The 138,616-nt window shown below is 47.0% G+C and overlaps 9 protein-coding genes and 2 long non-coding RNA genes across 16 annotated transcripts in view; 9 read left to right on the plus strand and 2 right to left on the minus strand.

The window, feature by feature from the left end:
• The first annotated feature begins 7,690 nt into the window (after positions 1-7,690).
• On the plus strand, positions 7,691-15,952 carry LOC103050049 (uncharacterized). Of its 2 annotated transcripts, none has more exons than XM_088151235.1 (6): positions 7,691-8,205; positions 8,881-9,368; positions 9,645-9,774; positions 10,546-10,628; positions 12,527-12,671; positions 13,369-15,952. In XM_088151235.1, the coding sequence occupies exons 1-6, from the start codon at positions 7,890-7,892 to the stop codon at positions 15,792-15,794; spliced, it is 3,588 nt and encodes a 1,195-aa protein (XP_088007361.1). In that variant the 5' UTR covers positions 7,691-7,889; the 3' UTR covers positions 15,795-15,952. The 2 variants fall into 2 exon arrangements, with proteins under 2 accessions (XP_088007361.1, XP_088007362.1); XM_088151236.1 differs by having other exon boundaries at positions 12,545-12,671.
• Positions 15,953-18,758: 2,806 nt separating this feature from the next.
• LOC107326720 (zinc finger protein 263-like) lies at positions 18,759-22,074 on the plus strand. Of its 2 annotated transcripts, none has more exons than XM_088151448.1 (4): positions 18,759-19,791; positions 20,075-20,204; positions 20,857-21,056; positions 21,309-22,074. In XM_088151448.1, exons 1-4 carry the CDS (start codon positions 19,378-19,380, stop codon positions 21,507-21,509), a joined length of 945 nt encoding a protein of 314 aa, XP_088007574.1. In that variant the 5' UTR covers positions 18,759-19,377; the 3' UTR covers positions 21,510-22,074. The 2 variants fall into 2 exon arrangements, with proteins under 2 accessions (XP_088007574.1, XP_088007575.1); XM_088151449.1 differs by having other exon boundaries at positions 20,974-21,056.
• Positions 22,075-33,380: 11,306 nt separating this feature from the next.
• On the plus strand, positions 33,381-48,864 carry LOC103060187 (uncharacterized). The gene is made up of 6 exons (XM_088151268.1): positions 33,381-33,579; positions 34,565-35,130; positions 35,524-35,653; positions 36,620-36,702; positions 37,327-37,453; positions 40,567-48,864. Exons 1-6 carry the CDS (start codon positions 33,381-33,383, stop codon positions 42,258-42,260), a joined length of 2,799 nt encoding a protein of 932 aa, XP_088007394.1. The 3' UTR covers positions 42,261-48,864.
• LOC148214455 (uncharacterized) lies at positions 33,418-88,598 on the plus strand. Its single transcript, XM_088151213.1, has 15 exons — positions 33,418-33,550; positions 59,235-59,801; positions 60,111-60,213; positions 61,113-61,195; positions 61,992-62,118; positions 62,809-64,146; positions 68,602-69,167; positions 69,316-69,442; positions 70,323-70,405; positions 71,794-71,920; positions 82,343-82,908; positions 83,195-83,324; positions 84,121-84,203; positions 85,189-85,315; positions 85,940-88,598. Exons 2-15 carry the CDS (start codon positions 59,391-59,393, stop codon positions 88,366-88,368), a joined length of 6,300 nt encoding a protein of 2,099 aa, XP_088007339.1. The 5' UTR covers positions 33,418-33,550; positions 59,235-59,390; the 3' UTR covers positions 88,369-88,598.
• On the minus strand, positions 70,449-77,100 carry LOC148214456 (uncharacterized). Its single transcript, XR_015798055.1, has 3 exons — positions 77,055-77,100; positions 76,375-76,431; positions 70,449-70,734 (listed from the first exon to the last, which is right to left on the minus strand). It is a non-coding gene; the product is annotated as an uncharacterized LOC148214456 (long non-coding RNA).
• Positions 72,943-77,054, plus strand: LOC148214457 (uncharacterized). Its single transcript, XM_088151479.1, has one exon. It carries the CDS (start codon positions 73,466-73,468, stop codon positions 74,147-74,149), a length of 684 nt encoding a protein of 227 aa, XP_088007605.1. The 5' UTR covers positions 72,943-73,465; the 3' UTR covers positions 74,150-77,054.
• A 7,143-nt stretch (positions 88,599-95,741) lies between the features above and the next one.
• On the plus strand, positions 95,742-103,055 carry LOC103051953 (zinc finger protein 202-like). 2 transcript variants are annotated; one of them, XM_088151349.1, is made up of 6 exons: positions 95,742-95,888; positions 96,442-97,007; positions 97,294-97,423; positions 98,214-98,296; positions 99,839-99,983; positions 100,684-103,055. In XM_088151349.1, the coding sequence occupies exons 1-6, from the start codon at positions 95,750-95,752 to the stop codon at positions 101,868-101,870; spliced, it is 2,250 nt and encodes a 749-aa protein (XP_088007475.1). In that variant the 5' UTR covers positions 95,742-95,749; the 3' UTR covers positions 101,871-103,055. The 2 variants fall into 2 exon arrangements, with proteins under 2 accessions (XP_088007475.1, XP_088007476.1); XM_088151350.1 differs by lacking the exon at positions 99,839-99,983 and having other exon boundaries at positions 100,684-100,822.
• On the minus strand, positions 99,868-103,512 carry LOC148214458 (uncharacterized). The gene is made up of 3 exons (XR_015798061.1): positions 103,205-103,512; positions 100,106-100,259; positions 99,868-99,993 (listed from the first exon to the last, which is right to left on the minus strand). It is a non-coding gene; the product is annotated as an uncharacterized LOC148214458 (long non-coding RNA).
• Positions 103,513-103,711: 199 nt separating this feature from the next.
• LOC103058915 (zinc finger protein 500-like) lies at positions 103,712-114,178 on the plus strand. Its single transcript, XM_088151424.1, has 5 exons — positions 103,712-107,564; positions 107,735-107,849; positions 108,004-108,086; positions 108,642-108,768; positions 109,618-114,178. Exons 1-5 carry the CDS (start codon positions 107,097-107,099, stop codon positions 110,283-110,285), a joined length of 1,461 nt encoding a protein of 486 aa, XP_088007550.1. The 5' UTR covers positions 103,712-107,096; the 3' UTR covers positions 110,286-114,178.
• Positions 114,179-117,520: 3,342 nt separating this feature from the next.
• Positions 117,521-123,409, plus strand: LOC112542921 (zinc finger protein 202-like). The gene is made up of 6 exons (XM_025176919.2): positions 117,521-117,549; positions 118,546-119,102; positions 119,285-119,411; positions 119,621-119,728; positions 120,993-121,075; positions 121,846-123,409. Exons 2-6 carry the CDS (start codon positions 118,686-118,688, stop codon positions 122,023-122,025), a joined length of 915 nt encoding a protein of 304 aa, XP_025032687.2. The 5' UTR covers positions 117,521-117,549; positions 118,546-118,685; the 3' UTR covers positions 122,026-123,409.
• A 10,577-nt stretch (positions 123,410-133,986) lies between these two features.
• The window catches only part of LOC103059771 (uncharacterized), a 9,226-nt gene continuing 4,596 nt past the window's right edge, over positions 133,987-138,616 (plus strand). The window contains exons 1-6 of one of the 3 annotated variants that reach the window (XM_007439803.3): positions 133,987-134,101; positions 134,954-135,545; positions 135,821-135,938; positions 136,124-136,206; positions 137,476-137,602; positions 137,691-137,759. In XM_007439803.3, coding sequence (XP_007439865.1) covers positions 135,057-135,545; positions 135,821-135,938; positions 136,124-136,206; positions 137,476-137,602; positions 137,691-137,759 — 886 coding nt within the window. In that variant the 5' untranslated portion in view covers positions 133,987-134,101; positions 134,954-135,056. Of the gene's footprint in view, positions 134,102-134,437; positions 135,546-135,820; positions 135,939-136,123; positions 136,207-137,475; positions 137,603-137,690; positions 137,760-138,616 lie in introns of those variants that run through there. The other 2 variants (XM_015890169.3, XM_007439804.3) reach the window with 2 other exon arrangements.

Below are 138,616 nucleotides of genomic sequence, written 5' to 3' on the forward strand. Positions count from 1 at the left end.
TCCATACAGGAGAGAAAAATAGGCATGCATGATATCTGGACAATACTTCAGGTGGAGCAATCTACTTCCCATTAAAGGACCCTCATGGAGGAGATGCTTTTAGGGACTGAAGTGTCCTTAATTCCTCTAAAAGGATCCAGTATGTTATGAAACATATAAAGGCATGGAACCCAAAGAGTCAACCCGTTGAGCTGCCTTTCTGCCCATAAAAGGATCCACTCTAAGGATCCCGTAAGTACAAGGATCCTGTGGAAAGAAGTTGAGGTGACCAGTCTTCCTTCTTTTTGAGGATTGCCATAGGAGAAACAGAATAAATGTATGGATTATGGAAAGAGCTCCCCAGGATAGATTTCTTAATATCAGAGGTATTACCTAATCAGTTAGGTCCAGGTCATGAGAATCTCTTACTAAATTGTTGCACTCATTATGTCAAAAAGCTCTCAAAACCTCTTCCTGATCAAGCTCCTTTATCTAGGCAGAAGCAACATCTGAAGCAAGTCTGGGATCAGGCTTCAGGCTTTGGGGAGAAATGGCATATGCAAGCAAAGCGGGGGGGGGGGGGAATGAGAGTATTTTAGCTCTAATTGTATTGAAAATACCAGCCTTCGTTAAACACGTAGCAACATTGTTGGAATAAAATGCTTGCTTATCAGAAACTTGATTCAGGCTTCTGCAGTGTGGCCAGGCCAGTGGCCGACACACGAACCAGAAACCTAGGATGAGGGAAGGTACCAGATAATAAAAGCACCTAAAAGCACAATAAGGCGATCACTGCTTGAAAAATACCTGATGCTACGTAAGCAAGTAGGGAAACGTATAACCATGACAGGCTATACAGGAAACATAGAATAAACCAATAGTGTTGCTTAAAGCTGTTGCATGACTATAAAAGGCTATATGCCCCCACCACCTGCCCCCACCACCTGCTTCCTGACTTGTAATACCCAATAAAAGAGTAGTTCAGAACACGCTCTGGGCTCACTCACCTCGAGGAAAACCTGCGTGTTTGTCTTCACTCTCGCCTGTCGAGACCCCATGAGTGGCCCACCCTGATGCGGACAGCAAAACCGCATTGTGGTGACCCCGACGTGATCGCGTGACTTCACGAGGTGCGTCTCGGACCGTCCTTACTTATTCGCTCGAGGGGAGCTGTGCACTCGTCCCGTCTGAAACACGGCTGGATATTCGTAAGTATGGGCGGAAAATTCTCTCAACAACAGACAGCGCATCTGAAGGAATTGAGGGAATTAACTGAATCTTCCTCTAAAATTTCTTCAAACGGAGGCAAAACCCTCCCCCGTTTGAAAAACAAAGAATTAATTGGCCTTTTGTCTTACATTTGGCAACAATGTCCATCATACCCTGAAAAAGGGTCACTGAAAATATCCACATGGACAAAATTGGGGGAATACTTCCACGCGGCCCCTAGGGCCCCGGTCCAAATTCTGACCTCATGGCGTGTGGTCATGGAATGCTTAATGATTCACCATAAATTCGACAACCAAATGCCGGCAGAACCCATACCACCCCCGTATGATTCTGTTAAAAATTCTCCGGCCACTTTACTTCCCATGTCGGCAGGTTTTGGGTGCCTTGATCCAGCCAATGGTCCTACGGCTCCCATGGCTCCAAGTCCCCCCCTGACTATAAAACCTCAAAGGGGGGGTCACATAATCAGAGCTATGCAGACTGCTCAGCAGTCAGGTCAACTCTCTGCTGAGGATCTTGAAGCGTGTGCAATGTTTCCGGTGACCTGGGTGGTGCCCGCCGGAGCTGCTGCGGGCGCTCCCGGCCAGCCGGTGCATACGCACATAGATTACAAACAAATCAAAGAGATTAAAAGTGCTGTTAGAGATTATGGCCTGCAGTCGCGTTATGTTATGGGCTTGCTTACTTCGCTTTCTACTGCTGCTGTGGAAATGCTGCTTGCAGATTGGCAGTCGCTTTTTGGCATGATTTTAACCCCTGCTTAATATGTAATTTGGAATTCGGAGTACGGCAAACAGGCTGCCGTTGCCATAAATGCTGGACTCCCTCAAAATGTTACTGCTGACGATGTCCTGGGGACTGGCACCATCAGCACTATCGCACAACAGCAAAACTCCGATAGAGCTGCTTTTCCTATTATTAAAAATTGTGCCTTAGCAGCCTTACGAAAGGTTGCTGACAATCAGGGCAAACCTTTGCAAACCTTTTCTAAAATAATTCAATCGCCTACAGAAGACTATTCTTCCTTTATTAGTCGCCTTCAAGTTGCATTAGAACGCCAAATTGACAACGTAGATGCTAGAGGTGAACTGTGTATGAAATTGGCTTATGAAAACGCTAATTCGGACTGTCAAAAGGTGCTCCAGCCCATAGCTAACAAACCTGGCATCACCCTGGCTGATTTTCTCCAAGCATGTCGTATTGTCGGAACCACCAGCCACAAAATGGCTGCGCTGGCCTCCGCCATTACCACAACCTTGCTTCCGCCTTCTTCTTCCTCCCTCACGCCACAAGACGCACTTCCTGTGTCACGCCCTGCCGGACCCAAATTATTTCCTCCATTTATCAAGCCTACTTATCCCCCTCTATCGAACCAACTCTTCTATCTTTGTTTCTGTCCTTACAACACCTCATTTCTCAAAGGACTCATTCTTTCCCTGTTGCACACATTCGTAGCCACCAACCGTTCCCTGGTATCCTCCAGGAAGGGAATGGCGTGGCCGCGGCTGCGGCCGCAGCTGCATCCTCCTCCCCACTCATTTTTGCCTTTTCCTCTCCCACTCCATGGGAAAGTCATTCCTATTTCCACCAGAATAAAAAGGCGCTCATTAAGCAGTTCAAAATTTCTGCTACAGAGGCCACCGCAATTTTACAGCAATGCCCCACTTGTAGCAAACAAGCGCACTCTGTGCCCATGGGAGTTAACCCCAGGGAGACAGAGTGCAACCAAATTTGGCAAATGGATGTTACCCAATATGCTTCCTTTTCCCCATGGAAGTACTTACACGTTTCCATTGACACTTACTCGGGGTTCATCATGGCCACCCCTCAAAGGGGCGAAGCCTCTAAACACATTATTAATCATTGTTGCGAACCTTTGCAACGCTGGGACGCCCAAAAGAACTTAAAACAGACAATGGGCCTGGCTATACAGGCAGTGCTTTTGCCGCCTTTTGCCAGAAATGGGGAATCACACACAAATTCGGCATACCATACAACAGCAAAGGTCAAGCCATAATTGAAAGAGCAAATCAGACCTTAAAACATGCTCTTGACAGATATATAGAAACAAAGGGGAAAGGGCCCCCTAGCCTCCCAGCGGTGCAAGACATTCTCAACCTTTGCCTCTATACTCTTAACTTTCTCAACTTGACCGGACTACCTGCCACTTCTGCTGCTTGTTGTCACTTTGCCTCACAACCTGCCGCTGACCACCAACGACCACTTGTCTACTATCGTTGCCTGCCAGACCCCGCCTGGAGAGGGCCTGCACAACTCATCACCTGGGGTCGAGGTTACGCGGCCATTCAGCTTCCCGATAAGGTTCTGTGGGTCCCTGGTCGCTGCGTCCGTCCTTGTCATCTCCCGCTTTCGCTGGACGCCCAAGACGCCCCTCCTCCTCCCCACATAAGAGGCCTTACTGGTGTCACTCCGGAAGCTGACCCTCAACGTACGGCCGAGGAAGAGGACAGCAGGGACAACAGAAGGTAGACCAAGGGAAGGGCCTCAGTCAAAATGTCACATCTGCCTCAATTGGGAAGAATACTGTGGTTCCCGGTTGCCCTTCAGCTACTGAGCGTTGCCCTCTGCGCACCTAACTATGCGCAGCACAATCCCCATCAACCCCAGAACCTAACATGGGCGGTATTGGACGCACACGCAGACATCCTGAACTCCACTTCATCTATGGCGGTGCCGGGGTCCTGGTTTCCTGACCTGTACTTTGACTTTGGTGTGATGATGGACACCACCACTTCTCCCAACAGACCGGGTATGGTTAGCCACAGATGGATCAAGAGATGGCCCCTTTATGTCTGCCCCGGCCATGTCAGGGCAACAACATACCGGAAGAAGTGTGGTGGGGAAAACGATTACTTTTGTGCGGACTGGAGCTGCGTCTCCACGGGAGAAATAACATGGAACCCTCCTTTCAGAGGTGATTTTATTACGCTCAGACGGACTGGTGGGAACGTACGATGTGAGCAAAACCAATTTGGAACATATGTTAATTGTAATCCGGTTAAAATCTCTTTCACCGCTGAGGGAAAACGACACACGGGGTGGCAGTCAGGGGTCACTTGGGGAGGCCGGGTTCATGATAAAACCGGGGAGCCGGGGAATATTTTTACTATACGCCTAACACAAACCCCCATAGAACCCCCGGTACCGGTGGGCCCCAAGACAATACCAGCCAACCGCAGGGAGCCACCCCCACAACCCACAGATGGTTGACCACCCTGATAGGTACCATAGCAGGACCACTGATATTGCTACTCCTTGCATGTACATTTGGCCCCTGCATTCTATCTCGCCTAACAAAATTTGTGGAAACTAAAATAGGTGCCTTGGAAAATATGGTACTGGAACGCCACCATTACCAACCAATACGGTCTGGAGAAAATATGGAAAAAGCATCCCTCCGCATATTAGACTCTGACGAAGAGTTGGAATCCACCAGTTTTATACAATCACATAGGTCTATGCTCACCCTGGAAGGGAAGGAGTCGGTAGACCACAACCCACAGAACAGCACACCTACTTTTAAAACAAAACGGAGGAGATGTTGGAATAAAATGCTTGCTTATCAGAAACTTGATTCAGGCTTCTGCAGTATGGCCAGGCCAGTGGCCGACACACGAACCAGAAACCTAGGATGAGGGAAGGTACCAGATAATAAAAGCACCTAAAAGCACGATAAGGCGATCACTGCTTGAAAAATACCTGATGCTACGTAAGCAAGTAGGGAAACGTATAACCATGACAGGCTATACAGGAAACATAGAATAAACCAATAGTGTTGCTTAAAGCTGTTGCATGACTATAAAAGGCTATATGCCCCCACAACCTGCCCCCACCACCTGCTTCCTGATTTGTAATACCCAATAAAAGAGTAGTTCAGAACACGCTCTGGGCTCACTCACCTCGAGGAAAACCTGCGTGTTTGTCTTCACTCTCGCCTGTCGAGACCCCATGAGTGGCCCACCCTGATGCGGACAGCAAAACCGCATAACATACTTAAGCTATTGATTTTTTTTTCATATAACCCAATGTACATAGCTGTGGTTTATCAGTGAAAATTCTCCAAATGTTTATATGTACATGTCTATTTAGTATGTCTCCGGATGCAAAATTGCATTAATCCTGCTGAGGGAGGAAGGAGTTCAGTCAAGCTATTTCTCTTTATGTCTTCATTTCTCTGAGTTAAAGCAACCAAAATCTTTTATTATTACTACATTCCCAAATCACTGCATTTCTCAAGGTTTTCAATGTCACTTTAGTGCCACTGTATTATTTTGTGATATCAAGGTGATGAGAAAGGTCATTCGTATTTGAGATTTTAGGGGACTATGGCATTGTAAATTTGAGAAATTTCGTCTTACTGACATGATTGTGACTCTCGGTGCTTTTTATCTTAATACAGCTTTAAAAAATTTTTTGGGTATACCCTGATTATTAACTATATTTCTCATTTTGGAGATTTAATATAGTAAATTATTGGGAAATTATAAGTTACTGCATAGTGCAAATGATGCCCCTGCTTAATATACATGGAAGAAAAAATCTAAAGAAAGAAACCAGATGAATATGAGGGAGAACATTTAGTGGGGGGAGCGGAGTGGAATAGACTGTTAGAAAGTGGTAGAAAGAAGTGGAATGAGTTCAGATCTTATTCAGTAACAAAGAATTCACACTGTGCAGACGATGGTGCATAGAAATCCGTGCAACATGCGAAAAGCATTAGCAAAGCAGATCTACCTATAAATGAAGCAACAAAGGGAGAAATCAGAGTGTATAAAATGTGGGAAGATTCATTATGCTCCTCCTTATGAATGTGTGGGATTTGATCGAACTTTCATAATTATGTAATTTTACATATATGGAGAGAAACCATGCAGCATTGAAAGTGCTTTAGTCGAAGCAATCATCTTACTTTACATCAGAGGACTCAAACGGGAACCAGAAAACTGAACCGTTCTGCAACTTTCTACAAACTTAAGGTACATTTGGCCTTTGAGTGGTAGGAAGGATTTGCACTAAGGAGTGGGGGAGGTCCAGGACAGAGTCTACATTTAATTACATTTACCTTTCCATTGAATAGAATTGAATAATATATTAATTTTGTAAGTCAACTTAATTAAATGTATTTGTTACTCTCCAGACAGCTATTCAACTCTTTCCCTTCAGGTTAAAAATTAAAACTTAAGGATGGTATTATGAAGGGTCTTTGGGGGCCACACTCAAGCTTTGAAGAGACTGTGGTTGAGGACATCTTCTGCCAACACACTGATGTTTGAAATGGTTTAATGGGCATTCAGGAACCTACTGAAAAGAGCCCTTATTTAAACGCGGCTCGTGTGGGAAGTCAGTGCGGAGAGTCATCCTGTGGGGACCTTCAGAGGAGACGTATACGCAACATGTCCGTGTACTGAACCCGTCTTTCTCAGCACACTAAGCCACAGTGATCAGTCTTTGTCTCTCATTTACTTCTTTTTCTACATTTGCGGTTTCCTTGGGGAGCGCCAGGCGGGGACTCCCTCTTCCCTCCTCTTCTTCCCACAGTGACAGCCCCGTGAGGAGGCCTGGGCTGAGAGGGGAACCGGACCAAAGGCACCCAGGGAGCTCCTAAGGCTGAGGGGAGGCCTGAACCGAGTCTCCTAGTCTGGGCCAACCCTTTCACTGCTCCACCACGTGGAGGCTTCATCCGAGGGAGAGTCAAGGCCGAGGCCTTGAAGTGGCAGCCGAAGCAGGGATCGCTCCAGTCAGACCACCTCAGCCACGGAGCGACTCCGGGGGGGGTGTCCAGTGTGGTTTTCCCAGCAGAGAAGCCGCTGAAATGAGGGGTGGCTCCCCCAAGGGTGGCCGTGGGGTCACTCTTGTGTCGTCCTTTTGGGTTGCAGACTTTTATCCTTCCTGTCTGAACCAGGGACGTTTTTGACGTGATGGGAGTCCCCAGGAGTCTTGATGGGGGGCTGGAAAGTGACTTTTGAGGGGGAAGACACTGTGGGGGGAGGAGGGCCCCCAGAGGGAGAAGAGGGGACCCGACAAGGCCGTGCCCAGCGTGGGGTGTGACCTACAAGGAAGAGGCCCAAGTTGTGAGGAGCCAAGGAGGAGCTTCTCTGGGGGGCCCAATTCACATTAACGGGCAGAAGAGAGGGGGATTTGGGGGCCTGTCCTTGAGAAGCTCGAAAGAGCCCGGATTGAGGCGTTTCCTCTCGAGGAGGAGCGTCCGCCTCTCCCTGGCCGCAAAAGGAGGCTCCTCCTCACGTTCTGGGCTGAGCCGGGTTGGCGTCTCCCACCCCCCGTCCGGACTCCCCTTTCCCGCCTCCCTCCCGCTCCACCGCCTGAGGGAAAGTCTTCCAGAGGGGGAGGGGGAGGGGCCGGGTGCGCCACGCCCCTCCCTGGAACGCCTCTTGGTGGGCGGAGTGGTAAACGGTGGGGGAGGAGCTTCCTGCTGGCTCCGCCTCTCTTGCTTTGGCCGGTTTCCTCGAAGTCGATCCTGGGGTCTCCTGCTCCACCTGCCTTTGGGTCTCTGCGGGGGGGGGCTCCTGCCCCCTTCCGATTTCAGGGATCCGGACAGCGCCCCACCAGCAGCAGCAGCAGCAGCAGCAGCAGCAGGGGGACCCCGGCAGAGCCCATGGATCTCGCCCCACAAGCACCCGTCCAAGGGAAGGGAGACCCAGATGCTTCCAGCCCCAGAAGCGGAATCGGGAGGGGGGTCTGGAGGAGGGGGGACTTCAAGCGTTGGCTTGCCCGGAATACGCAGCGACGTCCCGCGCCTTCCCATTTGCGCCTGCCCGGTGCCGCCTGGCGGAGGTCGATCTCCCCCGCGCGTCCTGCCTGGAGCAGGGGTGGCCGGGGGGACTCTGAGGTCTCCTTCCAGGCCCCCCCTCCAGAGGACCGGGCGCTGCCGGCAGGTTCCGCTAGGCGGCGCTCTCCTCGCCGCCGAGCGCCACTGCGCATGCTCCGCCCCGACTGCCTGGCTCGGGGGGACCGGCTGTGAGTTGCGCCCGGGAATCTTTGGGGGTTGAGCAGGAGGGGGTCCCGCGACCCAGAGCCTCCCTGGGGGGGAACTGCCCCCTTCCACCCGTGAGCTGAGCCTCTCCCGCCGTTTCTTGCAGAGGGAGGGGGAGAGTGCGGCTCCCCTGCAAACAGCCCCGGAGCTGGTGCCGAGAGGGGGGGACCCAAGGTTCCCCGAAAGGGTTTGCTGGACTCCGAAACCCGAGGCTTGGGGGGAGGGGGAGACCCCCCCCATTCCTGCTCCTGGCCTGTGCATGCAAGAGATCCCACCCTGGAGGGAGGGAAGGAGGGGGGGAGGGAAAGAGCTGGGGGAGGGTAGGAAGCTTAAAGATACAGCGTGCTCACATTGTGCATAAACCAGGTTTGCTACCTAGCATTTCTAGCCAGAAATCATCTTTTTTCTGCCGGGTGCTCCTCCACCCTTTCCAAATGGTCCCTTTGCAACATTTTGGGTGAATGGGGTTGGAAAAGTCCAATTCTGTGCTTCAAATGTCTTTGCTGGCTATGCTGGGAATTCCCCCAAGAGTTTTTCCGCTGCTGGTGGAGCTGAGCTGCATCAGACTATTCCCAAAATGTGGGCTGGTCTCCAACTGGGCAGTGAAGTGGAGAAAGGGACAGACACTGCAGTGAGCCTGAAACTTCTCTTTATTCCAGCCCCCCTCCAAACCTTTGGAGGCCCAGGAGATCCACAGGCCCCTTCTGGACCTGTGTCAGAGAGCAGACCAAAAATGGACGCAAATCAGCCAGCGTGCAAGGGAGTGGGAAAGGGCCGTGCTGCTGCTCAGCCTGGGAGCTGTGGGGAGGTCTGGGCAGGAACCGGGCAGAGGGTCCTGGAGGAGGAAGCCCTCAGCTCTGAGATCCAGCACTGGCGCTTCAGGAACAGTCCCTTTCAGGAGGCCGAGGGGCCGCGAGAGCTTTGCAGCCGCCTTCACCGCCTTTGCTGGGGGTGGCTGCAGCCAGAGAAACACACCAAGGCCCAGATGTTAGACCAAGTGATCTTGGAGCAGTTTCTGGCTGTCCTGCCCACGGAGATGCAGCGCTGGGTGCGGGAGTGCCGAGCAGAGAGCAGTTCCCAGGCGGTGGCCTTGGCTGAAGGCTTCCTCCTGAGCTGGGCCAAAGAGAAGGAGCAGGAAGGGCACCAGGTGAGAGATGCTCATCTTGGGAAATATGAATGGATCTTAATGTGCTTGAATTCTTACATGTCTACCTAACAGAGTTTCTGGAATTAATAATACAACAAGATGTTTAGAGAAGATCATTAGAGAAATTGTTCCTGTGTTCTTCCAGAGGCAATATTTGGAGCAATTCTCCCATTGTCCTCTTCCATCCCCACTGATGGACAAAGAGGGCTTGCAAAAAATGAAAATCCAGTTCTTATGTTCTGTTCTCTTAACTCCTCTTCTTTGCCTGTATTTCAGGTTCTGTGGTCCTTCCTGGAAGTGAGCACTAATTGTCCTGAGGAAAGGGTGGATCCTGCAAATCCCACTCAGGAGTCGTGTCTCAGAGGCATCTCCAAGGAGGAAGGTCAACATCAGGACACCTCACTAAGTAAGGGAAGATTCTTCTTTGGGGTTGGAGGTTTTCTAGAGAGATTCTACTTATTCTTAATTCTCTGTATCTTCTCATGTCTAGTCGTTGGACTTACTAGAAGGTGACCCAACAAGAAAGACTTAACTCTCCAAGCTAGAAGGCTTAAGTCCCACAAAGGAAGTCCTTCCCTTCAGTCATGCACAACCTTCAGATGATTCCAGTCTGACCTCTTCTGGGGAATGCCGTGGGTTGCATTCTGACTGCTCCATCCTGAGATACTTCCCTTTGTTCTCAGAGATGGGGAGGGGAGCAATCTGTCTTTGGCCTTTCTTGATATTTTCTAGTAAATTATTACGCATATCCCTGCTGGATCATCTCCGACACCATTTGTCTTTGCAGGCATGTTCCTGGGGTGCCAGAATTTCATCAGTTGCCCATCGACGTGGAACTTAAGTGCTGTGGTTGAGCGAATGCTTTGGTTGGCAAGAGTATACTTCTTTGCTCATTCCTGCCCAAAAGGCTAGGAGAGAGGTCCAATTGGAATTTGTTTCCCAGTGTGTGGTGGGGCTGTGGTCTTCTCTTCTTTTATTCTTGGCTCTCTGCATGGAGCCTATAGAAAGCACTAAAGGCAGAGGGTAGGACTGACAGACGGAGGTTTCCTTTGTTGGACTGGAAGAAGTCTTAAGTCATGCCTTCAAGCTAGAAAAGACAGAGTTTATCCCTTTCTGGTCAGCTCCATTTCTGGTGACAACCACAAGGCTTCTTCCATCCCGTCTCTCTTCTTCCCAGGGAACAAAATGGAGTCACTGTTATTCACAAGATTGTGTCCTTGTACTGGTGGAACTGAAAGAGTGGCTGGACCTCCAGCTCAGGTAGGACGGAAAAGATCAGGGGCTAATATGGGGGAGCAGTTGGAGACCTCCGGTTACATTTGGGGCCTCAGTATATGATACTTCTGTTCCTGAGCGACACGGGACAGGGAATTTAGGATTCGGGTTAGTGATCAGTCACACTCAGCTTATCTCTCCTGTTTCTGTTCTGGAAGTGTATTCATTTCTTTTGTGGTTACATACTGTGTGCGTGTGCCTTCGGGTCAGTTTTTTGACTCCTGGGGACTGCCTGGACCAGTCCCTGCAGTTTTCTTGGCAAGGTTTTTCGCAAGTATTGCCCTTGCCTGCTTCCTAGAGCTGAGAGGGAGTAACTGACCCAAAGTCACCCAGTTGGCTTCATATCTAAGGTGGGACTAGAACTTGCAGTCTCCCTGTGTCTAGCCTGATGCCTGTAACCACTACACCAAACTGGCTCTTGGTTACATACTGCTGGACTCAAAAAATGACCCCCAGCAGTTAACACTATAAAACAAAAACCAATAAAACAAAACTAACAGGCAAAACAATGATCTCCTCTGGAACATTACCATATTTGATCATTTTTGGTAGGTCAGTAATGAGGCTATCAACCTAATTTGCAAAAATACAGTGGGATAAAAGATCTACACTGAGAGTTATTCCTTCTTTTCAAAAAGTTCAGAGCTATCTGGAGGATAAGGAGGTTTACAATAAAGGGTAAAGACCGAAGACACCCCTGACTCCAGCTTGGCTTTTAACAACTGCATCCATATTGGTTTTACAGAAGTGGTTTCGTATATACTCTTCCTAGCTTTTTCAACTGTTTTGTCTAGGAAAGAGATAAAGGGGTTAGTGGTCCCTCATCACCTGACTCAACCTCAACCTGCTACCTGGAAGATTACTTGAGGGCACCTGGAGGTGCCACCTTCTGAGGCCCAATTAACAGTAACTAATAATATGAAATCTTTCAGGAGACAGGAATACAATTAATACACAGCTTTGTTACCTCCGAGATCATCATCTTCAGGGAGAACCTGCCGTCTTACACAGCCTAGATGGAGAGGATGCTGTGTGAAACCACCCCTTGAGAGATCAGGGGATGGGACCCAGGGATAATATTCCCAGTGGCAGCCCCCTCACCGGGGAACAGTTTGCTTCTACCCTTTATCCTTGAGGAAATGGAATAAAACACAGGAGAAGCAGAAATTGGTTTGCGTATCACCTACATCTTGATGGCATCCCCACAGATTGCTGGATGAGACTTCCCAGCATCTTCGTGAACGTGCCAAGTATGAGCAAGATTGGTTTTCAGAGAACCCCAAAGGCCATTTGGCTACCATGTCAGATAGAAATCCCCACTACCTCCTGCAAATTATTTATTAATCACATTTATATGGTCACCCATCTCACAAGAAGCGACTCTGCGTGGTGTACGACAATCAATAAAACAACAAATATAAAAAATAATCATTATAAAAATATAGAAAGTCATATTAGAAATGAACACTATAAAAAATTTAAAATATACAAATCAAGTGGAGAGTAAAAAAAATCAACCACAATGGAGTCATCTAAGAATGTCTCAGGTTTCCTGGGACACTCAGGCCTGATGACATAACCAGGTCTTGAAGGACTTCCAAAATGATTACAGCGATGGCACTAACCTGATGGTGGTGTGCCTAAGGCCCCATCTGCCCCTTGATCAAGAGGCTTGCCTAAATACACTTCCTTGACACTGAAGGTCAACAGAATCCATCAAGGTGATAAAATCTGCCCTAATTGGCTGTCATCTATAGGCTCAGAACTCTGACCATTTTATCATGTAACATATTGAGTCCATGTCCAATCAAGCATTATAATTGTGCTTTTAGGATTTGCAGATTAAAGGAGGTCTTGCAAATTCTTCTCAAATCTGTTAACAGGGATCCTTCCTCATTCAGGGTCCTGTGTCCTTTGAGGAGGTTGCCGTTCATTTCACCAGTGAAGAGTGGTCGCTGCTGGATTCCAGCCAAAAAGCCCTGCATCGAGAAGTCATGTTGGAGACGTCTAGGAGTGTGGCCTCTTTAGGTGAAGGATCCTTTGGAGGAAAATTAAGTCAGAGTGGGAAGTGACTAGATGGTTTTCCGTTATTTACAGCTTAGGAGATCTGTGCAGGTCTTGCTAAAATGATTTTTCTCTTTCCCTCTTACCTTAATTCCAGTCCACAGCCAGTCTTCTGAGTACCACAGTTTCATTTAGAAGAAAGAGATCAGTCTGGTGACCAGTCAGTCTGGAAAGGGCCAGTCAGTCTGAAAAGGCAGTCTTGGGATCTTCTTTGGGGCCTGTGTCAATACTGCAGAGCTACTGGGAAGATAAATAGGGAGGGGATGTTCTTGCATATGTCACTTGTCCTAATCAACACTATATTTTCTCTTACAATGATATTGCAGTGACATGCGTGTTGTGGCACTGGATGCAACTTAGGTGCATCACACGTGACACAAGTGCGTATGCCACATCATGATGTCAAGACCTGGGCTGCAGGGCATTGCATTGGTTGTTATTTTGTCTTATGTTCTTGTTTTCAGTTGTTGTTAACCACCAAGAATCACATGAGATGAGCAGCCGTGCCAATCTTTTCAATTCATAAATAGCATTCATGGTGTCATTTCCCCTCTTGCTCCCCCTGCACATGCCCAGGAATAGATGCAGGCTAGGGAATGGCATGGGGTGGCAAACTATACATTGTAGAGTTTTCTGATTTCTTTTCCTTCTGTTTCAACAGTTGATGAGGAGGTGAATGAAAATTACCATGAACCAAGTGTAGTGCCATCGAATATAATCAAAACTGAAATACCAGAAGAGACTTCTGCAAATAATTGGGGAAGGAGGAGATATGAGAAAAGCCAATCTTACAACTGGAGACCAAAATCCGCTCTTGAATATGTGGAAATGGATCACTTCCTGACCCAATGTGATTCCAAAGAAAACAGTGTGGGAAAGTGTCGAAAAAGTGGGGAAATACTCCAAGCAAAATACAATTTCAGTAACCACTGCAAAATTGGAAAGAGCTTCAGCAATAATAACAACACTACTTCCCATAAGCCCTATAAATGTCTGGACTGCGGAAAGAGCTTTAGGTGGAGTGGTTATCTAACCGCCCATAAAAGGATCCATTCAGGGGAAAAACCCTATAAGTGCATGGACTGTGGAAAAAGCTTCAGTATGAACAGTTCCCTAATTTCTCATAAAAGGATCCATACGGGAGAGAAACCCTATAAATGCATGGAGTGTGGAAAGAGCTTCAGGAAAAACAGTGTCCTTACTTCCCATAAAAGGGTCCACACAGGAGAAAAACCATATAAATGCATGGAATGTGGAAAAAGCTTCAGTCATAGTGGTTCCCTTACTTCCCATAGCAGGATCCATTCAGGAGAAAAACCCTATAAATGCATGGACTGTGGAAAAAGCTTCAGAATGAATGGTTCCTTTACTTTTCATAAAAGGATCCATACAGGAGAGAAACCCTATAAATGCATAGAGTGTGGGAAGAGCTTCAGCACAAGCAGTGAGCTTACCTCCCATAAAAGGGTTCACACAGGAGAGAAACCCTATCAATGCCTGGAGTGTGGAAAGAGGTTCAGCAGTAGCAGTTACCTGTCCTCCCATAAAAGGATCCACACAGGGGAAAAACCCTATAAATGCATGGAGTGTGGAAAAAGCTTCAGTATGAACACTTCCCTTAGTTCCCATAAAAGGGTCCATACAGGAGAGAAACCCTATCAATGCATGGAGTGTGGAAAGAGCTTCAGCAACAGCAATCACCGGAACTCCCATAAAAGGATCCATTCAGGGGAAAAACCCTATAAATGCAGGGACTGTGGAAAAAGCTTCAATTTGAACAGTTCCTTTACTTTTCATAAAAGGATCCATATGAGAGAGAAACCCTATCAATGCTTGGAGTGTGGAAAGAGCTTCAGCAGCAGCAGTTACCTGACCTCCCATAAAAGGATCCACACAGGGGAAAAACCGTATAGATGCATGGACTGTGGAAAAAGTTTCAGTTTGAACAGTTCCTTTAGTTTTCATAAAAGGATCCATATGGGAGAGAAACCCTATAAATGCATGGAGTGTGGAAAGAGCTTCAGCAGTAGCAGTTATCTAACGTCCCATAAAAGGATCCACACAGGGGAAAAACCTTATAAATGCATGGACTGTGGAAAAAGCTTCAGTTTGAACAGTTCCTTTACTTTTCATAAAAGGATCCATATGGGAGAGAAACCGTATAAATGCCTGGAATGTGGAAAGAGCTTCAGCAGCAGCAGTTACCTGACCTCCCATAAAAGGATCCACACAGGGGAAAAACCGTATAAATGCATGGACTGTGGAAAAAGTTTCAGTTTGAACAGTTCCTTTAGTTTTCATAAAAGGATCCATATGGGAGAGAAACCCTATACATGCATTGAGTGTGGAAAGAGCTTCAGCAGTAGCAGTTATCTAACCTCCCATAAAAGGATCCACACAGGGGAAAAACCTTATAAATGCCTGGAGTGTGGAAAAAGCTTCAGTATGAACAGTTCCTTTACTTTTCATAAAAGGATCCACACAGGAGAGAAACCCTATAAATGCCTGGAGTGTGGAAAAAGCTTCAGCAGCAGCAGTTATCTAACTTCCCATAAAAGGATCCACACAGGAGAAAAACCCTATAAATGTATAGAATGTGGAAAAAGCTTCAGTTTGAACAGTTCCCTTACTTCTCATAAAAGGATCCATACAGGAGAGAAACCCTATAAATGCACGGAGTGTGTAAAGAGTTTCAGCAGCAGCAGTTCCCTTACTTGCCATAAAAGGATCCATTCAGGGCTAAAACCTTATATATGCAATGAATGTGGGAAGAGTTTTATTTCAAGCAGCTCCCTTACTAAACACATTAGTATCCACACAGGGGAGAAACTATATCAATGCACGGACTGTGGGAAGAGCTTCAGGTTGAAAGGTCACCTAACTTCCCATAAAAGGATTCATACAGGGGAGAAACCCTATAAATGCATGGACTGTGGAAAAAGCTTCAGTATGAACAGTTCCCTTACTTCTCATAAAAGGATCCATACAGGAGAGAAACCGTTTAAATGCATAGAGTGTGGAAAGAGCTTCAGCAAAAGCTGTTACCTTACTTCCCATAAAAAGAGCCATACAGGGGAGAAACCATAGAACTGCTCTGGTTGTGGAAACATTTTTTGTGAGAACAGGATCCTTCTTATAACAGGAACCACAAAGGGGAGAAAAAAAATATAAATGCATGGTGTGGAAAGAACTTCCTGTGGAGCAATCAACTTACTTCCCATAAAAGGACCCATAAAATGGGGAGATGCCTTTAGGGACTGAAGTGTCCTGAATTCCTATAAAAGGATCCACTGTGATATGAAACCGTATAAAGGTACAGAACCTAAAGAGAGTCAGTTTGTTGAGTTGCCTTATTTCCCATAAAAGGATCTGCTCTAAGGATTCAGTAAGTACAAGGATCCTGTGGAAAGAGGTTGAGATGACCAGTCCTTCTTTTGGAGGATCGCCATAGAAGAAACAGAATAAATGTATGGATTATGGAAAGAGCTCCCCAGGATAGATTTCTTAATACCAGAGGTATTGCCTAGTCAATTAGGTCTGGCTCACAAGAATCTCTTATTAAATTGTCCCACTCATTACGTCAAAGCCTCTCAAAACCTCTGCCTGGTCAAGCTGCCTTATCTAGGCAGAAGCAACATCTGAAGGAAGTCCGAGAGCTGCCATATGTAAGCAAAGCAAAGCAAAATGTTTTTGTGCATTTGAGTATTTTAGCTCTAACTGTATTGAAAATACCAGCCTTTCCTAAATGTGTATGTAAGTATCTAAGCTATTGATTCTTTTTTTCATGTAACCCGATGTGCATAGCTCTGGTTCATCAGTGAAAATTCTCCCAAATGTTTATATGTACATGCCCATTTTGTTTACCCAGCTGAAAGCAGAAGTGTAGCCAGTGAGTTTGATTGTAGCTGTTGCCTCTATGCTTTAAAAATGCTTTTATGAATCCAACCATATGAGCAATATTTTTTTTTAAAGGAGGGAGTTCAGTCAAGCTATTTCTCTCTCTGTCTTCATTTCTCTGAGTAAAGCCTCCAAAGCCTTTTATCATCAGTACCATTCAGCTCAAGGGAAACCTTCATGGGATTTTTTTTTCTGTGAGTTTTACATTCCCAAACCACTGCATTCCCACTTTCTCAAGATTTTCAATGTCACTTTAGTGCCACTGTATCATTTTATGATATCAAGGTGATCAGAAAGGTCAATCCTATTTGAAATTTTAGGGGACTACGGCATTGTAAATTTGAGAAATTTCGTCTTACATGATTGTGACTCTCGGTGCTTTTTATCTTAATACAGCTTTTAAAAAAACGTTTCAGTATATCCTGATTATTAATTATATTTCTCATTTTAAAGGGTTAATAACACGTTTGGCCTTTGAGCGGCCGCCAAGGATTTGCTTAGTCAGTCGTTTCCTTCTTACATCTGCGGTTTCCGCGGGGAGCGCCAGGCGGGGGCTCCCTCTGCCCTCCTCCTCTTCCCACGGCCGGAGCCCTGCGGAGAGGCCTGGGCCGAGCGGGGAAGCAGCCGAAGGCGCCCAGGCAGCTCCCGCGGCCAACGGGAGGCCGCAGCCGGGTCTCCCAGTCCAGGCCGACCCTCTCACTGCTCCGCCACATGGCGGCTTCGTCTGAGGGAGAGCCAAGGCTGAGGCGCCCGGCAGAGGAGCGGGCCGCCCGACGCGGCGGCTCCCTTCCCGCCCAAACCTGACAGGCGCTCCTCGCCCGCCATTGGCTCGCCAGGGTCACGGGGCCAGCGGGCTCGGCGCCCCGCCCCCAGCAGCCCATCCCGCGCCCCGCCATCCCCCCCCCCCACCACCCCAGGACGCCCGCCGCCCAGAGCCTGCGGGGCCACGGCGGAGGGGCACTGGGCATGCGCGCGCCCTCGGGGCCGCGGCCGGGAGGGAGGCGGGGCGGCGCCCGACGCCTGGCCGCTCTAGGACTCGGCGCTCGCTCGCTCGCTGTAACCCCTCGGTCTCCGGGGTCGAGGGGTGGGAGAAACGTCTCTGCCCGCCTTGACGTATCCTCACGTGCAGCCAGAAGCACATCTCGCGGATTGAACGTGGCCATTAGGACCGGTGGCAGCATCTGGGGGACCCTCGGGCAAAAGGCGCGCCCCGAAGGGGAAAGAGGCGGCGGTCCGGGCAGCGCCCGCCCGCTGCCGCCTGGCGGAGGCCGATCTGCCCCGCGCGTCCTGCCCGGAGCGGGGTGGGCCTGGGCGGGCTCCGAGGTCCCCTCCAGGCCCCCCCCGAGGCCCGGCGCTGCCCGCGGGTTTTGCAGGTTGCGCGTTTGCACAATGAGGCTCTGGAGGATCTCCGAGTGGCTTCCACTGATGCGCAAACGGCGGATCTCTCTGCACTCAGAGGGCGCCTGGCCCGTGAACGGGGCTGAGGAAATGGCCCAGGAAACCTCGAGGGGAAATATTTAATCTCCCTGCAGGAGTAGATTAAAAGTCCAAGAAGCAACTTCGGAGGAGGAATGTCCTGACCAGACGAGGGTTCAGCCGAGGGAAGGGGAGCTCCCTCGCAGGAGAGGCCTGCAGGCAGGCAGGCAGGCAGGCAGGCAGGCAGGAGGGCCGTCTGGCCGAGGCCCAGCAGTCCACGCCCTGAGCGGGGGTCGGGCTGGATGGCCTCTGAGGGGCCCACGCCGTCCCGTTTCAGAGGCCTTGGCGCGGCCCGCAGGCCCCGCCAGGGGGCGCTCTCCTCGCCACCGAGCGCCACTGCGCATGCTCCGCCCCGACTGCCTGGCTCGGGAGGACCGGCTGTGAGTTGCGCCCTGGCAATCTGGGGGGCGGGCGGGCAGGAGGGGGTCAGAGCCTTCCCTGGAGGGGGCCCTACCTCTCTCCCATCCATAGGTAGAGCCTCCCCGGGCGTTTCCTGCAGCGGGAGGGGGAGAGCGCGGCTCACCTCCAAGCAGCCCAGGAGCCGGTGGCGAGAGGGCGGGACCCAGGATTCCCCGAAACGGTTTGCTGGACTCCAAATCCCAAGGCTTGGAGGGAGGGGGAGACCCCCCCATTCTTGCTCCTGGCCTGTATATGCAAGAGGTCCCACCCTGGGGGGGGGAGGGAGGGTAGGAAGCCTAAAGATACAGCGTGCTCACATTGTGCATAAACCAGGTTTGCTTCCCACCATTTGTAGCAAAAGAAAATCTGGGAAAGGGGATTTCCTGCCTGGCACTCTTCCACCCTCTCCAAAAGTTCCCATTTCAACCTTTTGGGGGGGGCTTGGAAAGGTCCAATTCTGTGCCTCAAATGTATTTGATGGCAGTGCTGGAAGGACCCCCAAGAGTTTTTCTGCTGCCAGTGGAGCTGAGCTGCACCTCTGCAGAAGACCCTCCCCAAAATGAGGGCAGGGGGGCCAGAGATTATAGGAGGAAGGGAGGGACAGCCGTTGCACTGAGCCTGAAACATCTCTTGATTTGTCACCCCTCCAAACTGTTACTTTGCCTTGATTTTGATGAAGCAATCAGTTACTAAGTGAGAACAATCTGTGTAATTGCTGAAGTTTGCTTTCCTTTCCACCTCAGATGCCAAAGCTGGAGGCCACTTGAGAGCTGAATGGCTTCAAAACTTCTCCCGGGCTCTCTGTGCAGTTCATGCAGATCCTAGGACTGAAAAGACCTTTGGAGGCCCAGGTGATCCGCAGGCCCCTTCTGGATCTGTGTCAGGGAACGGACCGAACATGGACGCAAACCAGCCAGCGTGCGAGGGAGTGGGAAAAGGCCGTGCTGCTGCTCAGCCCGGGAGCTGTGGGGAGGTCTGGGCAGGAACCGGGCAGAGGGTCCTGGAGGAGGAAGCCCTCAGCTCTGAGATCCAGCACTGGCGCTTCAGGAACAGTCCCTTTCAGGAGGCCGAGGGGCCGCGAGAGCTTTGCAGCCGCCTTCACCGCCTTTGCTGGGGGTGGCTGCAGCCAGAGAAACACACCAAGGCCCAGATGTTAGACCGGGTGATCTTGGAGCAGTTTCTGGCTGTCCTGCCCACGGAGATGCAGCGTTGGGTGCAGGAGTGCCGAGTGGAGACCAGCTCCCAGGCGGTGGCCCTGGCCGAAGGCTTCCTCCTGAGCTGGGCAGAAGAGAAGGAGCAGGAAGAGCATCAGGTGAGAGACACTCATTTTGGGAAATATAAAGGGGTGTTAATGTGCTTATATTAAATTCTTATATCTTTTCCTAAGGGAGTTTTTGCAACTCATAATACAACATGATGTTTAGAGAAGTTCATTAGAGAAATTGTTCCTGTGTTTTTCCAGAGGATGTCTTGGGAGCAATTCTTTCATTCCCACTGATGGACAAAGAGGGCTTGCAATGTTGTGAGCAAAAATTGAAAATCCAGTTTCTCTTTTGTTCTGTTCTCTTAACTCCTCTTCTTCGCCTATATTTCAGGTTCTGAGGCCCTTCCTGGAGGTGGCCACTGTTTGTTCTAAGGAAAGGGTGGATCCCGCAAAGCCCTCTCAGGAGCTGTGTTTCAGAGGGATCTCCAAAGAGGAAGGTCAATGTCAGGATACCTCATTAGGTAAGAGAAGATCCTTCTGGATGGTTGGAGGTTTTCCAGAAAGATTCTAGTTATTCTTAATTCTCTGTATCTTCTCATCTTTAATCGTTACTAGAAGGTGGCCCAAGAAGAAAGACTTAACTATCCATCTTCAAGCTAGAAGGCTTAAGTCCCATGAAGGAAGTCCCTCCCTTCAAATTGCCAGTTTGCAGAAGACAGACTTCTTCTGGGGAATGCCCTGGGTTACATTCTGACTGCTCCATCCTGAAATACTTCTCTTTGTTCTCAGAGATGGGGAGGGGAGCAACCTGTCTTTGGCCTTTCTTGATAGATAATTTCTACTGAATTCTCACACATATCCCTGCTGGACCATCTCTGACACCATCTGTCCTTGTAGGCATGTTCCTGGGGTGACAGAATTTCATTGGTTGCCCATCCACATGGAACTTAAGTACTGTGGTTGAGCAAATGCTTTGGTTGCCAAGCGTATCCTTCTTGGCTCATTCCTGCCCAAAAGGCTAGGAGAGAGGTCCAATTGGGGTTTGTTTCCCAGTGCGTGGTGGGGCTGTGTTCCCCTCTTCTACTTTTGTTCTTGGCTCCCAAGATGGAGCGCATGGAAGGCTACTAAAGGCAGAGGGTAGGACTGACAGAGGGAATTTCCTTCGCTGGACAGGAAGAAGTCTTAAGTTGTACCTTCAAGATAGAAAAGATGGAGTTTTTCCCTTTCCTGTCAGCTCCATTTCCAGTGACAACCACAAGCCTTCCTCCATCACATCTCTCTCCTTCCCAGGGAACAAAATGGAGTCACTGTTATTCATAGGATCATCTCCTTGTACTGGTGGAGCTGAAACAGTGGCTGGACCTGCAGCTCAGGTAGGAAGGAAAAGATCAGGGGCTAATATGGGGCAGCAGTTGGAGACCTCCGGTTACATTTGGGGCCTCAGTGTATGATACTGCTGTTCCTGAGCGACACGGGACAGGGAAATTAGAATTCAAGTTAGTGATCAGTCATACTCAGCTTACTTATCAAGACTGTTTTGGAAATGTATTCATTTCTTTTGTGGTTACATACTGCTGGACTCAAAAGAATCTTAAGTCTGCTAATAGGGATTCTTCCTTGTTCAGGGTCCTGTGTTGTTTGAGGAGGTAGCCGTTCATTTCACCAGTGAAGAGTGGTCGCTGCTGGATTCCAGCCAAAAAGCCCTGCACCGAGAAGTCATGTTGGAGACGTCTAGGAGCGTGGCCTCCTTAGGTAAGGGTTCCTCTGGAGGAAAATTAAGTCAGAGTGAGGAGTCACTAGACTGTTTTCTGTTATTTACAGTTTAGGAGGTTTGTGCGGGTCTTTAAATGATTTCATCTCTTTTCTCTTTCCCTCTTACATTAATTCCAGTCCATGTCTGTAGTCTTCTAAGTACCACAGTTTCATTTAGAAGAAAGAGATCAGTCTGGAAAGGGTTGACAAGCAGTCTTGGGATCGTCTTTGGGGCCTGTGTCAATACTGCAGAGCTACTGGGAAGATATTTAGGGAAGGGATGCTCTTGCTTATTTCACTTGTCCTGATCAGCACCATATTTCCTCTTAGAATGATGTTGCAATTATGTATATGTTATGGAATGGATACAACTTATGTGCATTGTATCTGACAGAAGTGCGTATGATGTTAAAACATCGCATTGCTTGTTGTTATTTTGCATTATGTTCTTGTTTTCAATTGTTGTTAACCACTAAGAATCACATGAGATGAGCAGCCATGCCAATCTTTTCAATTAATAAATAGCATTCATGCTGTCATTTCCCCTCTTGCTCCCCCTGCAGATGCCCAGGAATAGATACAGGCTAGGGAATGGCATGGGGTGGCAAACTGTATGTTGTAGAGTTTTCTGATTTCTTTTTCCTCTCCCTCAAGCAGTTGATGAGCAGGTGAATGAAAATTGCCAAGAGCCAAGTGTAGTGCCATCAGAAATAATCAAAACTGAAATACCAGAAGAGACTTCTGCAAATAAGTGGGAAAGGAGACGATATGAGAAAAACCAATCTTACAACTGGAGAGAAAAATCCACTCTTGAATATGTGGAAATGGATCACTTCCTGACCCAACGTGATTGCAAAGAAAGAAGTATGGGAAAGTATCGAGGAAGTGGAAAAATACTCCCAGCAAAATCCAATTTCAGTAACCAGTGCAAAATTGGAAAGAACTTCAGCAATAACAGTAACATTATTCCCCATAAAATGATCCATGGAAGGGAGAAGCCCTATAAATGTGTGGACTGTGGAAAGAGCTTTAGGTGGAGAGGTAATCTAACCTCCCATAAAAGGATCCATTCAGGGGAAAAGCCCTATAAATGCATAGATTGTGGAAAAAGCTTCCGTATGAACAGTTCCCTTATTTTTCATAAAAGGATCCATACAGGAGAGAAACCCTATCACTGCACAGAGTGTGGGAAAAGCTTCACCACAAGCAGTGAGCTTACTTCCCATAAAAGGGTCCATACAGGAGAGAAACCCTATAAATGCACTGAGTGTGGAAAGAGCTTTAGTCACAGTGGTTCCCTTACTTCCCATAACAGGATCCATTCAGGGGAGAAACCCTTTAAATGTATGGACTGTGGGAAAAGCTTCAGTATGAACAGTTCCTTTACTTTTCATAAAAGAATCCATACAGGAGAGAAACCCTATAAATGCATAGAGTGTGGGAAGAACTTCAGCACAAGCAGTGAGCTTACTTCCCATAGAAGGGTCCACACAGGCGAGAAACCCTATAAATGCCTGGAGTGTGGAAAGAGTTTCAGTCATAGTGGTTCCCTTACTTCCCATAAAAGGATGCATTCAGGGGAAAAACCCTATAAATGCATGGACTGTGGAAAAAGCTTCAGTATGAACAGTTCCTTTACTCTGCATAAAAGGATCCATACCGGAGAGAAACCCTATCAGTGCGTAGAGTGTGGAAAGAGCTTCAGTCATAGTGGTTCTCTTACTTCGCATAAAAGGGTCCACACAGGAGAGAAACCCTATAAATGTACAGAATGTGGAAAGAGCTTCAGCAACAGCAATCACCTGACGTCCCATAAAAGGATACATTCAGGGGAAAAACCCTATAAATGCATGGACTGTGGAAAAAGCTTTAGTATGAATAGTTCCTTTACTTTTCATAAAAGGATCCACACTGGAGAGAAACCCTATCAGTGCGTAGAGTGTGGAAAGAGCTTCAGTCATAGTGGTTCTCTTACTTCCCATAAAAGGGTCCACACAGGAGAGAAACCTTATCAATGCATAGAGTGTGGAAAGAGCTTCAGCAACAGCAGTCACCTGACCTCCCATAAAAGGATCCACTCAGGATTGAAACCTTATATGTGCAATGAATGTGGGAAGAGTTTTATTTCAAGCAGCTCCCTTACTAATCACATTAGTATCCACACAGGGGAGAAACTATATCAGTGCACAGAGTGTGGGAAGAGCTTCAGATTGAAAACTCATCTAACTTCCCATAAAAGGGTCCACACAGTAGAGAAACCCTATCAATGCATTGAGTGTGGAAAGAGCTTCAGTCATAGTGGTTCCCTTACTTCCCATAACAGAATCCACACAGGGGAGAAAAAATATGCATGCATGATGTGTGGAAAGAATTTCAGGTGGAGGAATCAACTTACTTCCCATAAAAGGATGCATACAGGGGAAAAACCCTATAAGTGCATGGAGTGTGGAAAAAGCTTCTGTATGAACAGTTCCCTTATTTCTCATAAGAGGATCCATACGGGAGAGAAACCCTATCAGTGCATAGAGTGTGGGAAGAATTTTAGCACAAGCAGTGACCTTACTTCCCATAAAAGGGTCCACACAGGAGAGAAACCCTATCAATGTATAGAGTGTGGGAAGAGCTTCAGTATGAACAGTTCCCTTACTTGTCATAAAAGGATCCATACGGGAGAGAAAAAATATGCCTGCATGCTATGTGGAAAGAACTTCATGTGGAGGAATCAACTTACTTCCCATAAAACTATGCATACAGGGGAAAAACCCTATAAATGCATGGACTGTGGAAAAAGCTTCAGTATGAACAGTTCCCTTACTTCTCATAAAAGGGTCCACACAAGAGAGAAACCCTATCAATGCACAGAGTGTGGGAAGAACTTCAGCACAAGCAGTGACCTTTCTTCTCATAAAAGGGTCCACACGGGAGAGAAACCCTTTCAATGCATAGAATGTGGAAAGAGCTTCAGTGTGAACAGTTCCCTTACTTCTCATAAAAGGGTCCACACAGGAGAGAAACCTTTTCAATGCACAGAATGTGGAAAGAGCTTCAGTATGAACAGTTCCCTTACTTCTCATAAAAGGATCCATACAGGAGAGAAACCATATAAATGCATAGAGTGCGGGAAGAGCTTCAGCACAAGCTGTAATCTTACTTCCCATAAAAGGATCCATACAGGAGAGAAACCATATAAATGCATAGAGTGTGGGAAGTGCTTCAGCACAAGCAGTGACCTTACTTCCCATAAAAGGGTCCACACAGGGGAGCAACCATAGAAATGCTCTGAATGTGGAAATAGTTTTTGTGAAAATAGGAGCCTTAGTTCTAATAACAGGAACTACAGAGGGGAAAAAAATATAAATGCATAATATATGGAAAGAACTTCAGGTGGAACTGTCAACCATGCAGGTCCTTTCCATAGGAGAAAATTGTGTTTAGGGACTGAAGTGTCCTTAATTCCTGTAGAAGGATCCACTGTGATATAACACATAAAGGCACGGACTGCAAACAGAGCTTCACTCAAGAATGGTGAACTGATTTCTCTTAAAAGACTCCCTATGAGGGAAATAGCATGTATGCATGTAGTGTGTGAAGAGCTTCAATTGAATTTTTTTTTTTGTATGTGTGTGTGTGCCTTTGAGGTAGTTTTGAATCCTGATGACTGCCTGGACTAGTCCCTGCAATTTTCTTGGCAAGGTTTTTCAGAAGTGGTTTGCCATTGCCTCCTTCCTGTGGCTGAGAGAGAGTGGCTGCCCCAGGGTCACCCAGCTGGCTTCGTGCTAAGGCAGGACCAGAACTCATGGTCTCCTAGTTTCTAGCCTTAACCGCTACACCAAACTGTTTCTTTCAAGTGGAGTAGGAACCTTATTTTCTGTGAATAAGGTATTGGAGATGCGTGGGGGAGAAACCTAATAATTTATAGAACATGAGAATGGCTTGAGAAGGAAGTATCCACTTGGGAGAAGAATCCTATAAATGCAAGGAGGATAGGAAGAGTTTCAGCATGAGTAATTCTCTTACTTCCCATGAAAGGATCCACATGGGAGAAACCACATAAACCTGTGTCTGGGAGAGAACACAGCTGGAGTCTTACTTTCCATGAAAGGAGAAACTATATAAGTGGAAGAAGTGTAGTAAAAACTTCAGTACAAGGAACTTTCTTATTTCCCAGAAAGTTTCACATAGGAGGGACAGTATAAATCTGTGGATCACAAAGAGAGTCAGCCTGTTGAGCTACCTTACCTCCCATAAAAGGATCTATTCTAAGGATCCTGTGGAAAGAGGTTGAGGTGACCAGTCTTTCTTTTTTTGGAGGATGGCCATAGGAGAAACAGAATAAATGTATGGATTATGGAAAGAGCTCCCCAGGATAGATTTCTTAATCTGGAGGTGTTACCTAGTCAGTTAGATCCAGCTCATGAGAATTTATTGTTCCTCTCATTCAGCCAAAACTTCTCAGAACCTCTGCCTGGTGAAGCTGCTTTAGGCAGATGCAACATCTGAAATGAGTCTGGAATCAGGCTCCAGGCTTTGTGGACAGCTGACATAGGCAAGTAAAGCAGGGGAAAATATGAATATTTTAGCTCTTATTGTATTGAAAATATTGGGACTGAAATACTAGTGAAATATTTGAGCTATTGATGCTTTGTTGAGATAATCTGATGTGCATAGCTGTGGTTTATTAGTGAAAATTTCACCCAAATGTTTATATGCCTGTTTAGCTTAGTAGATGTCTGGATGCAAAATTTCATTAATCCTGCTGAAAGCAGAAGAGCAGTCAGTGAGTTTATGAATGCACCTGTTGCCTCTTTAGTTTAAAAATGATTTTATTGATCCAACAGCATACCACATGAACAGTATTTTTTTAAAAAGGGAGAGAGTTCAAACTATTTCTCTTTATGTCTTCAGTACTCTGAGTAAAGCAACTAGAACCATATTTCTAACCCTTTATCATCAAGAAGTACCATTCAGCTCAAGAGAATCCTTTATGGAATTTTTTTTTCTGTGTTCAATTCCCAAACCACTGCATTTCTCAAGGTTTTCAATGTCACTTTACTGGCACTGTATTATTTTGTGATATCAAGGTGATGAGAAAGGTCAATCCTATTTGAAATTTTAGGGGTCCATGGCATTGCAAATTTGAGAAACCTCATCTTGCTGACATGATTGTGATCCTCTGTGGTTTTTATCTTAATATAGCTTTTAAAAATGTTTTGGTATATTCTGATTATTAACTATATTTCTCATTTTAAAGGGTTAATATAGTAAATTATTGAGACCAGTTATTGCATAGTGCAAATGATGCCCCTACTTAATATACATGGAGGAAAAAAACTAAAGAAAGAAACCAGAAGAATATGAGGGAGAACCTTTAGTGAGGGGAGAGGAGTGGAATAGACTGTTAGAAAGTAGTGGAAAGAAGTGGAATGAGTTCAGATCTTATTCAGTATCAAAAAATTCACACTATGCAGACAATGATGCATAGAAATCTGTGGAATATGAGAAAAGCATTAGTAAAGCAGATCTACCTTTAAATGAAGCAACAAAGGACAGAAACCAGAATCTATAAAACATGGGAACATTCCTCAGAAATGCATGGAATTTGTTTGGAAGTTTCATAATTACGTAATTTTACATATACAGAGGGAAGCCATGCAGCAATCATTTTGTTTTACATCAGAGCACTGAAACAGGAACCAGAGGACTGAAATGTTTGCAACTTTCTACAACCTGAAGGTACATTTGGCCTTTAAGTGGTACCCAAGGATTTACTTAGTCTCTCATTTCTTTTTTCTACATTTACAGTTTCCTTCAGGAGCACCAGGTGGGGACACCCTCTTTCCTCCTCTTCTTCTAACAGTGACAGTCCCACAAGGAGGCCTGGGCTGAAAGAAGAACCAGTCCAAAGGCACCCAGGGAGTCCCACAGCTGAGGGGAGGCCGAAACCACTGTGTTTCATTAGCATGGACTTTCCCAAAGGGATAAATGGCCTTTGGTTATTCCAGTCCTAAATGCTTTATGTCCCTAAGAAGAGTAGAATTCAGAGGGGAAGTAGAGTACAAAGTTATTTGCACCATGAAAGAAGCCATTCATGGACAGGGAGGATGCATCCAGCCCATTTTGGAAGCTCAAAAAGGGTCTTAACCTTACATTTGCATTCTTAAATGTCTTTGTATGGTGAGGAAAATAAGTTTGAATGAGTTTTCAGATGAATGGGAGTGCTTAAATCAATTGAAACATAAGAAATTTACAACAGCCTTGGAGCTGGCTTATCACCTAGTTCACACCAGCTTGTTGTAAATCTTAGAACATTTCCATGGCAACCCATGAATCTATCATGGCATTTGCCCCCTCCTTTTGACCTGTTTCTTCTAAGACAATTGGTTTCTTCAAAGATAGCAGAAGGGCAGGAAGTAACCTGAGACCTATTACTTATGCATTCCTGCATCATCTTTCCTTTTTTCCTGAAATGTATAAATATCAGTGCATCTCTTTTGTTCGCAGGGGTATCACTCACTATCCTTTGGTGGGGTCCCCTCCAGTACGTACTGTCTAATAAACACTGCAGTCAGCCTTGATTATTTGCTTTGGGTCCTGCGTTTTGATTCCACAGTAGTTTTCTAATGTTACTAATGGAAGGTGTTTGCTTCTTAATGTAAATTCTTCTGCTGCCCATACCAGAGGATGTATTTGAGGCAGTTCTTCCATTATCCCTTTCTGTCCACACCACTGGATATTATGGTCCGCAAAGTTGAGGACACACAATAGACTCCTGTTCTCCTGTGCTATTCCCTTGTATCCCCTTCTTTGCTTCTCCTGATGCATCATATCCAGGGACCCTCCTTGGAGGCTGTCAGAAGCCACCTTGAGGAAAGGAAGAATCCTTCAAACTCCTCTCAAGAGCTACTTTTCAGAGGGATCTCCCAGGAAGATCAAAGTTGGGACAGTTCACCAGGTAACGGAAGTCACTCTAAGGGCTGTGAACTTCCCCAGAGATCTGAGCTCTTTCATTCTCTGGGTCTTCTGGTGGGTAATTTCTCCCCTTTTTATTAATTGCCTTTAGAAAACCTGCTTCTACCACTTTTGCCTCCCTTACAGGGAATGGAACAATACAATTGATTTCTACAGGATCATCTGCTTTTTCTAGTGGAGCTGAAAGAGTGGTTGAACCTCCAACTCAGGTAGGAGAAGAAACATCAGAAAAGATGCTGGGTGCCATTTCGATGAAGCCTGTTTTGCTCTGGTGTTCAGTGTAGAATATAATAGTGCTGTTTCTAAGTAACATGGAATGGGGAATCTAGGGTTCAAGTCACTGAGCAGTCACGCTTAGCTTCAGCCTACCTCTCAAGGCTCTTGTGGAGAAACACCTAGATGAAATATCTATGTTGAGACAAACTTATGAGAAGTAATTCACACTTCAGTATCTTCTCTTGTGAGATCGTTTATAACAAAATAGGATAGCATTGATAAAGGTTTCTTAGCAGCATTATGAAAGTGGCTTATCTTTGCTTATTTTGGTAAGGTTTTTGTATTTCCCACTAGCCAACATTCATGGGATTTCAAACACCATACATGTTTTTAACATTACTACTGGTTGTAGGTCTGAAGCCACTCAGTCATATGTTAACTAACAAACAAATGAAATGCCATACTAAGCCGGACTGACCCTAGTTAGCTTCTGAGTGTTAGGAACCAAGATTCAGAATCTGACTCTGAACCTGACTCTGATGATGTTGCTCCAGTTGAGCCTATGGATTGTCAGCTTCAGGCTGTCAGCCTCAGGAATCATTAAGCCAGGATTCATTTGAGGCTGATCAGCCACAGGCATCTCCTGTTAAGCTGGAGCAGTCAGATGATGAGGCACAACCCCCAAGCCCCAGGTCTAGATGCATGCTGCAGTGAACAGAGCAATGCTCTTCAGTGAGATTCCTTGCCAGGCAAAGGATGAGACATGAGTAATTGCAGCCAGCTGTGTAGCTGCTTTGCTTTCAGTCTTTGTTGGAAACAACTGTTCAGTATCCCAGTTTGTGACTCTTATTCCTGCTTCTTGTTTGTGAAATCTTCACTCTTGGACCAGATGAGAACCTGATTTGGCATTCTGTGACTCTTGGAATGTATTTGGACTACTCTCTTGCTTCTTGGAGTGTAATTGGCATTTTTCAGGCAAGCGCTCTCTGCTAGCTATTTGGATTACAACCCTATTATCTGCATAAACTGTAGTAAATATTTTCTCTCCTTAATAACTCTGTCTGCATGTGTGTACCTGCAACCTTGAAACAGAACACTGAGAGAGTTTCCACCTGCTGACACTTAAATTACATTAACAGTGATGCTAAGAAAAAGGTCAAGAAAAAGGGAAAAGTAACAGACACTTAATCAGAATTAAAAGAAGGAGTAGCCCTTTCTTTTACTTCAAACTTTTGGAGTTCATCTTTCCAAATACCTTTGTGTTATGCTGGACTGCTCAAAACTAGCTAAATAACCAAATTAATTACCATTTTAAAAAAACAACATTCAAAATCAGGTAATTGAAAGAAGAGCATTTCAGAGATAAAATAGTGTTTCCAGGTAAAAATCCTTAAAATTCCAAGCACAACAAACGGATTTTAACTAGGCTATAGAAAAGATTGTAATGAAATGACACTTAAAAAGGACTCTAAATACAAGTGCCCAAAGTGCTTGTAATCAAACCACTTCGGTGTTTTGTATTTTCTAACCACCTGTTTTGTATCTAGATTTGGATGCGAACAAATGCAGCGTTGGCTTAATAAGCATAATTTCCTTCTCAGCTTCCTTCCTTAGCTCCCATTGAGTCAGTGGCTCAGACCACAAAGAGCTGCTGTAGAAGCTGCACATGGATGGCACGACACAGATGCCTGCATGGGCTCTCCTGGCACTTCATGAAAGGTGTTGAATTGATCGACCCCTGTGGGGACACCACAGTTCATTGGCTAAAATGTCAGGCATCAGAAAGGGCCTGAGCAATTGATTGATGGTATGTCCTAAACCCATCTTCCCATTGATCCTGAAGGATGCTGGGCTAGTTTCACTGAATGGCTCTGAAAGTCCTAAAGAATCAGTCAAGTTGGTAAAATGTGCCAAATGTTTCATCTATCAAATGTTGTGAATTCTGTCCGTTTTCTTCCATAAATGTTATACTATTTAGAGGACATGCACGTAATCCATTGTAAATCTTTCCTTTGGGAATTGAGAACTTGCAAATCCTTCCTTAGCTTGTCTCTTAAAAGATAAATTATGTTTTCTTTTTTTTAGGGTCACACATCCTTTGAGGAAGTGGCTGTATATTTATTTCTCTGAGGAGTGGGCTCTGCTGGATCCCCAGCAAAAAGCCCCGCATAGAGAAGTGATGCTGAAAACCTGAGGAATGTGGCCTTGCTGGGTGAAGGTTCCTGCTCTCCACTCAGATGTTTAAAGGAAGCATTGATGGCCAGACATGACTGGCTACTTCTCATAAAGATCTCTTCCTCTTGCATGCCTGGGTAGCAGAAGATGGTCTGGTTTTCTCCTGCTCTGTGGAAGGCAAGAGGTCAAGAACCTTGATGTATCATCTGATGGTTTCTCATCTGATGGTTGAGATAGTTTTCCTTAGCAAGTGTTTCTTTAATCTCACTGATGATAGACTAAGGCCTCAGCTTTAGTTGGTGATGACACTGTTGTGGCCTCTGACTACATTGCTTACACTGGTATGTGATATCAAAGTTTTCTAATTGCTATACTATGTATAGTGCCTTATTTTATGTCCTTGGAGCATTCATAATCCTTGTTTTCTCTAAAGAAGTAAAAGTTCTTTCTGCTCTCAGATAAATTTGTCTGACTTTTCTTAATAGGAATATTAACTATTCCATACCCTAAAGCTAGTAGAGTCTTGCATACTAAAGATTCTAATATGACGTAAATTGTCCATTTTAAGACTGATCCACAGATTACTGCAGCTGAACTGTTGCTTTGTTTTCCTTCTAGCATAGAAGAGACAGAAGCTGCTTCTTTTATCATTAGTGTTAATAGAGATTAATGCTATTATATTTTTATGTTTAATTTTGAACTTTAAAAAATATTATTTAATTAAAATTTTCTATTCCACCGCAATCAGAAAGAATCTTGGTGGCTTACCTAGAATAGGATAATTTAAAAGATTCTAGCTAAGGTAGGATCTCTAAACTAGCAACTGTCTTCCAAGCTAAATAAAGTCTTAGCCCGGTACAATGTACTAACACATGTTCAATTATGGAGATACGGTATTTGCATTATAGGTAATGCCCATTTCTGCGATGCAGTAACAAAGATGTTGGGCAAGGAACAGGGAGACCCATATTATAGTCCACCCTCTGCCACAAAACTGTCTCCTTTCTGCACATCTCCAACACAGGGAAGAATGAGAATTTATCTTGTGGCAACTCTCTTTATTGAGGAAGCTAAAGAAACTCCTACAATCCAAGGAAAAACTGCACCTGGAGATCTTAAAAGTTTTGCCTTGAATAGCATTAAAAAAAACCCTCCTTTTTGTCCTCTAACTTGAATAGATCAGAAATTCATCTAGACTAAAAAGCAAAGATGTGCAAGAAAGCCTGAGGTGTTATCTCTTTATGTTTCTGGTTTACATTTATTGTGATCCTCTTGATGGCCTAAGGTGAGTTTAGCTGCAAAGCCTTCTTGATTGCAAAGCTGGAAGCATGGGGTAGGATGTTGAGGACATCCTTGCTTCAAGTAACGAAAAGCCAACTTTCGCCCACTTTAAGGGCTAAAACTGAGGCCGTTTTCCAAGGCTTTGTCACCACAGCGCTGGGATGCAGGACAGAGATCAACGGATGGTTTGACATCGGATTTTGATTTTGTGCCCTCAAGTCAGGGTCAGCTCTTAGCGGCCACATAGGGAGATTTTGTCCAAGGCGATCCGTCCCTCGCTGGGTCCTTCAGGTTTTCCAACGGCGCCCCACTGCCACCGCAGCCGCGTCCATCCGCCTGGCAGCTCGTCGTCCTCTTCTCCCTCGCAGTGCCCCATTCTGCTTTTCGGTGGGTTTCGGGGAATGGCTCTTTCTCCGACCCTCTGCCTGGAGGGAGCTGAGAAAGGGGAGCTTATTCCAAAAGCCCCAGCCTGGAACAAGAATTTAGCCTCTCTTCTCCGTTGGGGCCCAACTGGGAGACCACCAGGAGATCCCACAGCCGCACGGGGAAGTGCCAAACGCCTTCCAGGGGCCTGAGGGGACGCGCAAGGCCCACCGATCCCTGGCCAGGGCGCGCCTTCTCAGGGGCCCAGGAGGCCCCTCGGGGTCGCTCCTGCCCACGCTGCTCTCCCGCCCTGGGGCCTCAGACCGGGGGCCCAGGCGGGCGGTGCCGCCCTCCCCGGAGGAGAGTCTGTCTCTGCGGAACGAAGCGCTTCAGGACAGCCGCGTAAATGGACTTCGCAGGCTCTTGCGCGGGCCAAGGGTCCGGGGCCCCCCTCTGTCGGGATCGGAAGGGAGGCCACCGGGAGGCCCCCGAGGCCGGCCGCCCTGCAGGCCTCCCCTGGCCCCGGAAAGCCCGGCGCCCCCGAGGGAGACCCGCGCCCGGCAGAGGAGCGGGCCGCCCGACGCAGCGGCTCCCTTCCCGCCCAAACCTGACAGGCGCTCCTCGCCCGCCATTGGCTCGCCAGGGTCACGGGGCCAGCGGGCTCGGCGCCCCGCCCCCAGCAGCCCTTCCCGCGCCCCGCCTTCCCCCGCCCCCACCACCCCAGGACGCCCGCCGCCCAGAGCCTGCGGGGCCACGGCGGAGGGGCACTGGGCATGCGCGCGCCCTCGGGGCCGCGGCCGGGAGGGAGGCGGGGCGGCGCCCGACGCCTGGCCGCTCTAGGACTCCGCGCTCGCTCGCTCGCTGTAACCCCCCGGTCTCCGCGGGAAGGCGGCGGAGGGCCCGGCGGGGCCAGCCTTCCAGTCCGGGGGGGCGACCCATAAATGGACGTCGGGATGGGAAAGAGCTGCCGCGTAAGGGGCCCCTCAGGATGCTCGCAGGGCCCGCGCAGGGCAGAGCCTGGCCAGGGCGCAGCGCGTGAGGAGCTTCGCTCAGAGTCTTCGCCGGGGGGGCGCGCAGAGGAGGGCCCCGTTCGAGGGCTTCAGCTTCTGCGGTGCGTCGCCTGCCAGGAGCCCCCGAAAGGTCCGGGCACTCCTGCCTGATGCCGCCTGGCGGAGCTCGATCTCCCCCGCGCGTCCTGCCCGGAGCGGGGCCGGCCTGAGGGGCTCTGAGGTCCCCTTCCGGGCCCCCCCTCCAGAGGCCCGGGCACTGCCCGCAGGCCCCGCCAGGGGGCGCGCTCCTCGCCGCCGAGCGCCACTGCGCATGCTCCGCCCCGGCTGCCTGGCTCGGGAGGACCGGCTGTGAGTTGCGCCCGGGAATCTTTGGGGGTCGGGCAGGACGGGTCCCGCGACCCAGAGCCTCCCTGGGGGGGAACTGCCCCCTTCCACCCGTGGGCTGAGCCTCCCCGGCCGTTTCTTGCAGAGGGAGGGGGAGAGTGCGGCTCCCCTGCAAACAGCCCCGGAGCCGGTGGCGAGAGGGGGGGGACCCAGGACTCCCCGAAAGGGTTTGCTGGACTCCGAATCCCGAGACTTGGGGGGAGGGGGAGACCCCCCCATTCCTGCTCCTGGCCTGTGCATGCAAGAGGTCCAGCACTGGGGGGAGGGAAGGAGGGAGGGTAGGAAGCCGAAAGATACAGCGTGCTCACATTGTGCATAAACCAGGTTTGCTTCCCACCGTTTGTAGCAAATGAGAATCTGGGAAAGGGGATTTCTCCCCCCCCCCCCGGTGCTGTTCCACCCTCTCCAAAAGTTCCCATTTCAACCTTTTGGGGGGGGGCTTGGAAAGGTCCAATTCTGTGCCTCAAATGTATTTGATGGCAGTGCTGGAAGGACCCCCAAGAGCTTTTCTGCTGCCAGTGGAGCTGAGCTGCATCTCTGCAGAAGACCCTCCCCAAAATGGGCAAGAGATTATAGGAGGAAGGGAGGGACAGACGTTGCACTGACCTTAAACATTGCTTGATTTGTCCCCCCTCCAAACGATTACTTTGCCTTGATTTTGATTAAGCAATCAGTTACTAAGTGAGAACAGTCTGTGTAATTGCTGAAGTTTGCTTTCCTTTCCACCTCAGATGCCAAAGCTGGAGGCCACTTGAGAGGTGATTGGCTTAAAAACTTCTCCCGGCCTCTCTGTGCAGTTCATGCAGATCCTAGGACTGAAAAGACCTTTGGAGGCCCAGGAGATCCGCAGGCCCCTTCTGGATCTGTGTCAGGGAACGGACCGAACATGGACGCAAACCAGCCAGCGTGCGAGGGAGTGGGAAAAGGCCGTGCTGCTGCTCAGCCCGGGAGCTGTGGGGAGGTCTGGGCAGGAACCGGGCAGAGGGTCCTGGAGGAGGAAGCCCTCAGCTCTGAGATCCAGCACTGGCGCTTCAGGAACAGTCCCTTTCAGGAGGCCGAGGGGCCGCGAGAGCTTTGCAGCCGCCTTCACCGCCTTTGCTGGGGGTGGCTGCAGCCAGAGAAACACACCAAGGCCCAGATGTTAGACCGGGTGATCTTGGAGCAGTTTCTGGCTGTCCTGCCCACGGAGATGCAGTGCTGGGTGCGGGAGTGCCGGGCGGAGACCAGCTCCCAGGCGGTGGCCCTGGCCGAAGGCTTCCTCCTGAACTGGGCAGAGAAGGAGCACGAAGGGTGCCAGGTGAGAGATGCTCATCTTGGGAAATATGAAGGGGTACTAATGTGTTTGAATTCTTAATTCTGTCCCTAATAGAATTTTTGCGATTCATAATACAACAAGATGTTTACAGAACATCATTAGAGAAATTGTTCCTGTGTTCTTCCAGAGGATGTACTTGGAGCAATTCTTCCATCACTGATGGACAAAGGGTGCAAAAAATAAAAATCCAGTTCTTCTTATGTTCTGTTCTCTGAACTCCTCTTTGCTTGTATTTCAGGTTCTGTGGTCCTTCCATTGTCCTCTTCCATCCCCACTGATGGACAAAGAGGGCTTGCAATATTGTGGGCAAAAAATGAAAATCCAGTTCTTCTTATGTTCTGTTCTCTTAACTCCTCTTCTTCGCCTGTATTTCAGGTTCTGTGGTCTTTCGTGGAAATGAGCACTAATTGTCCTGAGGAAAGGGTGGATCCTGCAAATCCCACTCAGGAGTCGTGTCTCAGAGGGATCTCCAAGGAGGAAGGTCAACATCAGGATGCCTCGCTAGGTAAGGGAAGATCCTTCTATGGGGTTGGAGGTTTTCCAGAGAGATTCTACTTATTCTTAATTCTCTGTATCTTCTCATGTCTAATTGTTGGACTTACTAAGGTGACCCAAGAGGAAAGACTTAACTCTCCCTCTTCAAGCTGGAAGGCTTAAGTACCAATAGAAGCGAGTATGTGTAGCTCAGGGTTGAACTGTGGAGTCCTTGGGGTTCTCTGAGTTTGGTTGTTTTCTTGCAAACGTTTCATTGCCCGGCTATGTAAGATCTGCAGTGCACATTTTCAAGAAAACACCCAAGCTCAAAGAACCCCAAGGACTCCCTAGAAGGCTTAAGTCCCACAAAGGAAGTCCCTCCCTTCAGTCTCCACACTACCTTCAGATGATTCCCCATTTGCAGAAGACTGACTTCTTCTGGGGAACACTCTGGATTGTATTTTGACTCTTCCATTGTCTGTACTTCTCTTTGTTCTCAGAGATGGGGAGGGGAGCAACCTGTCTTTGGCCTTTCTTGATAGACAACTTCTGGTAAATCCTCACAGATATCCCTGCTGGACCATTTCCAACACCATCTGCTCTTGCAGGCATGTTCCTGAGGTGCCAGAATTTCATCAGTTGCCCATCCACATGGAACGTAATGCTTTCAAGCTGCAGGGGGGTGGGCGAGAATCTACTGTGGTTGAGTGAATGCTTTACTTGCCTAGCGTATACTTCCTTGTCTCATTCTTGCTGAAAAGGCAAGCAGAGAAGTCAAATTGGGTTCTTTTCCCCAGTGTATGGTGGGGCTGTAGTCTTCTCTGTTTATTCTTGGCTCCCAAGATGGAGCCTATGGAAGGCCACCAAAGGCAGATGGTAGGACCGATGGATAGAGGTTTTCCCCACAGGACAGGAAGAAGTTTTAAGTTGTGCCTTGAAGCTATAGAACATGATGTTAATCTCGTTCCTGCTTTCATCCTGTCTCTCTACTTCCCAGGGAACAAAATGAAATCACCATTATTCCTCGGATCATCTCCTTGTACTGGTGGTGCTGAAAGAGCGGCTGGATCTCCAGCTGAGGTAGGAAGGAAAAGATCAGGGGCTATATGGAGAGTTATTCCTTCTTTTCCAAAAGGACAGAACATTCTCATCTGGACTGTAAGGAGGTTTACAGTAAAGGGTAAAGACCGAAGACACCCCTGACTCCAGCCTGGCTTTTGACAACTGCATCCATGCCTGTTTTGGGCTGCGTTACAGAAGTGGTTTTGTATATACTCTTCCCAGCTTTTTCAATTGTTTTGTCTAGGAAAGAGATGTAGTGGTCCCTCATCCCCTGACTAACCAGGCCTGAATCTGCTTACTTGAGAAGATCACCTGAGGGCATCTGGAGTTGCCACCTGCTGAAGCTCCTTTTCCATAGCTAAACCTTTCAGGAGACAGGAGTACAATTAATGCACAAGTTTGTTACCTCAGGGATCATCTTCTTCAGGGAGAACCTGCCATGCTACATGGGCTACATGGAGAGGATGCTGTGTGCAACCACCTCTTGAGAGATCAGGGGATGGTTTGATCACCCAACGTGTTGAATCCAGCTTGGGAAATGTCCAATTAAGCATTATAACTCTGTACTTTTAGGATTTGCAGATTAAAGGAGATCTTGCAAATTCTTCTCAAGTCTGCTAACAGGGATTCTTCCTCATTTAGGGTCTTGTGTCCTTTGAGGAGGTAGCTGTTCATTTCACCAGTGAAGAGTGGTCACTGCTGGATTCCAGCCAAAAGGCCCTGCACCGAGAAGTCATGTTGGAGACATCTAGGAGCGTGGCCTCCTTAGGTAAGGGTTCCTCTGGAGGAAAATTAAGTCAGAGTGAGGAGTCACTGGACTGTTTTCTGTTACAGTGGTACCTCGGGTTACGAACGCCTCTGTTAACGAACTTTTCGGGTTACGGCCAGCTCCGGCTGCAAAAATTTACCTCAGCTTGCGAACTCCGCCTCGGGGTACGAACAGGATACGCGGCCATTTTCCCTCCCATGACACAGTCCGCGGCCATTTTCCGCTCCTGACACGTGGTCTGCGGCCATTTTTCCGCCCCTGACATGTGGTCTGCGGCCATTTTTCTGCCCTTGACACGTGGTCCGCGGCCTTTTTCCGCCCCTGACACGTGGTCCGCGGCCATTTTTCCGCCCCTGACACGTCCGCGGCCTTTTTCCGCCCCTGACACGTGGTCTGTGGCCATTTTTCTGCCCCTGACACGTGGTCTGCGGCCATTTTTCCACCCCTGACACGTGGTCTGCGGCCATTTTCCGCCCCTGACACGTGGTCGTAGGGAGGGGGACTCTCCCTCCAAGCAATAGCCGCCTCCCTGTCCTCCACGCCAGAACGGATTAACGGTAATTACATTGAACCTTATGGGGAAATTTCCTTCCGGTTGTGACCAATTCAAGGTGCGACCAGAGTCACGGAACAAATTAAGTTCGTAACCCGAGGTTCCACTGTACTTACAGCTTAGGAGAGCTGTGCAGGTCTTGTTAAAAATTTCATCCTTTTCCCTCTTATATTAATTCTAGTCCACATTCATGTTCTTCTAAGTATCACCGTTTCATTTAGAAGAAAGAGATCACTCTAACACTAGAGGGAGAGTTTAAAATACAATTGTACTTAACAACTGCTGCTGAATATCAGAAGCCACTGCTTTGTATCCTTTTTCTTTCCTTTCTATTTTTCTTCAACTTTTTTCTTTTCTTGCATTTTTGCTTTCTCTCCTTTTCTCCTTTACATTAGTTTGTATTAGTTTTTATCTTCTGTTTTAAAAGTTTTAATAAAATCATATATACACACACACACATACCGTACTGTGCAAAAGTTTTAGGCAGGTGTGAAAAAACGCTGTAAAGTAAGAATGCTTTCAAAAATATATATTGTAATTGTTTATGTTTATCAATTTACAAAATGCAAAGTGAGCAAACAGAAGAGAAATCCAAATCAAATCAATATTTGGTGTGACCTTTTGCCTTCAAAACAGCATCAATTCTTCTAGGTACACTTGCACACAGTTTTTGAAGGAACTCGGCAGGTAGGTTGTTCCAAACATCTTGGAGAACTAACCACAGATCTCCTGTGGATGTAGGCTGCCTCAAATCAGGGCTCTGTGGGGGCCAAACCATCACTTCCAGAACCCGTTGCTCTTCTTTATGCTGAAAACAGTTCTTCATGACATTGGCCGTATGTTTGGGGTTGTTGTCCAGCTGCAGAATAAACTTGGGGCCAATCACACGCCTCCCTGATGGTATGGCATGATGGATAAGTATCTGCCTGTACTTCTCAGCATTGAGGACACCATTGATCCTGACCAAATCTCCAACTCCATTTGCAGAAATGCAGCCCCAAACTTGCAGGGAACCCCCACCATGCATCACTGTTGCCTGCAGACACTCATTACTGTACCACTCTCCAGCCCTTTGGCGAACAAACTGCTTCCTGCTACTGCCAGATATTTCACATTTTGACTCATCAGTCCAGAGCACCTGCTGCCATTTTTCTGCACCCCAGTTCCTATGTTCTCGTGCATAGTTGAGTCGCTTAGCCTTGTTTCCACATCAGAGGTATGGCTTTTTGGCCGCAATTCTTCCACGAAGACTGCTTCTGGCCAGACTTCTCCAGACAGTAGATGGGTGTACCTGGGTCCCACTGGTTTCTGCCAGTTCTGTGCTGATGGCACTGCTGGACATCTTCCAGTGTCAAAGGGAAGTAAGCATGATGTGTCTTTCATCTGCTGCATTACGTTTCCTTGGCCAACCACTGTGTCTACAGTCCTCAACGTTGCCCATTTCTTTGTGCTGCTTCAAAAGAGCTTGAACAGCACATCTTGAAACCCCAGACTGCTTTGAAATTTTTGCCTGGGAGAGACCTTGCTGATGCAGTATAACTACCTTGTGTCTTGCTGCTCTGCTCAATCTTGCCATGGTGTATGACCTGTGGCATGACACTGTCTTCCACAACCTTACCTTAGTAGTAGAATTTGGCTGTTCCCCACCCAGTTTTAAGCCTCCTACACAGCTGTTTCTATTTCAGTTAATGACTGTGTTTCAACCTACATATGAAAATTGATGATCATTAGCACCTGCTTGGTATAATTGGTTAATCATACACCTGACTCTAATCCTACAAGATCCCTGACTTTCTGCAAGTGTACAAAGTGTGCAAGTGTAAGAACTGATGCTGGGTTGAAGCCGAAGGGTAGTCACACCAAATATTCATTGGATTTAGATTTTTCTTCTATTCCTCACTTTGCATTTTGTAAATTGATAAACATAAACAATTACAATATATATTTTTGAAAGCATTCTTACTTTACAGCATTTTTTCACATCTGCCTAAAACTTTTGCACAGTACTGTACATATACATATGTACATATGTACTGTATATAAAGAAGAAGAAAGAAATCAGTCTGGTGACCAGTCAGTCTGGAAAGGATTGACGAGCAGTCTTGGGATCGTCTTTGGGGCCTGTGTCAATACTGCAGAGCTACTGGGAAGATATTTAGGGAATGGATGCTTTTGCTTATTTCACTTGTCCTAATCGGCACCATATTTTTTCCTACAATGATATTGTAATTACATATATGTTGGGCCATCAGATGCAACTTAGGGGCATGATATGTGACACAAGTGTGTATGCCACATCATGGTGTTAAATCTGGGCTGCATTGCATTGGTGGTTGTTATTTTGCTTTATGTTCTTGTTTTAAATTGTTGTTGATCACCCAGAATATCATGAGATGAGCAGCCATGCCAATTGTTTAAACTAATAAATAACATTCATTCTGTCATTTCCCCCGTTGCTCCCCCTGCAGAAGCCCAGGAATTGATGCAGGCTAGGGACTGGCACGGGGATAGCAAACTATGTTGTAGAGTTTTCTGATTTCTTTTTTTTTTTCCCCTCAAGCAGCTGATGAGCAGGTGAATGAAAATTACCAAAGGCCAAGTTTAGTGCCATCAGAAATAATCAAAACTGAAATACCACAAGAGACTTTTGCAGATAAGTGGGGAAGGAGGAGATATGAGAAAAGCCAATATTACAATTGGAGAGAAAAATCCACTGTTGAGTGTGCAGAAATGGATCACTTCCAGACCCAACATTATTGCAAAGAAGGCAATACAGAAAAGGGTCAAGGAAGTGGGGAAATATTCCAAGCAAAATCCAATTTTAGTAACCACTGCAAAATTGGAAAGAGCTTCAGCAATAAAAGTAACATTATTCCCCATAAAATGATCCATGCGAGGGAGAAGCCCTATAAATGTGTGGACTGTGGAAAGAGCTTTAGGTGGAGTAGTAATCTTAACTATCATAAAAGGATGCATTCAGGGGAAAAACCCTATAAATGCATAGATTGTGGGAAAAGCTTCAGTATGAACAGTTCCCTTACTTCTCATAAAAGGATCCATACGGGAGAGAAACCCTATCAGTGCGTAGAGTGTGGAAAGAGCTTCAGCAAAAGAAGTGTCCTTAATTCCCATAAAAGGATCCATACAGGAGAGAAACCCTATAAATGCCTGGAGTGTGGAAAGAGCTTCAGTATGAACAGTTCCTTTACTTATCATAAAAGGATCCATACAGGAGAGAAACCCTATAAATGCATAGAGTGTGGAAAGAGCTTCATCCAAAGCAGTGACCTGGTTTCCCATAAAAGGATGCATACAGGGGAAAAACCCTATAAGTGCACAGACTGTGGAAAAAGCTTCAGTAAGAACAGTTCCCTTACTTCTCATAAAAGGATCCATACAGGAGAGAAACCATACAAATGCACAGAGTGTGGAAAGAGCTTCACCAAGAGCAGTGACCTTACTTCGCATAAAAGGGTCCACACAGGAGAGAAACCTTATAAATGCCTGGAGTGTGGAAAGAACTTCAGCAGCAGGGGTCACCTAACCTCCCATAAGTGGATCCATACAGGGGAAAAACCTTATAAATGCACAGACTGTGGAAAATCCTTCAATTGGCATGGCCACCTGACTTCTCATAAAAGGATTCACACTGGAGAGAAACCCTACAAATGCTTGGATTGTGGAAAGAGCTTCACCAACAGGGGTCACCTGACGTCTCACAAAAGGATCCATACAGGGGAAAAACCTTATAAATGCCCAGAGTGCGGAAAGTCTTTTAATGGGCATGGTCACCTGACTTATCATAAAAGGATCCACACAGGAGAGAAACCCTACAAATGCCTGGAGTGTGGAAAGAGCTTCAGTGATAGCCGTTCCCTTACTTCCCATAATAGGATCCACACAGGGGAGAAACCATATAATTGTATGGACTGTGGAAAGAGCTTTAATAATAGCAGTTCCCTTATTTGCCATAAAAGGATCCACTCAGGGTTGAAACCGTATATATGCAATGAATGTGGGAAGAGTTTTATTACAAGCAGCTCCCTTACTAATCACATTAGTATCCATACGGGGGAGAAATTATATCCATGCACAGAGTGTGGGAAGAGCTTCAGGTTGAAAAGTCACCTAGCTTCCCATAAAAGAATCCACACAGGGGAGAAACTATATCAGTGCATGGAGTGTGGGAATAGTTTCAGGTTGAAAAGTCACCTAACTTCCCATAAAAGAATCCACACAGTGGAGAAACCATAGAATTGCTCTGAATGTGAAAAGAGTTTTTGTGAAAACAGGACCCTTACTTCTTATAACAGGAACCACAGAGGGGAGAAAAAATATACATATATGATGTGTAGAAAGAACATCTAGTGGATCAATCATAAAAAGACCCACATGTGGGAGATGCCTTTAGGGACTGAAGTGTCCTTAATTCCTCTAAAAGGATCCAGTATGTTATGAAAGATATAAAGGCATGGAACACAAAGAGTTAGCCTGTTGAGTTGCCTTCCCATAAAAGGATCCACTCTAAGGATCCTGTAAGTACAAGGATCCTGTGGAAAGGGGTTGAGGTGACCAGTCTTCCTTCTTTTGGAGGATCACCATAGGAGAAACAGAATAAATGTATGGATTATGGAAAGAGCTCCCCAGGATAGATTCTTAATACCAGAGGTATTACCTAGTCAATTAGGTCTGGCTCACGAGACTCTCTTATTAAATTGTCCCACTCATTACATCAAAACCTCTGCCTGGTCAAGCTGCTTTATCTAGGCAGAAGCAACATCTGAAGCAAGTCTGGGATCAGGCTTCAGGCTTTGGGGAGAAATGGCATAGGCAAGCAAAGCGGGGGGAAATGAGAGTATTTTAGCTCTAATTGTATTGAAAATACCAACCTTCGTTAAACACGTAGCAAAATACTTAAGCTATTGATTCTTTTTTCATATAACCCAATGTGCATACCTGTGGTTTATCAGTGAAAATCTCCCAAATGTTTATATGTACGTGCCCGTTTAGTATGTCTCTGGGTGCAAAATTACAGTAATCCAGCTTGAATCCAAGCCGAAGTGTAGCCAGTGTGTTTGATTGCAGCTGTTGCCTCTTTACTTTAAAAATTGTTTTTTTTTTTAATACATAAAAGTGCTGTAACAAAAAGAAAAAAAATGTAACAAAAAGAAAAAAAATATAACAGTGAATGGTTGTAATTCTCTACATGCTTATCTAATGCAAATATTCAGGTACATATATATTTCTAACAGAGTTATATGACTATAATTTTTTTCTTTTAACTCAATGTATTTTGTTTAGTGAGTCCCATATTTCATTATACTTGTCCATACAAAATCTATATCTACAGGCAATCCGCTCATAAGTAGCAAGTGTTATCAGGTCTTCAATCCATTGAATAAATGGGACCATACATTTACAGTGGGGCAAAAAAGTATTTAGTCAGCCACCAATTGTGCAAGTTCTCCCACTTAAAAAGATGAGAGAGGCCTGTAATTTTCATCATAGGTATACCTCAACTATGAGAGACAAAATGGGGGGAAAAGTCCAGAAAATCACATTGTCTGATTTTTAAAGAATTTATTTGCAAATCATGGTGGAAAATAAGTATTTGGTCAATATCAAAAGTTCATCTCAATATTTTGTTATATATCCTTTGTTAGCAATGACAGGTCAAACATTTTCTGTAAGTCTTCACAAGGTTTTCACACACTGTTGCTGGTATTTTGGCCCATTCCTCCATGCAGATCTCCTCTAGAGCAGTGATGTTTTGGGGCTGTCGCTGGACAACACGGACTTTCAACTCCCTCCAAAGGTTTTCCATGGGGTTGAGATCTGGAGACTGGCTAGGCCACTCCAGGACCTTGAAATGCTTCTTACGAAGCCACTCCTTCGTTGCCCGGGCAGTGTGTTTGGGATCATTGTCATACTGAAAGACCCAGCCACGTTTCATCTTCAATGCCCTTGCTGATGGAAGGAGGTGTTCACTCAAAATCTCACGATACATGGCCCCATTCATTCTTTCCTTTACACGGATCAGTCGTCCTGGTCCCTTTGCAGAAAAACAGCCCCAAAGCATGATGTTTCCACCCCCATGCTTCACAGTAGGTATGGTGTTCTTTGGATGCAACTCAGCATTCTCTCTCCTCCAAACACGACGAGTTGAGTTTAGACCAAAACATTCTACTTTGGTTTCATCTGACCATATGACATTCTCCCAATCCTCTTCTGGATCATCCAAATGCTCTCTAGCAAACTTCAGACGGGCCCAGACATGTACTGGCTTAAGCAGGGGGACACATCTGGCACTGCAGGATTTGAGTCTCTGGCAGCGTAGTGTGTTACTGATGGTAGCCTTTGTTACTTTGGTCCCAGCTCTCTGCAGGTCATTCACTAGGTCCCTCCATGTAGTTCTGGGATTTTTGCTCACCGTTCTTGTGATCATTTTGACCCCACAGGGTGAGATCTTGTGTGGAGCCCCAGATCGAGGGAGATTATCAGTGGTCTTGTATGTCTTCCATTTTCTAATTATTGCTCCCACAGTTGATTTCTTCACACTAAGCTGCTTGCCTATTGCAGATTCAGTCTTCCCAGCCTGGTGCAGGTCTACAATTTTGTTTCTGGTGTCCTTCAACAGCTCTTTGCTCTTGGCCATAGGGGAGCTTAGAGTGTGACTGTTTGAGGTTGTGGACAGGTGTCTTTTATACTGATAACAAGGTCAAACAGATGCCATTACTACAGGTAACGAGTGGAGGACAGAGGAGCATCTTAAAGAAGTAGTTACAGGTCTGTGAGAGCCAGACATCTTGCTTGTTTGTAGGTGACCAAATACTTATTTTCCACCATGATTTGCAAATAAATTCTTTAAAAACCAGATAATGTGATTTTCTGGATTTTTTTTTCTCATTTTGTCTCTCATAGTTGAGGTATACCTATGATGGAAATTACAGGCCTCTCTCATCTTTTTAAGTGGGAGAACTTGCACAATTGGTGGATGACTAAATACTTTTTTGCCCCACTGTATCTTTCCAATGCTGCGATATCCGTTTTTTGGCCATAGTAAGAGCAGAGAATCCATTTACGTTGCCTGGTTGTGAAGTACCGTGTACCATCATATTTATATAGTCTGCTACTTTCTCCCAAAACGTACAATGTCCTATAACATTGTAAATACCATGCTTTAAAGAGGCATTGTCCTTATTACATCTCCAACAAAATGCTGTTATTGACAATCCTTTTCTATACAGATGTAGTGGAGTCCAATAAATTCTAAATATTATTTTTTGTTCTGTAAGTTGTAATTTGAAGTCCATTGACACTTGCTATAGAAGTTAAGACACTCTCCCGTTGTCTAGGCAATATAGAAACCTCTAATTTTTTATTTCATTAATCCCTTAGCATCTGCATATCAAATTGATTTATTGATAATAAATATCTGTACAAATGAATAGTAGGTTTTTTAGTTTTAAAAGATTTAACAAATTGTCCTAATATCTCAGGTATCTCAGAAGCTGAAAACGCTGCTGGTCCAAACAATGTTGTTAACAAATGTTGTAACTGTAAATATTGCCATTGGGTTACATCTGATAGATGATATTTATCTCTTAACATAGCTTATGTTAAAAATTCATCTTCATCTATCAACTGGTCCAAAGTCAATATCCCCGCTTCCATCCAATTTTTCCATATCACCATCTCTTTCCCAATTTTTAAAGTTGGGTTACCCCATAAATTCAATTTGGCATGGGAAAAAGGGTCAATTTTTTAAAAATTAGACATTATATTTCATAGCATTCTAATTGACAAAATTGTTTCCAGAGATATTAGAGTTTTAGTATATTTTGATCCTAATACTGTCCATCCAACCAAAGGTGTTATATATGTATATTCCAAAGTTGCCCAAATCAGAAAATTAACACCACTTGTTGGCTTCTGGTATTTAATACTTAACAATAGATAAGCATGATGATATAGCTCCAGATTCAGAAGACCGAATTCTCCTTCATTAATTGATGATTGCATTTTCTGTTGAAGAACCCCATAGAAATTTTCTAAACAAAGAGTTTATTTTCTGAAAATATTTTCCAGATATAAAAACTGGAATTCTTCTCAGAATATAAATGAATCTGGGAATAATGTTCACTTTGAGAGCATTCACCTTTCCCCAAAGGGTGAGGTTTAATGACTCCTATCTATTGATATCTGAAGAAACCTCTCTATATATTTTATTTATATTACATGTTGCTAACTGAGCTGTATCAGTATACACATACCTAAATATTTAATAGATTTGGTACAAATATGGAATTGATATTCCTTAAATGAATGGGTGACCAAGTTTTCACCAATCGGCATCAATTCCGATTTGGACCAGTTAATAGAGTATCCTGCTATTTTACTAACGGCATCTATTGTTTGCATCAACACTGGAATAGTAGTGTGAGGTTTAGAAATAAACAAAAGAACGTCATCTGCAAATAAAACCAATTTATGTTCAACTGAGTTGTGTACTATTCCGTAGATCTCCCTGTGTTGTCTAATAGCACAAGCTAAGTGTTCCATGCAAATGTTAAAAAGCAAGGGTGAAAGTGGACATCATTGTCTAGTTCATCCAAATAGTGGAAAAGTAGGAGACGGAGACTGCGGCCATGAAATTAAAAGACGCTTGCTCCTTGGGAGGAAAGCTATGGCAAGCCTAGATAGCATATTAAAAAGCAGAGACGTCACCTTGCCGACAAAGATCCGCATAGTCAAAGCTATGGTTTTTCCAGTAGTAATGTATGGCTGTGAGAGCTGGACCATAAAGAAGGCTGAGCGCCGAAGAATTGATGCCTTTGAACTGTGGTGCTGGAGAAGACTCTTGAGAGTCCCCTGGACTGCTAGGAGGTCAAACCAGTCAATCTTAAAGGAAATCAACCCTGATTGCTCATTGGAAGGACTGATAATGAAGCTCAAGCTCAGATACTTTGGTCACCTAATGCGAAGAGAGATCTCTTTGGAAAAGACCCTGATGCTGGGAAAGATTGAAGGCAAAAGGAGAAGAGGACGGCAGAGGATGAGATGGTTAGATAGCATCACTGAAGCAATGAGCATGAAACTGAGCAAACTCAGGGAGGCAGTGAAGGACAGGAAGGCCTGGCGCAATATGGTTCATGGGGTCACGAAGAGTCGGACACAACGACTAAACAACAACAAAGGAGAAAACACCATTAACCTTTATTTTAGATGTGGGTGACTCACATAATATCTTAATACATTTTATAAACTCCAAAGGAAATCCAGATCTCTTTAATATGGCAAACATACACTGCTTGTGTATTTTGTCAAATAAACATTTTCAGCATCTAATAAAATTGCAAATTGATCTTTGCTTTTATTCAAGTCTATTAAACCTTCAACTAACCTAATGTCTGCTGCTTGCCTGGTTTTATAATCCCTGCTTGATCATTCTTAATAATGAACGATATCACTTGCTGTAATCTATTTGCTAACACTGCTGTTAAAATCTTCATGTCGACATAATGAGATTGGACAATAATTAGCACATTGAGTATGATCTTTACCTATTTTTGGTATAACTGTAATATAAGCCTGATTAACTGTTGGTGATAAAATTCCCTTATCAAATATCTTCATATACTTGACAAAGTTTTGAGACCAGAAGATCTATAAGTGTTTTTTACCACTTGACAGAAAATCCATCTAATCCTGGTGTTTTACCATTTGCCATTTTTAAAATTATTTGTTTAATCTCTAGCTCAGATAGTGGAGCAAATAAGGGTTGTTTATGTGTATCATCTAATTGTGATACGTTAATTTTATTTTTAAAAGCCTCTATATCTTCATTTAATACATCCTCTGGTTTACTATATAATTCTGAATAAAATTTTAAAAATTGACAATATCCATTTCATCTCTTTTACCTCTAATGATTGGAATCACTGCCCCCCCTTTTTTTTGCTTTAAAAAATTAGCCAAGATCTTACCGGGTCTTTCATTGTTCTCCCAGTAACTGTCATAAACATGTTAGCATAAATTCTGTCTCCTGTGATATTATAGTAGTTAATTCATACTTTTTTCTGTATTTCTGTGTAGAAAACTGTTAGATGGGCATCTAAACATCTGTGCCCATAAATGTTTCATCTTTCAAATTATTTTCCCTTTTATTTTTAATCTTTTAATCAGAATGTGGTGGCCCAGAGGGTTTTGTGAACACCTAGATTTGCACATGTGTCACCTCTCTTGCAGGAGCTGCATTGGCTGCCGATTTGCTTCTGGGTCCAATTCAAGGTGCTAGTTGTCACCTTTAAAGCCCTACATGGCTTGGGGCCAGTTTATTTGAAGGACCGCCTTTTCCCAGTTTCATCTGCCCAACCCACCAGATCAGGGAGGCAGGGTACGTTACAGGTCCCCTCTATTAGGGAAGTCCATTTAGTGGAACCAAGAAGAAGGGCCTTTTCTGTGGTGGCTCCCTCCCTGTGGAACATCATCCCCGCAGAGATAAGACTGGCCCCCACCTTGATGCTCTTCGCAAGGCCCTGAAGACATGGTTGTGCCAGTGGGCCTGGGGATCCCAGGTTGATACAGAGCCCATCAAGTGGTTTGTTTGAATATATTGTGGTCGCCAGGGGGGTGGGGGGGTAGAGTGGGTTTTGTATTGGGATTTTTATTCTTGTAAGCCTCTCGGAGTCACCGTGAGTTGGGCAGCCATATAAATTGTTTAAATAAATAAATAATCTTATTTTTGTATGATGCATAAGCAATAATCCTACCTTGAATGTATGTTTTATATGCTTCCCATTCAAAAATTAAGGCACTTGATGTTTCTGAATTCAAATAAAGTATTGCAAAATCTCTACCCAAACTTGTTGTACAAATTTTTATCATTCAATAAGGAGACATTGAAATACCAAATTCTCAATACCTTGACCAGTTTCTGAAATGCACAATTCAACGTAATTGCACTATGGTCTGGTACATAACAAGCATCAATATTACATTCTTGAGTTTGGTGATATAAAGTCGATAATATTACAAAATAACCAAGCCTAAAAAATTTTTGGTGTACACTTGAATAAAAGATATATTCTCTTTTAGCTGGATACATCAAATGCCAAGGGTTTGTTAAATTTAATTCTTCCATATAAGTCTTAATTGTTTCCCTTATTAATGAGTATTTTTTTCATGCCAGTATATTTCTATCCAACTCAAGATCCAGTATTTCATTAAAATCTATTACCACTTCATCATAGCTACACTCATTCAAGTGTAAAAAGCATTCATGAAACATAATAGGAGACTCTAAATTAGGTCCATAAACATTAATCATAGATATTGCAGTCCCTGCTATTTTAGCATATAAAATTAAATAACGTCCATTTATATCAGTAATAACTTGCTGTACGTCAATTGGAAATCCGTTTTGAATCAAAATGGCAACACCTTTAGCTTTCATTGAAGTATCCATGAGGTAAACCTGTCTCAGCCGATCTTTCATTAATAGAGATTTATCTTGTTCCATTAAATGTGTCTCCTGTAAATAAGCAATGCCTGCCCTTAATTATTTTAAATATGCTAAGATTACATTTTGTTTCTTAGATTCTCACAGCCCTTTTACATTGAGACTGACTACATCCATTAATTTTATTTTGGCCCCCTTATTGATATTCTCCCAATACCAATTCATTTTATGACCTATACCATTTAACAAATATCCAGTAATGAACTTTTCTATGTTTGAATATTTATCATGTTTTCTAATATTGCTCACAGATGTAGAACCTCCATAGGAAATCAAATTAATATTCAAATAGCATGTATGTATGTATGTATGTATGTATGTATGTAAGTATGTATGTACATACGTATATGCAGTATATAAAAATCCTCTCTCACCCTTATGGGTGGTCTGTGTCTTCCTCAATCTCGGGTCCTCCACCAGAGGGCTGGGAGTTTGAGGGTTCTGCGCAGTATCTTAGCTGTTCCTAGCACTGCACTCTTCTGGACAGAGAGCTCTGAGGTTGTTCCTGGGATCTGTTGGAGCCATTCTCCCAGCTTAGGAGTCACGGCCCCGAGTGCTCCTACCACCACTGGGACCACTCTGGCCTTTACTTTCACATCCTCTCTATTTCCTCCTTCAGGCCCTGGTACCTCTCCAGCTTCTCACGCTCCTTCTTCCTGATGTTGCTGTCACTTGGCACTGCTACATCTGTCATTACCACTGTCTTCTGGTCATTGTCTACTACCACCTTTACCCTTTAAATCTGGTCGACTGGCATGAGTCTGATCTAACACCTCCACACAATCATGCTCTCTTTTATAGTCCAATTGTGGCATAAAGGTAGCTGGGCTTAACCTTGCCACAGTTTTCAGGGTCACCTTGGGTCTGTCTAAGAACAACACTTGGTACTGGGCTAGGTGGCCACTAGTCATCCAAAGTGCCCCTTTCTTTTCCAAAAGGGCCATCACTGAGCGTGGCACGGAAACCGTGCCTTCTTTAGTAATAAACTAATTGGCGCCAGTGGCCGCAAGCAAGTTGGCCACCCCAGAGCTACAGTATCTATTTGCTAAAATAGGCTACAGGGCATTCCCAAGAGCCCAGCATCTGGGTAAGTCCTCCCGCTGCTCCTCCTCCCCTCTCATGCAGGAAAAGGGAGAAGGGCTTTTCCAAATCGAGGAGTCCCAATGCTGGAGCCTGCGAAAGCAGTGTTTTGATTTCCCTGAAAGCCCTTTCGCAATCCTTTGTCCATTGAAACTCCTCAAAGTCTCTGCCCTTAGTGGCTTCATACAGGGGCTTTGCCACAAGCCCAAAATTTGGAATCCAAATTCTGCAGAATCCAGCCATCCTCAGAAACCCCCTTAACTGTTTCCTAGTGCGTGGAGCCTGCATGTCACATACAGCCTGCACTCAGGTGTTTGATAACACCCTCTGTCCCCGTGAAAGCTCAAACCCTAGGTAAACAACCTTCTGCTAGACTAGCTGTGCTTCATTCTTTGATACGGCCAGGTGGTTTAGGAGAGACTGCATAGCCTCCAAACAGTCTGAGGCTGATGGCGAAGCCAATAGCAGATCATCTACATGTTGAAGTAACGCTGTCTCTTTCGAGGGGGATAACCACGCTCCCAGATCACTGGCTAGGGCTGTCCCAAATATAGTTGGGCTGTTCTTGAATCCCTGGGGCAAAACAGCCCAGTACATCTGGATCTTTTGTACCATTTGAGGATCTTCCCACTCAAAAGCAAACAATTTCTGACTTCCCTCCACCAGCAGGATGCAGGAAAAGGCTTTAAATCCCAAACTGAAAACCATGCCCCAGAGGCTGGTGTAGCTGTCAGCAATATATTGGGGTTAGGCACCACCGGATGAATTGTGACTACAATTATATTGATCTGCCTAAGATCCTGAACAAAACGATATGACCCATCTGGCTTCCTCACCGGTAAAATAGGAGTATTGTAAGGAGACGCCCCTGGAACGATGAGCCCATGTTCCAGGAATTTGTCAATAGTGGGTTTTAACCCTTTCCTTGCCTCCACTGAAATAGGATATTGCTTCACACATGGGGTTTGGGCTCCCGGTTTTAAAATTACCTCCACCGGAGCTATATACTTTGCCCTTCCAGGCATACCATCTGCCCATACCCATCGTTTCACTGCTGCCTCCACCTTCTCCAGCATAGACCTCTCACTTTCCACGTCTTGGCATACTGCTATTCTCCATACTTCATGTTTAAGCATAGACAGCCAAGCCCATCGAATGAGATTATGGCTTGTAGCTTAGACAGAAGATCCCTTCCTAGTAACAGGATAGGACACTCAGGTACATACAGAAACTGGTGTGTTACTTTCCTCTTGCCAATCTGACATTCCATGGCTTGCAGCAAGGGAGCAGTCATTGCAGTACCTGATGCCCCCATTACTGAGACTTTTTCTGAGATCTTTTCAATATTGAAAGAAGAGTTGAATACTGATCGGGTTGCCCTGGTATCCACTAGGGCTGTGCACCTTTTGTCCCCTATTTGGAGGTTTACATAGGGTTCGGGGACTAGCGGCGGATGGAGACGCCGACACCCTCAACTCCCCTATTTTTCCTCGGAGAACATCACAGTCTGTAGCCTCTGCTGAGGGCATTCTCGTCGGAAGTGACCTGGTTTTCGATTTCAGAAGCATTGTCTCTCCTCACCACTCCCCATGCCACACCTTCCACCTCTATCTAAGCCTCCTTGCCCTCCTCTTCCATGGGACCCTCTACTTCCCTCTCCTTTCTGGGCTGCTCTTGCATGGCTGCCACCAGAAAGAGTGCATTCCTTCTCGCTCTCAGGGTCTCCTTCTGTTCTAGCAATCTCATGTGTCCTGTATATACCTTGTAAGCGATCTCTACCAATTGTGAAATGTTCATTCCAGAAGCCCCTTCTGTCTTTTGTAGTTTGCTACTAATGTCTGGGGCTGATTGCCTGATGAAAATCATATTCACCATCCTCCTGTTCCCCTCCTCTTCAGGGTTTAGATCAGTGTATTCGTGACCCAACCTAGGAGAATGGCCTCACACCAGACCTGGTTTTCTTGTCGGAGCAGTGGCAAATGTGATTTGAAGGGGGAGTTAAATCTGTCCCCCTTATCATGGTCAGATCACACCCTGGTGGCCTTGAGATTCTCTTAAGCTACCCCCTTCCACAGGTAGATGGGACGCATTTGATTAGTCCGCCCCCGGTGACTGATGTGTTGAGCAGAGTACAGCAGTGCTCCCAGAAACCCTTTGCCCAGGGAAAAAATATACACCAGCATGATAGGTTTGCAAACTGCAATGTCCATATCTTGTTCTTCAAAGAAACTCAGCCAGAAAATACATACTATCTGGTTGTTTATTGATAAAAAATACAAAACTCCATAAAATACAAGTTGTATACAAAATATAAGAAAAAAACACTTCTTCTCATAAATTCAGCATCCAAGACTTATTCACAAACATAAAGTCTCTAGCCAAAAACTCTTCGGGAAGAGGTACACTACTTGGTTATTTGTTCCAACTACATAACCCACAAATCTATATATCTACATGGTAGCTAACACTAACACAACTGCAACTACAACTGTAACTGCAAAGCTGGGCATACAATGCTCCAGTTATATTGTCACTCTATACCCACCCACTGGGTAACTAATATACACACGGCAATAGGTGGCAGTAAATAGCAGTATACGTACACAACACACAAGTCACAAGTTACACTAACAATAACAAATTTGTCACATGACTCATATAGCCATAATATTGTTGTACAGATAACGGGATGAACTTCTTTCCCATGAGAAAATCCTGACATGATGGACCCAGTGGGGTTCCAAAGGGAGCTGGGGTTATACCTGAGGATCTGCTGCATGGTCCAGTGGAGGCCCTGGCCGCCACCTGGAATAGGAAGGTGGCCAAGGCCTTGGACAAGATTGCGCCCATGCGACCTCTCAACCCACTGAGCCCGATACTCCCCGTGGTTTACGGAGGAACTGAGGGTCCTGAAAAGGATTAAGAGATGTCTAGAGTACCGCTGGAGGAATACAAGGACTGAACCTGACCGAACACAGGCTACAGCTCCTATTAAGGCCTACTTTGTGACGGTAAGAGCAGCAAAACACCAATATTTCTCTGCTCTTATTGCATCCGCAGAATGCTGTCTAGTGGCCCTGTTTAAGATCACCTGATCTCTTCTGGGAAAGGAGGGCCCAGTGGCCCACCTGCAGGGCTGCACTGAGGAATTTTTTGGGCATCTGGAGGATAAAATCGCTCCGATCCATTCCCAGTTGGATACCAAGAGTGGGCCATGGCCTGTGGAGATGCCTGGGGATTGTGCTTTCCCTGTTATCTGGGAAGAGTTTGATCCTGTTGGGCCCAAGGATATGGACAAGGTCCTCTGGTCTATAAATGCCACCACTTGTCAGTTAGATCCATGCCCCTCCTGGCTAAGGCAGCACAGAAGGTGACAGGTGGGTGGGTGCAGGCGATGGTGAATTCATCCTTGAGAGAGGGAGTGTTTCCGGCTGCTTTTAAAGAGGAGCTGGTGCACCCCCTCCTCAAGAAACCGTAACTGGATCCCGCCATACTGGACAATTTTCATCCAGTCTCCCACCTCCCCTTTTTAGGGAAGGTGGTTGAGAAAGTGGTGGTGCTGAAGCTCCAGACGATCCTGGATGAAATGGATTAACTGGACTCATTTCAGTTTGGCTTCAGGCCCAGACATGGAATGGAAACAGCATTGGTCACAGTCTTGGATGATCTCTGGCACAAGCGGGATGGGGGCAGAGCATCCATCCTTGCTCTTCTTGACTTCTCAGTGGCTTTCAATACCATTGACCATGATATCCTTCTGGATTGGCTTGGGGAGTTAGGGATGGGTGGCTCAGTTTTGCACTGGTTCATCTCCTTCCTTCAAACCCAGTCCCAATCGGTGTTGATAGGGAGCAAGAGGTCCAGCCCGCAGCCCCTGCTTTGTGGGGTGCTACAGGGTTCAGTACTCTCTCCGTTCCTTTTTAACATCTACATGAAACTATTGGGTGAGAATATCCACCACCATGGGATGAGGTATCATCAATATGCAGATGATACCCAATTATACATCTCTATCTTGAGTGATTTGAGTGATGCTGTGACCACCCATTCAAGATGCCTGGAGGCTGTGGGGGTCCGGATGGGGAACAACAGACTTCAGCTGAACCCTGGTAAGACAGAGTGGCTGTGGGTTGAGGGCTCCTCTGTACTCACGACTCCTGCTTGAGGAACAGGTAGCAGTCATGGCCAGGAGGGCCTTTGCTCAACTTCGTGTTGTGTACCAGTTATGCCCTTTCCTGGATCAGGAGGCCCTCTGGTCAGTCACTCATGTCCTAGTCATCTCCTGTATAGACTATTACAATGCGCTCTACATGGGACTACCCTTGAAGAGTATACGGAAGCTACAGTGCAAAATGCAGCCACATGGGCAATTTTAGGTGCCCCAAGGATGGCACATGTAACGCCTTTGCTGCAGGGTGCGATTGCTTCCGGGTACAATTCAAGGTGTTGGCTATCACCTGTAGGGCTTTACATGGCATGGGGCCAGGTTACGTTAGGGATTGTCTCATACCCATTACATCAACCCACCTGGTCAGGAAGAGAAGGTATGTTACAGACCCCATCTACGAAATAATGTTGACTGGCAGGGCCCAGGAGGAGAGCCTTTTCTGCCGTTGCCCACGCCTTATGGAACACTCTTCCCCCAGAGGTGAAGCGGCCTTGCAGAAAGGGTAAAAACTTGGTTCTGGCAATTTGCATGGGGCAAGAAGGGATGTAATCAACCCTGGGGGTGGTTAGCACCTTGAAGAGGCTATCTGAGTCTAATAACTCCTAGTTACATCAGTTACTTGGAAGAAAATGTTAGGCACTAGCCTTTGTTTATTCATTTACCCAAGTTTAGAGAACCAAATTAACTTGAGACAAGGCTTTTATTTAGCTAACAGAGGTTTTATTGGCCAAGGAACCTCCTGGATGGTTCATCCAACACCGTGGCAGGAGTGTTGCCCAGAACCACACCTTGCAAAGCAAACAACAAAGATTTTATAGGCATATTCAGACGTATTCAGATAGTACATCCCCTCATACCCATACAAAGGATTTTTGGGATGACCCAGGGAGGAGTAAAGGTGGATCCTAAAGAGGTGAATCTAAGTTTAACTTTTTTCTTCTGGTTACCAAGGAAATAGCCCATGTCGGTCCTTATCTCTTCTTTGTTCCTCTTCTTCTGTTACCAAAGAAATGCCTACCTCCTTATCTTTCTCTGGCTTTCTTTGTAACTTCTTTGGAATTTGGTGTCTCTGCCTGCCCAGTACGAATCTAATTTATAGCTTACTTGTTCAGTCAGGCATCTGGCTAATTGCTTCTAAAGGAAATGGGGTGGGGGAATGCTGTGCTCTCTTGGAAGGCAATCAGGCATTCAACAAAGAGATAAGGTGGGGGTGAAGAAACTCTGTGCTCTCTTTACAAAGCACAAAGCAAGTTGTAAACCTTATAAGATAGAGTGCACTGTTACATGTATGTGAAACATATACATTATGAGAAAGTGTAAAATTGTGTATCAAAACAATGCCCTTCAATATTTATTATTTATATAGGAAGTCTTGCTGTAATGTATTTTAATTAATATTTATTCTATTTAATTAATATTTATTCTTTTACTGTAAACCACCCAGAGTCGCTCTGCAGTGAGATGGGCGGTGATAAATCTGACAGCCTTACCAGGAGGCCTGGGCTGAGAGAAGAACTGGGCAAAGGCACCAGGGAGCTCCCACGGCCAAGGGGAGGCCAGAACCAGGTCACCTAGTCTGGGCAAACTCTGTCACTGCTCTGCCACATGGAGGCTTCATCTGGGGAAAAGTCAAGGCCAAGGCCTCGAAGCAGCAACTGAAGCAGGGATCGTTCCGGTCAGACTGCCTCGGCCACGGAGCAGCTCCGAGGGGTCCAGCTGTGGTTTTCCCAGCAGAGAAGCTGCTGACGTGGGGGCGGCTGCCCTCCAAGCGTGGCCACGGTGTCAGTCTTGCGTCCTTTTAGGTTGCGGACTTTTTTAAGGGGCGAGGTCCCTGTGGGGAGAGGAGGGTGCCCAGAGGGAGAAGAGCAGACCCAACAAGGCCATGCCCAAAGTGGGGTGTGACCCACAAGGCACAGGCCAAAGTTGTGAGGACGCAAGAAGGAGCTTTGAAAAGCCGTGCCCGGAGAGAGAAAATGGCTTGGAGGAGTTTCTCCAGGAGACCCGATTTGGAGTGAGAGACAGAGAGAGAGAGAGAGAGAGAGAGAGAGAGAGAAAGGGGACTTCGTGGCCCGGCCCTGAGAAGCTTGAAAGATGCCCCACTTGCGGCGTTTCCCCTCGAGGCCGCCCGAGAGACGCACCCAGGTGCGGCTGCTGGAGCTGTGGCTGCTGGAGCGGCTGCTGCCCTGCTGCCCGCGGAGGAGGCGCGCCGGACGTGGGGGTGCGCAGGCGGCGGCCTCGGCCGAAGGCTTCCTGCCGAGCCCAGCAGAGGAGTCGGGGAGGGCGGCCGTGAGATGGGTGGTGATAAATCTGACAGCCTTACCAGGAGGCCTGGGCTGAGAGAAGAACTGGGCAAAGGCACCAGGGAGCTCCCACGGCCAAGGGGAGGCCAGAACCAGGTCACCTAGTCTGGGCAAACTCTGTCACTGCTCTGCCACATGGAGGCTTCATCTGGGGAAAAGTCAAGGCCAAGGCCTCGAAGCAGCAACTGAAGCAGGGATCGTTCCGGTCAGACTGCCTCGGCCACGGAGCAGCTCCGAGGGGTCCAGCTGTGGTTTTCCCAGCAGAGAAGCTGCTGACGTGGGGGCGGCTGCCCTCCAAGCGTGGCCACGGTGTCAGTCTTGCGTCCTTTTAGGTTGCGGACTTTTTTAAGGGGCGAGGTCCCTGTGGGGAGAGGAGGGTGCCCAGAGGGAGAAGAGCAGACCCAACAAGGCCATGCCCAAAGTGGGGTGTGACCCACAAGGCACAGGCCAAAGTTGTGAGGACGCAAGAAGGAGCTTTGAAAAGCCGTGCCCGGAGAGAGAAAATGGCTTGGAGGAGTTTCTCCAGGAGACCCGATTTGGAGTGAGAGACAGAGAGAGAGAGAGAGAGAGAGAGAGAGAGAGAGAGAAAGGGGACTTCGTGGCCCGGCCCTGAGAAGCTTGAAAGATGCCCCACTTGCGGCGTTTCCCCTCGAGGCCGCCCGAGAGACGCACCCAGGTGCGGCTGCTGGAGCTGTGGCTGCTGGAGCGGCTGCTGCCCTGCTGCCCGCGGAGGAGGCGCGCCGGACGTGGGGGTGCGCAGGCGGCGGCCTCGGCCGAAGGCTTCCTGCCGAGCCCAGCAGAGGAGTCGGGGAGGGCGGCCGGTGAAGACCTTCCTCCGGCAGGCCCGTTTCTGCAGGTCGCTTTGCTTGCGCCCAGCGCGCTCCTGGCCAGTCCTTATCATCCGTATCACACAAGCACACGCGCCCCTCAGCTCAGCCAGCCAAAAACACGGCTTGATATATCTGCCTTTGTTAAGCATCGGGAATCAGCAAAAACAGCCGCTGACTGGCAGAGGCAGGAGCCAGGACAGAGGGCGAGGGCGGCGACAGCCAAGAGAGGAAAGGGCAGCGACTGCCTCAGCAACCTACTAGGCGCGGAGGGCGGCGGCGGGCCGGGCTCCCACGGGGGTCTGACGGGCGCCCCCCGCGGGCGACGCCCTGCGCCTTCCCATTTGCGCAGCGACGCGGCGGGGCGCGCGAGGTCCGGGCAGCGCTTGCCCGGTGCCGCCTGGCGGAGCTCGATCTCCCCCGCGCGTCCTGCCCGGAGCGGGGCCGGCCTGAGGGGCTCTGAGGTCCCCTTCCAGACCCCCCTCCAGAGGCCCGGGCGCTGCCCGCAGGCCCCGCCAGGGGGCGCGCTCCTCGCCGCCGAGCGCCACTGCGCATGCTCCGCCCCGACTGCCTGGCTCGGGAGGACCGGCTGTGAGTTGCGCCCGGGAATCTTTGGGGGTCGGGCAGGACGGGTCCCGCGACCCAGAGCCTCCCCGGGGGGGAACTGCCCCCTTCCACCCGTGGGCTGAGCCTCCCCGGCCGTTTCTTGCAGAGGGAGGGGGAGAGTGCGGCTCCCCTGCAAACAGCCCCGGAGCCGGTGGCGAGAGGGGGGGGGACCCAGGACTCCCCGAAAGGGTTTGCTGGACTCCGAATCCCGAGGCTTGGGGGGAGGGGGAGACCCCCCCATTCCTGCTCCTGGCCTGCGCATGCAAGAGGTCCAGCACTGGGGGGAGGGAAGGAGGGAGGGTAGGAAGCCGAAAGATACAGCGTGCTCACATTGTGCATAACCCAGGTTTGCTTCCCACCGTTTGTAGCAAACGAGAATCTGGGAAAGGGGATTTCCTGCCTGGCGCTGTCCACCAAACAGTCTTGTTTCAAGATCTTTTGGGAGGAGGTTGAAAGGTCCAATTCTGTGCCTCAAATGTCTTGAAAGACCCCCGAGACTTTTTCCATTGCCAGTGGAGCTGAGCTGCACCAAAATGAGGGCTGGTGTTCTCTGGGAAGTGGGGAGGTAGGGAGGGACAGACAGACAGACGTTGCACTGAGCCTGAAACATCTCTTGATTTGTCCCCCCTCCAAACTGTTACTTTGCCTTGATTTTGATGAAGCAATCAGTTACTAAGTGAGAACAGTCTGTGTAATTGCTGAAGTTTGCTTTCCTTTCCACCTCAGATGCCAAAGCTGGAGGTCACTTGAGAGCTGGATGGCTTGAAAAACTTCTCCCGGCCTCTCTGTGCAGTTCATGCAGATCCTGGGACTGAAAAGACCTTTGGAGACCCAGGAGATCCGCAGGCCCCTTCTGGATCTGTGTCAGGGAACGGACCGAACATGGACGCAAACCAGCCAGCGTGCGAGGGAGTGGGAAAAGGCCGTGCTGCTGCTCAGCCCGGGAGCTGTGGGGAGGTCTGGGCAGGAACCGGGCAGAGGGTCCTGGAGGAGGAAGCCCTCAGCTCTGAGATCCAGCACTGGCGCTTCAGGAACAGTCCCTTTCAGGAGGCCGAGGGGCCGCGAGAGCTTTGCAGCCGCCTTCACCGCCTTTGCTGGGGGTGGCTGCAGCCAGAGAAACACACCAAGGCCCAGATGTTAGACCGGGTGATCTTGGAGCAGTTTCTGGCTGTCCTGCCCACGGAGATGCAGCGTTGGGTGCAGGAGTGCCGAGCGGAGACCAGCTCCCAGGCGGTGGCCCTGGCCGAAGGGTTCCTCCTGAGCCAGGCGGAGGAGGAGCAGGAAGGGCGCCAGGTGAGAGATGCTCATCTTGGAAATATGAAGGGGTATTAACGTGCTTGAATTCTTAAATGTCTCCCTAACATAGTTTTTGGAATTAATAATAATTCAATCAGATGTTTAGAGTAGATCATTAGAGAAATTGTTCCTGTGTTCTTCCAGAGGACATATTTTCAGCAATTGTTGCATCATCCTCTTCTGTTGCCAGAGTTGGACACAGAGGGCTTGCAATGTTGTGGGCAAAAAGTGAAAATCCAGTTTCTCTTATGTTCTCTTAATTCCTCTTTTTTGCCTATATTTCCGGTTCTGTGGTCCTTCCTGCAGGTGGGCACTAATTATCCTGAGGAAACGGTGGATCCTGCCAATCAGGAGCCATGTTTCAGAGGGATCTCCAAGGAGCAAGGTCAGCATCAGGACCCCTCACTAGGTAAGGGAAGATCCTTCTACGGTATTGGAGGTTTTCCAGAGATTCTAGTTATTCTTAATTCTCTATATCTAATACACGTCTCTAATCATTGGATTTACTTGAAGGTGACCAAACAAGAAAGACTTAACTCTCCCTCTTCAAGCTAGAAGGCTTAAGTCCCACAAAGGAAGTCCTTTCAGTCCACGCACTACCTTCAGATGATTCCCTGTTTGCAGAAGACTGACCTCTTCTGGGGAATGCCCTGGGTTACATTCTGACTCCTCCATCCTGAGTTACTTCTCTTTGTTCTCAGAAATGGGGAGGGGACCAACCTGTCTTTGGCCTTTCTTGATAGACAGTTTCTAGAAAATCCTTACACATATCCCGGTTGGATTGTCTCTAACATTATCTGTCCTTGCAGGCATGTTCCTGGGGTGCCAGAATTTCAGCATTATGCAACATAATGCTTTTAGGCTGTGGGCGGGGGGTGGTGGTAGTGGCAGAGCATCTACCATAGTTGATTGAATGGTTTGGTTGTCAAGATTATATCCCCTTCTCTCATTCTTGCCCAAAAGTCTAGGTGAAAGCTCCAGTTGGGGTTTGTTCCCTGTGCTCTTTCTCACATTTTCTGGGCTCCTCACCCAGCCTGGCTGCAGCTTCTGACTGATGTGCTGATCGGTCAATGCATGGTGGGGCTGTGGTCTTCTTCTCTCCTTTTATTCTTAGCTCCCAAGATGGAGCCTATGGAAGGCACTGAAGGCAGAGGGTAGGACTGATGGATGGAGGTTTCCTTCATTGGACAGGAAGAAGCCTTATGTAGTGCCTTCAGGCTAGAAAAGATGGAGTTTATCCCTTTCCTGTCAGCTCCATTTCTGGTGACCACCACAAGCCTTCTTCCATCTCATCTCTCTCCTTCCCAGGGAACAAAATGGAGTCCCCGTTGTTCAATGGATCATCTCCTTATACTGGTAGAGCTGAAAGAACGGTTGGACTTCCAGCTCAGGTAGGAAGGAACAGATCAGGGGCTAATATGGGGGAGTAGTTGGAGATCCCATTCATTTGGGACCTCAATATATGATACTGGTGTTCCTGAGCCACACAAACAGGGATCTTAGGATTCAAGTTAGTGTTCAGTCATATTCGGCTTACCTCTCAAGATCGTTTTGGAAATGTATTCATTTCTTTTGTGGTTATGTACTGCTGGACTCAAAAAATAACACCCGGCAGTTTACACTATAAAACATAAAAACCAATAAAACAAAACTAACAGGCAAACGATGATCTCCTCTGGAAAAGTGCCATCTTTGATCATTTTTGGAAGGCCAATAATGAGGCTACCAACCTAATTTGCAGAAATACAATGGGATAAAAGATCTATACAGAGAGAATCTAGGAAAGAGTTAACGGGGTTAGTGGTCCCTCAACCACTGACTAACCAGGCCTGAATCTGCTTACCTGAGAAGATCACCTGAGGACATCTGGAATTGCCACCCGCTGAGGCCCCCTTTTCCGTAACTCAATTTTTCAGGAGACAGGAGTACAGTTAATACACAACTTTGCTACCTCAGGGATCATCTTCTTCAGGGAGAACCTGCCATGCTACTTGGGCTAGCTATAGAGGATGTTGTCTGTAACCACTTCTTGAGAGATCAGGGGATGGTTTTATCACATAACATGTTGAGTCCAGCTAGGAAAATGTCCAATTAAGCATTATAACTCTGTACTTTTAGGATTTGCAGATTAAAGGAGATCTTGCAAGTTCTTCTCGCGTCTACTAAAAGGAATTCTTCCTCATTCAGGGTCCTGTGCCCTTTGAGGAGGTGGCCGTTTATTTCACCAGTGAAGAGTGGTTGCTGCTGGATTCCAGCCAAAAGTCCCTGCACCGAGAAGTCATGTTGGAGACGTCTAGGAGCGTGGCCTCCTTAGGTAAGGGTTCCTCTGGAGGAAAATTAAGTCAGAGTGAGGAGTCGCTAGACTGTTTTCTGTTATTTACAGCTTAGGAGAGCTGTGCAGGTCTTGTTGAAAATTTCATCTCTTTTCTCTTTCCCTCTTATATTAATTCCAGTCCACGTCTGCAGTACTTCTAAGTACCACAGTTTCATTTAGAAGAAAGAGATCAGTCTGGTGACCAGTCAGTCTGGAAAGGGCCAGTCAGTCTGAAAAGGCAGTCTTGGGATCTTCTTTGGGGCCTGTGTCAATACTGCAGAGCTACTGGGAAGATAAATAGGGAGGGGATGTTCTTGCATATGTCACTTGTCCTAATCAACACTATATTTTCTCTTACAATGATATTGCAGTGACATGCGTGTTGTGGCACTGGATGCAACTTAGGTGCATCACACGTGACAAGTGCGTATGTCAGATCATGATGTCAAGACCTGGGCTGCAGGGCATTGCATTGGTTGTTGTTATTTTGTCTTATGTTCTTGTTTTAAATTTTTGTTAACCACCAAGAATCACATGAGATGAGCAGCCGTGCCAATCTTTTCAGTTAATAAATAGCATTCATGCTGTCATTTCCTCTCTTGCTCCCCCTGCAGATGCCCATGAATAGATGCAGGCTAGAGACTGTATATTGTAGAGTTTTCTAATTTCTTTTCCTTCTGTCTCAACCAGTTGATGAGGAGGTGAATGAAGATTACCAAGAGCCAAATGTAGTGCCATCGAATATAATCAAAACTGAAATACCAGAAGAGACTTCTGCAAATAATTGGGGAAGGAGGAGATATGAGAAAAGGCAATCTTACAACTGGAGAGCAAAATCCACTCTTGAACGTGCAGAAATGGATCACTTCCTGACCCAACGTGATTCCAAAGAAAACAGTGTCGGAAAGTGTCGAAAAAGTGGGAAAATACTCCAAGCAAAATCCAATTTCAGTAACCACTGCAAAATTGGAAAGAACGATAATAATAATAACACTACTCCCCATAAAATGATCCACGTGAGGGAGAAGCCCTATAAATGTGTGGACTGTGGAAAGAGCTTTAGGTGGAGTAGTAATCTCAACTACCATAAAAGGATCCATACAGGGGAAAAACCCTATAAATGCATAGACTGTGGAAAAAGTTTCCGTATGAATAGTTCCCTTATTTTTCATAAAAGGATCCACACAGGAGAGAAACCCTATAAATGCATGGACTGTGGAAAAAGCTTCACTATGAACAGTTCCCTTACTCATCATAAAAGGAGCCACACAGGAGAGAAACCCTATAAATGCCTGGAGTGTGGAAAGAGCTTCAGTAGCAGCAGTTACCTATCCTCCCATAAAAGGATCCACACAGGGGAAAAACCCTATAAATGCATGGACTGTGGAAAAAGTTTCAGTTTGAACAGTTCCCTTACTTCCCATAAAAAGATTCACACAGGAGAGAAACCGTATAAATGCCTGGAGTGTGGAAAAAGCTTCAGGAACAGGGATTACCTGACCTGCCATAAAAGGATCCATACAGGGGAAAAACCTTATAAATGCACAGACTGTGGAAAGACCTTCAACTGGCATGGTCACCTAATGTCTCATAAATGGATTCACACAGGAGAAAAACCCTATAAATGCGTACACTGTGGAAAAAGTTTCAGTAAGAACAGCTCCCTTACTTCTCATGAAAGAATCCATACGGGAGAGAAACCCTATCAATGTATAGAATGTGGGAAGAGCTTCACCACAAGTAGTGAGCTTAATTCTCATAAAAGGGTGCACACAGGAGAGAAACCCTATAAATGCACAGAGTGTGGAAAGAGCTTCAGTAGCAGCAGTTATCTGTCTTCCCATAACAGGATCCATTCAGGGGAAAAACCGTATAAATGCATGGAGTGTGGAAAAAGCTTCAGTATGAACAGTTCCCTTACTTCTCATAAAAGGATCCATACGGGAGAGAAGCCCTACAAATGCACAGAGTGTGGGAAGAGCTTCACCCAAAGGGGTCAGCTTACTTCTCATAAAAGGATCCACACAGGTGAGAAACCCTATAAATGCATGGAGTGTGGAAAAAAATTCAGGAACAGGGGTCACCTGACCTCTCATAAAAGGATCCATTCAGGGGAAAAACCCTATAAATGCTTGGAGTGTGGAAAAAGCTTCAGTATGAACAGTTCCCTTACTTCTCATAAAAGGATTCACACAGGAGAGAAGCCATTTAAATGCATGGAGTGTGGGAAGAGTTTCAGCAAAAGCCGTTCCCTTACTTCCCATAATAGGATCCACACAGAGGAGAAACCATTTAAATGCCTGGAGTGTGGAAAGAGCTTTAATAAAAGCAGTTCCCTTACTGGCCATAAAAGGATCCACTCAGGGTTGAAGCTTTAAATATGCAATGAATGTGGGAAGAGTTTTATTACAAGCAACTCCCTTACTAATCACATTAGTATCCATACAGGGGAGAAACTATATCCATGCCTGGAGTGTGGGAAGAGCTTCAGGTTGAAAAGTCACCTAACTTCCCATAAAAAAATCCACACGGGAGAAACCATAGAAATACTCTGAAAGTAGAAATAGTTTTTGTGAAAACAACCCTTACTTATAAGAGGAACCACCGGGGTGGGGGGGATATGCTTGTATAGTGTGTGGAAAGAACTTCATGTGGAGCAATCAAGTTACTTCCCATAAAAGGACCCACATAGGGGAGCTCTCTCTAGGGACTGAAGTGTCCTGAATTCCTGTAAAGGGTTCCACTGTGATATTAAACCATATAAAGTCATGGAACACAAAGAGAGTCAGCTTATTGAGCTGCCTTCCCATAAAAGGATTTACTCTAAGGATCCTGTAAGTACAAGGATCCTGTGAAAAGAGGTTGAGGTGACAAGTCTTCCTCCTTTTGGAGGATCGCCATAGGAGAAACAGAATAAATGTATAGATTATGGAAAGAGCTCCCCAGGATAGATTTCTTAATATCAGAGGTATTACCTAGTCAATTGGGTCTGGCTCACGAGAATCTCTTATAAATCGTCCCACTCATTATGTCAAAACCTCAAAAGCTCTGCATGGTGAAGCTCTTTTATCTAGGCTGAAGCAACATCTGAAGCAAGTCTGGGATCTGACTTCAGGCTTTGGGGAGACCTGGCAAGCAAAGGAGGGAAACATTTGTGTATTTTAACTCTAATTGTATTGAAAATATTGGGACTTAAACATTAGTGAAGTATTTAAGCTATTCTTTTTTGATAGAATCTGATATGCATAACTCTGGTTTATCAGCGAAAATTTCACCGAAATGTTTATATGCTTGTTTAGCTTAGTAGGTCTCTGGGTGCAAAAGTGTATTAATCCTGCTGAAAGTAGAAGTGCAGCCAGTAAGTTTATGCTGTTGTCTCTATACTTTAAAATGTTATTGTGATTCCAACAGTGTACCATACGACCAATATTTTTTTTAAAGGAGGGTTTTCAATCAAGCTATTTCTCTCTATGCAATGGACCTTTGAAATGGTTTAATGGGCATTCAGGAACCTACTGAAAGGAGCCCTTATTTAAACACGGCCTGTGTGGGAAGTCAGTGCGGAGAGTCGTCCTGTGGGGACCTTCAGAGGAGACGTATACGCAACATGTCCGTGTACTGAACCCGTCTTTCTCAGCACACTAAGCCACAGTGATCAGTCTTTGTCTCTCATTTACTTCTTTTTCTACATTTGCGGTTTCCTTGGGGAGCGCCAGGCGGGGACTCCCTCTTCCCTCCTCTTCTTCCCACAGTGACAGCCCCGTGAGGAGGCCTGGGCTGAGAGGGGAACCGGACCAAAGGCACCCAGGGAGCTCCTAAGGCTGAGGGGAGGCCTGAACCGGGTCTCCTAGTCTGGGCCAACCCTTTCACTGCTCCACCACGTGGAGGCTTCATCCGAGGGAGAGTCAAGGCCGAGGCCTTGAAGTGGCAGCCGAAGCAGGGATCGTTCCAGTCAGACCTCAGCCACGGAGCGACTCCGGGGGGGGTGTCCAGTGTGGTTTTCCCAGCAGAGAAGCCGCTGAAATGAGGGGTGGCTCCCCCAAGGGTGGCCGTGGGGTCACTCTTGTGTCGTCCTTTTGGGTTGCAGACTTTTATCCTTCCTGTCTGAACCAGGGACGTTTTTGACGTGATGGGAGTCCCCAGGAGTCTTGATGGGGGGCTGGAAAGTGACTTTTAAGGGGGAAGACACTGTGGGGGGAGGAGGGCCCCCAGAGGGAGAAGAGGGGACCCGACAAGGCCGTGCCCAGCGTGGGGTGTGACCTACAAGGAAGAGGCCCAAGTTGTGAGGAGCCAAGGAGGAGCTTCTCTGGGGTGCACAATTCACATTAACGGGCAGAAGAGAGGGGGATTTGGGGGCCTGTCCTTGAGAAGCTCGAAAGAGCCCGGATTGAGGCGTTTCCTCTCGAGGAGGAGCGTCCGCCTCTCCCTGGCCGCAAAAGGAGGCTCCTCCTCACGTTCTGGGCTGAGCCGGATTGGCGTCTCCCACCCCCCGTCCGGACTCCCCTTTCCCGCCTCCCTCCCGCTCCACCGCCTGAGGGAAAGTCTTCCAGAGGGGGAGGGGGAGGGGCCGGGTGCGCCACGCCCCTCCCTGGAACGCCTCTTGGTGGGCGGAGTGGTAAACGGTGGGGGAGGAGCTTCCTGCTGGCTCCGCCTCTCTTGCTTTGGCCGGTTTCCTCGAAGTCGCTCCTGGGGTCTCCTGCTCCACCTGCCTTTGGGTCTCTGCGGGGGGGGGCTCCTGCCCCCTTCCGATTTCAGGGGTCCGGACAGCGCCCCACCAGCAGCAGCAGCAGCAGCAGCAGCAGGGGGACCCCGGCAGAGCCCATGGACCCCGCGCCCCCCAGAAGAGGAGGGACCCAGATGCTCCCGGCCCCAGCAGCACAGAGCCCGCGTAGCACCGCTGCTTCGCGAGCTGCGTCGGTTTCCGGGCCCAGCGCAAGGGGCCGCGTTGACCGTTGCGGCCCTTCGCGGCACGGGCGGCCTATCCGCGGGAGCGCCTTTCCCCGCTTCCAGCTGCTCGCCCCGGCAGAGACGGCCCGTGGCGGGCCCGCCCCCTCGGGAGCTCCCCTCGGCAGGCCCCGGGCGGTGGGCCTTTCTGCGGTGACAGCCGCGTCGTGGAGCCGCCTGCCCCGAGGCGAGACCGGCCTCGCAACCCCCGAGGCTCCGAAGGCCCCTCGAGAGCCGGCTAGGGCAGCAGGCCGGGGGACCCCAGAGGACGGGCGAAGTAGCGAGGTGGATCCACTGTGATTAGCTCCTCCGTGTTTTTTTCTTTTTCTTTTTCTTTTGCATTAGCTCTGTTTTTATAGCTCTTAATGTTTAAAAACGAGTAATGGTAATGGTTTCAGGGATTAATTGTTTCACCTGAGGCAGGGAGGGAGCTCCCTCGCAGGAGAGGCCTTCCTGCAGGCAGGCAGGAGGGTCCTCTGGCCTGGGGGCCTCCGCACACCTTTGCCCCTTTCCGCAGAGACTCCCCACCAGAATGGATGCGAGCACAGCGTCCAAGGCCTGCCTCTGCCAGAGGCGGGGGTCTATCTGGAGAGCGCCCAGCGCCTCCTGCCCGGAGCGGGGCCGGCCTGAGGGGCTCTGAGGTCCCCTTCCAGGCCCCCCCTCCAGAGGCCCGGGCGCTGCCCGCAGGCCCCGCCAGGGGGCGCGCTCCTCGCCGCCGAGCGCCACTGCGCATGCTCCGCCCCGACTGCCTGGCTCGGGAGGACCGGCTGTGAGTTGCGCCCGGGAATCTGGGGGTCGGGCAGGAGGGGTCCCGCGACCCAGAGCCTCCCCGGGGGGGAACTGCCCCCTTCCACCCGTGGGCTGAGCCTCCCCGGCCGTTTCTTGCAGAGGGAGGGGGAGAGTGCGGCTCCCCTGCAAACAGCCCCGGAGCCGGTGGCGAGAGGGGGGGTCCCAGGACTCCCCGAAAGGGTTTGCTGGACTCCGAATCCCGAGGCTTGGGGGGAGGGGGAGACCCCCCCATTCCTGCTCCTGGCCTGCGCATGCAAGAGGTCCAGCACTGGGGGGAGGGAAGGAGGGAGGGTAGGAAGCCGAAAGATACAGCGTGCTCACATTGTGCGTAACCCAGGTTTGCTTCCCACCGTTTGTAGCAAACGAGAATCTGGGAAAGGGGATTTCCTGCCTGGCACTCTTCCACCCTCTCCAAAAGTTCCCATTTCAAGCTTTTTGGGGGGGCTTGGAAAGGTCCAATTCTGTGCCTCAAATGTATTTGATGGCAGTGCTGGAAGGACCCCCAAGAGCTTTTCTGCTGCCAGTGGAGCTCAGCTGTACCTCTGGAGAAGACCCTCCCCAAAATGAGGGCAGGGGGGCCAGAGATTAAAGGAGGAAGGGAGGGACAGCCGTTGCACTGAGCCTGAAACATTGCTTGATTTTGCCCCCCCATCAAACTGTTACTTTGCCCCGATTTTAATTAAAGAGTCACAGTTACTAAGTGAGAACAGTCTGTGTAATTGCTGAAGTTTGCTTTCCTTTCCACCTCAGATGTCAAAGCTGGAGGCCACCTGAGAGCTGAATGGCTTAAAAACTTCTCCCGGCCTCTCTGTGCAGTTCATGCAGATCCTAGGACTGAAAAGACCTTTGGAGGCCCAGGAGATCCGCAGGGCCCTTCTGGATCTATGTTAGAGAACGGACCGAACATGGACGCAAACCAGCCAGCGTGCGAGGGAGTGGGAAAGGGCCGTGCTGCTGCTCAGCCCGGGAACTGTGGGGAGGTCTGGGCAGGAACTGGGCAGAGGGTCCTGGAGGAGGAAGCCCTCAGCTCTGAAATCCAGCACTGGCGCTTCAGGAACAGTCCCTTTCAGGAGGCCAAGGGGCCGCGAGAGCTTTGCAGCCGCCTTCACCGCCTTTGCTGGGGGTGGCTGCAGCCAGAGAAACACACCAAGGCCCAGATGTTAGACCGAGTGATCTTGGAGCAGTTTCTGGCTGTCCTGCCCATGGAGATGCAGCGCTGGGTGCGGGAGTGCCAGGCGGAGACCAGCTCCCAGGCGGTGGCCCTGGCCGAAGGGTTCCTCCTGAACTGGGAAGAGAAGGAGCACGAAGGGTGCCAGGTGAGAGATGCTCATCTTGGGAAATATGAAGGGGTATTAATGTGCTTGAATTCTTACATGTCTACCTAACAAAGATTCTGGAATTAATAATAATTCAAGAAGTTGTTTAGAGAATATCATTAGAGAAATTGTGCCTGTGTTGTTCCAGAGGACTTATTTTGAGAAATTGTTCCATTGTCCTCTTCTATCCCCACTGATGGACAAAGAGGGCTTGCAAGAGCTGTGTCTCAGCAGGATCTCCAAGGAGGAATGTCAATGTCAGGACGTCTCACTAGGTAAGGGAAGATCCTTCTATGGGGTTGGAGGTTTTCCCAAGAGATTCTACTTATTCTTAATTCTCTGTATCTTCTCGTGTCTGGTCGTTGGACTTACTATAAGGTGACCCAACAAGAAAGACTTAACTCTCCAAGCTAGAAGGCTTAAGTCCCACAAAGGAAGTCCTTTCAGTCCACGCACTACCTTCAGATGATTCCCTGTTTGCAGAAGACTGACCTCTTCTGGGGAACGCCCTGGGTTACATTCTGACTCCTCCATCCTGAGATACCTCTCAGAGATGGGGAGGGGAGCAACCTGTCTTTGGCCTTTCCTAATAGACAATTTCTAGAAAATTCTCACACATATCCCTGCTGGATCATCTCTGACACCATCTGTCCTTCCAGGAGTGTTCCTGGGGTGGCAGAATTTTAACATTTGCCCATCCACATGGAACATAATGGTTTCAAGCTACAGGGGGTTGGGGGAGCATTACCGTGGCTGAGTGAATGGTTTGGTTGCCAAGAGTATACTTCCTTGATTCATTCCTGCCCAAAAGGCTAGGAGAGAAATCCAATTCGGGTTTGTCCCCATGCTCTTTCTCACATTTTCTGGGCTTCTCACCCAGCCTGGCTGTAACCTCTGACTGATGTGTTGATCGGTCAATGCATGGTGGGGCTGTGGTCTTCTCTTCTCCTTTTATTCTTAGCTCCCAAGATGGAGCCTATGGAAGGCACTGAACGCAGAGGGTAGGGCTGATGGATGGAGGTTTCCTTCATTGGACAGGAAGAAGTCTTAAGTAGTGCCTTCAGGCTAGAAAAGATGGAGTTTATCCCTTTCCTGTCAGCTCCATTTCTGGTGACCACCACAAGGCTTCTTCCATCCCATCTCTCTCCTTCCCAGGGAACAAAATGGAGTCCCCGTTGTTCATCGGATCATCTCCTTGTACTGGTGGAGCTGAAAGAGCGGCTGGACTTCCAACTCAGGTAGGAAGGAAAAGGAGGCTAATATGGGGGAGCAGTTGGAGACCTCCAGTGTCATTTGGCATCTCATTGTGTGATACTGCTGTTCTTGAGTGACGCAGGACAGGGCAATTAGGATTCAAGTTACTGATCAGTCACACTCAGCTTACTTCTGAAGACAGTTTTGGAAATGCATTCATTTATTTTGTGTTACATACTGCTGGACTCAAAAAATACCACCTGGCAGCGGTGACTCCAGCTTGGCTTTTAAAAACTGCATCCATGCTAGTTTTGTGCTGTGTTACAGACGTGGTTTCGCACTGGCCTCTTCCCAGCTTTCTCAACTGTTTTGACTAGGAAAGAGGAAAGAGATAAAGGGGTTAGTGGTTAGAGGCCCCACTTTCCGTTAACTAATAACATGAAATTTTCAGGAGACAGGAATACAATTAATACACAACTTTGTTACCTCCAGGATCATCATCCTCAGGGAGAACCTGCCGTCTTACACGGCCTAGATGGAGAGGATGCTGTGTGAAACCACCCCTTGAGAGATCAGGGGATGGGACCCAGGGATAATATTCCCAGTGGCAGCCCCCTCACCGGGGAACACTTTGCTTCTACCCTTTATCCTTGAGGAAATGGAATAAAACACAGGAGAAGCAGAAATTGGTTTGCGTATCACCTACATCTTGATGGCATCCCCACAGATTGCTGGATGAGACTTCCCAGCATCTTCGTGAACGTGCCAAGTATGAGCAAGATTGGTTTTCAGAGAACCCCAAAGGCCATTTGGCTACCATGTCAGACAGAAACCACCAGTACCTCTTTCTGCAGACATCATGAAGTGTTGGAGCTATTGATAGGTGATGTGCCTAAGGCCCCATCTGCCACTTGATGAAGAAGTATACTTTGGGTGAATGGCACTGAAGAGTCCACAGAATCAGTCAAGGTGACAAAACTTGCCCTAATTGGCTGTCATCCATAGGCTGTGAACTCTGACCATTTTATCATGTAACATGTTGAGTCCAGCTGGGGAAATATCCAATTAAGCATTATAACTGTGCTTTTAGGATTTGCAGATTAAAGGAGCTTGCAAATTCTTCTCGAGTCTGCTAACAGGGATTCTTCCTCATTTAGAATAAGGACGAATAGGCTGAAGAATAGCTTCTATCTTAGAGCTGTAACTATACTGAATTCTATCATATAGTGCAGTATTAATGCAGCATCAGGGGTTGTGCAATATGGAATGTGAAGGTTGTGTTATATGTGTTTTATGTGTGTTATGTGTTTTATGTGTTTTATGGTTTTTATATTTTTAAAGCTGCACTGGGGTGGCATTTAATTTCGTTGTACAAGTAGTACAATGACAATAAAGATTTCTGTTCTGTTCTGTTCTATCCTGTTCTATTTAGGGCCCTGTGTCCTTTGAGGAGGTGGCCATTCATTTCACCAGTGAAGAGTGGTCGCTGCTGGATTCCAGCCAAAAAGCCCTGCACCGAGAAGTCATGTTGGAGACGTCTGGGAATGTGGCCTCCTTAGGTAAGGGTTCCTCTGGAGGAAAATTAAGTCAGAGTGAGGAGTCACTAGACTGTTTTCTGTTATTTACAGCTTAGGAGAGCTGTGCAGGTCTTGTTAAAAATTTCATCTCTTTTCTCTTTCCCTCTTACATTAATTCGAGTCCACGTCTGCAGTCTTCTAAGTACCACAGTTTCATTTAGAAGAAAGAGATCAGTCTGGTGACCAGTCAGTCTGGAAAGGGTTGACAGGCAGTCTTGGGATCTTCTTTGGGGCCTGTGTCAATATTGCAATACCAGGAAGATAATATTGGGGGATGTTTTTGCTTATTTCGCTTGTTCTGATCAGCACCATATTTTCTCTTACAATGATATTGCAGTGACATGCATGTTGTGCCATCGGATGCTGTGTATGTATGTGGTATTGGATGCAACTTATGTGCATCACATGTGACACAATTGGGTATGACACATTATGATGTTAAACCTAGGCTGCAGGGCATTGCTTTGCTTGTTGTTATTTTGTGTTATTTTCTTGTTTTAAATTGTCGTTAATCACCCAGAATCACATGAAATGAGCACAGAAGCCAATCTTTTAAATTAATAAATAACACTGAAGATGCCCAGGAATAGATGCAGGCTAGAGATTGGCATGGGAACAGCAAACTGTTCATGTGATTGTAGAGTTTTCTAATTTCTTTTTCTTCCCCCTCAAGCAGTTGATGAACAGGAGAATGAAAATTACCAAGAGCCAAGTGTAGGGCCATCACAAATAATCCAAATACCAGAAGAGACTTCTGAAAATACTTGGGGAAGGAGGAGATATGAGAAAAGCCAATCTTACAATTGGAGAGAAAAATCCACTCTTGAATGTGCAGAAACGGATCACTTCCTGACCCAACATAATTGCAAAGAAAGCAGTACAGAAAAGTGTCAAGGAAGTGGGAAAAGAATCAATGCAAAATCCAGTTTTAGTAACCGCTGCAAAATTGGAAGGAGCTTCAGGAATAACAGTAACATTATTCCCCATAAAATGATCCAAGCGAGGGAGAAGCCCTATAAATGTGTGGACTGTGGAAAGAGCTTTAGGTGGAGTAGTAATTTAACCGCCCATAAAAGGATCCATTCAGGGGAAAAGCCTTATAAGTGCACAGACTGTGGAAAGACTTTCAATTGGCATGGCCACCTGAGTTATCATAAGAGAATTCACACTGGTGAGAAACCCTATAAATGCCTGGAGTGTGGAAAAAGCTTTAGGAACAGGGGTAACCTGACCTCCCATAAAAGGATCCATACTGGGCAAAAACCTTATAAATGTACAGACTGTGGAAAGAGCTTCAAACGGAATGGTGATCTAACTTCCCATAACAGGATCCACACAGAGGAAAAACTATATCAGTGCACAGAGTGTGGGAAAAGCTTCAGGTGGAAAAGTCAGCTTACTTCCCATAAAAGAATCCACACAGGGGAGAAACCATATAAATGCACAGAATGTGGAAAGAGTTTTTGTGAGAACAGGTTCCTTACTTCCCATAAAAGAATCCACAGAGGGGAGGAAAAATATGCATGCATGGTGTGTGGAAAGAGTTTCAGGTGGAGCGATCAACTTACTTCCCATAAAAGGATGCATACACGGGAAAAATCCTATAACTGCATAGACTGTGGAAAAAGCTTCAGTATCAAAAGTTCCCTTAGGTATCATAAAAAGATCCATACGGGAGAGAAACCATATCAATGTGTAGAGTGTGAGAAGAGCTTCAGTAGTAGTGGTTCCCTCACTTCCCATAAAAGGGTCCACACAGGAGAGAAACCCTATCATTGCACAGAGTGTGGAAAGAGCTTCAGTTTGAACAGTTCCCTTACTTCCCATAAAAGGATCCACACAGGAGAAAAACCATATAAATGCGTAGATTGTGGAAAAAGCTTCAGTATGAACAGTTCCCTTAGGTATCATAAGAAGATCCATACAGGAGAGAAACCATATCAATGCATAGACTGTGGGAAGAGCTTCAGTGATAGTAGCTCCCTTGCCTCCCATAAAAGAGTCCACACAGGAGAGAAACCCTATCAATGCACAGAGTGTGGGAAGAGCTTCAGTTTGAACAGTTCCCTTACTTCTCATAAAAGAATCCATACGGGAGAGAAAAAATATGCCTGCATGGTGTGTGGAAAGAACTTCATGTGGAGCAAACAACTTACTTCCCATAAAAGGACTCACATGGGGGAGATGCCTTTAGGGACTGAAGTGTCCTGAATTCCTCTAAAAGGATCCGGTATGTTATGAAACATATAAAGGCATGGAACCCAGAGAGAGTCAACCTGTTGAGCTGCCTTTCTTCCCATAAAAGGATCCACTCTGAAAATCAAGGATCCTGTGGAAAGAGGTTGAGGTGAACAGTCCTTCTTTTGGAGGATCGCCATAGGAGAATCAGAATAAATGCATGGATTATGGAAAGAGCTCCCCAGGATAGTAATACCAGAGGTATTACCTAGTCAATTAGGTCCAGCTCATGAGACTCTCTTATTAAATTGTCCCACTCATTACGTCAAAACCTCTCAAACCCTCTGCCTGGTCAAGCTGCTTTATCTAGGCAGAAGCAACATCTGAAGCAAGTCTGGGATCTGGCTCCAGGTTTTGGGGAGAAATGGCATATGCAAGCAAAGCGGGGGGAAATGAGAGTATTTTAGCTCTAATTGTATTGAAAATACCAGCCTTCGTTAAACACGTAGCAACATACTTAAGCTATATGATTTTTCATATAACCCAGTGTGCATAGCTGTGGTTTATCAGTGAAAATCTCCCCCAAATGTTTATATGTACGTGCCCGTTTAGTATGTCTCTGGGTGCAAAATTGCATTAACCCGACTGAAAGCAGAAGTGTAGCCAGTGTGTTTGATTGCAGCTGTTGCCTCTTTACTTTAAAAATGGTTTTATTGATCCAACAGTGTACCATATGAGCAATACTTTTTATAGAAAGGAGGGAGTTCAATCAAGCTATTTCTCTTTATGTCTTCATTTCTTTGAGTGAAGCAACCAGAACCATATTTCCAACCTCTTATCATCAAGAATGGTACATTCAGCTCAAAGGGAATCCTGTATGGAATTTTTTTTCTGTGTTACATTCCCAAACCACTGAATTTCTCGAAGTTTTCAATGTCACTTTAGTGCCACTTTATTAGTTAAAGCAGATTCCTGAATTTGCGATATCAGGGTGATGAAAAAGGTCAATCCTATCTGAAATTTTAGGGGACCGTGGCATTGGATATTTGAGAAACCTCATCTTGCTGACATGATTCTGACTCTCTGCTTTTTATCTTAATATAGCTTTTTAAAAAACGCTTCGGTATATCCTGATTATTACTTATATTTCTCATTTTAAAGGGTTAATATAGTAAATTATTGGGAAAAGTTATTGTGCAATGTAAATGATGCCCTTAATATACATGGAAGAAAAAATCTAAAGAAAGAAACCAGATGAATGTGAGGGAGAACCTTTAGTGGGGGGAGCGGAGTGGAACAGACTGTTAGAAAGCAGTAGAAAGAAGTGGAATGAGTTCAGATCTTATTCAGTATCAAAGAATTCACACTGTGCAGACGATGGTGCATAGAAATCCGTGCAACATGCGAAAAGCATTAGCAAAGCAGTTTCAATGCTTCTATAAAAGACTGGTTGAGGTGCTGTTATCACAAAGTTGATGACTCCTTCTCTCTGAACATTTGTCTATAAGTACTGCAAGACATAGTGCTTCACTGATTTTTCCTTGTACAGATTCCATCACACGCTCATCTTCTGACTCCAAAAGAGGCTTGCTCAAGGAATGTCTGCTTGGCAAATGATATGATGGTCATAATAATTTAAAAGCTTCCTGCCAATATGCATTTTCAGTTATAGACAATGCTGATACCGAAGCATATATTGCTCTTACAAGAGCATATATTGCTCTTATCAATTTTCTCCTGATTTTCAGGTGTCATTTTATCTATAAATGAAGGTACGGTGCATGTTTGTGAGGCAGTGGTTTGCAACACTTCTTTACTTGAAGATGCTGCTGGTGAAGAAACACTTTGTAATGATCCAGAAGCAGCAGAAATAGTATTTCTGGGATTAGAACTCTGGAAGGAAAAGCTACTTGCACTTTCATTCTGGTCCTCATTTAATTCCATAAAGTATTTTTTAATGTCTTTAGGGCACCTCTGGCATGCAAGAATGTGTTTTGTCGTCCTTGTAGCATTTGGAAAAGAATATTTCTTCTCACAATATTTGCAAATTGCAGCTTTGCTCTCAGCAGAAATTGCACTGTGGAAATGTTTCCAAACTCTAGGTGTTGGTCTCACCATTTTACTGAGAGGAGGAAAAGAAAAACCAATTTACTGACCAGACTATAGGTAAACATGCTGTGATGGTGGAGAGCATTAATAGGAATCATTTAAGGGTTACAAAAGAGAAACTAATTTGTCAGACAAATTCACCCTCTTACCTGTCAGTTGAGGCCTGAGAAGAGGACAGAAACGATCTCCTGTACACCAGCAATTACCTGTAGGAGGTCCGAGGGACACAAGTAAACTAAACTGGAGGCTGTTCCCTGCAGTGCCCCCTAGTGGTACAAATGCATATTTCTGTTTGAGAACTGCATGAAGTACAGTGTTACTTGAATTCTATTGCAGGATTTGCTCATCTTCAGCTGAGAGAACTTGCAGTAATTTAAGACTTTACAAAAAGTCTCAGAAGTCTTTCATTAAGGTCTTCATGTTATATAGTTTGAATACCATGTCATAGATATATTATTTATCATTGGAAAAGAACATATTCCACACACTTTTTTTTTTCAATTTTTCCAGAAAAAAACAGCTTTGGAAAAAAAAGGGAAAAAAACTTTTTTCCCCAATTTTTCCAGCTTTTTTCCAGGCCTTCCGATCTCTAGCTGTGACCCACAAGGCACAGGCCAAAGTTGTGAGGACGCAAGAAGGAGCTTTGAAAAGCCGTGCCCGGAGAGAGAAAATGGCTTGGAGGAGTTTCTCCAGGAGACCCGATTTGGAGTGAGAGACAGAGAGAGAGAGAGAGAGAGAGAGAGAAAGGGGACTTCGTGGCCCGGCCCTGAGAAGCTTGAAAGATGCCCCACTTGCGGCGTTTCCCCTCGAGGCCGCCCGAGAGACGCACCCAGGTGCGGCTGCTGGAGCTGTGGCTGCTGGAGCGGCTGCTGCCCGCGGAGGAGGCGCGCCGGACGTGGGGGTGCGCAGGCGGCGGCCTCGGCCGAAGGCTTCCTGCCGAGCCCAGCAGAGGAGTCGGGGAGGGCGGCCGGTGAAGACCTTCCTCCGGCAGGCCCGTTTCTGCAGGTCGCTTTGCTTGCGCCCAGCGCGCTCCTGGCCAGTCCTTATAATCCGTATCACACAAGCACACGCGCCCCTCAGCTCAGCCAGCCAAAAACACGGCTTGATATATCTGCCTTTGTTAAGCATCGGGAATCAGCAAAAACAGCCGCTGACTGGCAGAGGCAGGAGCCAGGACAGAGGGCGAGGGCGGCGACAGCCAAGAGAGAAAAGGGCAGCGATTGCCTCAGCAATCTACATTATCTATCAAAAGGACAGTTTTTTCAGAGCCACTTGAAACATGAGTGTTACTGACATGGACAGTCCCAAAGGGAGTGAATGGCCTTTGGTTATTCCAGTCTTAAATGCTTTAAGTCCCTAATAGTGGTAGAATAGAGAGGGAAAGTAGAGCGTGAGGTTATCTGCACCATGAAAGAAACCATTCATGGACGGGGAGGATGCATCCAACCCATTTTGGGAGCTCAAAAAGGGTCTTGTTATATTTTTAAAATCATTCATACCATTTTCTGGCATTACTAATTATTAATGAAAGTGTTTGCTTCTTAAAGTAAATTCTTCCAACACTCCTTCCAGAGGATATATTTAGGGCAGATGTCAGGCTGAGCCCAAGAACAGGGAAATGATCCAACCAAGTTCAGTTCCTTTATTGCTTACACCATATAGACAGAATCTTGCCAGACGAAATCTATACTAAGCTAACCTAATGGATATACCCTGGGAAATTCTAGGGAGGAGCTATTCTAAGTCTCTTACTCTTCCCACACTCCTGCTCTGGACTGTGTTGCCTCTTGTCTCCCCCACCCTCCCTCCTGGACTGTGCTCCCTCCTTCCTGTGAACCTGGTTCTCTACTGCATTCCATCACACCATTCTTCCATTGCCCCTTTCTGTCCCCACCACTGGATATCATGGCCTGCAAAGTTGAGGACACAGAACAAACTCCTGTTCTCCTGTGGTATCCCTTTCCTTGGTTCTGATGGATCATATCTGGGGACCCTCCTGGGAGGCCATCAGCAACCACCTTGAGGAAACAATCCCTTGAATTCCCTTCAAGAGCTGTTTTTGAGAAGAATCTCCCAGGAAGATCAAAGCTTGGACAGCTCGCTAGGTAAGGGAAGTCATTCTAAGGGCTGTGAACTTTCCTAGAGAGATTCCAGCTCTCTTTCGTTTTCTGGGTAATCTCTCCGTTTATTTAATACTGTTTTTATCACTTTTGCCTCCCTCACAGGGAATGGAACAATACAGTTTATTTCTACAGGATCATCTGCTTTTTCTGGTAGAGCTGAGTGGTTGAACCTCCAACTTAGGTAAGGGAAGAAACATTAGAAAAGATGCCGTGTGCCATTTCGATGAAGCCTATTTATTCCAGGGTTCAATGCAGAATGTAATAGTGCTGTTTCTAAGCAACATGGAATGGGGAATCTAGGGTTCAAGTCACTGAGCAGTCACACTCAGCTTCAGCCTACCTCTCAAGGCTGTTGTGGAAAAACACCCGGATTAAATATCTACGCTGAGACAAACTTATGAGAAGTAATTCACACTTCAGTATCTTCTCTTCTTTTAAGATCATTTATAGCAAAATAGGATAGCATTGATAAAAGTTTCTTAGCAGCATTATGAGGTGGCTTATCTTTGCTTATTTTGGTAAGGTTTTTTTATTTCCCAGGCTAGCCAACATTCATGGGATTTCACATGCAGTATATGGTTTTAACATTACTATCAGCTATAGCTCTGAAGCCACTCGATCATAAACAAACAACATGCCATACTTGGCAGGACTGATTCTGATTAGCTTCTGAGTCTTTCCACCTGCTGACACTTAAGTAATTAACAGTGATGCTAAGAAAATGGTCGAGACAGGAAAAAGTAGAAGACACTTAGTGAAAATTAAAAGGAATAGCCCTTTTTTTCACTTCAGACTTTTGGAATTCATCTTTCCAAATACCTTTGTGTTGTGCAGGACTGTTTAAAACTAGTTAAATAATCAAATTAAAAAGCAAAATTCAAAATCAGGTAATTGAAAGAAGAGTATTTCAGAAATAGAGTTTCCAGGTAAGAATCCTTAAAATTCCAAGCACAACAAAAGGATTCTAACTGGGCTATAGAAAAGATTGTAATGAAATGCCACTTAAAAAGGATTCTAAATACAAGTTGTGCCCAAAGTGTTTTGTTGCCAAACCACTTCAGTGTTTTGTAGTATTTTCTAACCATCTGATTTATATCTAGATTTGGTTGCCACCAATGCAGCATAGGCATCATTAGCATAATTTCCTTCCCATCTGCACTTCCTTAGCTCCCATTGAGTTAATAGCTCAGACCACAGAGCTTCTATAGAAGCTGATGAGAAGCAGAGATTGGGTTCTGCATCACCTGGACATGGATGCCACAATACAGATGTCTGGATGGGTTCTCCTGGCACTTCATGAAGGTGTTGAATTGATTGACCCCTGTGGGGACACCACAGTTCATTGGCTAAAACATCAGAGAGGCATCAGGAAGGGCCTGAGCCATTGATTGATGGTATGTCCTAAACCCATCTTCCCATTGATCCTGAAGGATGCTGGGCTAGTTTCACTGAATGGCTCTGAAAGTCCTAAAGAATCAGTCAGGTTGGTAAAATGTGCCAAATGTTTCATCTATCAAAGGTTGTAAATTCTGTCCGTTTTCTTCCATAAATGTTATACTATGTAGAGGACATGCACGTAATCCATTGTAAATCTTTCCTTTGGGAATTGAGAACTTGCAAATCCTTCCTTAGCTTGTCTTTTAAAAGATAAATTATGTTTTCTTTTTTTTAGGGTCACACATCCTTTGAGGAAGTGGCTGTATATTTCTCTGAGGAGTGGGCCCTGCTGGATCCCCAGCAAAAAGCCCCGCATAGAGAAGTGATGCTGAAAACCTGAGGAATGCGGCCTTGCTGGGTGAAGGTTCCTGCTCTGCACTCAGATGTTTAAAGGAAGCATTGATGGCCAGACATGACTGGCTACTTCTCATAAAGATCTCTTCCTCCTGCATGCCTGGGTAGCAGAAGATGGTCTGCTTTTCTCCTGCTCTGTGGAAGGCAAGAGGTCAGAACCTCGATGTGACATCTGATGAGAAACAGGGATCAGTCAGTTCAACACCTTCATGAAGTGCTGGGAGAATCCATCCAGGCATCTGGTAGTTGAGATGGTTCTCTTTAGCAAATGTTTTTTTAATCTCACTAAGGCTTCAGCTTTAGTTGGTGGTGGCACCGTTGTAGCCTCTGACTATGTTGCCTACACGGGTATGTGTTATCAAAGTTTGCTAATTGCTATATTTACAGTGTCTTTATTTTACTGTCTTGGAGCATACACGATCCTTGTTTTCTCTAAAGAAGTAAAAGTTCTGCTCTCAGGTAAATTTGTCTCAGGATTTGTCTAAATAGAAATATTAACTATTCCATACCCTAAAGCAAGTACCTTTCCAACTTGATCTTCCATTTTGGTGGTGCACTGTTTGGCTTTTTTTCTTGTTTGTTGATTTTGCATCCAAGGTATCCAGTTATAACTGCAGCCATGCTGTGCATTAGTTGGTTTTTTCCTTGCAGTGAGCTGGTGCTTATATTTGATATTACAATATTGGCATCGTTTATTACTTGTTCTAGCTGTTTCTTTGTAACAAGCTTCAACGCAGGCAACCTTACTCTGTGGTTTTTGTGCTGTTCTAGATGCTCAGTTATTCTTTGTTTCAATTCCTCTTGTTTTTTAGATAGAGAGATTTGTTCTTTCTGAGGAGAAGGCTCTTCTTTCTGAGCTACTTCTGGCAAGGCTTCGGTTTCTTTGCCCTGGGTAGCCCTTTGCAGTTCTTCCGATTCTCCTTCTGTGAATACTTTATTTCGTGTTATAAACTGACACTGATCTCTAGCTTCTGTTCTGCTATTTCTGATTCTGGATGTTGTTCTTTCCAGAAGTGGTGCATTTTTTCGGATATCCTCTTCTCGTTGTACTTGATTTGTAATAGCAGATCATTTTTTCTTTGTTTGCAGTCTTTCTATAATTGCGACAGGTCAGCGACTTTTCTTTCAGTAGTCCTGCAGCTGCTGGCCCTGGTTGCTCAGCCAACAGCCCTGAGTCCTGTAGCCCAATTCTCACCAGATGTCCAGGAACTACAACGGCTAGGGCGGTCCTCAGATGACGGCCGATCCGGTGTGGGTTTCTGTAGAACATCTGGCAAAGACCCACCACATCCATGCATAGAGCAAGGGTTGGACGGGATGGTCTCTGAAGTCCCCCCACACCATCGCTTTCAGAGGCCCGGGCGCTGCCTGCAGGCCCCACCAGGGGGCGCTCTCCTTGCTGCCAAGTCACTGAGTGCCACTGAGCATGTTCCGCCCCGACTGCCTGGCTCGGGAGCACCGGCTGCGAGTTCCGCCCAGGCAATCAGAGGGGAGGGTGGGCAGCTGGGCGTCCCATGACTCAGAGCCTCCCCGGGAGGGGGAACTGCCCCCTTCCACCCGTAGGCAGAGCCTCCACGGCCGGTTCTTGCAGAAGGAGGAGGAAAGCGTGGCTCCCCTCCAATCCTGACCACCTGATTCCCCGAAAGGGTTTGCTGGACTCCGAATCCCGAGGTTTGAGGGGAGGGGGAGACCCCCCCATTCCTGCTCCTGGCCTGCGCATGCAAGAGATCCCACCCTGGGGGCAGGGAAGGAGTTGGGTGGGAGGGGGGAGGAAGCCTAAAGATACAGCGTGCTCACATTGTGCACAACCCAGGTTTGCTTCCCACCGTTTCTAGCAAACAAGAATCTGGGAAAGGGGATTTCCTGCCTGGCGCTCTCCACCAAACGGTCTTGTTCCAAGCTCTTTTGGGAGGAGGTTGAAAGGTCCAATTCTGTGCCACAAATGTCTTGATGGTTGGGCTGGAAAGACCCCCAAGACTTTTTCCATTGCCAGTGGAGCTGAGCTGCACCAAAATGAGGGCTGGTCTCTGGGAAGTGGGGAGGTAGGGAGGGACAGACAGACAGACGTTGCACTGAGCCTGAAACATCTCTTGATTTGTCCCCCCTCCAAACTGTTACTTTGCCTTGATTTTGATGAAGCAATCAGTTACTAAGTGAGAACAGTCTGTGTAATTGCTGAAGTTTGCTTTCCTTTCCACTTCAGATGCCAAAGCTGGAGGCCACTTGAGAGCTGAATGGCTTCAAAACTTCTCCCGGGCTCTCTGTGCAGTTCATGCAGATCCTAGGACTGAAAAGACCTTTGGAGGCCCAGGAGATCCGCAGGCCCCTTCTGGATCTATGTTAGAGAACGGACCGAACATGGACGCAAACCAGCCAGCGTGCGAGGGAGTGGGAAAAGGCTGTGCTGCTGCTCAGCCCGGGAGCTGTGGGGAGGTCTGGGCAGGAACTGGGCAGAGGGTCCTGGAGGAGGAAGCCCTCAGCTCTGAGATCCAGCACTGGCACTTCAGGAACAGTCCCTTTCAGGAGGCCGAGGGGCCGCGAGAGCTTTGCAGCCGCCTTCACCGCCTTTGCTGGGGGTGGCTGCAGCCAGAGAAACACACCAAGGCCCAGATGTTAGACCGAGTGATCTTGGAGCAGTTTCTGGCTGTCCTGCCCATGGAGATGCAGCGCTGGGTGCGGGAGTGCCGGGCGGAGACCAGCTCCCAGGCGGTGGCCCTGGCCGAAGGCTTCCTCCTGAACTGGGCAGAGAAGGAGCAGGAAGGGTGCCAGGTGAGAGATGCTCATCTTGGGAAATATGAAGGGGTACTAATGTGTTTGAATTCTTACATGTCTCCCTAACAGAGTTTCTGGAATTAATGATACAACAAGATATGTAGAGATCATTAGGGAAAATGTGCCTGTGTTGTTCCAGAGGACGTATTTTGAGAAATTGTTCCATTGTCCTCTTCCATCCCCACTGATGGACAGAGCGCTTGCAATATTGTGGGCAAAAAATGAAAATCCAGTTCTTCTTATGTTCTGTTCTCTTAACTCCTCTTCTTTGCCTGTATTTCAGGTTCTGTGGTCTTTCCTGGAAGTGAGCACTAATTGTCCTGAGGAAAGGGTGGATCCTGAAAATCCCACTCAGGAGTCGTGTCTCAGAGAGATCTCCAAGGAGGAAGGTCAACATCAGGATGCCTCACTAGGTAAGGGAAGATCCTTCTATGGGGTTGGAGGTTTTCCAGAGAGATTCTACTTATTCTTAATTCTCTGTATCTTCTCATGTCTAATTGTTGGACTTACTAAGGTGACCCAAGAGGAAAGACTTAACTCTCCCTCTTCAAGCTAGAAGGCTTAAGTCCCATGAAGGAAGTCCCTCCCTTAAGTCCATGCATTACCTTCAGGTGATTCCTCATTTGCAGAAGACAGACTTCTTCTGGGGAATGCCGTGGGTTGCATTCTGACTGCTCCATCCTGAGATACTTCTCTTTGTTCTCAGAGATGGGGAGGGGAGCAACCTCTCTTTGGCCTTTCTTGATAGATAATTTCTAGTAAATTCTCACACATATCCCTGCTGGACCATCTCCGACACCATCTGTCCTTGCAGGCATGTTGCTAAGGTGACAGATTTTCATCAGTTGCCCATCCATATGGAACATAATGGTATCAAGCTCCGGGGAGTGAATACTTTGCTTGCCAAGAGTATACTTCCTTGTCTTGTTCCTGTCCAAAAGGCTACTAGAAACATCTGATTGGAGTTTGTTCCCCAGTGCATGGTGGGGCTGTGGTCTTCTTTTATTCTTGGCTCCCAAGATGGGGCTTATGGGAGGCCATCAAAGGCAGATGTGGTAGGACTGACGGATGGAGGTTTCCTCCACAGGACAGGAAGAAGTCTTAAGTCATGCCCTCAAGCTAGAAAAGATGGAGTTAATCCCTTTCCTATCAGCTCCATTTCTGGTGACAACCACAAGGCTTCTTCCATCCCGTCTCTCTCCTTCCCAGGGAAGAAAATGGAGTCGCCATTGTTCATCAGATCATCTCCTTGTACTGGTGAAGCTGAAAGAGCAGTTGGACTGGCAGCTCAGGTAGAAAGAAAAAGATCAGAGGCTAATATGGGGGAGCATTTGGAGACCTCCAGTTTCATTTGGGGTCTCAGTATGTGATACTGGTGTTCCTGAGTGACGCAGGACAGGGAAATTAGGATTCAAGTTAGTGATCAGTCACACTCAGCTTACCTCTGAAGACAGTTTTGGAAATATATTGAATTCTTTTGTGGTTATGTACTGCTGGACTCAAAAAATGACACCTGGCAGTTCACACTATAAAACATAAGAACCAATAAAACAAAACTAACAGGCAAACGATGATCTCCTCTGGAACAGTACCATCTCTGATCACTTTTGGAAGGCCAGTAATGAGGCTGTCAACCTAATTTGCAGAAATACAATGGGATAAAAGATCTACACTGAGAGTTATTCCTTCTTTTCAAAAAGTTCAGAGCTTTCTGGAGTATAAGGAGGTTCACAATAAAGGGTAAAGACCAAAGACACCCCTGACTCCAGCTTGGCTTTCAACAACTCCATCCATGCCTGTTTTGGGCTGCATTACAGAAGTGTATATACTCTTTGTATATACTCTTCCCAGCTTTTTTGACTGTTTTATCTAGGAAAGAGATAACGGAGTTAGTGGTCCCTCAACCACTGAATCTGGGTCTGAATCTGCTTACCTGAGAGGATCACCTGAGGACATCTGAAGTTGCCACCGGCTGAGGCCCCCTTTTCCGTAACTAAATCTTTCAGGAGAGAGGAGTACAGTTAATACACAACTTTGCTACCTCAGGGATCATCTTCTTCAGGGAGAACCTGCCATGCTACATGGGCTAGCTATAGAGGATGTTGTGTGTAACCACTTCTTGAGAGATCAGGGGATGGTTTTACCACATAGCATGTTGAATCCAGCTAGGGAACTGTCCAATTAAGCATTATAACTCTGTACTTTTAGGATTTGCAGATCAAAGGAGATCTTGCAAATTCTTCTCTAGTCTGCTAACAGGGATTCTTCCTCATTCAGGGTCCTGTGTCCTTTGAGGAGGTGGCTGTTTATTTCACCAGTGAAGAGTGGTTGCTGCTGGATTCCAGCCAAAAGTCCCTGCACCGAGAAGTCATGTTGGAGACGTCTAGGAGCGTGGCCTCCTTAGGTAAGGGTTCCTCTGGAGGAAAATTAAGTCAGAGTGAGGAGTCACTAGACTGTTTTCTGTTATTTACAGCTTAGGAGAGCTGTGCAGGTCTTGTTAAAAATTTCATCTCTTTCCTCTTTCCCTCTTATATTAATTCTAGTCCACGTTCATGGTCTTCTAAGTATCACCGTTTCATTTAGAAGAAAGAGATCACTCTAATATTAGAGAGAGAGTTTAAAATACAGTTGTACTTATAACTGCTGCTGAATATCAGAAGCCACTGCTTTGTATCCTTTTTCTTTCCTTTCTATTTTTCTTTAACTTTTTTTTTTTGCACTTTTGCTTTCTCTTTGCTTTCTTTCCTTTTCTCTTTTCTTTACATTAATTTATATTAGTTTTTACCTTCTGCTTTAAAAGTTTTAATAAAATCAAGCAGTCTTGGGATCTTCTTTGGGTTCCCTATCAATACTGCAAAGCTACTGGGAAGATAATTTGGGAACGGATTTTTTGCTTATTTCACTTGTCCTAATCAACGCCATATATTCTCCTACAATGATATTGCAATGATGTGTATGTTGTGGCACTGGATGCAAATCAGGTGCATCACATCTGACATCTGACTTTTCTGGCTTCTTCCCCCTCAAGCAGTTGATGAGCAGAAGAATGAAAATTATCAAGAGCCAAGTGTAGTGCTATCACAAATAATTAAAACTGAAATACCAGAAGAAATGTCTGCAAACAAGTGGGGAAGGAGGAGATATTGGAGAGAAAAGTCCACTTTTGAATATGCGGAAATGGATCACTTCCTGACCCAACGTGATTTCAAGGAAAGTAGTTTGGGAAAGTGTCGACAAAGTGGGAAGACATTCAAATCAAAATCCAATGTCAAGAACCACTGCAAAATTGGAAACAGCGTCTGGAATAATAATAACACTACTCCCCATAAAATGATCCATGTGAGGGAGAAGCCCTATAAATGTGTGGACTGTGGAAAGAGCTTTAGGTGGAGAAGTAATCTAACTGCCCATAAAAGAATCCATTCAGGGGAAAAACCCTATAAATGCATAGACTGTGGAAAAAGCTTCACTATGAACAGTTCCCTTATTTTTCATAAAAGGATCCATACGGGAGAGAAACCCTATAAATGCATAGAGTGTGGAAAAAGCTTCAGTATGAACAGTTCCCTTACTTCTCATAAAAGGATCCATACAGGAGAGAAACCCTATAAGTGCATACAGTGTGGGAAGAGCTTCATCCAAAGCAGTGATCTTGCTTTCCATAAAAGGATCCATACAGGAGAGAAACCCTATAAATGCATAGAGTGTGGGAAAAGTTTCAGGAAAAACAGTGTCCTTGATTCCCATAAAAGGGTCCATACAGGAGAGAAACCATATAAATGCATGGAATGTGGAAAGAGCTTCAGTCATAGTGGTTCCCTTACTTCCCATAACAGGATCCATTCAGGAGAAAAACCCTATAAATGCATGGACTGTGGAAAAAGTTTCAGTATGAACAGTTCCCTAACTTCTCATAAAAGGATCCATACAGGAGAAAAACCCTACAAATGCATAGAGTGTGGAAAAAGCTTCAGTATGAACAGTTCCCTTACTTCTCATAAAAGGATCCATACAGGAGAGAAACCCTATAAGTGCATAGAGTGTGGGAAGCGCTTCATCCAAAGCAGTGATCTTGCTTCCCATAAAAGGATCCATACGGGGGAGAAACCCTATAAATGCATGGAGTGTGGAAAGAGCTTCAGGAACAGCAATTATCTGACCTCCCATAAAAGGATCCATTCAGGGGAAAAACCGTATAAATGCCTGGAGTGTGGAAAGAGCTTCAGTATGAACAGTTCCCTGACTTCTCATGAAAGGATCCATACAGGAGAGAAACCCTATAAATGCGTAGACTGTGGAAAAAGTTTCAGTATGAACAGTTCCCTTACCTCTCATAAAAGGATACATACGGGAGAGAAACCCTATAAATGTATAGAGTGTGGGAAGAGCTTCAGCCAAAGCAGTCAGCTTAGTTCCCATAAAAGGATCCACACGGGAGAGAAACCCTATAAATGCCTGGAGTGTGGAAAGAGCTTTAGGAACAGCAATTATCTGACCTCCCATAAAAGGATCCATTCAGGGGAAAAACCCTATAAATGCATGGACTGTGGAAAAAGCTTCAGTATGAACAGTTCCCTGACTTCTCATAAAAGGATCCATACGGGAGAGAAACCCTATCAGTGCACAGTGTGTGGAAAGAGCTTTAGCCAAAGTACTCAGCTTACTTCCCATAAAAGGATCCACACAGGGGAAAAACCATATAAATGCATAGACTGTGGGAAAAGCTTTAGTATGAACAGTTCACTTATAAATCATAAAAGGATCCATATGGGAGAGAAACCACATAAATGCATGGAGTGTGGGAAGAGCTTCATCCAAAGCTGTGACCTTGCTTCCCATAAAAGGATCCACACAGGAGAGAAACCCTATCAATGCACAGAGTGTGGAAAGAGCTTCACCACAAGCTGTAATCTTAGTTCCCATAAAAGTGTCCACACAGGAGAGAAACCCTATCAATGCCTAGAGTGTGGGAAGAGCTTCAGGAAGTGCAGTGTCCTTACTTACCATAAAAGGATCCATACAGGGGAAAAACCTTATAAATGCACAGACTGTGGGAAGACCTTCAGTGGGCATGGCCACTTGACTTCTCATAAAAGGATTCACACAGGACTGAAACCCTACAAATGCCTGGAATGTGGAAAGAGCTTCAGTTATAGTGATTCCCTTACTTCCCATAAAAGGATCCACACAGGGGAGAAACCATATAAATGTATGGATTGTGGAAAGAGTTTCAGTCAGAGCAGTCACCTTACTTGTCATAAAAGGATCCACTCAGGGTTGAAGCCATATGTATGCAATGAATGTGGGAAGAGTTTGAGTACAAGCAGATCCCTTACTTATCACATTAATGTCCACAGAAGGAACAAACTATATCAGTGCACAGAGTGTGGGAAGAGCTTCAAGTTGAAAAGTCACCTAACTTCTCATAAAAGAATCCACACAGGGGAGAAACCATAGAAATGGTCTGAATGTAGAAGGAGTTTTTGTGAAAACAGGACCCTTACTTCTCATGAAGGAATCTGCAGAGGGGAGAAAAAGATATGCATGCATGGAGTATGGAAAGAACTTCAGGTGGAACAATCAACTTACTACCCATAAAAGGATGCATTCATGGGAAAAACCCTTTAAATGCGTAGACTGTGGGAAGAGCTTCAGTATAAACAGTTCCCTTACTTCCCATAAAAGGATCCATACAGGAGAGAAACTCTTTAAATGCATAGAGTGTGGGAAGAGCTTCAGTTCAAATGGTTCCCTTACTTCTCATAAAAGAATCCATACAGGAGAGAAAAATAGGCATGCATGATATCTGGACAATACTTCAGGTGGAGCAATCTACTTCCCATTAAAGGACCCTCATGGAGGAGATGCTTTTAGGGACTGAAGTGTCCTTAATTCCTCTAAAAGGATCCAGTATGTTATGAAACATATAAAGGCATGGAACCCAAAGAGTCAACCCGTTGAGCTGCCTTTCTGCCCATAAAAGGATCCACTCTAAGGATCCCGTAAGTACAAGGATCCTGTGGAAAGAGGTTGAGGTGACCAGTCTTCCTTCTTTTGGAGGATTGCCATAGGAGAAACAGAATAAATGTATGGATTATGGAAAGAGCTCCCCAGGATAGATTTCTTAATATCAGAGGTATTACCTAATCAGTTAGGTCCAGGTCATGAGAATCTCTTACTAAATTGTTGCACTCATTATGTCAAAAAGCTCTCAAAACCTCTTCCTGATCAAGCTCCTTTATCTAGGCAGAAGCAACATCTGAAGCAAGTCTGGGATCAGGCTTCAGGCTTTGGAGAGAAATGGCATATGCAAGCAAAGCGGGGGGGGGGGGGGAATGAGAGTATTTTAGCTCTAATTGTATTGAAAATACCAGCCTTCGTTAAACACGTAGCAACATCCTTAAGCTATTGATTCTTTTTTCATATAACCCAATGTACATAGCTGTGGTTTATCAGTGAAAATTCTCCAAATGTTTATATGTACGTGCCTGTTTAGTATGTCTCTGGATGCAAAATTGCATTAATCCTGCTGAGGGAGGAAGGAGTTCAGTCAAGCTATTTCTCTTTATGTCTTCATTTCTCTGAGTAAAGCAACCAAAATCTTTTATTATCAATACCATTCAGCTTAAGGGGAACTTTATGGATTTTTTTGGGGGGGGGATGAGTGTTACATTCCCAAACCACTGTATTTCTCAAGGTTTTCAATGTCACTTTAGTGCCACTGTATTATTTTGTGATATCAAGGTGATGAGAAAGGTCAATTGTATTTGAGATTTTAGGGGACTATGGCATTGTAAATTTGAGAAATTTCGTCTTACTGACATGATTGTGACTCTCGGTGCTTTTTATCTTAATACAGCTTTAAAAAAAATATTTCGGTATATCCTGATTATTAACTATATTTCTCATTTTGGAGATTTAATATAGTAAATTATTGGGACCAGTTATTGCATAGTGCAAATGATGCCCCTGCTTAATATACATGGAAGAAAAAATCTAAAGAAAGAAACCAGATGAATATGAGGGAGAACATTTAGTGGGGGGAGCGGAGTGGAATAGACTGTTAGAAAGTGGTAGAAAGAAGTGGAATGAGTTCAGATCTTATTCAGTAACAAAGAATTCACACTGTGCAGACGATGGTGCATAGAAATCCGTGCAACATGCGAAAAGCATTAGCAAAGCAGATCTACCTATAAATGAAGCAACAAAGGGAGAAATCAGAGTCTATAAAATGTGGGAAGATTCATTATGCTCCTCCTTATGAATGTGTGGGATTTGATCGAACTTTCATAATTATGTAACTTTACATATATGGAGAGAAACCATGCAGCATTGAAAGTGCTTTAGTCGAAGCAATCATCTTACTTTACATCAGAGGACTCAAACGGGAACCAGAAAACTGAACCGTTCTGCAACTTTCTACAAACTTAAGGTACATTTGGCCTTTGAGTGGTAGGAAGGATTTGCACTAAGGAGTGAGGGAGGTCCAGGACAGAGTCTACATTTAATTACATTTACCTTTCCATTGAATAGAATTGAATAATATATTAATTTCGTAAGTCAACTTAATTAAATGTATGTATTATTGTCCAGTTAGCTATTTAACCCTTTCCCTCCAGGTTAAAAATTAGAACTTAAGGATGGTATTATGAAGGGTCTTTGGGGGCCACATTCAAGCTTTGAAGAGTCTGTGGTTGAGGACATCTTCTGCCAACACACCATGTTTGAAATGGTTTAATGGGCATTCAGGAACCTACTGAAAAGAGCCCTTATTTAAACACGGCCTGTGTGGGAAGTCAGTGCGGAGAGTCATCCTGTGGAGACCTTCAGAGGAGACGTATACGCAACATGTCCGTGTACTGAACCCGCCTTTCTCAGCACACTAAGCCACAGTGATCAGTCTTTGTCTCATTTATTTCTTTTTCTACATTTGTGGTTTCCTTGGGGAGCACCAGGCGGGGACTCCCTCTTCCCTCCTCTTCTTCCCACAGTGAAAGCCCCGTGAGGAGGCCTGGGCTGAGAGAGGAACTGGACCAAAGACACTCGGAGCTCCCAAGGCTGAGGGCAGTCTGGAATCAGGTCTCCTAGTCCTATACTCCACCACATGGAGGAGCCTCATCTGAGGGAGTCGAGGCTGAGGCCTTGAAATGGCAATTGAAACGGATTGTTTCAGTCAGGCCGCCTTGGTCACAGAGCAGCAACTGGGGTCCAGCTGGGGTTTTCCTGGCAGAGAAGCCACTGAAATAAGGGGTTTCTGCCCCCAAGTGTGGCCATGCTGCCAATCTTGCTTCCTTTTGGGTTGCAGACTTCTTCCTGTCTGAACCAGGGACATTTTTGACATGGGAGTCCCCAAGAGCCTTGATGGGGGGCTGGAAAGTGACTTAAGGGGGAGGACATGGGGGGGGAGAAGGGCCCCCAGAGGGAGAAGAGGGGACCCGACAAGGCCGTGCCCAGAGTGGGGTGTGACCTACAAGGAAGAGGCCCAAGTTGTGAGGAGCCAAGGAGGAGCTTCTCTGGGCGGCCCAATTCATATTGTTAGGTCTTCCCAATAGGTTACTGAGTCTTCCCTGCCTCTGATTAAGGAAAACTCGGGAGAAGGTTTAAAGTAAAAAGAAAAACAGCTCTTTATTTGGCCAAACAAAGCAACCAGGTGGACCACTCCTCGGAGACAACAGGTCTCAAGAATGCCACACCCAAAAAAGCGGCAACAGCAGTATTTATACTAGTAGCAGACCATGGCAACAACCGTTATGCAAATTGGATGTCAATCATTTTTGCCCGCGAATCCCAGACATCCTATTATCTGTCATGCCTTAAGCTAATGGCGTCTCCAGCACAAGCGTGGTTCACATAAGCAAAATGGCGATGATTAGGCTAAAATGATCTGCATCCCTTTTAACTATACAAAACATTACCAAACAAGAAAAGTCCAAGAGGCTGATGGTTACCGGAGCTGCAGGCGACAGGCCTTTGGGGGTAGCCATCCCCACGCTTGATGACTTCCCTCCCTACCCCAGGCCAAGTGGCAGAGCCATTTAGGGAAATGGCTGCAACCCACCCACCTGACAGCCACTTAACCCAAAATCCCTCTCACGCTTAGCCCAGGCCACCAGATCCCAGATGCTCTGCATGTGCCAACCACCCTGGGATCCCCCATTCCTGAGAAGGTATCTCAGGGATCAACTGCTGTCTGCCCAGCAGAGTCCCAATCTCCGTTTCCCTCTTTTGACATGTCCCAAATCAAAATCTGGTGGCAACGTCTGGAGGAACACTCGGGGGCAAACTGCACATCTGGGGTATCCACATGGCCAGGGGACCCAGGTGCCATTCTCAGATATAGAGGTGCAGGTAGCTGAAGGCTTCAACGAAGACATGAAGAGTTTGCTCCTGATGTCAAACCGTTGGGCTCATAAAATCCAAAGGGATTGCAAAGGATCTCACCATGTAGGGTGGATGGATGTGAAAACAGCACCTACATTTCAGTGTAAGCAAGTGTGAAGTAATATCTGTTGGCATATGTAGTCACGCCTAGGTGGGATCTGGGAGAGGATGCTCAGAAAAGAATCTTGGAACGTGGGCCTGACGGGCTGTTTGTCTATTGGGGCTGTTTGTGGGGCCCCGACAGATTAGGAATTTCCTGTGTTGCTCCTGCTTGTTCCGGTTTGATTAGATATGCGACTAGTTAAACGCTGAACTATAGTACCCTTTGCCTCATTAAAATAGTGAAAAACACACCCCTGGGAGTAAACATGAGATGCTAATGAGCCCCCCTCATGACTTCTTGTGGGGTACATAGTTGTAGTACGTATGTGCATCGCATCATTCACCCGTGGATTTGTTTCAGCCAGTAGGAGTTGTGATGCACGTTGCCTGCTTAGCAAAGCACATGGAAATCTTTGGACAAGGCCCCTCTGTGCACTCCATGTGGATTTCAGTCCCGAGAGCACCTCTTTGCTTCTGTACAGAAATGAAGTGGGAAAGCCTTCCCTCGACTCTGTGCGTAATTTGGCCCTCTCTCGCACCAGGTGAAAACGTGCCCCAGACAGTTGGTCACCCCGTGGCCAACAGGAATCCGAAGGAAAGTCTGATCCAGGCGTTTTAAAAATAGACCAAAATCATTCTTGAAAATCACTAGGGAGGGAATTGAAAATAGAATGTATAGTTGCTACACAGCGATGCTCTTATGATGAGAGATTGTCCTCCATCGGCCTCCAAACAGGTGACAAATTAAAATTTACCTGTTAGGATGGATTTCTGATACCAAGATAAACAAGGAGCCAGAACCTAACCTGAAGCCCCAACCCTTTCATTTTTCTACTATATTACTGTGATTCAGTGTTATGAAGTTGGATTTCTACTCTGGTTTATGGAATAATCAGTAAATATAAAAAATCTTCTCCAGAGGTTATTGCTTCCCAACAAACAGCTTGGAAGCTCTGCTCACTCAAATGCCAACTCCTCTTCCCTGTTTAGAATTGCCATTTATAAAGCTTTTTGTAAAAGCAATTTTATGTGTAGCAAGACCTGCAAAACAGCCATTTCTCTTTGCATTTTTTCATTTAGTTTGTGCATATCTACAGTAAATTAACTGAGAAAAATAAATTTATTTTTGAAAATAATCCTTGACATAGTAAAATACAAATCTATAAACACTGATCTGCGATGCTTAAACCCACAGTGCACCCCTCCTACCAAAATTAATAACTTAATTGGGTGCTTGTTATTCTTAATATTTTACAAACCAGCAGGGGGGAAAGAAAGTTGGATAAAAAGAACAGCAATGGCCAAATTAAAGAAGGGAAAGCAAGAAGGGAGACAGAATTTTAAAGGTAAGGGGGAAGAAAGCAGATCTGTGAAAGAACCTGGAACTTGTACTTCTTCCCGCAGCCAAGGAGTGTTGTGAGTGACCAGCCAGAGAAAAAGACATGGAAAGTCAGGTGTGAAGAGATGTAGGAGTGGGAGAAGTCATCCTCGATCAGAGCATGAAGCAGCTGGTTCAGCTTCCACATAATTAAGAAATTGTTAAGAAGCTGCCCAGAGTCACTGAGGGTGGGCGGCATATAAATTATCTAAATCTATATCTATATATCTATATCTATATCTATATATCTATCTATATCTATATCTATATCTATTATAATATATATAATATCTATATAATTCTTATTATTTTGGAATCCTGTTTGGCCGTTTCAGAGCAAAGAGGATGCATGCTCTGAGTTTTTCCCTGGGGTCGACCCTCTGCGTGTGTCATGAGGGTGAGGCAGTCTCTCAAGTAACCTGGACCCATGCCGTTTAGGGCTTTAAAGGTAATAACCAACACATTGAATTGGACCCGGAAGAAAACTGGCACCCAATGCAGCTCGCGCAGCAAAGGTGTAACATGTGCCCTCCTTGGGGCACCCAAAATTGCCTGCACGGCTGCATCTTGAACCAGCTGTAGCTTCCGGATACTCTTCAAGGGTAGCCCCATGTAGAGCGCATTGCAATAGTCTAAACGAGAGATGACCAGGGCGTGAGTGACTGACTGGAGGGCCTCCTGATCCAGGAAGGGGCGTAACTGGTGCACAACATGAAGTTGAGCAAAGGCCCTCCTGGCCACGACTGCCACCTGCTCTTCACGCAACAGTCGTGAGTCCAGGAAGACTCCCAGATTATGCACTGGGTCTGTCTAGGGTAGTGCAACCCCATCCAGAACCAACAATGGTAAACTCCCAGATATAGAGGGTCCTCCAATCCACAGCCACTCCGTCTTGCCAGGGTTCAGCTGAAGCCTGTGCACCCCATCCAGACCCCCACAGCCTCCAGGCACCGCAAAAGGATGCTCACAGCATCTCTTACCTCACCTGGGATGGAGATATATAATTGGGTATCATCTGCATATTGATGATACCTCATCCCATGGTGACGGATGACCTCACCCAGCGGTTTCATGTCGATGTAAAAAAGGAGTGGAGAGAGGACCGAACCCTGAGGCACCCCACAACGGAGGGGTCAGGGCTGGACTTCTTGCTCCCAATCAACACTGATTGGGACCAGCCCTGGAAGAAGGAGGTGAACCAGTGCAAAACTGCGCCGCCCAGCCCCAACTCCCCAAGCCGAGCCAAAAGGATACCATGGTCGATGGTACTGAAAGCCGCTGAGAGGTCAAGAAGGGCAAGGATGGATGCTTTACCCCCATCCCACTCCCGCCAGAGATCATCCACGAGTGCGACCAATGCTGTTTCCATCCATCTCTGGGCCTGAAACCTTGCTGAAAAGGGTCCATTTACACCAGTGATGCAATGGGCGATGTTAGCAGTTCGCACATGTGCACAACAACATGGTGTACTATGTGACGTCCAGGTGGCTTCCAACTGATGCCTTTTGGCAGAGGTCAGTCTGGGACTGGGACATAGATGACACCTGGCACAGGAATGGGACTGAGAAAATGTCCCACGAAACTGGGAGGGGATCTATTCTGTCTGCAGGACCAGAACCAGTAGATTAAAAGTCCAAGGAAGCAACTTCAGAGGAGGAATTTCCTGACCAGACGAGGGTTCAGCCGAGGGAACAGCCTGCCGCTTGAAGGGGGAACTCTCTTGCAGGAGAGGTCTTCAGGCAGGCAGGAGGGTCGTCTGGCAGAGGCCCAGCACATCCACGCCCTGAGCAGGGGTCGGACTGCATGACCTCTGAAGTCGCCCTCCAGGTCCCCCCTCCAGAGGTCCGGGAGCTGCCCGCAGATCCCACCAGGGGGCGCTCTCCTCGCCGCCGACTCGAAGAGCGGCACAGAGCAGGCTCCGTCTCGTCTGCCTGGCTCCGGAGCGCCGGCTGTGAGTTGCGCCCGGGAATCTGTGGGATGGGGGGCGAGCAGTTGGGTGTCCCGCGACTCAGAGCCCCCCATCTACCCGTAGGCAGAGCCTCCCCGGCCGGTTCTTGCAGAAGGAGGAGGAAAGCGTGGCTCCCCTCCAATCCTGACCCCCGGATTCCCCGAAAGGGTTTGCTGGACTAAATCCATTCGGAAATCCCCCCCATTCCTGCTCCTGGCCTGCGCATGCAAGAGATCCCACCCTGGAGGGGGGGAGGGAGGGAGGGAAAGAGTGGGGCGGAGGGTAGGAAGCCTAAAAGAACAATCTGCTCACGTTGTGCGTAACCCAGGTTTGCTTCCCAGCATTTCTAGCAAACGAGAATCTGGGAAAGGGGATTTCCTGCCTGGCGCTCTCCACCAAACGGTCTTGTTTCAAGCTCTTTTGGAAGGAGGTTGAAAGGTCCAATTCTGTGCCTCAAATGTCTTGATGGTTGGGCTGGAAAGACACCCGAGACTTTTTCCATTGCCAGTGGAGCTGAGCTGCACCAAAACGAGGGCTGGTGTTCTCTGGGAAGTGGGGAGGTAGGGAGGGACAGACAGACAGACGTTGCACTGAGCCTGAAACATCTCTTGATTTGTCCCCCCTCCAAACTGTTACTTTGCCTTGATTTTGATGATGCAATCAGTTACTAAGTGAGAACAGTCTGTGTAATTGCTGAAGTTTGCTTTCCTTTCCACCTCAGATGCCAAAGCTGGAGGCCACTTGAGAGCTGAATGGCTTCAAAACTTCTCCCGGGCTCTCTGTGCAGTTCATGCAGATCCTAGGACTGAAAAGACCTTTGGAGGCCCAGGAGATCCGCAGGCCCCTTCTGGATCTGTGTCAGGGAACGGACCGAACATGGACGCAAACCAGCCAGTGTGCGAGGGAGTGGGAAAAGGCCGTGCTGCTGCTCAGCCCGGGAGCTGTGGGGAGGTCTGGGCAGGAACCGGGCAGAGGGTCCTGGAGGAGGAAGCCCTCAGCTCTGAGATCCAGCACTGGCGCTTCAGGAACAGTCCCTTTCAGGAGGCCGAGGGGCCACGAGAGCTTTGCAGCCGCCTTCACCATCTTTGCTGGGGGTGGCTGCAGCCAGAGAAACACACCAAGGCCCAGATGTTAGACCGAGTGATCTTGGAGCAGTTTCTGGCTGTCCTGCCCACGGAGATGCAGCGCTGGGTGCGGGAGTGCCGGGCGGAGACCAGCTCCCAGGCGGTGGCCCTGGCTGAAGGCTTCCTCCTGAACTGGGCAGAGAAGGAGCACGAAGGGTGCCAGGTGAGAGATGCTCATCTTGGGAAATATGAATGGATCTTAATGTGCTTGAATTGTTACATGTCTCCCTAACAGAGTTTCTGGAATTAATGATACAACAAGATATGTAGAGATCATTAGGGAAATTGTTCCTGTGTTCTTCCAGAGGACGTATTTTGAGAAATTGTTCCATTGTCCTCTTCCATCCCCACTGATGGACAGAGGGCGTGCAATATTGTGGGCAAAAAATGAAAATCCAGTTCTTCTTATGTTCTGTTCTCTTAACTCCTCTTCTTTGCCTGTATTTCAGGTTCTGTGGTCCTTCCTGGAAGTGAGCACTAATTGTCCTGAGGAAAGGGTGGATCCTGAAAATCCCACTCAGGAGTCGTGTCTCAGAGAGATCTCCAAGGAGGAAGGTCAACATCAGGATGCCTCACTAGGTAAGGGAAGATCCTTCTATGGGGTTGGAGGTTTTCCAGAGAGATTCTACTTATTCTTAATTCTCTGTATCTTCTCATGTCTAATTGTTGGACTTACTAAGGTGACCCAAGAGGAAAGACTTAACTCTCCCTCTTCAAGCTAGAAGGCTTAATTCCCACAAAGGAAGTCCTTCCTTTTAGTCATGCACAACCTTCAGATGATTCCAGTCTGACCTCTTCTGGGGAATGCCGTGGGTTGCATTCTGACTGCTCCATCCTGAGATACTTCCCTTTGTTCTCAGAGATGGGGAGGGGAGCAACCTGTCTTTGGCCTTTCTTGATAATTTCTAGTAAATTCTCACACATGTCCCTGCTGGATCATCTCTGATACCATCCCTCCTTGCAGGCATGTTCCTGGGGTGCCAGAATTTCATCAGTTGCCCATCCACGTGGAACTAAAGTGCCGTGGTTGAGCGAATGCTTTGCTTGCCAAGCGTATACTTCTTTGCTCATTCCTGCCCAAAAGGCTAGGAGAGAGGTCCAATTGGAATTTGTTTCCCAGTGTGTGGTGGGGCTGTGGTCTTCTCTTCTTTTATTCTTGGCTCTTGGCTATTCTATAGGCTGTATGGAGCCTATAGAAGGCACTGAACGCAGAGGGTAGGACTGACGGACTGAGGTTTCCTTTGTTGGATTGGAAGAAGTCTTAAGTCATGCCTTCAAGCTAGAAAAGACAGAGTTTATCCCTTTCCTGTCAGCTCCATTTCTGGTGACAACCACAAAGCTTCTTCCATCCCGTCTCTCTTCTTCCCAGGGAACAAAATGGAGTCACTGTTATTCACAAGATCGTGTCCTTGTACTGGTGGAACTGAAAGAGTGGCTGGACCTCCAGCTCAGGTAGGACGGAAAAGATCAGGGGCTAATATGGGGCAGCAGTTGGAGACCTCCAGTTACATTTGGGGCCTCAGTGTATGATACTGCTGTTCCTGAGCGACACAGGACAGGGAATTTAGGATTCGGGTTAGTGATCAGTCACACTCAGCTTATCTCTCCTGTTTCTGTTTTGGAAATGTATTCATTTCTTTTGTGGCTACATACTGTGTGCGTGTGCCTTCGGGTCAGTTTTTTGACTCCTGGGGACTGCCTGGACCAGTCCCTGCAGTTTTCTTGGCAAGGTTTTTCGCAAGTATTGCCCTTGCCTGCTTCCTAGAGCTGAGAGGGAGTGACTGGCCCAAAGTCACCCAGTTGGCTTCATATCTAAGGTGGGACTAGAACTTGCAGTCTCCCTGTGTCTAGCCTGATGCCTGTAACCACTACACCAAACTGGCTCTTGGTTACATACTGCTGGACTCAAAAAATGACCCCCAGCAGTTAACACTATAAAACAAAAACCAATAAAACAAAACTAACAGGCAAAACAATGATCTCCTCTGGAACATTACCATATTTGATCATTTTTGGTAGGTCAGTAATGAGGCTGTCAACCTAATTTGCAAAAATACAGTGGGATAAAAGATCTACACTGAGAGTTATTCCTTCTTTTCAAAAAGTTCAGAGCTTTCTGGAGGATAAGGAGGTTTACAATAAAGGGTAAAGACCGAAGACACCCGACTCCAGCTTGGCTTTTAACAACTGCATCCATATTGGTTTTACAGAAGTGGTTTCGTATATACTCTTCCTAGCTTTTTCAACTGTTTTGTCTAGGAAAGACAAGAAGCAGAAATTGGTTTGCGTATCACCTACATCTTGATGGCATCCCCACAGATTGCTGGATGAGACTTCCCAGCATCTTCGTGAACGTGCCAAGTATGAGCAAGATTGGTTTTCAGAGAACCCCAAAGGCCATTTGGCTACCATGTCAGATAGAAATCCCCACTACCTCCTGCAAATTATTTATTAATCACATTTATATGGTCACCCATCTCACAAGAAGCGACTCTGCGTGGTGTATGACAATCAATAAAACAACAAATATAAAAAATAATCATTATAAAAATATAGAAAGTCATATTAGAAATGAACACTATAAAAAATTTAAAATATACAAATCAAGTGGAGAGTAAAAAAAATCAACCACAATGGAATCATCTAAGAATGTCTCAGGTTTCCTGGGACACTCAGGCCTGATGACATAACCAGGTCTTGAGGGACTTCCAAAATGATTACAGCGATGGCACTAACCTGATGGTGGTGTGCCTAAGGCCCCATCTGCCCCTTGATCAAGAGGCTTGCCTAAATACACTCCCTTGACACTGAAGGTCAACAGAATCCATCAAGGTGATACAACTTGCCCTAATTGGCTGTCATCTATAGGCTCAGAACTCTGACCATTTTATCATGTAACATATTGAGTCCATGTCCAATCAAGTATTATAATTGTGCTTTTAGGATTTGCAGATTAAAGGAGGTCTTGCAAATTCTTCTCAAATCTGTTAACAGGGATCCTTCCTCATTCAGGGTCCTGTATCCTTTGAGGAGGTTGCCGTTCATTTCACCAGTGAAGAGTGGTCGCTGCTGGATTCCAGCCAAAAAGCCCTGCATCGAGAAGTCATGTTGGAGACGTCTAGGAGTGTGGCCTCTTTAGGTGAAGGATCCTTTGGAGGAAAATTAAGTCAGAGTGGGAAGTGACTAGATGGTTTTCCGTTATTTACAGCTTAGGAGATCTGTGCAGGTCTTGCTAAAATGATTTTTCTCTTTCCCTCTTACCTTAATTCCAGTCCACAGCCAGTCTTCTGAGTACCACAGTTTCATTTAGAAGAAAGAGATCAGTCTGGTGACCAGTCAATCTGGAAAGGGCCAGTCAGTCTGAAAAGGCAGTCTTGGGATCTTCTTTGGGGCCTGTGTCAATACTGCAGAGCTACTGGGAAGATAAATAGGGAGGGGATGTTCTTGCATATGTCACTTGTCCTAATCAACACTATATTTTCTCTTACAATGATATTGCAGTGACATGCGTGTTGTGGCACTGGATGCAACTTAGGTGCATCACACGTAACACAAGTGCGTATGCCACATCATGATGTCAAGACCTGGGCTGCAGGGCATTGCATTGGTTGTTGTTATTTTGTCTTATGATCTTGTTTTCAATTGTTGTTAACCACCAAGAATCACATGAGATGAGCAGCCGTGCCAATCTTTTCAATTAATAAATAGCATTCATGCTATAATTTCCCCTTTTGCTCCTCCTGCAGATGCCCAGGAATAGATACAGGCTAGGGAATAGCATGGGGTAGCAAACTGTACGTTGTAGAGTTTTCTGATTTCTTTTCCTTTTGTTTCAACAGTTGATGAGGAGGTGAATGAAAATTACCATGAACCAAGTGTAGTGCCATCGAATATAATCAAAACTGAAATACCAGAAGAGACTTCTGCAAATAATTGGGGAAGGAGGAGATATGAGAAAAGGCAATCTTACAACTGGAGAGCAAAATCCACTCTTGAATGTGCGGAAATGGATCACTTCCTGACCCAACGTGATTCCAAAGAAAACAGTGTGGGAAAGTGTCAAAAAAGTGGGGAAATACTCCAAGCAAAATCCAATTTCAGTAACCACTGCAAAATTGGAAAGAGCTTCAGCAATAATAATAACACTACTCCCCATAAAATGATCCACATGAGGGAGAAGCCCTATAAATGTGTGGACTGTGGAAAGAGCTTTAGGTGGAGTGGTTATCTAACCGCCCATAAAAGGATCCATTCAGGGGAAAAACCCTATAAGTGCATGGACTGTGGAAAAAGCTTCAGTATGAACAGTTCCCTAATTTCTCATAAAAGTATCCATACGGGAGAGAAACCCTATAAATGCGTAGAGTGTGGAAAGAGCTTCAGGAAAAACAGTGTCCTTACTTCCCATAAAAGGGTCCACACAGGAGAAAAACCATATAAATGCCTGGAGTGTGGAAAAAGCTTCAGCAGCAGCAGCTATCTAACCTCCCATAAAAGGATCCACACAGGGGAAAAACCCTATAAATGTATAGAATGTGGAAAAAGCTTCAGTTTGAACAGTTCCTTTACTTCTCATAAAAGGATCCATACAGGAGAGAAACCCTATAAATGCACGGAGTGTGTAAAGAGTTTCAGCAGCAGCAGTTCCCTTACTTGCCATAAAAGGATCCATTCAGGGCTGAAACCTTATATATGCAATGAATGTGGAAAGAGTTTTATTTCAAGCAGCTGCCTTACTAAACACATTTGGATCCACACAGGGGAGAAACTATATCAATGCACGGACTGTGGGAAGAGCTTCAGGTTGAAAGGTAACCTAACTTCCCATAAAAGGATGCATACAGGGGAGAAACCCTATAAATGCATGGACTGTGGAAAAAGCTTCAGTATGCACAGTTCCCTTACTTCTCATAAAAGGATCCATACAGGAGAGAAACCGTTTAAATGCATAGAATGTGGAAAGAGCTTCAGCAAAAGCTGTTACCTTACTTCCCATAAAAAGAGCCATACAGGGGAGAAACCATAGAACTGCTCTGGATGTGGAAACATTTTTTGTGAGAACAGGATCCTTCTTATAACAGGAACCACAAAGGGGAGAAAAAAAATATAAATGCATGGTGTGGAAAGAACTTCCTGTGGAGCAATCAACTTACTTCCCATAAAAGGACCCATAAAATGGGGAGATGCCTTTAGGGACTGAAGTGTCCTGAATTCCTATAAAAGGATCCACTGTGATATGAAACCGTATAAAGGTACAGAACCTAAAGAGAGTCAGTTTGTTGAGTTGCCTTATTTCCCATAAAAGGATCTGCTCTAAGGATTCAGTAAGTACAAGGATCCTGTGGAAAGAGGTTGAGAAGACCAGTCCTTCTTTTGGAGGATCGCCATAGAAGAAACAGAATAAATGTATGGATTATGGAAAGAGCTCCCCAGGATAGATTTCTTAATACCAGAGGTATTGCCTAGTCAATTAGGTCTGGCTCACGAGAATCTCTTATTAAATTGTCCCACTCATTACGTCAAAGCCTCTCAAAACCTCTGCCTGGTCAAGCTGCCTTATCTAGGCAGAAGCAACATCTGAAGGAAGTCCGAGAGCTGCCATATGTAAGCAAAGCAAAGCAAAATGTTTTTGTGCATTTGAGTATTTTAGCTCTAACTGTATTGAAAATACCAGCCTTTCTTAAATGTGTATGTAAGTATCTAAGCTGTTGATTCTTTTTTTCATGTAACCCGATGTGCATAGCTCTGGTTCATCAGTGAAAATTCTCCCAAATGTTTATATGTACATGCCCATTTTGTTTACCCAGCTGAAAGCAGAAGTGTAGCCAGTGAGTTTGATTGTAGCTGTTGCCTCTATGCTTTAAAAGTGCTTTTATCAATCCAACCATATGAGCAATATTTTTTTTTAAAGGAGGGAGTTCAGTCAAGCTATTTCTCTCTCTGTCTTCATTTCTCTGAGTAAAGCCTCCAAAGCCTTTTATCATCAGTACCATTCAGCTCAAGGGAAACCTTCATGGGATTTTTTTTTCTGTGAGTTTTACATTCCCAAACCACTGCATTCCCACTTTCTCAAGATTTTCAATGTCACTTTAGTGCCACTGTATCATTTTATGATATCAAGGTGATCAGAAAGGTCAATCCTATTTGAAATTTTAGGGGACTACGGCATTGTAAATTTGAGAAATTTCGTCTTACTGACATGATTGTGACTCTCGGTGCTTTTTATCTTAATACAGCTTTTAAAAAAACGTTTCAGTATATCCTGATTATTAATTATATTTCTCATTTTAAAGGGTTAATAACACGTTTGGCCTTTGAGCGGCCGCCAAGGATTTGCTTAGTCAGTCGTTTCCTTCTTACATCTGCGGTTTCCGCGGGGAGCGCCAGGCGGGGGCTCCCTCTGCCCTCCTCCTCTTCCCACGGCCGGAGCCCTGCGGAGAGGCCTGGGCCGAGCGGGGAAGCAGCCGAAGGCGCCCAGGCAGCTCCCGCGGCCAACGGGAGGCCGCAGCCGGGTCTCCCAGTCCAGGCCGACCCTCTCACTGCTCCGCCACATGGCGGCTTCGTCTGAGGGAGAGCCAAGGCTGAGGCGCCCGGCAGAGGAGCGGGCCGCCCGACGCGGCGGCTCCCTTCCCGCCCAAACCTGACAGGCGCTCCTCGCCCGCCATTGGCTCGCCAGGGTCACGGGGCCAGCGGGCTCGGCGCCCCGCCCCCAGCAGCCCTTCCCGCGCCCCGCCTTCCCCCCGCCCCCACCACCCCAGGACGCCCGCCGCCCAGAGCCTGCGGGGCCACGGCGGAGGGGCACTGGGCATGCGCGCGCCCTCGGGGCCGCGGCCGGGAGGGAGGCGGGGCGGCGCCCGACGCCTGGCCGCTCTAGGACTCGGCGCTCGCTCGCTCGCTGTAACCCCTCGGTCTCCGGGGTCGAGGGGTGGGAGAAACGTCTCTGCCCGCCTTGACGTATCCTCACGTGCAGCCAGAAGCACATCTCGCGGATTGAACGTGGCCATTAGGACCGGTGGCAGCATCTGGGGGACCCTCGGGCAAAAGGCGCGCCCCGAAGGGGAAAGAGGCGGCGGTCCGGGCAGCGCCCGCCCGCTGCCGCCTGGCGGAGGCCGATCTGCCCCGCGCGTCCTGCCCGGAGCGGGGTGGGCCTGGGCGGGCTCCGAGGTCCCCTCCAGGCCCCCCCCGAGGCCCGGCGCTGCCCGCGGGTTTTGCAGGTTGCGCGTTTGCACAATGAGGCTCTGGAGGATCTCCGAGTGGCTTCCACTGATGCGCAAACGGCGGATCTCTCTGCACTCAGAGGGCGCCTGGCCCGTGAACGGGGCTGAGGAAATGGCCCAGGAAACCTCGAGGGGAAATATTTAATCTCCCTGCAGGAGTAGATTAAAAGTCCAAGAAGCAACTTCGGAGGAGGAATGTCCTGACCAGACGAGGGTTCAGCCGAGGGAAGGGGAGCTCCCTCGCAGGAGAGGCCTGCAGGCAGGCAGGCAGGCAGGCAGGCAGGCAGGAGGGCCGTCTGGCCGAGGCCCAGCAGTCCACGCCCTGAGCGGGGGTCGGGCTGGATGGCCTCTGAGGGGCCCACGCCGTCCCGTTTCAGAGGCCTTGGCGCGGCCCGCAGGCCCCGCCAGGGGGCGCTCTCCTCGCCACCGAGCGCCACTGCGCATGCTCCGCCCCGACTGCCTGGCTCGGGAGGACCGGCTGTGAGTTGCGCCCTGGCAATCTGGGGGGCGGGCGGGCAGGAGGGGGTCAGAGCCTTCCCTGGAGGGGGCCCTACCTCTCTCCCATCCATAGGTAGAGCCTCCCCGGGCGTTTCCTGCAGCGGGAGGGGGAGAGCGCGGCTCACCTCCAAGCAGCCCAGGAGCCGGTGGCGAGAGGGGGGGACCCAGGACTCCCCGAAAGGGTTTGCTGGATTCTGAATCCCGAGGCTTGGGGGGAGGGGGAGACCCCCCCCCATTCCTGCTCCTGGCCTGTGCATGCAACAGGTCCCACCCTGGGGGGTGGGAGGGAGATAAAGCTGGGCTGCTCCGCTGCCTTTGTTCCTAGGATCACCTGGTGGATCACCTGGTGGTGCTTCCCTCCTTCCCTTCCCTTCCCTTCCCTTCCCTTCCCTTCCCTTCCCTTCCCTTCCCTTCCCTGGGACATCTGGGAAGGGTCCGCACTGGGTGGTAGGGAGAAGATGAGAAAGGCTTGTCTTTTCAAACTGTAGTGGAAAACCAGAAAGAGTTGGTGGGGGAGGAATCCGGGGGGCGGGGAGGAAGCCTAAAGGAACAACCTGCTCACATTGGGCATAAGCCAGGTCTGCTTCCCAGCATTTCTAGCAAAAGAGAATCTGGGAAAGGGGATTTCCTGCCTGGTGCTCCTCCACCCTCTGCAAACGCTCCCATTTCAAGCGTTGGGGGGGGTTGGAAAGGTCCAATTCTGTGCCTCAAATGTTCTTGCTGATGGGGCTGGAAAGACCCCCAAGAATTCTGCTGCCAGCGCAGCTGAGTTACACTTCCACAGAAGACCCTTCCCAAAATGAGGGCGGGGGGACAAGAGACAGTGGGAGGGAGGGAGTGCCCCTGAAACCATGCTGTTACTTTGCACTGATTTGTGCTATATCCCAAGGGTGTGTCAGTACATAGTGTACAACTTTGAGTTGGTGGATGTGGGACCAGTATGTCAGCTTGCAAGATAGTCTGCAGTTTGGAGACCCAGAGGGTCGTGGGAGCATTCGTGGGGTAAAGTAAAGCTTGGCTTTGCTTGGCTTCATGGCCCACGTGTGCCTGAACTGACTGGGATGGTCCTTACCATTGGCAGACAGTGCTGCCTGAGGCACGCGTGCAAGTAGGGCTGGAACCCCAGCCTGCAACCTCTCTACCATATTGCGAGGCCGTCTGAGATGGCCTTAACTCTGCAAAGCCAGATGAGTGGCCGAGATGTTGCAGCTTGGAACGGAAGAGGAATAAACAGGAACAGGCCAGAATTAAGCCGCCTAGAGTCACTTGCATAGTGAGATGGGTGGCATATACAAATTTGAAAAATAAATACATAAATAAATAAAATTAATGATACGAGAGAAAGAAAACAATTACGTTGTGTGTCGGTGAAACTAAGGGAAAGAGAGAAAACGGAACGGATCCGTATAAAGGTGGTCAGATCTCACGGAATGGAGTTGATGCAGGGAAGCGAAGGTGCAGTTCTGATTGTGAACGTAAAGGCTAAAATATACGGCAGAGAAGTACGCACTTGTATCAGCGGCTGGCGACGGTTGTACGTTTTGCTCCACGGAATGGTGAAAATGGAAGAACTGGAGATAGATGGAACTGAGCATTATTTTGATGGGAGCATCAAGAACAGGATTTGGGAAAAATGGATAGGGGGAGAAAGAGTGTAAGCAGAAGCGTTGCATGGAAAAAGTATTAGGACATGAGTACTTCAGAGATTGGTATGGGACCTAAGTGATGTATTGAAGGGTGGACATTTATTTATTTTTTAAATGTTACTTTATCAAATTTAGCAGCCCCTGGAGTGCAGATGACGGGGCGGCTTTCAGTTTAAAAAATAGAAAATAAAACCAAGGAAAAGAACCGTGCACCTCCAGGAGAAAAAAAGTGCTGCAGCTTGCTATAAATGTTTGTGTCCAAGAAAAAAGAAGTTCAAGGAGAAGAAGAAGGCAGAGATGGTGGATGTTTCAAAATGGTCGAGAGCCGTTAGGGTTAGAGCAGTCTTGTCCAAACTTGGCCACTTTAAGATGAGTAGACTTCGGGAATTCTGGGAGTTGAAGTCCACTCATCTTAAAGTGGCCACATTTGGACAACACTGGGTTAGAGGGTATAACTGGAGAAATGTTAAGATACAGATGCAGTTTGTGAGCAGCTGTGTAATTTAATTTAATGTGTGGTTGAAGGTGGCGGCCTTGCCTGATGCCTGGAAGATGCTCCTGTTATTCCTCTCTACAGAGGGAAAGTTAGGAAGTGTGAGGGGGATTGGCTTGCTAAGCATGTCTGGGGAGGACTTTGGTATTATTCAGATTGAAACGGTACAAGAGGTGACAATAAGAGAAATCTGGCAAATACAGGACAGCGTGATGGATTGGTAGGAATGTATAGTTTGTCAACAATCAAAGGAGCATAAATGTCTTAGCCTGTGTTTTTCTTTTCCTCCTCTGATAGCTAAGCTGGAAACATCTTGTCTGGTGTCCAAAAGGGCTCAGAAATAAGGCTCAATGGCTTGGTGAGACTCACCCAAGGCCTCCTCCTGAAGTTCAGGTCTTATGATTGAAAAGACCTTTGTGGATCCAGGAGATCCCTTGGCCCCATTTGGGCTTGTACTGAAGAACAAAGGGAAAATGGAGTCAAAACACCGAGCAGCTGAGAAAGCTGGAAAAAGGAGCCGTCGGGGAACCTGGGCACGAATCGGGCAGAAGATCCTGAAGGACGAAACCATCAGTTCAGAGGTCCAGCGCTGGAGCTTCAGGAATGTCCACTACCAAGAGGCCAAGGGGCCACGAGAGCTTTGCAGCCGCCTCCATCGCCTTTGCCGTCGGTGGTTGCAGCCAGAAAGACACACCAAGGCCCAGATGTTGGATCTGGTGCTCCTGGAGCAGTTCCTGGTCCTCCTGCCCACAGAAATGGAACACTGGGTGCGGGAGTGTGGAGCAGAGACCAGTTCCCAGGCGGTGGCCCTGGCCGAGGGCTTCCTCCTGAGCCAGGCGGAGGAGAAGAGGCAGGAAGAGCTGCAGGTGAGAACATCATCTTAAGACCTCTAAAGGGACATTAGGAAAGGTAATGTTTGAATTCTTAAATATTTTCTGAGCTTAAAGGCTGTGAAGTTGTGGGCAGAAACGAAAAAGCTGTTTCTCCCTGTGCTGTTCCCTTCATTCCTCTCCTTTTTTCCTGCCCGGTGTTAAAGATTCTGGAGATGGTCACTGAACATCCCATGAGAAGGAGAGACCTGTCAGATCCCCCTCAGGAGCTGCTTCCCAGGGGTATCTCCCGGAAAGAGCAAAGTCGGGACACCTCTCGAGGTAAGGGGGGGTTCCTTCCAAGCCAGGTGAAGTTCCCCAGAGAGCTTGTAGCTTGCTCTTCTTTGGTGGATCCTCTTGGGTGTGGTCTCACCCCATGTTGTACTAATGGTGCTGTTTCACGATTCTGCTTCCACTGTTTTTGTCTCCCTCACAGGGAACCGAACAATGTCCATGGTCTTTGTGGGAGCGTCTCCTCCTTCTGCTGGAGCTGAAAGAGCAGCTAGATCTCCACCTCAGGTAGCAGCTGACTTCCTTAGCGTCCAGCCAGACAGTGGCTTCAACCATGAACAGCTTCCTGGGAATCCAGTGAGAAGCAGAAAGTGGGTTGTGTTTCATCTGCTTGTTGATGGCAGCCACACAGATCCCTGGATGGGCTCTCCCAAACTCTCACGAAGGTGTTGCGTTTGGGCAACATTGGGGGCTGGTCCCACAGGCCATGGGCTGAAATGTCAGACAGGACCTCCCCACCCCCCACCCTCCCGGTACCTCTGCCTGCAAACACTGGGAAGAACTGGAGCCACTGATGGGTGGGGGTCCGAGGCCCATCTTCCAATGAATCTAGAAGGAAACTTGGGTTGCTTTCACCGAACAGCCCTGAAATTCCTGCTGAAACAATCAAGTTGATAAAATAGGCTGTAAATGTCTGTCAGTCTCTGTCAATTTTCTTGCAAAAAATGTCTGTTTAATTCATTGCAAAGCTCTGTTTTTAGGATTTGTGAACTAATAGGGAGGGAATTTGTGGATCCTTCTTGGGCTTCTCTGTTAATCAGGAGTGTTGGTTTCCTCTTTCAGGGCCTCGTGTCCTTCGAAGAGGTGGCCGTGTATTTCTCCGAGGAGGAGTGGGCTCAGCTGGATCCCCACCAAAAGGCCCTCCATGGGGAAGTCATGCTGGAAAACTCCAGGACTGTGGCCTCACTGGGTAAGGGCCCCTCTGTGCTGTGAATTTAAGTATTTGGGTGACCCAAACTATAGTCAGAAATCACGAGCCCAAATCATGGTGAGTCCCATGTCTGGTATAAGGAGAAAGAAAAATGATAGGTTTAGCATGATGTCTGTTTCTGTCAGGGAATGTATCTATGGGGAGGAGGGTGATGTGGGAGATCGAGGCTAACAGGAAGGAGGGGGTGCACTCCAGGAGGGGGGAGGAGGCAAGAGGCAGCGTAGTCTGCAGGGGGAGCGTGAGAAGCGAAAGAGGTTCAGGGTAGCCACTCCCTAGAATCCCACAGGATAGATCCACTAGTTGCTGTAGTACACATTTAGTCTGGCAAGATTTGGTCTATATGGTGTAAGCAAATAAAGGAACTGGACTTGACTGGACTGTTTTGCCGTTGTTCTTGGGCTGGGCCTGACAATTTCCTTTCAAAATACAAACCTTTGAAGACTTTTTTCCTTCCACATTTCTCTTTCCAAATTTTCTTTATAACTTTGCTCTTCATGAATTGCTAGTATTGTTAGTACAAAATTTTGTTGGGACATTCACCTCCTAAATGGGAAGCCAATCTGGCATTTGTGTAAATAAAAAAAACAGATTGTCTATTGTCTTTTGTAAAACCTATTAAAAAGCATTAAGATAAGGAATCTTTTTAATACGGTACAGAAGGTCTTCTCTTGTCTGTGATGCCTATTAAAGAACAGGGGTTGGGAATAGTAAAATATCAAGTTTTACACGTTCTTCCTTTGCCTTTAGGTTCTGTTGTTTTCTCATCATCAACAGTCTTTTCTCACAGCCTTATTTATTTAATTTGTATGCTTGTTCTTTCTTCCAAAGGAACTCAAAGAACCTTTCCCCTTACTCCACGCAAACGAATGAACACAGGAGGCAAACCGTATAAATGCATGGAATGTGGGAAGATCTTCAGCAAGAGCAGTAATCTCACTTCCCACAAAAGAATCCACACAGGGGAGAAGCCATATACATGCTTAGAGTGCGGAAAGAGCTTCAGTCGGAGCAGTAGTTTTTCGGCGCATAAAAGGATCCATACAGGAGAGAAACCGTATGAGTGTATGGAGTGCGGCAAGCGATTCAGTGAGAGCAGTCACCTTATTGCGCATAAAAGGATCCACACGGGGGAAAAACCCTACGAATGTATAGAATGTGGAAAGAGCTTCAGTCAGAGCAGTAGCTTTGCTGCACATAGAAGGATCCATACAGGGGAGAAACCGTATAAATGTATAGAGTGTGGAAAGAGTTTCAATACAAGCACTCACCTTACTTCTCATAAAAGGATCCACACAGGAGAAAAACCGTACAAATGCCTGGAGTGTGGAAAGAGCTTCAGTGAAAATGGGGCTCTTACTTCTCATAAGAGGATCCACACAGGGGAGAAACCTTACAAATGCCTGGAGTGTGGAAAGTGCTTCAGCCAGAGCAGTTCCTTTACTCTTCATAAAAAGAGGCATAAAGGAGAGACGCCATATATATGCATCAAGTGGTGAAAAAACTTCGTGGTCTGTAGTTCCTTTACTTCACATAAGAGGATCTGCAAAGGAGAGAAATGTTTTGAATGCATGGAGTTTGGAAAACCTATCAGTCAAAACAGTCTTTTTACTTCACATCCATGAACCTACAGAAGGGGATCTCGTAGATAACCACAGCCATTTTTTTTTTTTAGCAGAGAGCGATACTTGTGGTGTGGTAAAGCTGTATTACAAAAAATGGGTGGGACCAGGATAAATAATCTAAATTTTATTTTATTTCTTTTACCTTTGAATTCAATTAAAATCAAATTAATTAAACATTGCTAGTATGATTACTTGCAAATCACATACTTATCTTATTTCCCTCTTTTGACATACTCCAAATCAAAATTTGGTGACAGCTTTTGGAGGAAATCGGGGAGGGGGGACATTTTGGGGATCCGTGTGGTCCAGACCCTGCACTCAGGTATAACAGCACAGAAAGTGGAAAGCATCACTGAAGGCATAAAAAACTAACCCGAGGGAGCAGTTTTTGAATGCTTGGTGTGTTGTCTGGTTGAGACTTTAGCTGAGGCTGCAATTCATGTTTAGTGCTTCCAGAATAATCTGGAACTATACCCTGTTCTGACTTGTGCCATAGTTCTGAATGCTTTCTAAACAGATCAGCTCATGGTTAACTGCCATGACTCTTCAGACCTCCAAACCATAGAGACAGGTGGCACGAATGACAGCAAGTGAAATAATTTATAAACCATGTAAAGTCTTGTATCTTGTTGGAAGAACGTTACAATGATGACTTCAAGAGAATAAACCCCTGGAAGGTGCAGAGGTACTGTTGGAGGGCACAGGGGAGAGATGCTACTAGGTTTCCATGGCCATCAACAGTCCTGGGGAAAAAAGTGAAGATTTGAGGGGTTTACTACCAAGGATTTACAAAAATCAAAACCACAGAGTGGGGCCGTAGGAGAAGTTTGGTGGTGATCTGAAAAAGAAAAAGAATGCATTCAAGAGATAGAAAGGACTAATTCTAAAGCTCAGAGGTTAGTGAAAGATGCTTAAAAAATTCAAAAAGCTTTTTCAGATCTTTTAACAAGAAAAGAAAGGAAGCAACGCATATATTAATCGTTCAAAGAAGAAGACAGAAGGCAACAGATAAAAGACAACAAAAATATTTTTTCTGCTTTCCGAAGAAGGGAAGAGGATTCTAGGAGCTAAGAACAAGTCCATCTTACACAGATGTCTGGGAAAGTTTGGAACAAAAATGGAGCACTAAGCATCTAGAAGACAATGAAGTGATTACTGGAAGCCATTGTGGAGTTGTCAGAAAAATCAACAACCATGCAATTAAAGCAGGAAAAACTGCAACTTGGCAGAATTGAAATCACCCCCACACAGTGACAACTGACCGATATTTGAAAATACTCTGTAATGATCTAAACATCTGGAGGAAAAATCAGTACTGGTGAGAGTGGAAAAGACTGGCGTGGTGGGAAAAGACAAAATTAATAGCACATCTGAATGATCAAACCTATAGATCAGTCCTTGGCATTGATGCTTTGAAGATTCTAGAGCAGATTGTAAAGGATCGATCTGTGGCACTTTGAAAAAGAAGTGGTGTTTACTAGAAGTTTACTAGCATAGATTTGTCAGAAACAAGTCTTGCCTGACCAACCTTCCCTCATTTTTGGATTGGGTAACTTCTGTAATAGACTGTGGGAATGCTTTAGATCTAATATAACTTGGTTTCAGCAAAGCACTTGACAGGGTAGCCAATGACATTCTAAGTATCAAGTTAATTAAGTGTGGTTGGAATGACATGACAATTATGTGGATGCATAATGGCTCAAAACTTTTACTCAGAACATGCTCAACAGTTCTTCATTAAACTGGAGGAAGGTAATAGGGTACTACAATGTGAAACTTGGGCCTTGTTTAATATTTTCATCATTAATTCAACTGAAGATTAAGAGGGATTGTTTATCAAATTTTAAGATAAAAGTAACCATAGAAATAAGTAGAAAATAATACAAGAGACCAGTAGAGGTTTCTTTAAAAGGAATTGATCGCACATGACAATTTCTTGACTTTGCTATAAGCTATGACTAAAGCAAGCAGAAGATAAAATTGTCAAGTGTTCTATTAGTTTCATGTTTCTATAGCTCCCATTTTTTCTTCCTCTTTTGTGCAAAACAAAGGGGTTTTGTTCCTTAAGGGCCAGTGGTGAATTACAACTGGGCATTTTTTGAAAAACTGGCTGGAGTTTGTCAAAGGAGGCTGGGGGTAAATGAAGTTGTGGTATTATGCAAGTATGGAATTGTGCCTGAGAATAATCTTCCTCTAAGAGTGCTATGGAACCAAGTCACAATTTTTATTACGATCAAAGATCAGCATATCTCTGAAGGAACATTCCCCTCGTCTCCCTGATTTCAAATGGCCTTTTTGTCAGTATATAGGAGTCTTCCTGTTTGCTGCCAGGAAGAGAACAAAATCATGGAAAGGTTCCTCTTGATTCGAACCTCGGACAGAGATTATTAAGAGAACGCAGCTTGAGAAAGAAGAGCCTGAGGATAAAGAACATAAGGCAAAGGCAACAAGCTGACCAGCTCACAATCCTATTAGTAGGTTAGGGCTGCCAGACTTGGTTTGCAAAATTGCAGATGACCACTAAATGTCAACAAAAGATAGAGAAAAACAACTTGGCTGCAATCAAGTGCATGGACGTTTGTGTCCCAGATCTGGTAACCAACAACAGAGTTCTGGCACAAGGCTTTTTTCAGAGAGAGGGGAAACAAAACTAGCATTTTGTAATGAGCAGATCAGGACTTGAGTGGAAGAGTATCGAAGTGAATCAGCAAACCTTCCTTCGAGGCCAGTCTCTTAGTAATTGTGCTCTAGTTCAGATATCACCAAGCTGGGAGGAGCTGTTCTCAAACAGTTTGCTCTTTTACTGTCATCAACAGGAGAAATAACCAGTTTATGAGCCTTTCCTGCAGAAAACTCAGATTTGCTGCTTCTGTTCTCTGTCACTGCCATCCCCTGCTTTCCCCCATAGTAAAGAGTGACAAAATCTGGTAGATGTAGTGTGCCTCGGACCTGTCTGTCCCCAGATGATGTCCAAAGAGGGGAAAATGCAGCACAGCTCGGTTTGTCTTAAGCCTGTTTCACTCCTGGGCCGGGGACAAGACGAAGAGGCAACGTCATGGAGATACTGCAGGAAAGAGGCGGTCATGTTTGTACCATGGTACAATTGGGAAAGGGCAAAAGAGGAGAATGCAGAAGAGATTATAACATATCCAAGTAATTAAATCAGTATGAAAGGTAACGGTTGTAAAATACTTTCTCTCGTCGACATTCTTCCACCTACTGGTCTTGCAGCGATCTAAAGATGTTCTAGGACTTGATGAACCACTTTAAGCTGTAAAGACATAATTGAAGTGTTGGGTTCACTGTCAGGCAAAACTTCCAGTAATACCTTTTATCACTCGTTCTGTAATTTTTTTTCTGATACAAGACAATGGCTTTGAAAGTGTCCAGGAACCCCCAAGGCTGGAAGGAGTGCTGATGAAGATCCAGAATTGCTCTGCTGGGCTTTCAAAGTGTCAAAGTGATAAATGGTGAAAAAGAAGTATGTTATCCATCTGTGCATTGATATCTGTATGTATCTGTATGATATCTGTATGTACAATATCTGTATGTACGAGTTAATGTACTAATGTGGAAAGGGGTTGGACCACCTGGAAGAGGAAGATTTAGTACACTTTTTCCATAGCAAAATCTGCTGTATCTCCAGAGTCTCTCCAGATTGGGGTGGGTTATAAAAGGGTGGAGACTCCAAAATCAAAGGCCAGCCAACCAAAAGCATCATAGTGGGGTACCATTTTGTTTTAATAAAAATTCAAGTTGGTCTTTGATACGATATAGATCTGTCTCTTTTTTTCCAAATTCCAGTTCCTCAAATTCATTGGGGAAAATGAAAATAATTCAGGACTTTGGTGGGATTTTAATCCAAACTGAGCAGGGACCCTGATCAGCAGAGGTGTCTAGAGGCAAATGAAATGAAAGTTGTGCAGTCAAGACACAAACTCCACCCCTTTTGAACAAGAGTCATGACCTCACATTCATTTACATAATGGGTGGAGCTTACTCATAAGCCTCTTTTCATCAGGTTGTCAAAAGTTTGAGACCAATTAAAATATTCCTAGGGTATAGTATTAAAAAGGAATGGTATACTGTCATTCTTTCTTACCCAACTTTAGTCCCAGCGAAAACATTAGCTTTATTAATCTGGGTTCATGCAAATTTATCATTTTAGGGGGTCAAAGGTCAACAACTAGTTTCAAGCCACAATCCCAATGCAAATCTGCATTGAACAGAAGGAACCCAGAATAATGAGTCTGCTAATTTCTTGCTGGATTGAACTAGAATATTGTAGTTCTATTGATTCAGCTTCTGGAACCAGAAAGGCTGAAATATTCCTAAATATTGCCATTTCGGATTACCATCTCCTCTCTTGCATAGGCTGGCTGGTTTGTCCCTAAGCTATCACCAGCACTCATTTCTTGCTTTTTTAACCCCCCACATCTCCAACCGGAGAGCCAATTTGGTGTAGTGATTAAGCTGCCAGGCTAGATAGTGGGAGACTGAGTTCCAGTCCTGCCTTAGGCACAAAGCCAGCTGGGTGACCTTGGGCCAGTCACTCCCTCTCAGCCCTGGGAAGCAGGCCATGGCAAACCACTTCCGAAATCTCGCCAAGAAAACTGCAGGGACTTGTTCAGGCAGTCACCAGGAGTCAACACTGATTTGAAGGCACAAAAAAGGGGGGAAAAACCATCTCCATCTAGCCAACCATGACTGATCTCAAAAGAATAATGAAGGCTACTCCTAGGTATTGCCTGGATGGGAGACCACAAGGAAGTCCTGGCATTAGTCTCAGACATTAAAAACCATCCTGAGAGGAGGCAAACCAGTTTCGTATTGAGCCAAGAAAACTCTGTGGCTGGATCCATTAAGTCAGCAAGAGTCAGCTCAAAGGAGACTACGACATAAAAAAAAATAGTTTTGTTTTACTTCATGGTGTCAAGTCCACAAAGTCCAAACCCCAATCCAGAAGAATTCTCAGGAAACCAGGCCTGGTTCAGATAAATGCTCCTTTATTGGTTGGTACATGCAACTTGAAGCAAAGCATTGCTAAAACTAAAGCCCACGTAAATTTCCCTCTACTTTTCCCTTCTTGCCCCCCTTCTATTTTGGCGCCTGATGTCTTTCTCACTGAATTGTGGCCTTGCAAATTCCTCCTTCTGATAACACCGTTTCTTCCTGGCCTTCAGGGCACCACCGGTTTTGTCTGCTTTCATGCCTTGTTACAAATGCCCATATCAAAGTAAGCAACTATCAATATCAAAGCTATACCCCAAGCACACCTATTAGCTACTGTCTCCCCCCTTGTTACAAATGGCAGAATCAAAGCAAGCAAATTCCTATTGACTACTATAGCTATTAAGTCAGTCCTCTTGTGATTAACATTTGACTGATGCAGGTTCTGACACATGGGCTGCAAGGTATCTTTACTTATTATGTAGGTGCCTCTCCCTCTTCCTTCCCATTTCTGTTGTTGGGTACTTTGCATTATGCCCAGTCTGGGCTGCAAAACGTCAGGCAGCCACTAGATGGCACAATGCATCTCTCGTTGTCCTCTAGAGCTATTTCTCAGCCTGGACAACTTTAAGATGGGTGGACTTCAACTCCCAGAATTTTGGTACCCAACGTGCTGGCTGGGGAATTCTGGGAGTTGAAGTCTACACATCCTAAAGTTGTCCAGGTTGAGAAACACTGCTCTAGAGCCCAGATTTGGTAACCCCACGTGGATCACGCAAGGCAGAAGGGAGGAAAAGGTATGTTATCTAGAGTTTTGTGCCTCTCCCCCCACCAATAAATTGAGCCTCCCTCAAAGACAGGGATGCTGCTGGAAGTTTTTCTGGAAAGGAGAGAATAAATCTTTGCTTGGAAAAGGCAAACGTTGCAAAATAGCTGAAGCCCTCCAGAAGGTGCTTCCTGAAAGAGCAAAAGTGTCCACGGGGAGTGGGTCGAAAAGGTCAGTATGGTGGCCACAATGATGTGATCAAAGCCCCATCAATTATTTATTTATTTGTTTATTTATTAGATTTATATAGCTGCCAATCTTGGAAATGTGACTCTTGGCAGTGTGCAATAAAACAACCAGTTAAAACAATTAAAATATCAATTAAAAACAATGAAACACAAATATAATAAATAAATAATGTAATATAATATAAAACATATCAATGCATGTTAAAAAGGGTTGGGCCTTTGATCATATGGTTGTGGCCACCATATTGACTTTTTTGACCCTCTCTCTGCAGACACCCCTATTAAAAAGGAAGATTCCATCAAAACAAACTTCAAGGACATGTTTGTATAACCTCTTGGCCAAAGTACAAGAGTGACTTGCCTGAAACTTCCTAGCCTAGCTTCTCCTGGTGGTCTCCCATCTCAGTCCTAACCAGCCCGGACACCACTTAGTTAAACTTCTGGGTCTGCCTTCGAGACGTTGACTCCTGGCGACTGCCTGGGTCTGTCCTGCAGTTCTGGGCAGGGGCCAAAGTCTCTTAAGGGGCTAAAATCTCATAAGAATAAACAACGTTTGTGTGGTTTGCACGTCTGGACGCGAGTTTGCGTATTCTCCCACATATGCATTTTGATTTATGTATTTATTTATTAAGCAAACTTACATCGCTGCCCATCTACCCAAAGGAACTCTGGCTGTGAACAAAATGAAAACGCAATAAAGTAAAACGACCACTGAAAACGATAAACCCCACATCTTTGTTTTGCTTTTGTGTTGGTTTTTTTGTTATATTTTAAAATGATGTTATATTTTAAAACGGTTTTGTTGCGCACCGTTCCTTGAATCGTTTTTTGAAATACAAAGAGAGACAGAAGGAGAAAATGGGGACAGAGACCATGCTAGCCACCATCAGGACAAATCAATCTTTCTCAACCTTGGCAACTTTACGACGTGTGGACTTCAACTCCCAGAATTCCCCAGCCAGCATGCTGGGTTACGTGACAGCTTCCAAAGTCATTTTAGTACCACGAGGGGGCGCTATCTGCGCCCTGGTGGTGCGAAAGCAGAACTGAGCAGGCACTGAAAATTGGAAACCGCCCCCGGGAGCTCTTAGCCTTGCCTCTCTAGGGCGCCGGACTCACTCGTTTTAACCCTTCGGTTACGCCCCCTCGGGAGAGCCAGGACTGCGAGACGCAGGTGAGCGCGCATCCCTCGAGAGCCCGGACGCCCCGGCTCCTTCTCCAGATGTGCATTTTGCACCTGGCGGGATGGAAGGTCCCATATTTGCAGCCCCCCGGCCTCCCTGCATGAAGCAGCGTTTCTAGCAGCCAGTTTGGGGGTGAGGGGCGTCCCTGGGGGGAGAGATGCCGAGGGAGAGGTTTGCCCGGAGAGCCCCGGCTGGCACAAAGAGGACACCAGGAGCCTCTTGGCCAGCCTGGGGAGGCTCTGCTGGGCCCCCCACCTCTGAAGTTGGAAGGGACCGTAGAGGTCATCTAGTCCAGCCCCTGCGCCATGCTGCATCCGGTGGACCACCTCTGCTGTCAGTGGAGGAGGACTCACCACAGCACGTGCCGGCTGTTCCACGGGCTGACAGCCCCTGATCCCCAGCCTGGACCTCCTTCCTTACTTCTGGTCCTGTCCTCTGGGGAGACAGGAGAAAGACGCACCCCTTGTCCTGTGCGACGTTCCTTGAAAGTTTTGAAGAGCGCGGACGCATCTCCTCTCAGTCGTCTTTTCTGAAGGTTCGACGCAGCCCGATCACGGTCGGGCTGGGTTTCTAGACCCTTCGCCATCTTAGTCGCCATCCTTGGAACTCACTCCAGCTAGTCTCTCGCCATTTTTAACCACAATGCCCAGAATGGGCTCCAAATGGGGACTGATCAGGGCGGAATAAATTGGAACCATTGGAACCTGTGATCTGGACTTCTGTTCCTGCTAATGCCCTCCAAGATTGCATTCGCCTTTTTAGCAGCTACTTTGCCTACTTTATTGATTTAGCCTAGTGTTTCTCAACCTTGACAACTTTAAGATGGGTGGACTTCAACTCCCAGAATTCCCCAGCCAGCATGGCTGGCTGGGGAATTCTGGAAGTTAAGTCCACCCATCTTAAAGTTGCCATCGTTGAGAAACACTGATCTAGGCTACAACAAATCTTGAAAGCCTGACAGCGTCTCCCCTTCACTCCCTCTTAAGAATCTGCGGTTCAGGATGTTCACCACCCACGTGATAAGTCTGTGATTTCTTCATGCAAACGTGGCATGTGAACGAAAGCAGGTTTTGAAACTAGCAGAAACCTTGCACCTGTTGGAGGTCCATTTCAGCAGTGAAGGAAAATGGCGGCTCCGTGTCCAGTAGATGAGGAAGCAGGAAAAATCCTCCATACCATCCAGGATGAACGCAGGAGGGGATTTGGAAAAATTATGGGGCAGAAAATCCTAGAGGAAGAACCCCTCACATGGGACGCCCATCACCAGCAGGCCAGGGGATTCTGCTACCAGGAGGCCGCGGGGCCACGGGAGCTCTGCAGCCGCCTGCATGGCTGGTGCCACCTCTGGCTGCAGCCCGAGCGGCGCAGCAAGGCGCAGATGCTGGACCTGGTGCTGCTGGAGCGGCTGCTGGCCGTGCTGCCCGCGGAGGAGGCGCGCTGGGTGCGCGAGTGCGGCGCGGAGAGCAGCGCGCAGGCCGTGGCCCTGGCCGAGGGCTGCCTGCTGAGCCAGGCCAAGGAGCGGAAGGAGCGTGAAGGGTGCCAGGTGAGAGACTATGTCCTTCTTGGGTTGCTCCTTGCAGAAGTCATTTTGGGGGCAAAGGGCTCCATTGCCTCCTTCTAGCCCCACTGCCAGATGTGGGAAGATGGGTTTATGGGATGGAGGACAACCGCCCTTTCTTCCCCTTGTCTTCAAGTCTCATTCTTTGCTCCTGGCTTGTATTTCAGGCGTGGGGAGCCTTCTGGGGGGCCAAGGAAGAATCCCTCAAGGCAAGGACGGACACGTTCCATCTCTTAAAAGAGTCGTCCCTTCCGGAGATCTCCCGGCAGCATCAAATATGGGATGCCTCATCTGGTACGGAGGAGTTCTTCCAGTTCTGTGAATTCCCAGGGAAATTCGAGTTCTCTCCTCCTTCTCACACGGCTGCATGAAATGCGGAGGTTCTTCCTATTGTGAAAGCGTGTTCATGTGAGCAGGCTCTGGGGTGGGAAAGCTGGTTTCCGATGTGATAAACATTTGGTGATTGGTACATAAACCCAGATTCTTCAAACTCTGTTCCACAGACTTGATGGGGTTGCGTGAGAGACAAAACTACCCAAAAAAGTTCACCAGGAACAGTGGAAAGGATGGGGGCTTTTCAGCTGATTGTCAGGAGCCTCCCCCCAGAGCAGGTTTGTGATCATGTGCCTCATCACTCTGCCTGTTGTTCAGGAAATCCAGGAATTAAATAATTAAAAAGTGCTGCAGTCTGAAAAAGTTTGAAAACCTCTGGTATAAATAACCACTCAGAAGCTTCTCCATTATCTGTGCACTCTGTTAGGAATAAAATGATGATGCCTCCTCCTAAACATACATGGGGATAAATCAGTTCCAACTGGGAAATACAGGTTACAATGGCAACTGGGACCAGAATTTCTGTGGCTAAGTGATGCAGTAGTAAAGCGTGATATCACGTGACCACATCACTTAACAATGGCCATCCCTGCAGTCCTGGTTGCCTTTGGAAACCCAGGACCGTGCGGGTCGTTAAGTGGGAAGAGACAACCCAGGCAAGGAACACAAGGGGGCTGCGGAGGTGCCACAGGGGGATGGGGGGTCCTGCGGGCAAGCACTACAGAGCATGGAGGGTGTGTGGCTCCATAGGGGGTGGGGAGATCCTGCGGCCAGACACTGTGGAGCATGGACAGGCCAGCGGGGGCTGCAGGTGGGTTGGCAGGGGCCATGAGTGGGCGCTATGGAGCACAGGTGGGCTGGCAGGAGAGGCAGGCAGGCACTACAGAGTGAGGGTAGGCCAGCAGGGCTGCAGGCAGGGCGAAGCTGCAGGCAGGCGGACATTATGGAGTGCAGGTGAGACGGCAGGGGCTATGGGTGGGGGTGTGTGCGGTGGACAGGCAGGCTGGCGCTACAGAGTGTGGGGAGTGGGAGGGGGCCGATGGGTGTGGTACAGAGTGTGGGCATGCAGAGGGTTGCTATGGAGTACAAGATCTCTGGGATCTCATACTCCGCAGTGGGACTCCTTGGGAGAAAAAGCGGCAGAAGTGACTTACAGGAGCAACTTGTGACTTTCCCTAATAGCTTCCCCATTGACTTTGCTTGTGGGAAGCTGGCAGGGAAGGTCGCAAATGGCGATCGTGTGACCGTGGGATGCTGTGATGACCAGAACTTCAAAGACCAGTCATAAGTACCACTCGTTCAGCGCTGTCATAACTGAACTGTCACTGAATGAGTGGTCATAACCTGAGGACTACCTGTAGTTCAGTTGCTAGCATTCCTGTAACCGTAGCCCTTTCATATTAATACAGTAAATCTTGCTAAAGACAACTCTGTAAGAAGTGTGCTTGGAAAAAAAGTCACATTCAAGTTTAGGTGGCTGCAAAAAGAGCTAGGAAGGGTTGTCGTATCTCTGTGCCAATTTTTAACATGTCTCCCCCACAGACAGCAGAACAACATCTCTGGCACTTTTTAAAAAGTCTTTTCTTCCTGGTGGAGCCAAAACAGCAGCTGAAGCTACAGTCCAGGTAGGAAGAAGAGAGTCATTTATTTATGTTCTTGTTTTGTTTTGTGTTGTTTTGTTTTACTGCACATCCCATATACATGACTCTGGGTTGCTAACAATTAAACAACATTAAAACAGTAAAAACAACCAATAATTTAAAACATAAATAACATAACACAGCATAAAATAGCAGCTGAGAACAATTGCAACACCTCACAGTCAGTATAATCAAGGAGTGGGCTCACCCTTATAACCTGCCTTTTCATTCAGGAGTTCAGAGCGATGTACATACCAGGTTGGGTGGGTTGAAGGAGAGTGACTGAATCAGTCACCCCTGGAGTTTCTGGGCTGAGAATGGACTCAAACCTGGGTTTGTCCACTTTTCCACTACACCACACCAGCTTTTTCCTGTTCTCAGACAGCATAATGGTGGTCCTTGATGGACATCATGAGTTCAAGAGGTCCAGTGAGACTGTTCTTGCATGTTGCGCTCTAGGAAGAACCAGAGCCCTAGCTAGACCCTGCCTCCATCACCCATCCTGGCCCAGGGATATCATGGTTCCCAGATGTCAGTCAAGCTCCTGCAGGGCCTGCCAAGTTAATCAAACTCTGTCCCAGATGTTTTCTCAGATAGGGCTTGTAATTTTGCTCCTTTCTTTAAGAAAGTTTGAATTGCACAAGGAATGTTCTGCTGCAAAACTCTGCTTTGGGGATTTGCAAGTTAAGGGAGAAAATTGATAAATCCTTTCTGAATGTCCCGGTTTTTGTTTGTTTGCTTTTTTTCATCGCCAGGGTCTCGTCTCCTTTGAGGAGGTGGCCATGTACTTCACCAGAGAGGAGTGGTCCATGCTGAATCTCAGCCAAAGAGCCCTGCATTGCCAAGTTATGCTGGAGAATTCCCAAAATGTGGCCTCTCTGGGTAAGGGCCCCCCTTTGCTCTGGACTCTCTTGACTGGGACAGACCTTGGCTAACAGAAGTCGTCTGGCTGGCTGTGTCTGGGTTTCCCCTCGCTGGAAAAAAAGAGAAGTCTGGGGCTTTTTGAAGCTCCTTAATAGATGAATATCAGAAGGGACTTGTTTCGACATGTGGTGAACCGTTTGGTAACTGAAACTTGAGAAGGCCAATCAGTTCAGTTGTGTTTTATCTCTAAACTAAACCATTGGCTTTGGGGAAACACCCCAGGACTGCAGTGTTTAACTGAAATCCAGCATGGATTTTTGTTCTGATGGCTGAACACAACTAATACTGTCTCTAAGACAGCTGTGCAGCACTTTAGATTTGGGGGCCAAAAGGTGCTGCAGCGCATATAGCGGGGCTCACATAGCACGTTCTCCAGGTCTTTATAGCCATTGGTTCTTTTCCATGGATCATGAGGCTGTTCCTGTAGCTGGTAAAGTGTCAGGCAGATCACAAGTATCTGATCCATTCCTAATTGCATTAGAAACCCATTGTGTTTGTTGAGTCCTTCTGAGATTATCTGAAACCTTTTGATGTAAGTGAATGTTCTTACAGTTTCTTACTCAGTGGTGGAATTAAAGTCCCACTTTTCCAAAACAGTCACTTTGAGGTCTGTCATGAAGCATCCTGAGAGGCTGCAATGCTCTGATATGACTTTGCACTTGTTCTGATTTCTGATGTCAGTGTTGTGTCCATTGCAGGTAGCGACTTGGTCATTAAGCAAAGTGGTTGCTAAGTGAAACCTTGACTATGCTTACAATCTTATTTCAGCTTTCCTTTGCTTTACAGACCTATGAAGGTCATAAATGCAATGATGGGTCGCAAAATTACTTTTTCATCACCATCGTAACTGCGAATGGTTGCTAAATGAGTCAGTTGCTAAAGGAGGACTGCCTGTAATTCTTTTGCACAAAGTTTGTCCCAGTTGTCCTACGTAGAATCCAGAGGGGATTTGCTGGCATATGTTGGCATTTATCATAGGAAGAACAGGTGAAGGTGCCTCTAAATTTGAGTGTGTCCTTGTTGGGACCTGTGATAGTGCTGTTGGTGTAGATGTGGGGGCAAAGTAGGATTTGCTAGAGGGTCTGGTTCCCATGTTGGCATCATTGTCCTATTGTTGCTTGTTGGAATCTGGGAGAGACACACTGCCAAGGCTGATAATTCCAGGAAGTCATATCAGTAGCTAACAACATGGAACCACTTTCAACTTTGGCAAATGGGACTGTGTAATGCTGGAATTCATGATCTGAAGAGAAACTAGAACCAAGTGTTATCAAATAAATATCCTGGACTTCAAGAAAGCAAATTTTAATCCACTTAAAATTAATCCAGATCAATGATAGATAGGATTCTGTGGAAAAGAACCCTATATGGTTAGTGTTCCTAAAAAAAGGAGGTATGTTTGCAATCAAAAGGGCGAAAAAATTAAAGAAAATAATAGTGAAGATGGCAAAGGATATCAGATAACAAAAGAAGTCAGAACTGCTCGGTTCTTATTTTGGTCCACTTTTCCCTGAGGTTTTGCTATCAGCTGGAGAGTTGGGAAATGTTGTTTGAAAACCAGAATTCCAGCTTAATCTTGATAGAGATCATTGGGGAACATCAATGACAGGCTGGCTTGATACCTTGAATTTCTAAAAGGATGTTCTCTCTTCTCTGAAGTAGGTGACGGGCAGGAGAAGGAGAATAATGACACAGCTCATCAGAGAGTCTACAAAGGACAGAAACCATATAAGTGGTGGGTGGTGGGTGGCTGGTGGGGTGAGGGGTTGTCCCCCCCCCCCAGCATCTTACAGGTTTTTTAGGGCCAAATTATAGGAGGTTTTAGGCCATTTTTATATATGTTTTTAACTATTTATAGATTATGTCTATGTCTGGAGAGTTCTGTGTTTTTTCTTTTTTATTATTGTGAGCCGCCCAGAGTCACCCATTGGGGGAGATGGGCGGCATACAAATTTGAAAATAAATAAATAAATAAATAAAATGCATGGAATGTGGGAGCAGCTTCAGGAGGAGCAATGACCTCACTTCCCATAGACGGATCCACACGGGGGAGAAGCCGTACAGTTGTATGGAGTGTGGAAAGAGCTTCAGGAGGAGCAGTGACCTCACTTCCCACAAAAGGATCCACACAGGGGAGAAGCCGTATAAATGTATGGAGTGTGGGAAGAGCTTCAGCTGGAGCATTCCCCTTATATCCCACAAAAGGATCCATACAGGCAAGAAACCCTATCAATGCCAGGAGTGTGGAAAGAGTTTCAGGTGGAGCAGTCACCTTGGTTCCCATAGAAGGACCCACACAGGGGAGAAACCCTATAAGTGTTTGGAATGTGGGAAGGGCTTCAATACAAGCAGTTACCTGACTTCCCATAAAAGGATCCACACGGGGGAGAAACCCTATCAATGCATGGAGTGTGGGAAGAGCTTCAATACAAGCAGTGATTGTAGTACTCATAAAAGGGTCCACACAAGGGAGAAACCGTATAAACGTGGAAAGAACACCCATCAACGTGTAGAACTCACATTGGAGGAAGAGCATTTAAGGGCTAGAAGTGCTTACGAAATATAAAAAGAACTCAGAAGATCACCCTCAGAAATAAAGTGGGCACTTCCCTGAGGAGACAAATTAACAAATGGAAGGGTGTTCAGGTGGGGCCAATATTTTCTGGGGCATTTTCCCTGAGTTTGGAGATGAATTTGGGGGTGCTTTTTTGTAAACTAAATGATTTATTTACAAGGCTGAACTATCACAAACCTTAGGCCATCCTTTTTGTGTGATTCTTACTATAAAATGGCAGGAAAACATAGCATTAATTTTTAGCATTTGTGGTTTGAGGGGGTTCTGCAGCCTCCCCATCTTTGGGGAAGTCCACCCCTTGCATAAGTTATAAACAATATGGATAGATCTAGATTCAGTTGCACTTGAATGTTTTATCCATAACTCTGAGCAGATGTAGTTTTGGAATCTCAACCCTTGCGGACCACAGTGCTACATCTCCTAGGAGGACATCTGGAAGGTGCTCAGCCTGGTCAGTTTTCTCCTTTGAGGCTGGGAGAATAGTTTGGAAGAAGAAATGAAATGGATCTGTCCAAGTATCAGAGTAAGGAATAGTGTTAAAGTTAAAACTTGGATCAACTTGTAAACCTGAGCTATGATAAGCAAAGCATCCATACTACCTAAAATATTAATTTTTTAAAAAGGCAGGATATAAATTATAGTGAACACTAAATTTACCAGACTGTGATACAACCAAATTTCTGTGAAGATTCAGTGTAATTCGCAAGAGGTCATCATCATTCAACTGATGTGATTCACAGCGATGTGGTTTCCAATTTAATGGACCATCAGGAATAACCACCCTTTGTTGGTCTGTTAAATTAAGGATTCATTTGTAAATAAAAGAATGAAAGGGAAATAATTCATCATAAGGGCGAATAAAGGAATTTTTAAAAATTAGATTGCCTGGTGTCTTACAAATTAGGATGCAACCGTGTTTCCCAGAATTTTTCATCAGCCAATGACCTGTTCTTGTAACCCTGTTAATTAGACATAGTTACTTTGGGCAAGTGATAGGCAGGCCTCCCCCAGCTTCTGCCCTCCGACTTCAACTCCCATCTTCCTGCAACCCTGACCATGTGGTAGTGTGGGGAAACCTGTCTGGAGGCCACCTTCTTAAAATTGAAGTCTAAAGGTCTGAAAATTGCCAAGTTTGAAAAAGTTTGCACTAGAGCCTCTCTGACGGATTCCTCCAAATTCTGTTTGAAGACCTCTAGCAAAATTCAGGTGGCTGACAGCTTGTACCGTGTTTAGCCTAAACCTCCTTCCTTGTAATTTTAATCCATTGGTTCTGCTCTGTTCTTCACCTTTCCACCTCAGGTAAGTTGGAGCAGTGATGTCCCGTCAGATAGTTGAAGGTTGATATCACAACTCCCCTCCGCTTTCTAGTTATATGAAAAAAAAATAATTCCTAGTGGATGGCTCCCATCTTCCCAAATGCTTGTTTAAAGAGAAATAATCAATATGGATGCCTCCTCTCCCCTTGAGAGTATCACTATATTCTCCCAGTCTGTGTGGGGCTTTTTTAAAATGTTGCATAGCATCTATTGTTTTGTGTTTTGTTATTTTACAAATTTCAAATTACTGCATTGAGAAATACAATTTAAAGAGAAGTCTGATGAGCAACTGAATGGCTAAAGCTCTTTTCAAGAATGGGAGAGGCCATGTTTAAGCAGCTGAATTAGATCAGAAAGCTTGTGCTAGAACAAGTCTTAGTCCTCGTGCAAGAACACTATGTTATTCTCCGTTCGGTGAGTTCACGGAGTCCTACAACTGTAGAGTTGGAAAGCCCAACCCTCTGCCGTCCAGCCTCTTCTGAAAAGCCTCCAGAGGTGGAGAACCCACAACCTCCGTAGGGAGACAGTTCCACTGTTGGGCATGTCAGAAAACGACAGACACGGGTTCGGTTGTCCAGTAGACAGAAGTTTTTATTGGGCACGTTTGCAAAGGTGGGTCCCTCCCACAGCAATGGAGGAACCCCGAAGCAAGGTCTGACAGGTTTTTATACCCCCTATCTGTCCTCCCCCTCCTACGAGGGCTTGGCTCACAATCTCACCTTTTTTTACTGCCCCGGAGCGCCGCTAATTAACCGCAAAACCGCAGACATTCCACTTTCCGAATCCAATCAGCGCAATACACATTCCAATCCCCACTTGACCCGACAGCCGCCCCCTGCCGTTTCTCTTCACTCTGGTGCGAACGTGCCTCTTGCCTGCAGTCTTTCCTCCCTCCTGCCGTCCCCCCCAAGGCTGCCCCATGGTGCACAGCGCTCTCCCCTAGCAAACATGGTTCGTTTGAGGCCCTCACTTCTCCCTGCCTTCTCACAATCCCCCCTTTTTCTTTTCACGCCTCTGTTGGGCCTCAAACCTGGCTAACAGGATTGCTCCCTCATCCCGGACCCGGGGCTTCACACACTGGGACAGGTAATTCCCACAAGCAGGGAGGCATTGCATTAAGCAACATACTAGGACCAGTAAGGCAATGAAGCCAATAGCTAGCACAGAAAGTTGTTTTAACCAAGCAAAGTTAGGTAACCAACTAGTGAGCCACGACCAATTCCATCCCTCTGGATCCTCGGATATGCGAGAGGCTAAGGTCTTCAACTTGGCTAGTTTTGCTTCAATATAATTCTCATTGTTGGTTAGGTTAAAGCAACAAAGACCTTGAAAAGATTCACAGCCTTGTCCTGCCCTTAATAGGAGATAGTCTATAGCTATCCGGTTTTGGAGGACTGCAGTCCTGATATCAGTCACTTCTTCAGTTAGAGCTGCAATAAGGGAGGATGTGAGGTTGACACTTTTAGCCAGGAGGCAGGCCACCTTCCTTAGGTCCAGGTAAGCTCTTCCGCTTAGTGCAGGAACCCCTACTAAGGAGAGGGCCAGAGCCATGGCTTCTGTTTCGGACAAGAGTGTCACATCACTCTCACAAGCAGATGGCAGCTCCCTTTTTCTTTTTTCTTTTGATGGGTGCACTTGCATTGGAGGCAGGGCATATAGAGAGGTCAGGCGCCCTAGGGCACAAGGGCCCCCTGAACTATAGGCTAGAACATAGGTGTAAGCTTCATGTCCACATAACAAAAAGAAACCTTTAGGTAGGTCTAGAGGGGTTGAAGCGTAAGGGATATTATAGACCCCTTCACAAGTGAAAGCAGGACCTTTTGAGGGCAATGGGGGGTCCGGTTCTGGGTATTGTTGAAATATACACATTGAGTTGCATTGGTTATCCCCAAGAGATTTAGAGCCATTTGCCTTTGATTAGTCCAGGGTCTTGGTGTGGGAGAAGACCCAAAATGATAGAACATCCCCCCCCACGGGGGATCATCCCCAGTGATATCAATATTCGCTATCTGAGTAACATTCTTCAATGCTTCCAAGCTGATGGGCATTCCAAAGAAACAGGTGGAGGTGACACCATTCACAGTCAAGAGTTGCCCCACACGAAAAATTGTGCTGTTCAAAGCTGTCTGTGCCAATTCTACAAAAAAATTGTTGTTAGAGCTGTGCTGTAGAGCATCTAAGCAGTGACATAACAGAATAACCTGGATGCAAGCCTTTATGTTGGTCATCTCCTCCCCTGCCTTAGTTCAGTTCCTTTTAAGTTTTACTTTGAGTCCGTCTCCTGGTTGGGCAGTCCACGGTCGGGGGTCGGGAGCTCGCTTAACCCGATGGTAGTGGGTCCAACCCCCCTGTCGGGTCCGAACCGCTGATTCAGTTGTCAGGAGAACTTGGTATGGTCCCTCCCAAGACGGCTTCAGCTTCTCATCCTTCCATGTCTTTATCAGGACCCAATCCCCTGGCTTGTGGGGGGGGTGGTCTTCCAGCAAGGGGGGCCGCTGAGCGAGGAGTCCCTGTTTTCTTAAAGATAAGAGAGATTGTGACAGTACCAGGAGATACTTTCTCAGGAAGGCATCCTTTAGCTCAGGGATAGGCTCTCCCATTGGAGCCAGGAAAGGTCTTCCCATCATCAGCTCAAATGGGGAGACCCCCACATCCTTGCGAGGGGCTGTCCGCATTCGAAGCAGGGCAACCGGAAGTGTCTTTGTCCAAGGTAGCCTTGTTTCCAATCCCAGTTTGGTGAGATGTTGCTTCAACACCCCGTTGGCCCTTTCCACTTTCCCACTGGAGTCAGGATGCCAAGGGGTGTGGAGTTCCCATCGAACCCCCAGGCTCCAGTACCACGGCTTTACAGTGTCTACCAAAGCCTGCACCCCCCAGTGAGACCCTTCATGCAGTTTCTCCACCATCCCCCTCATGTCAGCACGGCTCACTACTGGGGTCCCCTCAATTGTAACCCAATGACCTGCTTCCTCCCTGCAACCTTCCCTTTCCAGCAGCTGTGAGTAAACCCCGTTCCAGCCAAATTTTCCTGAAAGTGTGCACTACTCCCCAGGCGTATCGCGAGTCTGTGTAGACGGTGAGGGACACTCCCTTTCCCAACTCTAGTGCCCGTTTCAAAGCGTGCACTTCACACAGCTGAGCCGACCAGTCCGCTGGTAGTGCCCCCTTCTCTATTGTCTCTCCCTCCGCCGTCACTATCGCATACCCTGACTTCCTTTGTCCCTGCTCTACTCGGCTAGACCCATCCACGAACCAGACCTCACCCTCCTCCAGCGGGACCTCCTGCAGGTCCTCCCGGGTCTTTGTTTGCAGCTGCAACAGGGTGGAGCACTCGTGCTCCGCCGGCTCCCATTCTTTCCGCTCCCCCGCAAGAAACTCCGCTGGGTTCAAATTCTTGTCTGTTCCTACCACCACATCAGGACTTATCCGGAGAACTGTCTCATATTTCAACATCCTCCCTTCTGTCATCCAAGCAGCCGCCTGCTGACTAAGCACACTTAAGATCTGATGGGGTGAATGGACAATCACGGGGCTCCCAAAAGTGAGTTTTTTCCCTTCTGTCACTAGCACAGCAGCGGCAGCCACTGCCTGCACACAAGTCGGCCATCCCCTCACCACTGGTTCTAGGGCTTTGCTCAGGAAGGCCACTGGTTGATATTTCCCAGCCCGTCTCTGAGTCAGCACTCCAATGGCAGTTCCCCCATGGGCTGTAACGTATAGGTGAAAGGGGAGGGCCAAGTTCGGTAGAGCCAGAGCCGGGGTCGTCACCAGGCTCCTTCGTAATTCTCCCCACTTCTCTTTGTCCCCGTCTGTCCATTCTACCCTGTCAGATGATCCTTTCAACTTCTCATACAGAAACTGAGCCTTGCTCATGTACTCATCTATCCATAGCCGGCAATATCCTACTAGACCCAGAAACCGCCGCACCTCCGTTTTAGTATGAGGGGGCTTCAACTGCATTATCCCCTGTATCCAAGAAGGATCAATCAACTTCTCGCCCTTCCGGAGTACATGTCCTAAATACTTGACCTCCCTTTTCACAAATTGGACCTTCCCTTTTGACACCTTCAATCCTTCCTCAGCCAACCAGTTCAATAAAGCCACTGAGTCTTCTCTCACCTTTACTTCCTTCTCTCCAGACACCAACAAATCATCCACATACTGCAGCACCCGAGAACCCCCAGGGGCCCGGAACCCCTGGAGTTTCTCTTCCAATGCCTGTCCAAACAAGAGGGGGCTCTCGGTGTACCCCTGGGGCAGCACCGTCCATCTCAGTTGTTGCTTCCTCCCAGTCTCCGGATCTTCCCACTCAAAAGCGAACAGATCCCTACTTTCTTCTGCCAGAGGGCATGACCAAAAAGCATCCTTCAAGTCTATCACCGTGAACCACCGATCCCCGGGAGGGATCTTCCCCATCAAAGTGTAGGGGTCAGGCACTACTGGGGTCCGGGCCAAGACCAAATCGTTGACCCTCCTCAGATCCTGCACCAGCCTGTAACTATTGTCCTTCTTCTTCACAGCTAAGATAGGGGAGTTGAAGGGGGACATAGCCGGTTCCAACAGCCCTTGCCGCCTCAGCCCATCTATGATGGGCTTCAGCCCACGCCTCCCATCCCGGGACAGCGGGTATTGGGCTTGCCGCAAACCAGTCACCCCCAGTTTCAAGGGGATGCTAATTGGGGCGATGCGAAACCGACCCGCCCCCCCTTCTCCTGCCCATACCTCAGGGTTCACAACCTCCACGTCCGCCTCCCGCAACAAACACATCCTTTCTGCCTGTTCCACATTCCACAACTCCACTCCTAGACTACCCATTAGATCCCTTCCCAGCAGGTTCACTCCTGCCTGTGGGATCAGTAACACATCTGCAGTTACCTCCTTCCCATTCCACTCCAGTCTTACTCCCTCCAGTACGTCTGCCTTGACCGGAGAGCCTCCCACCCCCATCACCGATACCGACGCGCCCCGGGATTTCGCAATCCCTGGGATCGGTTGGCACAGCGATGTTCGAGAGGCTCCGGTGTCCACGAGGAACTGCTGTTCCTCGCCGGTGGGACCCACCGTGATGTTTACCAAGGGTTCCCCGTGGGTCCCGGTTGGGGAACCATGACCCCCCTAGTCGTACAGGGGGAAACTCCTCTCATGTTCTCCCGATGTTCAGCATTATTGGTATCCCAATTTGGGTCTGCCAGAGGGAATTTAGTATTCGCGGCCGGGGCATTTGGGACATTTGCATTCCTTCGCTCCCAAGCCCCGAGCGCAGCTCGCCGAATCTGGCCCCTCTCTTCTGGCGTATAGAGGTGGGCTAAAATGTAATTCAGTTCCCCCAGGAGTATTCCACCGGGCCGAGAAAAAGTTCCAATTGTTCGGCGGCGGTATGGGCGTTCTCTTGCATACGAGGGAGGGTCTTTTTTTAATTCCCTCAACTCACTGGGTTTGATGGGAACCGTTACATAACTGGTGACGGTCACTCCCTGTGCGTTCGTTCCGTTCGGGACTTCCCGGACGGGGAAGGCACTGGCCGACCTTAGACTAAAGGGCAAGTTCTGAATGTCTTGGTTCAGCTGGTCCAGCTCTTTCCGCAGCCCGGGATAGGGTGGGGGCGCCGGAGGGGGAGCGGTAGGAAGAGGAGGAGGAGGAGGAGGTGGCGGCCCCCATTGAGGTCCAGTCAGCCAGAGGTCCTCCTCATCCTCCTGTTCTTTTTGGACAAAAATTTTGGCTAACTTGGGTCGAGGCCCCTCCCAATGAACATGGAATCAGACTTCCACATAGGGTTCCTGTGTTAACATTTTATGTTCCACAATGTAGTTTTTTAGTTGGGTCACCCAGTAATTACTGGGGATTGCAAGAGTATCCCAATGGTAGGGGAATTCGGGGTCCACTAGTGGATATTTTGGCCATTCTTTAGTGCACAAAGTTATCATGGTCGGTTTTTCCAGACCCCTGGTGAATGGACACAACTAGGGTGTCTCCCATTGTTGCAACAATTGTCCTAATGGAGAATCCGTGGGGATTCCCCCTACTGCGTTTTTCCCACTGGCCCCTGGCCTTACACTCTTACTCTGCGCCTTACCCATCCTTCCTGACTACGTTTCCCACCTTACAGAAGGTCCCGGACTCTTCTGTCCCCTTGCGGCGTCCAACGCCTCGTAACCACGCTAATCTCCCCGAGATTATGGGTAGGCTGTACTCACCAGACCTCCCGGAGGTCTCCTCGTCGGCCGACTTCCTCTTTACTTCTGTCTGACTGGCGATTGGAGTCCCGTCCCGGACCCGACTCCGGGGAAAACGGGAGACACCTCAACGGGGTGTTACGGCCGATTACTCACCGGTTCCCCACAGTCCGGTCCACGTCGAGGACTCCTGGCTGGCTCGCCAATTTTGTCAGAAAACGACAGACACGGGTTCGGTTGTCCAGTAGACAGAAGTTTTTATTGGGCACGTTTGCAAAGGTGGGTCCCTCCCGCAGCAATGGAGGAACCCCGAAGCAAGGTCTGACAGGTTTTTATACCCCCTATCTGTCCTCCCCCTCCTACGAGGGCTTGGCTCACAATCTCACCTTTTTTTACTGCCCCGGAGCGCCGCTAATTAACCGCAAAACCGCAGACATTCCACTTTCCGAATCCAATCAGCGCAATACACATTCCAATCCCCACTTGACCCGACAGCCGCCCCCTGCCGTTTCTCTTCACTCTGGTGCGATCGTGCCTCTTGCCTGCAGTCTTTCCTCCCTCCTGCCGTCCCTCTCCACTCTGGTGCGAGTGTGCCTTCTGCCCATCCTCCCTCCTGCCACCCCCCCAAGGCTGCCCCATGGTGCACAGCGCTCTCCCCTAGCAAACATGGTTCGTTTGAGGCCCTCACTTCTCCCTGCCTTCTCACAGGCAGATCCTTGATTAGTGACTGCCTCAATTAGCGACCGACAGTAATGGAAAAGTAACTTTGTAACCCATCCTTGCATTGTTGACCATCACAAGTCCGTAAAGCAAAGCAAAGCAAAACACGGATTACATGTATTTAAATGAAATATACACTTGTTATTTATTCTCCTCCTTTCTGTGCCTCTAATCTATGGCTCTTTTGGGACTTCCCGCTGCGTTATCTTTCGGATGCAAGCATCCACAACTTACTGCTTTAGGATCTCAGTCTTACGAACATGTCTTTTTTCACGGTTCGTCCTCATTTCAATAAAATGTCAAGTTGTTTTCTATTTGGTCTAGCTGTGGATTATTTTTTTAAAAATCATGCTCTGTTGGGAAAACTAACAATACGGTTCTTAATTAGCATCGAATGGCCATTGCGATTTAACTTGGGTTAATTGTACCATACCAAGGGTGGATGGAATGATTCTCAATATCGTCTGCTATTCTTTTGCAATGAATGTAGCTCACTTGTCTCTAAGTCAGTGTTTCTCAACCTCGGCAACTTTAAGATGTGTGGGCTTCAGCTCCCAGAATTCCCCAGTTGAAGTCCACACATCTTAAAGTTGCCGAGGTTGAGAAACACTGCTCTAAATGGTTAGATTTCTGCCCCCAACCCCAACCCTTGGGTTTTGTACTTCAGAGCCAACCAGATCTGGAAAAAGTGCTTGGGATGGGAGACCACCAGGAAGACGAAAGCTCGACTAAATTGGGAAGATCCTGACAGCCACTTCTGCAGCTGCCAAGACGAGTGCAGGGATGCCGCCATTGGTTCAGCAGGAACGAGGTCGGCTTTTAATAATAAGTACCTACCACGATGCACTTTGCACGGTTTTTCCACTTGCATCCACGCAGGGATTACGATGGTCTTTCAATTTCTGTCGCTCTCTTCTATATCCTGGCAGCAAATATCCAGAGGACAGCAAAGCGCTAATGTGAGGCGTCATTTGCTGCCTTCCAGCGGTCGCCCGGATTTTGCAGCCCACGCGCGGCCTCCCCACATCACCTTTCCTCCCGCGCCGGCACTCCCCACAGACAGCCGTGGAGGCGCCCGAGAGCCCTGCGGGGCCGGCAGGCACTGCAGAAAACGCCCACTAGGGGGCTCCCCGCGCAAAGGAGCGGAACGGGCAGCCCCCCGCCTTTCAGAGGGAGGCTGCGCATGCGCTCGGCAACTCGCCAGCGGCTGCAGAAATAGAGGCGCAGCGCGGGGGATTTTATAGGCGAGGATAACTGTTGCAACCCTGCGTAACCCCTTAGAAAGCACCCGAGTCATTTTTCGGTAATTCTCCATGCAACCCCGTCCATTTCCCGGGCAGCTCGGCCTCTCTAGCAAGAAACCCTCTTGCTTCGCGCAGCGTCTCCCGAAGGAGCGGAGCGGGGGGGACCCCGGGGGGGTCGAGGGGAGAGAGAAAGGAGACCCCCGGCGCTCCCCGCAGGGGAAGCGCAAAGCCGGGCCAGGCTCCCAAGACAGCCCCCGCCCCGCTGTGGGGAAAGGAAGGGTTAAAGCCGGCGGGCCTCAATCCCCGGGAAGGGTCACGTGGCCTGCGGAGGGGCGGCGGCGGCGGCGGCGGCGGCGTTTGCGCCCGCCGCAAGGGAGACGGGCGGGGAGCGGAGCGGGGCGTGCGCGGCCCCCCGCACGGCTCGCGCACCGCCTCGGAGGGGGCCGGGCAGAGGCCCCGGCTGCGCCCCGCGCTCGCCGGCCGCCTTGCGGGAGGCGCGCGCGCAGGCCCCGGGCCCGCCTGGGCGGGGGTCCGCGCTGCGGAGGTCCAGACCGGGCTCGCGCTAATCTGCCCGACCGCTGGAGGGCGCCGCCGGTCCCGTGGGCGTTAGGCTGCCCTCTAGCGGCCGCCTGGGCGCCCCGCGCCGCCTGGCGGACATCCGCGGAACCGCAGCGCGGCTTCGGTGCGGGGGCGTGCAAAGGGCAGGCCAGGCCAGGCGGAGGGGACCCTGGCTGGCTGGGCTGGGGACTTCCCCCCCTCGGATCTTTCCAAAAAGGGTTTCCGAGGGACGGCTGCCCTCGCAGGAGGAAGATGCTCTCCGAGAGAGGGAGGAAAGCCGAGTCCCGTCCAAGACGCAGCAAAGATCCCTCCCTCCCTGCCTTCCGAGTCTGACTTTTTCCTCTCCGCCTTAGATCGGGAGTAGGAAGCGCCCGGTTCTGCCAGGATTCCGCTTCCCCGGGAGAACCGCCCGAGAGGCACCTGCCGCCTGGGGCCCATCCGCGCCGTTCTGCCCCCATGAATGGAAACAGCTTTGGGGATCCAGGGAATCTTTGGCTCCCTTCCGGAGCGGTGTCCGAGCAGCGGCAGAAAATGAACGCACATTCTGCTGCCCCCGAGGAAGCTGCGGACAGCTTCCGCGGTGTCCTAGCGGGGAGCCGCAGAGAATTCTGGGGAGGAACCAGGGTGGAGATCCTGGAAGAAGAAGGAGCCCTCGCTCAGGACGTCCAGCCCTTCAGGGGCTTCGGGCACCCGGAGGCCGAGGGGCCGCGGGAGCTTTGCAGCCGACTCCATCGGCTTTGCCATCGGTGGCTGCAGCCCGAAAGGCACACCAAGGCGCAGATGCTGGACCTGGTGCTCCTGGAGCAGTTCCTGGCTGTCTTGCCCGCGGAGATGGAGAGCTGGGTGCGGGAGTGCGGAGCGGAGACCAGCTCCCAGGCGGTGGCCCTGGCCGAGGGCTTCCTGCTGAGCCAGGCGGAGGAGCAGAAGGAGCAGGGGGAGCAGCAGGTGAGAGACCTACATGGGGTGAAGGGGTTGTAATAAGGGAAAACAATATTTTTCCCTTGTTACAACGCCTTCCTGGACCTTAGGAGAGGAGGAGAGTTTTCCCCTCCTTCTTTAGCAAATTGTTCTACTGACCCTTCTGGGTTATTGCCCAGGAGATGTGGGAAGCCCAAGTTCTCCTTTAGCATCACTGATGGTCTAGGTGGGCTTCAGAACTGTGGATGGAGAGTGAGGGTTTTTTTTCCTGTCACGTTGCTTCTTTTTACCTTTGTCTGGAGTTTCAGGGAGAGGGACCCTTTGTGGAGGTGACAGCAAGCAGGGAATTCTCCAGTCGTCCAGAGGAGCTGGTTTTGGGGGGGAACTTCCAGGAGAGTCAAAGTCGCGAGATCTTACCAGGTAAGAAGGAACGCTTCCTCTGAAGACATATCCCAACTTCGTTTCTTTCTCCTCTCATGGTAATACCTGGAACATCCTGCATAATAATTTCATTAGCCCTGCATGAGTAAGGTGGTGCTCTACCTTTTCCTAGAATGCATTCTTGCTTTAAAATTCTGTTTTCTCCATATTTTTCTCCCTCACAGGGAGCAGAACTGTTTCCCTGATGTTCAGTGAAATGTCTCCGTTTTGTGGTGGAGCAGAAAGAACAGCTGAACCTCCAGCTCAGGTACAGAAAGGATCAGGCTCAGCTGAGCTGATCTCGCAAGACTTAAAGTATCTTAGAAATATGGAGTTGGAAGAGACTACCAAGATCATCAGTCCAACCCATTGAAATGTGCAGGAAAACCAGCAAGACCATCCTTGAGAGGTGGTCATCCATCCTGATACTCTGTCTCCCCTCAGTCTTCTTTCCTCCAGACTGGACATCCCAAGTGCCTTCAACCTCTCCTCCTAAGGCATGTCCTCTAGTCAAGATCCTTCTGGAGATGTGCCCTGAAATGTTGCCGAAATAAAACAGGAGAAAACCTTACAGATGCACTCCTAAGAGGTTCATGGGGAGAGACATATTCATTTATTGACACTTTGTGGGACTCTCCTTTTCTCTGTTTGAACAGACCACTGTGTTGTTGTTGTTTTCAGTCGTGCACAACACCTTCAGTAGAAATAGCATAGGAACAGGTACAGTTGGTGGACCAGCCCTAACGCTGAAGAACTCATAACCATCAACTGTTTTTAGGATATTCAGATGCAAAATGGAATCTAGCAATCTTCTGTCTGGCCAGAAGGCCTTTGAGAATGATAGAAGAAACTTCTGTTTCTTAGCTCCCAGCCAGCCAGAGGCTCAGACCCCAAGCAGCTTCTCTGGAATCTGAGAAGCAGGAATTGGGCTGGGTGTAATCTGGTGTTGACAGCCAGTGTGATATAGGTGATGGTGAAGGTGTTGGACTAAGAATGGGGAGACCCAGGTTCAAGTCCTCCCTCAGCCACCAAAATTTCCTGGGTGACTTGGGCCAGTCACTCTCTCCTGGCTTGGCCTACCTCATAGAATTGGAAGGGAGTGGTACATATGCTACTTTGAGCTCCTGAATGAATGGCAGAATATAAATCTAATCAATATTATTGATGGCAGCTTGTTCAATCCTGGATGAAGTTGTTGAGTTTGGGTAGGATGGGGCCTTCAGGGGACACCACAGGCTATTGTCTAAAGATCAGACAGGAAATCCCCAACATTTTCATTTTCTGTGAATGAAATAACTGAGCAAGGACTGGATACCCTGAATTGTCTGTCCAAGGCCCATTTGCCAGTTGATCCAGAAGAATGGTGTGGTTGCTTTCATTGAATGGCGTTGAAAGTCCTGTAGAATCAGTTAAGTTGCTAATAAGTTGTGGATTCTGCCCATTTTCTCCTGTTAGATCCTGCAGAAAATGCCCACTGGGTATCTCTTGGACATCCTCCTTGACCTGTCTATAAGTAGGGGACCTTATCTTCTTTCAGGGTCCTGTCTCCTTTGAGGAGGTGGCTGTGTATTTCACTGAGGAAGAGTGGGATCTTCTAGATTCCAACCAGAAAGCTCTCCATGGGGAAGTCATGCTGGAGAACGCTAGGAGCGTGGCCTCTCTGGGTAAGGGAGCTTCTGTGTTCTGGGCTCAAATAATTGGGAAAAAATATTTTCTAGTCAGAAGTAATTATTCTCTCTTACTTCTCCCAAGAAATGCCCAAACCAGAGTTCGTCTCCTGGCTGGAAGGAGAAGATCCATTCTTCTGGAATTCTGAAGAAGGTGAGGGATCAGCAGGAACCTGCTCAATGTTTTTGGGGGAAAGTGCCTTGAGGAATCTTTCAGATGGCATTTAATATTGCCAAGAGAAACTGATCCATTACTTTCAGGTAGAACTAAGTTTTACCTGATGATTCTGCCTGTTCCTCTCAAATGCATTAATTTCCTGGCACATCCATGGCAAAAGGGCTGCCCATCTGGTAGAGCTGTTTCTGTCACGTACCCTCCTGGTTATAGGCATGGTTTTCTTATCTGTTCTTTCAAAATCCCTTAACCTTGGTAGATCTCTAAAGGATCCATTTGGCTTATCTCTTTTCTTGGGATGTATGGATCCCAATACATATCCTTCAGTTCCTTCCTCTTTCTGTGATGCAGACTGTAAAGAGATGACCCTGCGGTGCCATGCTTTTGACTGGCAGTTCTGCTGCCCACTTATTCCAGTTTCATGTGGTTTAGAGATTTGCAATGTCTACCCAACAGGCAGAGCTCACAAGATTCACTAGTATCCCATTCTGGAGAAGGTGCTCGAAAGGCCATTGGCTATAAACTGAGATTCTCTTGGAGAAAACAGGTCGTGGTCCAACTCAGTTTTACAGGCCACATGGGGAGAATGGGGCTCATTGCATGCAAATTAATGTACATCGGTGTTACAGCATGTTTTTATGTATTTATTGTTTGACCCACCAGTCTGGATTCAGATGTGGTCTGTTGCATCTAAAGTCTGCTGAATGGAAGTTGGTAAAATGGAGATTTTACTGTATTGGACCATTTTTGTGTACAAAAGTACATTCGGAGTAAATCCTTGTCAGTTATCATACTGGGCTGTAGGTGAGGGTGTTTGCGTTTGGATCCAATGAGGA

This window comes from Python bivittatus, unplaced genomic scaffold (assembly GCF_059951505.1).
Source record: "Python bivittatus isolate LINGU-HERP-01145 unplaced genomic scaffold, Pbiv_v1 ctg000650_np1212, whole genome shotgun sequence".
In the NCBI taxonomy this organism is placed as follows: domain Eukaryota; kingdom Metazoa; phylum Chordata; class Lepidosauria; order Squamata; family Pythonidae; genus Python; species Python bivittatus.

Excerpts from the sequence above, each read along its gene's own strand:
- LOC103050049 (XM_088151235.1), top strand. The coding sequence starts at position 7,890 with ATGCTTCCAGCCCCAGAAGCGGAATCGGGAGGGGGGTCTGGAGGAGGG. Across the intron at positions 9,369-9,644 it reads AGGAGCAGGAAGGGCACCAG|GTTCTGTGGTCCTTCCTGGA; the intron begins GTGAGAGATGCT and ends CCTGTATTTCAG. Across the intron at positions 9,775-10,545 it reads ACATCAGGACACCTCACTAA|GGAACAAAATGGAGTCACTG; the intron begins GTAAGGGAAGAT and ends TCTTCTTCCCAG.
- LOC107326720 (XM_088151448.1), top strand. The coding sequence starts at position 19,378 with ATGGACGCAAACCAGCCAGCGTGCGAGGGAGTGGGAAAAGGCCGTGCT. Across the intron at positions 19,792-20,074 it reads AGGAGCAGGAAGAGCATCAG|GTTCTGAGGCCCTTCCTGGA; the intron begins GTGAGAGACACT and ends CCTATATTTCAG. Across the intron at positions 21,057-21,308 it reads TGGCTGGACCTGCAGCTCAG|GGTCCTGTGTTGTTTGAGGA; the intron begins GTAGGAAGGAAA and ends TTCCTTGTTCAG.
- LOC103060187 (XM_088151268.1), top strand. The coding sequence starts at position 33,381 with ATGGACGTCGGGATGGGAAAGAGCTGCCGCGTAAGGGGCCCCTCAGGA. Across the intron at positions 33,580-34,564 it reads CTGCCAGGAGCCCCCGAAAG|ATGCCAAAGCTGGAGGCCAC; the intron begins GTCCGGGCACTC and ends TTTCCACCTCAG. Across the intron at positions 37,454-40,566 it reads TAGGAGCGTGGCCTCCTTAG|CAGCTGATGAGCAGGTGAAT; the intron begins GTAAGGGTTCCT and ends TTTCCCCTCAAG.
- LOC148214455 (XM_088151213.1), top strand. The coding sequence starts at position 59,391 with ATGGACGCAAACCAGCCAGCGTGCGAGGGAGTGGGAAAAGGCCGTGCT. Across the intron at positions 69,168-69,315 it reads AGGAGCACGAAGGGTGCCAG|AGGACTTATTTTGAGAAATT; the intron begins GTGAGAGATGCT and ends GTGTTGTTCCAG. Across the intron at positions 83,325-84,120 it reads ACATCAGGATGCCTCACTAG|GGAAGAAAATGGAGTCGCCA; the intron begins GTAAGGGAAGAT and ends TCTCCTTCCCAG.
- LOC148214457 (XM_088151479.1), top strand. The coding sequence starts at position 73,466 with ATGGTGTGTGGAAAGAGTTTCAGGTGGAGCGATCAACTTACTTCCCAT.
- LOC103051953 (XM_088151349.1), top strand. The coding sequence starts at position 95,750 with ATGGGGGGCGAGCAGTTGGGTGTCCCGCGACTCAGAGCCCCCCATCTA. Across the intron at positions 95,889-96,441 it reads CCCCCGGATTCCCCGAAAGG|ATGCCAAAGCTGGAGGCCAC; the intron begins GTTTGCTGGACT and ends TTTCCACCTCAG. Across the intron at positions 98,297-99,838 it reads TGGCTGGACCTCCAGCTCAG|GGATCCTTCCTCATTCAGGG; the intron begins GTAGGACGGAAA and ends ATCTGTTAACAG.
- LOC103058915 (XM_088151424.1), top strand. The coding sequence starts at position 107,097 with ATGATTGAAAAGACCTTTGTGGATCCAGGAGATCCCTTGGCCCCATTT. Across the intron at positions 107,850-108,003 it reads AAGTCGGGACACCTCTCGAG|GGAACCGAACAATGTCCATG; the intron begins GTAAGGGGGGGT and ends TCTCCCTCACAG. Across the intron at positions 108,087-108,641 it reads CAGCTAGATCTCCACCTCAG|GGCCTCGTGTCCTTCGAAGA; the intron begins GTAGCAGCTGAC and ends TTCCTCTTTCAG.
- LOC112542921 (XM_025176919.2), top strand. The coding sequence starts at position 118,686 with ATGGCGGCTCCGTGTCCAGTAGATGAGGAAGCAGGAAAAATCCTCCAT. Across the intron at positions 119,103-119,284 it reads AGGAGCGTGAAGGGTGCCAG|GCGTGGGGAGCCTTCTGGGG; the intron begins GTGAGAGACTAT and ends CTTGTATTTCAG. Across the intron at positions 119,412-119,620 it reads AATATGGGATGCCTCATCTG|ACTTGATGGGGTTGCGTGAG; the intron begins GTACGGAGGAGT and ends TCTGTTCCACAG.